Genomic DNA, 144,179 nt, shown 5'->3' with positions numbered 1-144,179 from the left:
TAAGAAGATACATTATGTAAGAAGATAAATTGCTTAACATTAACAGGGTAAAAATGTTTTCGTGGTGTGGAAGATTATATTTTTAATTCATTTTGAAAGTTACATGCTGTTATGAGATGTGTGCGCATGCTGCTTGTCCAATTTCTATAGTGGTTTACATATATAGTTAATTTTGAACATTTTTCTTTTAGATATTCGGAATATGACACTTTTGTCCGATAAAATATAAGTATAATAATGTTTACATGCTAATGTTACATTCTAAAACAATTTTGAAATATTTAAAAATATTTGTTGAAAATATGGCGAACTACAATAAGGCTCTGCAAGCAATGCGCTTGCCTTGCAGAGAGATCAACCTTTGTGTGCACGAGCGAAATGTCTCTAAAAACAGTTTTTTACATCCAAAACGTCTTAGAGCTCCTTTACAGGCACATAATATGCACTTATATGCATTCATGTATGACTCGTGTTATTGTTTGTTATTTTTGATAGCTTTGTAGACTATGTAGATATAGGCCTATAGACTGGATGTGTAGCCTAACTGATGTTTGGTTTTGCTTTTGATTCCAGGTCTGTGAGGAACAGAAATGCGAAGAGGAGGTTTTTCCCCTAGCTATGAATTTTTTGGACAGATATTTGTCTGTTGAACCCACAAAGAAGACTCGGCTACAGTTATTGGGAGCTACATGCATGTTTCTGGCGTCTAAAATGAAGGAGACCATTCCTCTAACAGCTGAGAAGTTGTGCATATACACTGACAATTCCATCCGGCCTGGCGAGTTGCTGGTAATTTGACTTCCACATTAGTTATAACCAACACATGTAGATTATGTTTAGGAGGTTGTATAATTTAGTGTAGTGTTACTTCCTTATTTTACAAACAGTCTGCCTATAATAAGAACTATAATTTCTTGTAAGTGCATTCTTTTCAGTTTAGCCAAAGTTAACTTTGGGAGATCAATCATTTTAAATTAGAAAATAACTGAAATTCTATAACAAAATGTCTTAAACCTTCTTCCCCTAACATCAATGATTGTCATGATAAGGCATTGGCACAGTGGCAGAGCATAGGCCTGTGTGGAGCATGCCCACCCTCTAGTGGTGTGTTGGTGTCTTGAACCCTTGCACAGTATCCTACTACATGTTTTCTCTCTCCTATCTCCTCCACAGCAAATGGAACTACTGGTATTGAACAAACTGAAATGGGATCTAGCCTCAGTGACGCCGCACGATTTCATAGACCACTTCCTCTCCAAACTACCCATCCATCAGGACACCAAGCAAATCCTGTGCAAGCATGCCCAGACCTTTGTGGCTCTCTGTGCTACAGGTATGCATGGGAGTCCCACCACCACCTGCCTATTGTTACACTGCTGCTCTGCTGTCTCTGTTTAGTGCTGTTAACTTAGAGGGATGTTGTAGGTCTACATGTCCCCTGGGTTTTAGATGTTCTGATGTGGATTACTACTGTAAAGAGGGGTTCCAAATGGAAGCGGTTGAGTTGATATTTGTCAATGGCATGATAACTCCCATACTTGTGTAACAGTTATGCCATTATCTTTTGCCCTAAACTTGATTTGAACCACTTGACTTGGCGTTTGGTAAAGTGAAGGGGTTTGGTGTAGAGTAGACGGTTCTGCTAAATACATCACAAGCTGTACACATTCCAGAAAGGTTGTGTTCATTTGTGAACAGGCCCTGCAAAGCTTACATATGAGCAGCAGGGTAAATGCTCGAGGAATATACTTTGATGTAGCTGCTGTTACACTGTCTAATTTCTACCCTTTGGACTAAGCTCTAGCATTGCACAATAGAAGGCCTGGAACCCAATAGCAGGCAGAGTTTTACAGAAGGTGATATTGAAGAGAAGTCCTGCTCTATAGGTTTCCAACCTGCACTACTTTCCATTTGACATTTGACATTTTAGTCATTTAGCAGACGCTCTTATCCAGAGCGACTTACAGTTAGTGAGTGCATACATTATTTTTAATTTTTCATAGTGGCCCCCCTCAACAACATTTGATTTGTGTTAGAGGAAGCACCTCTGTCTTGTGGTAGGTCAGGGGGAAGACTTAACTCAACGTGCTGTTTGAAGTTACTGCTTAATTTAGTAAATTGAATGTGCCTGTTGGCTTAGGCTCTGTCCTGTTCGGAGAGCAAGAAGGTCCGGGCCTCTCTTTTGGTAATGGAAGGGAATGGAATGAAGAGTGACACAACAAGGTCATATCTTTGATTTGAAAAACGGAACACTTTTAACAGGTGATCACTTACAAAAGTGAACTCCAATTGTATGAAGGAATAGACAAACAGAATAATGTAGGGAGGGGAAGACTAGGGAGTGTGTGAAAGCATGTTGAAGATCCTGTACGTGCTATTTGTGTTGAGTAATACCTCTAAGGAAGGCACTTAACGAGTTCTGACCTGCTGCAACATGGTTTGTATAAGGGGTGTGTTTTAATAGTCTTTGATACACCTTTGTGAAATTCATTTATTTCCTTCATCTTGCCAGCATAGAAGAAAATGATCCCCTTTTATATTTGACTTTTTTCTGAGACTGTGGAGTCTCTTGCTTTATATATTTCCTTTAGAGCAGCTGCTGGCTGGCATTCCTGCATTCATCTTGAGGGTTGCAAGCATTTATTTCCTTTCTCTTTTATAGGGAGTGTAGGAATGGGTAGATCTAGTGGGGATATGGGCCTGGATAATGGCTCTCTGGCTTGCCTTTATGCAAGTTCAATTAATCTCGCAGCGCTCTTCCTCAACCCTCCTCTCTAAGCTCTCTGTGGTGCAGGCCCTTGCAATGGGAGCTCACTCACAATGATGCCCCAGCCCCATACCCATTGGGTTGGGGGGTGTAAAGGGGGCTCGTCTCCTAGACTGAGAGGCCCCCTAATTAATATGGTAAAATTAATGGTCTGAGCCTGGTGATTAGACCTGTTGTTTCACACAATGTGCATCGTCTGAGGAGCCCCTCTGTTTGTGTGTGTGTGTGTGCGTGTGTGCACATGTGGTGCGTGTGTGAGCACCCCTGCCTGGAGTAGATTTATTGTCTCTCTAAGCACTTGAAAAGAGGAAGTGAGACATGATCTTTCCAGAGAGGGGTCCAACCAGAGCGGGTTGAAGGGTGATTTATTGCATAGTGAGGCTGTTGAGAAGGGGAATGGGGGTTTGGGCTTAAGGTGGGGGGGGTCTGGGGAGAATACATCTGCATTTCATGAGCTTGTCTCTCATTCTCTCTGTGTGATTATCAAGCAGTTGTTGGGCTGAATAGATCATTTATCACCAACATCAGATTCCAGCAAGTGCAATACGTCTTCCCTCTTATTTGATTATGTCATTTGTTGTATCTGCCCCTCTTTACTCTTAACAAAGTTTTGTATGTATGCAAATTTGAGGATAGAAAGACGAGGATAGAGAGAGTAGGAGGGGATGATGGTATAGCGATGTAATGGGGGGGGGGGGGCAGAGTGACTGGGACCTACAGCATAGCTCCTCAGTAGCAGTCAGGGCATCCTGCCACATGTCAGCATGGTGCCTCTGTTCTGATTCTGTTGGACGCACAGTTTCTCTCTCCTCTCTGCCTTGCCATTATCTGGTTGTGCCACATTATTCTGCCCCATCCCCCTCGTCCCACCTCCTTCCTCTCACCCCTCTCTTCCTCCCCCACACCTCCGTCTCACCCCTCATTGCCAGGGTGTCGCCTCTCTCTTGTTGTCTCACCCGTGTCAATGGCCTGAGCTGCAGCTCTGGAGCCAGTGAGCTGCACCATTAACAAGGTTGTTGTGTGAATTGTTTGTGGATCAAATGCCTTGCTTCAGGAATTTGACCTGTTGCCTCTCTCTCTTTCACCCCCTCCCTCTCTCTCTCTCTCTCTCTCTCTCTCTCTCTCTCTCTCTCTCTCTCTCTCTCTCTCTCTCTCTCTCTCTCTCTCTCTCTCTCTCTCTCTCTCCCCCTCTCTCTCTCTCTCTCTCTTTTTTATCTTTCTCTCTTTTCCTTTTTTCTCCACCAGATGTCAAATTCATTGCCAACCCTCCGTCAATGATCGCTGCGGGCAGTGTGGCGGCTGCTGTCCAGGGGCTGAATCTGAAGAGCATGGACGATGCACTGTCATCCCAGCAACTCACTGACTTCCTGTCCCAAGTCATCAGAAGTGACCCGGTATGTAAGGACAACCCAGTCTCATGCAACATTTTTGAAATTAAACATATAGCTTAGAAATGAGACTAGAGAGCCTAATATAGCAAACGTGCAACCATTCTGCCTAGCTTTGCATATGGAATGGTTGCCCGTCTTTTATCTTCCACAGATTCCCAGCCTTTTATTGATCTGATTGCTTCCACTATGTGGTAACTCATGGGGGAGAGGGGGTGACAGTAGAACAAGAGAGGAGTAGTGCTGAGCATTAACCCGAAATATCAGTTACCCGGGTCTCCGACGGGCGCAACCAACGTCTTAGGGAAATTCCCTCTTGGGCCGAGGGCAGAGACTGGTTTTGAAGTTCGCAGGCAGGGTTACCTCATCACGTGACCATGACCGACTCATGTCTGCTATACCTGCTATGTAAAGAGACAGAAGAATGCGCGATTGAGAGGGATAGAGAGCAGTTGCTTCGCAAGGTATCTCTACCTGAAAGTACATGATCTAAGTGATTGATAGTTGGTAGTCAGCAGTCATAAAAGTATGCCTTATTTACTTTGAATAGTAACTAAAATAGTGATTTTGTTAGACAGCATGGGCAGCAGCTCTATAGAGATGAGATGATGACTTGGAATGAAGTAGTGAAGTCATCAAATAAAACAAAATATTTTGTTAAAGTAAAGTAATGTGAATAAATTATGCTTAATAAGTGATGGGCAATCACTACCATTATTTTATTCTCTGTTGTTACAGCATTCAACCCCCATAATGCATAGTGCATTTAATGTTTACAAAAAGAAGAGAAACCGAAGTCTAAAATTATAATTTTTAAAATAATCAAACCGAACCCGAACCGACCTCAAAAAGCACTAATCACTCAGCACTAGAGAGGAGAGAGAGAGAGATCTGAGAGACAGGGGATGTAGAGCAGCAGGTAGCCAGGCCATAAACCCTGTCTCTGAATGGGTCAGGAAATGAGAGGCGAGCGCACAGTCCCTCACTCCAGTGCAGTCGACGACGTGCAAAAGTTCTCGCTCGTTGTCCCCTTTGTCATTGATGCAGGAGGCAAGGCTCTTGTGGAGTCCAAAAGGAAAGGGGGAAGAAAAAAGTAATAAAAAAAGAAAGCGCCCCATTAATAAATGCACTTTCCTTGCAACTACAAAGTCAGTTGTGTATATTCGCATAACAAACACAGGACACAATTCAGCTCTAATGTCATAATTTAGTACATAATCTCTCATTATTTCAATGGAATGTCACCAATTACTTTTTAAATATTATTATTATTATACTGAACAAAAATATAAATGCAACATGCAACAATTTCAAAGATTGTGCTAAGTTACAGTTCATAACATGTCGTTTACCAATAAAATGGTCTGATGGTGATGTGGATATACTCGGAATCCATATCCCAAAAGAAATAAATGATCTCACTCCAATACATTTTAATAGAAAGTTAGCAAAAATAGATAAGATCTTGCTACCATGAAAGGTAAATACCTGTCTATTTGTGGAAAAATCACCCTGATTAACTCTTTAGTATTATCCCAGTTTACCTATTTGCTTATTTGCTTATGGTCTTGCCTATGCCTAGCGAACAGTTTTTGTAATTATATGAGAAAAATATATTCAATTTTATTTGGAATGGCAAGCCAGACAAAATTAAACGAGCCTATTTATATAATGAATATGAATTCGGATGACAGAAATTATTAAATATTAATGCATTAGACCTATTACTAAAAGCTTCAGTCATACAAAAGTTATACTTAAATCCGAACTGGTTCTCTAGCAAATTAGTAAGATTGTCTCTAAAAAAGAATGGCCTTTTTCCTTTTATTCAGATTACAACCTCTCACTTTCATTATTTGAAAAGGAAATAATCTCCCAAATATCACTATTTCTAAAACAAGCCATAGAAAGTTGGTTGCAATTTCAGAAACGACAGAACAAATAATGCAAAAAATATTGTGGTTAAAACCATATATACTAATTGATAAAAACAACATTTTTATTTGATTTTTAAAAAAAAAAGGTATAATCTTCGAAAATAATATTATAGGTAGGACTGGTGGAGTTATGTCGCACATGCAGCTAACAAAAACATATGGAAATGTATAATGTATGGAAATGCTCTACCCAAAATTACAACCAAATAATTGCAGCATTACCGCAAAAATGGAAGAGGAAAGTGGAAGGGGGAAAAAGTAAGGAACTTGTCTGTCGACCCTGCATTAAAGAACATAATTGGTTAAAGAAAATTGTGATAAATAAAAAAGTATACCAGTTTAATTTAAGGACCAAAGGATTGACGGCCATCCCATATAGATTGCAAAATAGTTGGGAAGAGATTTTTGACATACCAATTCCATGGCATAGTGTTTATGAACTGATACGCAAAACGACGCCGGATTTAAAACGTAGAATTTAAATTATTATACAAAATTCTTGCTACCAATAGAATGTTATTTATATGGGGGATACAATCTTCCCAGCTCTGCAGATTTTGCTGCGAAGAGACAGAATCATTAGATCATTTGTTTTGGTACTGTCCATTTGTGGCTTGTTTTTGGACACAGGTCCACGAATGGCTGAAGGATTGCAATATTTACCTGGAGCTAACCCTGCAGATAGCACTACTGGGTGATCTGAAAAGTCATAGTCAATCGATCAATAATATAATAATACTTTTAGCAAAAATGTTTATTTTCAATTTACAATCTGTAGAAACAATGAGGATAGAAGGGTTCATAACTTTTGTGAAACATCACAGTACAGTTGAAAAATATATGGCAAATAGAAATCCAATATGGGATGGTGTTACGAGATAGATGGGAGGTGTTGAACGGAGCTGAAGGATGGGACTAATAACAACTAACAACAACTAATAACAACAAGATAACTAATGTAAAGCATACTGTGTCCATAATAAGTATATAGGTTATAGGTTGAGAGCTTTTGTGAAAGAGCAAAGTTAGAGAGATATGGCGTATAGAAGCAAGCCGGATGGACATCATGAAAATGATCGGAGAGGTTGAGGGTAGAGGAAGTTCAGGAGTAAAAACAAACAAAATAGAATTATTACAAAATTGACTGTGTCCATAAAATGTATATAGTATGTATTTATTTATTTTACTAGGCAAGTCAGTTAAGAACAAATTCTTATTTACAATGACGGCCTACACCGGCCAAACCCAGATGACGCTGGGCCAATTGTGCGCCGCCCTATGGGACTCCCAATCACGGCCAGTTGTGATACAGCCTGGAATCGAACCAGGGGGTCTGTAGTGACGCCTCAAGCACTGAGATGCAGTGCCTTAGACTGCTGCGCCATATGGGAGTAGAGGCCTAAGGGTTGTTGTTCACTAGTTTACTCCAATTAAGGACTCCCGAGTGGCGCAGTGGTCTAAGGCACTGCATCGCAGTGCTAGCTGTGCCACTAGAGATCCTGGTTCGAGTCCAGGCTCTGTCGCAGCCAGCCGCTACCGGGAGACCCATGGGCGGCGCACAATTGGTCCAGCGTCGTCCAAGGTAGGGGAGGGTTTGGCCGGCAGGGATGTGGGTCCGTTTCCCACGGGGGGCCAGTATGAAAAATGTAAATGTAAGGAAGTGGTGGTGGGGTTGGAAAGTAATAAAGGGAAATATATTTTTTTAAAGGATATGTATGTATATATATATTTGCGAGAGAAAAAAAAAGATATGGGGGATTGGAAGTGATGCAGACAATTACATTGATGGAAGTTACAATCTATCTGCAATATTAAAGCTGATCTACCCCCTAAAAAAGTAAATAAAAAAATAAAATAAAAAAGTTCATATGAGGAAATCACTCAATTGAAATAAATTCATTAGGCCCTAATCTATGGATTTCACATGACTGGGAATACAGATACAGTATGCATCTGTTAGTTACAAATACCTTTAAAAATGGATCTCACAATGGGCCTCAGGATCTTGTCACAGTATTTCTGTGCATTCAAATTGACATAGATAAAATGCAATTGTGTTCATTGTCCGTAGTCTATGCCTGCCCATACCATAACCCCACCGCCACCATAGGGCACTTTGTTGACAATGTTGACAACAGCAAACCACTTGCCCACACGACGCCATACACGTGGTCTGCGGTTGTGAGGCCGGGTGGAAGTACTGCCAAATTCTCTAAAACGACGTTGGAGGCGGCTTATGAAATGAACATTACATTCTCTGGCAACAGCTCTGGTGGACATTCCTGCAGTCAGCATGCCAATTGCACACTCCCTCAAAACATTAGACATCTGTGGCATTGTGTTTTGTGACAGAGTTGCACATTTTAGAGTGGCCTTTTATTGTCCCCAGCACAAGGTGCACCTGTGTAATGATCATGCTGTTTAATCAGCATCTTGATATGCCACACCTGTCAGATGGATGAATTTTCTTGGCAAAGGAGAAATGCTCACTAACAGGGATGTAAACAAAACTTGAGAGAAATAAGCTTTTTGTGCGTATGGAACATTTCTGGGATTTATTTCAGCTCATGAAACATGGGACCAACACTTTACATGTTGCATTTATATTTTTGTTCAGTGTATTGTTATTATTTTAATCAAAGGGTAATATCTAAGTATTACATAGTTGTAACATAACTTCTGAAACCTTCCTCACCCACTGGTCTGGCTCTAGTTTCTACAGGTCTCTATGATCCAGGTAATAAGAACCGTAATCATTAGAATTATGTTCCTGGGGCTCTCCTTCCACCACCTGACTGAGGGTCTGCCCCACTTATCCTTCACCCAATGAATTGCTTTAGCTCCTATTGTTTTGGGAACAGGAATTGGTGCTAGCAGATTGGGTTTCCAGTCTTTCTGGATGTATTATCTTCCGCCTAATCCTCACACAGTCACAGCCCTTCCCACTAGAGTGCAACTCTGCCTCTGTGGTGCTGTGTGTTGTCACTACTCCTTAAAGCCTACACAGTATACCATTGGTACCATGGTCATACCATTCTAATACTGCATGTGTTTTCAGATTGTTCAGATGGTTTTGAAGATTTATTTTAGAAGGCAGACAAAAAGGCCACCTGTTAGACAAATGTCAATGACTGTAAGTGGTGCTCATTGCTGAGAGACTAGCCAACACTAGTCCTTATCTCATCACTAACAATGCGTCTCTCTCCCCCCTCTGCAGGACTGTCTACGGGCGTGTCAAGAACAGATCGAGTCCTTATTGGAGACCAGTCTCCGTCAGGCACAACAACACACTGTTTCCACGGACACCAAGAGCATGGATGAGGAGGTCGACCTGTCGTGCACGCCAACGGACGTGAGAGATGTGAACATCTGAGTTGGACAGTCTTGTCTGGTGCTCACCAAGCAGAGGCCATGGATGGAGGATAGGGCTTTGGGGAGAGAAGAGGACGCGCTGATTGACACTGTCTCAGCAGCACCGCTCCCCGCTGACTGCGCTCTCACCTACTCACACACCTGTGCTCGTAGCATAGGGTCTGGCCTGGCCTGAACGTCCTGTCTGGCTCCTAACAGATGTTGTAAGGGATCAGCCAGGGCTTCATTCCTACGCTTGCTCTCTGTCCCCTCACTGGTTTGAGGCAGCATCAATTGGGCATGGTTCCCGTTATGTATTTTAGACAAAACAAACTTGAATAAGAAAAAATAAAAATAAATGTAGTGCTGTATGTACAACAGAATAGAGAATAATGAACTAGGTATTTTTGTGTTGGACAGATTGAGCATGATACACCTGCAATTTCTCACATAAGAAGCTAGTACTGAGTTGTTTGATGACATAGCCGTTTTATGGTATGGTAAACCCGTTTCTAATGGAGGGGAGTTTTTGTTGTCCCTGGTTAGTTTGGCGTGGCCATGCATGCCTCAACATTTAACCAACTTCGAGATATTCTTTTGAAAATCAATCTCTAATCTCCTCTTTTTTATGGAGAATGTAACCATACAATGTTATTTTGTTTAGCATACTTAGGGCTCTATTCAATCCGTATCGCGGAAGTTCAGCGTTACGACATGATTGAAATTTAAAGGCTCTGTTCCCGCGTTAGCGGAGACTGCATTAACTGTAAACTCTGCATATGTCGGCTTAATCGGAAATTACCTTTACATTTCTATCGCGCAATCTGTAACGCTTCAGCGATACTAATTGAACAGAGCCCTTATTCAATTGTCATCAGAGGTCTGTGGATTACCTAGGCTTCTGTCCTAACTGCTAACACACTGCTTTCCGGAGACAGCAAGCTAACCAGTGAAGTACAGCTACTTCAAAATATCTGCAGGAAGAAGTCTAGATTCTATTATACTGAATGCTTGCAACATTGTATTCTGCTACAGAATGATTAGCTAGCTGTCCTGTATGCTCTCTCTATGTAAGCTAACGTAGTCCACAGTCTTTATCAAATTGTAACTCTGTCTTACTTTCTAAAACCATTCCATCGAAAAAGCACTTTGGGTCAATAACTCCTTACTGCCTATTTTGAGAATAACCATATGGGACATGACTAAACATAATGGAATGGTTTGGGAACAACGTCAGCCTCTGGGATGTAGAGTGTTTCTAAACATGGTGTTATGTGGGAATGGCAGAACATATTTCTCTAGCTAAAATACCTGGACCCCATCTTTCTGACATCTTAGTAGTAAAGACAGTGAAAGATGGTGGTGCCATCCTCGCAAGAAGGCACCTATCTATCTATTCTCCTCATGACAATTGATGACAGACTTTTCTAACTGCTTGAATTGCATCTGAGGCTTGTAATTTATAGTTACACTAAGAACTATTTATTGCAAAATATTCTCTTTCCAAGGCCAGTGTGGATCATGATAACAGAAGGCTATTTCATATATGTAAATATTTCAAACCATTCAATTCAGAGTTGCAATTTTATTTTTTACAAATATGTGTAATATCATCCAAAATACAACATTTTGGCCCTACTTTGAAAGGCATGTGAAGTAAAAGTACACTCAAAGTATTACTTTGAAATCATTGCATTGGCTTAGTGTACTGATTGTTAAGGAAAAACTAGAATTCAAAAGAGGAATGTCTCAAATCTTCCCCTGTCATCAAATGAAAATTGAAAAGGCTTTTAGATCATTTTGCACAAATTCAAAGATGTCTTTTGCGTATTGTTTTAAATCAGTGGAGGATGAAGCTGGAAGAAATAACTGGTTGCTATGGGGTTGCGATGGGAGTGATGGGGGGGGGCATAAGGTATGTGGGCAAACGGTTTGATTGTACAGTGACAGAAAACAATATGTAAACACTCCTTATAACAAGCTGCTATGGAGGAATTTTCCCAGCAAAGTTTCATGACTTTAAATTAAATGAAAACGAAAAGAAAAACAATCCTTTTTTTCTCTTATCAAAGTGTTTGCTGCTATTTTGTGGATATTTGTATTAGTAAAATGTCAATATACTGCCATGTAATAGAATTTCTCATAGAAAATTATGATATTATTGAAATTGTCATTCGTAGTGTATTGGTATGTGATCAGATTTTTTTTTTTACAATGTTTTATGATTTCTGCTCTGTTCCAAAAAAGAAAAAAAGAAAAAGTAAAAAAGAGAGCTCCTGTTTCCTTCACTATACCTCATGCTACAGACAAAAATATCTGTTTATTTCGTCTGAGTTTTACTTTAATTCTGACTGTATCTTTTTTATTTGTCTGTCCATTTTGAAAATTTGAAAATGAAATGCATTAATACCATTATCCAAATGGGTCCTTCAGGGAGCTAGTAGAAAGCATTGATTGAACCTGGTGACATAACAACCAACCTGATGTTAGAAAGTTGTTATAACTAGTTTAAAACACCTTTATAACTCCTTTTTAAGCTGTTTCATTAAAAGAGGCTATCCCCCCATTAGGCCATTGATGGCCCTTATATATATATATATATATATATATATATATATATATATATATATATTTATAAAGCTTTTGTATAAGTTGAAAACAGATATCATGGACATTTGTAAATGGCATGTTTACCTATTAAGCCATAGGTTGTTTTCTGATAGCGATTTAACACCATTTTGAAAAAAAATGTACCTCATGTCATCAGCTCGAAACGACCAGAGACGTGATGTTATCAATCATGTGTTTTTGCTGCACAATAAAATAAAAATAAAAAATGACCCTAGAAACTACTGCATCTTTTCTCTTTATGGTATGTTAGAGTGTTCCATACGGAGGCAATATTGTTGATTTTGCCTCAACATAAGTAAATACTTTTCTGGTCTTTGTGAACAAAGTAAAGTAAATACATCTGCATGGATATGATGCTGCTATCCAGGTCCTAGTCACTTTGATTCCTACCTAGTGGGGAAAATTGTTGAAAAGACATCAGGTTGTGCATGCATGCGCGTGTGTGTATGTAAGGGGGTGGGGGGTAAGAGACTGAGAGGGAGAATTCAGAGAAAGGAGCGAGAGAGGAGAGGGACATAGTATATACTATTTTGTTATTCATGGAATGCTTTTGAAGGGAGAATTCTGTATAGAGGAATAGAAAGGCTGAAACCCTAATCCTTTCGCACAGGCAAGGACATCACCAGGATCGGGATTTTGGGCCTTTAGCCCCGAATGATTTGGGGTCAGCCCTGAATCTTTTGCGCTGCTGCAATGGTGTAAAAATAATTTAGTCAGCTGAATGCACCGCTTAGTTCATAGAACTGTGGTTACATGAAATTCCCAAAGTCATCCAACCATTATAATAAATGTAAAGCAATTGTCGTGTGTTCTCAACTAGATTGTAATTTCAGCACCGTTTTGATTGGGACAGTGCCATTGCCCCAGTGACGTGAAGTGAGGATGGTGGCTGGGTATGCACTGGCTATTATCAAAGCCAGATTTACTGACAAATAAACCTTAATGAAGGTTTACATAGAACAGATAGCTCCAACAACCAGAGTGACATAGGCTATTAATAACCGAAATTGACCTTTTATTATTTTTCCCAAATGTAAATACCATCGTAGCCAAGATACACAAACCTTTGATGTCGGCATATTTAATATCATCCAACAAAATGGCACACTGCTCAGCTCAGACATGTAGACTGATGTAGCATCCACAGTCACAGGCAAATACACAGGACATTGATATTCATTGTTAGACAGATTGATATACACTAAGTATACAAAACATTTCCATGACATAGACTGACCAGGTGAATCCAGGTGAAAGCTATGATCCGTTATTGATGTCAATTGTTAAATCCACTTCAATCAGTGTAGATGAAGGGGAGGAGACAGGTTAAAGAAAGATTGTTAAGCCTTGAGACAATTGAGAGATGGATTGTGTATGTGTGCCATTCAGAGGGTGAATGGGCAAGACAATAAATGTAAGAGCCTTTGAACAAGGTATGGTAGTAGGTGCCAGGCGCACCGGTTTGTGTCAAGAACTGCATCTCTGCTGGGCTTTTCACGCTCAACAGTTTCCTATGTGTATCAGCAGCATACCACCCTGCATCCCACTGCTGGCTTGCCTCTGAAGCTAAGCAGGGTTGGTCCTTGATGGGAGACCAGATGCTGCTGGAAGTGGTGTTGGAGGACCAGTAGGAAGCACATTTTCCTCTGGTCTAAAATAAAATATCCCATGGCAGTGATTGGGGACATTGCTCTGTGTAGGGTGCCGTCTTTTGGATGGGACATTAACTGGTTGCCGTGACTCTCTGTGGTCACTAAAGATCCCATGGCACTTATCGTAAGAATAGGGGTGTTAACCCCGGTGTCCTAGCTAAATTCCCAATCTGGCCCTCATACCATCACGGCCAGCTAATCATCCCCAGCTTCCAACTGGCTCATTCATCTCCTCTGTAACTATCTCCTCATTTTACAGCCAACCATACTAACACCATGTTATTTGAGGTGAACAGAGAATGAAAGGCTACGTACCTTTGAGATATCTCCTGTGCAAGTCTTTCAGTTCTTGGCGAATCCATGACTATAGCATCCGTGCTCCCATCAGTGATAGAGCAAGTATCGATTCTATCAGTCGAGCCCTCCAAACGGCACATTACATTATTCCAACTTGGAAAATTGTTTGAGGTGCAATAGTGTCCATTTGTCACTCAGGTTGTTTTTGCTAGCTAGCTAGCTTTGTTCAGTTCAAGGGATGTGAGCATAAGATGCGAGCACCATATAATGTAGACATGCCCAGATTTGCACAGTGTACCCCAGGCAATACGTTAAGGCAATACGTAAAAACATTAAATAACTCAAAGTAAAGATTTGTTTTCAATATAATTCAGTATTTATTTTGCTTTTCATAACAGCTTTCTTTATCATATTATCACAGGGTAAGGACTGCCTACCCTGACTGCACATCATTGCATTGCGCTGCTTTGAGACAAGCATGGGAACTTTTCTTGATAACTTTGTTCGCCAGCTGGATGGTGTTTCCTCCGACACATTGAAGCAGCTGGCTTCCGGGTTAAGCGAGCAGTGTGTCAAGAAGCAGTGGGGCTTGGCAGGGTCGTGTTTCGGAGGACACATGGCTCTCGACCTTCGCCTCTCCCAAGTCTTTAGGGGAGTTGCAGTGATGGGACAAGAATGTAACTACCAATTGGGGAGAAAAAGGGGTAAAAGTACAATGTTTTTTAAAATAATATACAGTCGTGGTCAAACGTTTTGAGAATGATTGGTCTTCACAAAGTTTGCTGCTTCAGTGTTTTTTTTATATTTTTGTCAGATGTTACTATGGTATACTGAAGTATAATTACAAGCATTCCATAAGTGTCAAAGGCTTTTATTGACAATTACATTTAGTTTATGCAAAGAGTCAATATTTGCAGTGTTGACCCTTCTTTTTCAAGACCTCTGCAATCCGCCCTGGCATGCTGTCAATTAACTTCTGGGCCACATCCTGACTGATGGCAGCCCATTCTTGCATAATCAAAGCTTGGAGTTTGTCAGAATTTGTGGGGTTTTGTTTGTCCACCCGCCTCTTGAGGATCGACCACAAGTTCTCAATGGGATTAAGATCTGGGGAGTTTCCTGGCCATGGACCCAAAATGTTGATGTTTTGTTCCCCGAGCCACTTAGTTATCACTTTTGCCTTATGGCAAGGTGCTCCATCATGCTGGAAAAGGCATTGTTCGTCACCAAACTGTTCTTGGATGGTTGGGAGAAATTGCACTCGGAGGATGTGTTGGGACCATTCTTTATTCATGGCTGTGTTCTTAGGCAAAATTTGTTTGTGAGCCCACTCCCTTGGCTGAGAAGCAACCCCACACATGAATACACTCAGGATGCTTTACTGTTCGCATGACACAGGACTGATGGTAGCGCTCACCTTGTCTTCTCCGGACAAGCTTTTTTCCGGATGCCCCAAACAATCGGAAAGGGGATTCATCAGAGAAAATGACTTTACCCCAGTCCTCAGTAGTCCAATCCCTGTACCTTTTACAGAATATCAGTCTGTCCCTGATGTTTTTCCTGGAGAGAAGTGGCTTCCTCGCTGCCCTTCTTGACACCAGGCCATCCTCCAAAAGTCTTCGCCTCACTGTGCGTGCAGATGCACTCACACCTGCCTACTGCCATTCCTGAGCAAGCTCTGCACTGGTGGTGCCCCGTTCCCGCAGCTGAATCAACTTTAGGAGACGGTCCTGGCGCTTGCTGGACTTTCTTGGGCGCCATGAATCCTTCTTCACAACAATTGAACCTCTCTCCTTGAAGTTCTTGATGATCCGATAAATGGTTGATTTAGGTGCAATCTTACTAGCAGCAATATCCTTGCCTGTGAAGCCCTTTTTGTGCAAAGCAATGATGACAGCACGTGTTTCCTTGCAGGTAACCATGGTTAACAGAGGAAGAACAATGATTTCAAGCACCACCCTCCTTTTAAAGCTTCCAGTCTGTTATTCTAAATCAATCAGCATGACAGAGTGATCTCCAGCCTTGTCCTCGTCAACACTCTCACCTGTGTTAACGAGAGAATCACTGACATGATGTTAGCTGGTCCTTTTGTGGCAGGGCTGAAATGCAGTGGAAATGTTTTTTTTGGGATTAAGTTCATTTTCATGGCAAAGAGGGACTTTGCAATTAATTGCAATTCATCTGATCACTCTTCATAACATTCTGGAGTATATGCAAATTGCCATCATAAACACTGAGGCAGCAGACTTTGTGAAAATTGATATTTGTGTCATTCTCAAAACTTTTGACCACGACTGTAATAATAATATAAGCAATTTGAAATGATTTATACTTTTACTTTTACTTTTGATACTTAAGTATATTTTGCAATTACATTTACTTTTGATACTTAAGTATATTTAAAACCAAATACTTTTTGACTTTCACTCAAGTAGTATTTTACCAGGTGACTTTCACTTTTACTTGAGTCATTTTCTATTAAGGTATCTCCCATTCAATTTGTGTGTGATGCGGTGATGTTGAAGGAGTCAGGCTCAGGAGGGTAAATCACAGAATAACAGGATTTACTCTGAACCACAGAGTTACCCAGTAATGCGTAAAAACACTCCAGTGCGCAAAACAGGCGCACTGGAAATTGCACGGCACACCGGGAATATTCCCGGTGATACAAAATACACGGAGCTCCACCGAGCCTCTCTCTCCTCCACAATAAACAATCACACACAAAGACAAGGGACAGAGGGAACACTAATACAGGTACTGATGAGGGGATATGAACCAGGTTTGTGTAATAAACAAGACAAAACAAATGGAATGATGAGATGAGGAGCGGCAGTGGCTAGAAGGCCGGTGACGACGAATTCCGAAGCCTGCCCAAACAAGGAGAGGAGGCAGCCTCGGAGGAAGTCGTGACATTGTGCAAACATGTACAAAAATTATTCCGCAGATTTTGTGCGTTTTAGGGTGTTTTTGTGTGGCTTAATTCGTGTGAAAAGACAAAAAATGTTGGCTGACTTAATTCATAGGAAAATACACACATTTTTGTGCAACTTCATTCATAGGAAAATTAAAAAGATTTGGGGGGCAAACTTCGGATTTCTTTTTGAAAGTTATTAGAGCAATGCATGATGGGCAATGGTGTTCTACACTGCCTTTTTTTTGTGTCCCACATTTATTTATATAATAAAAAAAAACATGTTAAAAACCCAATATTGTCACCAAAGTAATTATAATATAATAGTAGCCTTACGTTGTTGTTTTTTTATTAATGCCAATACTGTTTTCTATGCTTGTTTTCGCGTAATACTTTGGTATACTGATGCACTTGTAGTCAGAAAGGCCCTTGTTTTCTTCATAATGCATTTAATACAAGGCTCCACTTTTTCGTGTACATTACACCATTTCTTTCATAATGTATTTTATACAAGGCTATGTTGAATTTTATGAGGGTTGCCAGATTGGAGAACAAATACAGATTATTATTTTTTATTATTTTGAATCGATGAAGGTATTTGATTGGGGAATGGGGATACATTGTTATGATGGGAAATTGTAATACACACCATAATACACACACACGCACACAAACATTCACACACATATACACATACTCACTTTGTTTGTACTCATGTTATAGCCAACTCTTGACTTTTGTTTGAATTATTTTGTATAAAATATTTGTATGTAGTTGTCATTTATTCATTATCTTTAACTGGTTAAATGTTTGTAGTTTGCATGTTTCAGTAATGATTAACATGGATAAATAGTCATACATCTCTGCTTGATTTAGCTCTTGGTATATTTGACATTTTCATACATATTCTGTATTTCCACTGAAGAAAGCTATAATTAATCAACACGCTACTGTAAATAAATGGACACTACCTGTTATAAAACGGAAATTGCTCTCCGTACATAAATGGTGAGAAATGCTAAGTCTGAAGCCATTCGGCTATGGGTTCACAGCCCTATAATAATGATACAAGTTATACTGTATTACCTTAAAACAGGTTTATTTACAACCTCTGGGGTATAACATGTTGGGCAAAATGGAGAGTCTGACATATAACCCTTAACTTGAGTTCAGTATTCACCAATGAGAACAAAGAGGGGCCTAGCTTCGTCTTTCAGGACTGGGAAAGGCCTTGATTCTAGGCCGTAGAAAATCCTACATCCATATCATTAGATGAGAACAGAATGGACCAACAGTTATTTATATTATTGGCTTGCATCCTAAAAAAAGGATTGTTGTGTTTTGCTGCATAATACACTTACATTATTTGTCTACCCATATGATGTGGATCATTGTCAGGTTATTTAATATATAAGCGTCAGTAACAAAAGAACACCTTGGTTGTAATAAAACGTTAAACAGGTAGTTTGTAAATCTGTAGAATGTGTTTGTTTTGTGTCCACACTGGTAAGTTAACTTATGTAAATTGGACAGTAACAGAGGATTTTCTTCTGAATAACTGGTCAGGGCATAGCATTTTCCATTCAGCTTCAGGCATGAAAGCCTAGTAGGCCTCTGGGCAGAGGCAGTAGTCCTACAATGATGGCATATGCCTTGTTACAATAGCCTAAGTATATAACATGATTGACATGATCGTAATAATCATCATGAAATGGCCTTGGAAGTGCCATAAGTGTAAGCCAACATAATTCATAATTTTACATTAACCTGTTTAACTGCATTGATATGGCTTAATTGATCATAGTCCAGACTCGTTCTAGTTGCAAATACCATGCAGTTATATTATAAGTATTTCGTAACCACCTTGTTGATTAACAATATTGGATTTGTTAACACAGATTTTTTATTATATATAAATAAATGTGGGACACAAAAAAAGGCAGTGTAGAACATCATTGCCCAAAATGCATTGCTCCAATAACTTTCAAAAGATTGTGCCGAAGTTTGCCCCCAAAAAATGAAGTCGCACAAAAATGTGTGTCTTTCCTACGCATTAAATCGCAGAAAAATGTGTGTGTTTTCACAATAATTAAGCAACACAAAAACGCACAAAAACACACTAAATCTGCTGAAATACTCTTTGTACATATTTGCACAAATTGAGTGTGAGATTGTGTTGCAACTTTTAATCAAGTATGACAATTGGATACTTTTTCCACCAATGCTTTCCCCATAGGCTATTCAATCATGTGACATCTTTTCTTATTAGCCTTGTGAACATAGAAACTATGCTACAATGGTTTAAAAGTAAGGCCTACATAGTTTCTATAACAATATAGCTAAAACACTTGTCAGAATGCGACGGTGAAATGTGGTAGGCGAAGTCAAACGCAGGACACAGAGCTTACTGGAAACGTACTTTACTCGAAAGTAACCAGAGTAGAAAAACAATCTCCACATAAGGAGGATAACCAACCCGCACACGAACACTGCCGATGACGAAATACAATAACACACAACACACAATGAACGACAGAGGGTTAAATAGGGAATACAATACAACATAATGGGGAACAGGTGTACACAATCAGGACAAAACAAGTCAAACACCGAAACATAGATCGGTGGCAGCTAGTACTCCGGGGACGACGAACGCCGATGCCTGCCCGAGCAAGGAGGAGGAGCAGCCTCGGCTGATTCCGTGACAGTACCCCCCCCTTGACGCGTGGCTCCAGCCGTGCGCCGACCCCGGCCTCGGGGACGGCCAGGAGGGCGCGGAGCAGGGCGAGTCGGACTCCGGTGGAAGTCCCTCAACATGGAGGGATCTAGAATGTTCCTCCTGGGGACCCAGCACCATTCCTCCGGACCGTACCCCTCCCACTCCACGAGATACTGCAGGCCCCCCGTCCGACGCCTCGAATCCAAGATGGAACGGACTGAGTACGCCGGAGCCCCCTCGATGTCCAATGCGGGCGGAGGAGCCTCTCGTACCTCACTCTCCTGGAGTGGACCAGCCACCACCGGCCTGAGGAGAGACACATGGAACGAGGGGTTAATGCGGTAATTAACGGGCAGTTGTAACCTATAACATACCTCGTTCAATCTCCTCAGGACTTTAAAGGGCCCCACAAACCGCCGACCCAGCTTCCGGCAGGACAGGCGAAGGGGCAGGTTTCGGGTCGAGAGCCAGACCCGGTCTCCCGGTGCATACACCGGAGCCTCACTGCGGTGGAGATCGGCACTCGCCTTTTGCCGCCTGATGGCCCGCTGCAGATGGACATGCGCAGCGTTCCAAGTTTCTTCCGAGCGCCGAAACCACTCGTCCACCGCAGGGGCTTCGGTCTGGCTCTGATGCCAAGGTGCCAGAAACTGCTGATAACCTAACACACACTGGAAAGGCGTAAGGTTAGTGGACGAATGGCGGAGGGAGTTTTGGGCTATCTCTGCCCAGGGAATATATCCCGACCACTCCTCTTGCCGGTCCTGGCAATATGACCTCAGAAACCTACCCACATCCTGGTTAACTCTCTCCACCTGCCCATTACTCTCGGGGTGAAAACCTGAGGTAAGGCTAATCGAGACCCCCAGACGTTCCATAAATGCCCTCCAGACTCTAGAGGTGAACTGGGGACCCCGATCAGACACTATATCCTCAGGCACCCCATAGTGCCGGAAGACGTGTGTAAACAGGGCCTCAGCAGTTTGTAGGGCAGTAGGGAGACCTGGCAGGGGAATGAGACGGCAGGCTTTAGAAAACCGATCCAGAACTACCAAGATCGTAGTGTTCCCCTGGGAGGGAGGAAGGTCCGTGACAAAATCCACCGATAGGTGAGACCACGGCTGTTGTGGAACGGGTAGGGGTTGTAACTTCCCCCTGGGCAGGTGTCTAGGTGCCTTACACTGGGCGCACACCGAGCAGGAGGAAACATAAACCCTCACGTCCTTAGCTAAGGTTGGCCACCAGTACTTCTCACTAAGGCAGTGCACTGTCCGACCAATACCCGGATGACCAGAGGAGGGTGACGTGTGAGCCCAGTATATCAAACGGTCGCGAACCTGGAGCGGCACGTACCTCCGACCCTCCGGACACTGTGGAGGAGTAGGGTCGGAACGTGCACGCCCGCTCGATTTCGCATCCACCTCCCACACCACCGGTGCCACTAAGCAAGACTCCGGGAGTATAGGGAGTGGGCTCAATGGACCTCTCCTCTGTGTCATATAGTCTGGACAGGGCGTCTGCCTTAGCGGTCTGGGACCCTGGTCTATAGGTGAGCTTAAATACAAAGCGGGAAAGAAACATTGACCACCTTGCCTGGCGAGGATTCAGCCTCCTCGCTGCCCGGATGTACTCCAGGTTACGATGGTCAGTCAGAATGAGAAAAGGGTGTTTAGCCCCCTCAAGCCAATGTCTCCACACCTTCAGGGCTTGAACCACAGCCAGCAGCTCCCTATCCCCCACGTCATAATTGCGCTCCGCCGGACTGAGCCTCGGAAGCGTCCACCTCCACCTGAAATGCCAAAGAGGGATCCGGATGCGCCAGCACCGGAGCCGAGGTAAACAAGTCCCTCAGACGTTTAAACGCCCTGTCCGCCTCAGCTGACCACTGCAGGCACACCGGACCCCCCTTTAGCAGAGAGGTAATGGGAGCTGCTACCTGTCCAAAGCCCCGGATAAACCTCCGGTAATAATTGGCAAAACCCAAGAAGCGCTGCACCTCCTTTACCGTGGTGGGAGTCTGCCAATCACGCACGGCAGAAACGCGGTCAATCTCCATCTCTACCCCTGACGCGGACAACCGATGTCCCAGGAAGGAGATGGACTCCTGAAAGAACAGACATTTCTCTGCCTTCGCATACAGGTCATGCTCCAACAGTCTACCAAGCACTCGACGCACCAAGGACACATGCTCGGCTCGTGTAGCGGAGTATATTAGAATGTCATCAATGTATACCACACCCTGTCCATGCAAGTCCCGGAAAATCTCGTCCACAAATGATTGGAAGACTGAAGGAGCATTCATTAACCCGTATGGCATGACGAGGTACTCATAGTGATCCGAGGTGGTACTGAATGCTGTCTTCCACTCATCTCCCTCCCTAATGCGCACCAGGTTGTACGCGCTCCTGAGATCCAATTTTGTGAAGAATCGCGCCCCGTCTAATGACTCCGTCATACTAGCAATCAGAGGGAGAGGATAGCTGTATTTGATGGTGATCTGATTTAGACCACGGTAATCAATACACAGGCATAAACCCACATCCTTCTTCTTCACAAAAAAGAAACTCGAGGACGCAGGGGAAGTAGACGGCCGTATGTACCCCTGTCTCAAAGATTCGGTGACGTAGGTCTCCATAGCGGCCGTCTCCTCCTGAGACAGAGGATACACGTGACTACGTGGAAGCGCAACGCCTACCTGGAGGTCTATCGCACAATCCTCCTGTCGATGAGGTGGTAATTGAGTCGCCTTCTTCTTACTGAAGGCGAGAGCCAAATCGGCATACTCAGTTGGAATGTGCAAGGTGGGAACTTGGTTCGGGCTTTCCACCGTCATTGCCCCTATGGAAACGCCTACACACCGCCCAGTACACTGATCAGACCATCCCTGGAGAGTTCTCTGCTGCCATGAAATGTTGGGGTCATGAGCTGTTAACCAGGGAAGCCCCAACACCACGGGAAACGCAGGAGAATCAATCAAATACAAACGTACTATCTCCTCATGACCCTCCTGCGTTTTCATCCGGAGAGGCGCCGTGACCTCCCTAATCAATCCTGACCCCAACGGGCGGCTATCTAGGGCATGAATGGGGAAGGGCACATCAACAGGTACGATAGGAATCCCTAACTTATAGGTGAACTGGCGATCGATAAAATTCCCAGCTGCGCCTGAATCTACTAGCGCCTTATGCTGGGAGTGAGGAGAAACCTCGGGAAACACTACTTTAATACACATATGATCAGCAGAGAGCTCTGGGTGAGTTGGGTGCCTACTCACCTGGAATGACTCATCAGTGCGTCGCCCACTGCCTCGATTCCTAGGAGTCCCTCCCCAGCACCGACCAGCAGTGTGTCCTCTGCGGCCACAGTTGGTGCAGGGGACGGCCTCCCTCCTGGTCTCCCTCCTGGTCTCCCTAGCACCAGCACCCCCGAGCTCCATAGGGGTCGGCTCGGAAGTGCTGGGGGATGGAATGGACGGCCCCAAATCTGGACGTCCGCGGGTAGCCAACAGGGTATCCAGGCGAATCGACATGTCCACCAGTTGATCAAAGCTGAGGTTGGTGTCCCTGCAAGCCAATTCCCGACGCACGTCCTCCCTCAGGCTGCATCTGTAGTGGTCGATGAGGGCCCTCTCATTCCATCCCGTGTTGGCAGCTAGCGTCCGGAAGTCCAGCGCGAACTCCTGCGCGCTCCTCCTCCCCTGTCTAAGGTGGAATAGACGCTCACCCGCCGCTTTACCCTCTGGGGGATGATCGAATACTGCCCGGAAGCGACGGGTGAACTCCGCATAGCTGACCATAGCGGCGTCTATCCCATCCCATTCGGTGTTGGCCCACTCCAGCGCCTTGCCGGACAGACAGGAGATGAGGGCGGACATGCTCTCGTATCCCTAGGGCGCCAAGTGAATGGTTGCTAGGTAGAGTTCTACCTGGAGTAGGAAACCCTGACACCCGGCCGCGGTGCCATCATAAGCCCTCGGGAGCGAGAGCCGAATCCCACTGGACTCCGGAGATGGAACGATGGGTATGGCTGATGGTGGTGGTATCGTAGGAGGAGGTGTGGGCAAACCTCCACTCTCCCATCGCCTCAAGGTGTCCATCACCCCTTGCATGGTGGTGCCCAGGTGCTGGATCATGGCCTCTTGGTGGATTACGCGCTCCTCCAGTGATCCACTTGGCACCGCCGATCCTGCTGACTCCATGAAGGTGTGTTATTCTGTCAGAATGCGACGGTGAAATGCGGTAGGCGAAGTCAAACGCAGGACACAGAGCTTACTGGAAACGTACTTTACTCGAAAGTAACCAGAGTAGAAAAACAATCTCCACATAAGGAGGATAACCAACCCGCACACGAACACTGCTGATGACGAAACACAATAACACACAACACACAATGAACGACAGAGGGTTAAATAGGGAATACAATACAACATAATGGGGAACAGGTGTACACAATCAGGACAAAACAAGTCAAACACCGAAACATAGATTGGTGGCAGCTAGTACTCCGGGGACGACGAACGCCGAAGCCTGCCCGAGCAAGGAGGATGAGCAGCCTCGGCTGATTCCGTGACACACTATTGGCTAAACAGGGGAAAATAAGTGTTTAGATAGAAACACTTGTCAGTTGACTTACTGAAATTATTGTCTTGTAATTGCAAACTACTTGCTGATAGATTAATTAAAATATTATTGTAACAGTAGCCTACCCAGGGGCATCAATTGGGTATGGCAGAGTATGGCAGTCGCTATACCGTAGCTCAACACCAACAATTTAAAATAGGCTACTGATATAATTCCAATCCTGATTAAAAGGGAAATGCAGTTTAGCTGTATTATCCTCTATGGAATCGGTGTCGCGTATACGGGACGGTTGAGCTAACGTGCGCTAATGTGATTAGCATGACTGTTGTAAGTAACAGCAAACTTTCCAGGACATAGACATGTCTTATATGGGCAGAAAGCTTAAATTCTTGTTAATCTAACTGCACTGTCCAATTTACAGTAGGTATTACAGTTAAAAAGTACCATGCTATTGTTTGAGGAGAGTGCACAACAACAACAAAAAACGTATCACGGCAACTGGTTTGATACATTCACCTCTGAAGGTAAATAATGTACTTACATTCAGTAATCTTGCTCTGATTTGTCATCCTAAGGGCCCCAGAGATAAAATGTAGCATAGTTTTGTTTGATAAAATCAATTTTTATATTCAAATGTAGGAACTGGGTTCTACAGTTTGAACCCCTGCTGTCTCTGGCTCCACACCCACCCCTCCCGGCCGTCTAGATGTGTGAAAGTTAGTGTATAAGCTAATGATCCATCATGTATGACATTCCTGGGAGTGTGTAAACTTACATTTTGTATTACCATATCATTTTTTTATGTTCTCTATAGTTATGTACTTGAAAATGTATCAATTGACCAATTCGGCACATTTGGGCAGACTTGATATAAAATAGTCCAGTATTGCAACGCTTCACTGGATCAATCTGAAACTTTGCACACACACTGTTGCCATCTAGTGGCCAAAATCTAAATTGCACCTAAAAAAAGAACAACAACGCATGTTTTTTTTGTTTGTATTATCTTTTACCAGATCTAAAATGTTATATTCTCCTACATTAATTTCACATTTCCACAAATTTTAAAGTGTTTCCTTTCAAATGGTATCAAGAATATGCATATTTTTGCTTCAGGTCCTGAGCTACAGGCAGTTAGATTTGGGTATGTCATTTTAGGCGAAATTTGAAAAAAAGGGTCCGATCCTTAAGAGGTTAACGGGCTGGCTTTTGGAGAATGTGGATGGCTCAGAGCTGTGTTTAGCAGTAGTACAAAGAAATCATAGGACCATGCTGACACCTCAGGCATCGAGGCAGCTGCAGTGAAGAAAGAACAGCGCAACTTTTCTCTCAAAACAGTGCAGAGGTGAAATATGGCTTTAGATGGCTAGGTAACTGATGTTTGACTTGACATGAAATTAAACTAGAGTTTAATCCCGGTGCTGAGCAGGTGCTTAGCAGCTAATTGCTGTATGACATGTGTTTGTAGAATGTTAAGTCCCCTATCGATTGAGGTGAATGAAGCTTCAGCAGCCAAGGTGACAATGGCTGGAGTAAATTTGGCTTGTTCTTCCTGTTCTCCAAATTACATGTTACATTTTTTTAATGGTGTAGAAATGCAGTAGGCCTAAATGAGCATGAACTTTATAAAAATTCCTTGGACTTTGCCTTACCCTAGGTTTAGCTGAAATGACACCACTGGGCCTACCTACGCAATAACCTCATATGGGGTTACTGACCACAATCCATTGAATTAATAAGAAGAAGTGTTGATTATTTGGGCTGCTGGAAGTGCTGCAGATAAATGTAAATACATTTGCCAAATTATATAATTACTCATGTCTGTACATAAATAAATGATGTCATTGAAAATATTACACCAGAGAACATAATTTAGCCACAGAGGATCAATATCTTCTTTTAAGATATTGAATCAACATGTATTGTGTTCTGTCAAATCACGAGCACATATAGGCCTACAGTCGGGAAGGCCGCAATTGGGAAGCCCGCATTTGGGCAACCCGCACAGCAAATATCAAACAGCTGATTGTTGAGTTGTGGCTGTCAAAATGGCTGTCAGTTAACAGCAGGCAGCAGCTAAAAGGTCTTTCACAATATTTCAAAGTTGATTGGATGAGTGAGTGCCACTAGAAAGTTGGTGGACTGTAATGTTCTCCTCATGTAGGCCTGTATGTGCTCATAATGTGACAAATCATATTGTACAATCTGTGTCTCCACTAAGACAGGGTCATTAGTTTTATTGATCTCAGTATGTCAGTGTCAGAGTAGCCTGTCATTTTGGTAATTTCTGTGGTATTAAAAATATTCTTGTAACGTCTCCAGTGATGTAAAATGATGTAGAATTGCATGAAATTATTTTAGGAAAAGCCATTTTTTCTCGAACCAGCAAATACAATGATATGCATGCAATGCTTTATTATAAAGGTGATTCTTTTTCTATGGGCCATGGTCAAAAGTACTGCACTATATAGGGATAGAGTACCATTTAGGACACAGCGCCAGTCAGCCTAACCCAGTCAGCCTAACCCAGTCAGCCTAAGCCCTGGGCCTCAGGACACACTGCACCACCACTGTTATGTCACACAACAGAACAGCTGCTGAAGCGGCCTCTTACTGCATAATGTTATTTATCAAAGAGTAGAGGGAGAAGTTTCCTCGCCAGTAGCTTGTAAGATTGGAAATCTGCTTTTGTTTCTGTTCTCATAGCCTGTAAAGTAGCCTGCAAAGTAAAGTAAAGTAATGTAGCTATTATAATGGTATGTCAGTGACAGCATAGTGACTGGTTATTGTTGTTTTTACTTCCGATACCACCTGTCGCTTCAGAAATCCCATCACATTCTCCCATCCATCCAGGGAATACTGATTTCCAGGGAATATTGCTTTCTCTTTCTTTCTCTTTATCTTCACATGATCTTTCTTCCAGAGAGTGCTTCTCAGAGTTCTCCACTTAGTGCTCTTGCATTTTCCACTGACACAGCTTTATGAAACAGTAGAGGAGGGTCATGGTCGTTGGCACACAGGTTTACAGGCGGAATAGCTGGCAGCATTTGAAGTGAAGTGCTGTTTGCTTGCAGAGTGGAGCCTTGTAGTAGAGAGAGAAAGAGAGCAGAGAGAGAGAGAGAGAGAGAAGAGAGAGAGAGCAGAGCAATGTTATCAGTGGGCCTCAGTTCATGCCGCCAGTCCGATGCTCACCTGCTGCAGAGTGCTATAGGCCAGCTGTCTGTCCGGCAGCTGGCCCCTGCCTGCTTTGTCCTGCTGAATTCTGATCCAGGCCTCTTCTAGGAAAAGGAAAATCAGAGAAAGGCAGCTGCCCAGGACAAAACCAGCCTGGCAGGCAGCAGCATTATGCAGACAGCCTCTGTGTCTCTCATTCATTCTGAACCAACTGCAGTCCTGTAGTGTCACAGGGTCCAGGAGGAAGGGTCATATCACCCTCTACTGGAGGATCCAGAACAGATCGAGAGCATCTCTGATACTAAGGCAATCAATTGTGTTGTCATACTTCTTCCTTTCGATAGGATTTTGGGTCCCACTTTAAATAAACTACACTTTTCAATGCTTAATGCAATTGTCATAAAACCTCTATAAGGCCTATATAGATGCATGCTTCCGAAATAATTCAAAATGGATACAGAGAGTGGCAAATTACTATGCCACATTGCTACCTTGTGTTTCTCTATTTTACCCAGATGATGGCAGCACTTTACTGGATTATGCTTACTAGCTATGGGACCCAGACTTTCCTAATACGGTCTTCTTGCTAACATTGGAAACTCACAAAAAGTAAGTTAATGTGTGACTGGTGTCATATCATGATATTGAGTAAAGTGTCAGATTAAGTGTTGCTTTTACTATAAAAACTGGTTTACCAGCTTTTAACACCTAAATGTCTGATATCTTTAAACCCCAATGATCCTTGGAGCAGTAGGTAAGATTATTATTTGACCCTGCTGGTCATCTATGAACGTTTGAACATCTTGAAGAACGATCTGGCCTTAATGACCATGTACTCTTATAATCTCCACAGCCAGAAGAGGACTGGCCACCCCTCAGAGCCTGATTCCTCTCTAGGTTTCTTCCTAGGTTCCTTTCTTTCTAGGGAGTTTTTCCTAGCCACCGTGCTTCTACATCTGCATTGCTTGCTGTTTGGGGTCTTAGGCTGGGTTTAGGCTACATCTGCTGATGTAAAAAGGGTGTTATAAATACATTTGATTGATTGATAGAACTGTAGCTTGCCTTCTTATCAGCTACGACAGGATCATGATGTTATTTAATCATTCATGACGTTTTCAAGTCCAATTCAAATCTAGCAGAATGACCATTGCTGGGACTGGGACAACGTTGGCAAAAATATACTGAGGTCCATGTTGTTCAAAGCTCTCAAATCCTCAAACAGAAAATAACAAAAAGTTGTCCTGAGGTTCAGTTTAGTACATAGGGGTTTCTGGAGTGCAGTGTGTTTCTGCCCATGCTGTTACAAAACACCCTACTCTATATGGGCATTCCTGCAGCCAGCATCGGGGTAATCTGTGTCCCCTGGTCTCTAGTCTCTGTAGTGTAGTGCTCCTCCAGGATTACATGTTATGTCGTGGTGTCTTATCTGGAGCAGCTCTGCCTTTGAAGGGCTCCCTATCAGAGGAGAAGCAGGTAAATAATGTGGCTTGAAAGTGCCTTAAGAGGACTGTTTTATCAAGGCTGATGATAAATTGACACGCTAGTCTCAGTGTGTTAGATCCTGCCATTTTCTAATATGTGTCAAATACATGTTTAATGCATTTGTTTATGTTAATACATTTGTACTGTCCTATATGTTCCATGTTGTATTGTGATTATCGTCACACAAAATCACCCTTATTGGCTACTGGCACCCTTGTGTAATGGTGCTGAGCTTGTAAATGGGAGTTGCATATGACACCTTTGGTATGTATTTTACACTATTGGCATATGCAGAACAAAATCCAACTACATGCGGGTCAGGGCATAAGCATGAATGTATGTGTACCTACATGTAAATCTAGTCCACTGTAACAGGTGAGCATGAGCATTACGAACGCAGCCTTTGAAAGTCCTTCTCTATTCAATCTGTTCTCACAGAACATCGTCCTCTTGTGGGAGCTGCCGCTCCTGCACCAACACAATGCTCACCAACTGAGGATCACACATTGAGGAGGCCCAGTTGAGGAGACCCACTTCCGATCTTCCCCTAACTCCTTTGATAACTCCAACTCCTTGGTTTATAAAATGTTTAATGTGCTGACTGGTGGATAGGTAAACGCAATTTGGCACTATTTAGCATGTCATAAAGCTACTGTGGCTTCGGGCCATCACAGTGCTGCTTTCACCTATCCAGTCCTTCACTCTTTTTGGATCTGTGAACACCAGAGCCACAGGATCTTCAAAAAGGGGCTAGGGGCGTGTTGTGGTCATCAGGAAAAGCCCTCGGTCAGCCTAACTCCTTGTGTCTCTCAACCCACTGACTCAACCCACTTAAGTTGGTTTGTTTTTCTAGTGTGTAGGAGGTATATTATTTCAGATCTTGCCCATCATCCCAGAGGGTTAGGGTTAGGAAACACTTCCAAGTGATGACTCAGCCATGCCTGTATAGCTGTAGTGTCACTCCACGATGCGTGGGAGATACACACAAATACACGCGCATGCACAGACAGACACGCACGCATACGCAGGACTGACACCCAGAGAACTCACTGCTCACCTGCTGAGAAACTCACTGATGACTCATTTGTTTGATGATTAGAACCCCCTGAGTGCAACTCTCAACACACTGATGTTTATTTCCACTAATAATGCTTTTAAAGTGTTTATTTTGCAGCTCACTCCCCCTCAGACTGTCTTTGAGAGTTTGTAATGCTGTCAGATAATGCTGCTATATGTAAGTTCTACAGTTGTAGGACATACTAAAAATGTGTTATTACTGATTTATTACTGTTATTACTGCACTGTGAAAGTATATGTCCTACTATTCCATCAAACACAAAGGGATTGAACAATATCAAATGTTATTTCATAACAAAATAATGGCAATGTTATAATTTCGGAAGCTGTGTCACAAGGGCACATGTTTGTCCCCTTCCGAAGTTTCACTGATTGCCCCTTTTTGTTGACTTAAATCATTGAGTAATGTTTGATTTAGATACAAAGTGTGTACCTACCCTCCTTACTGCTTAATGACTTCCCCTAATAGGTCGTTTGATCTTTAGCTCACACGGGGGAAAGCTTCGGTAGCTTTTTGGACTGATAGTCTCTGACTGATTTGACATCAACCCCCACAGGCGGTGCAGTGCACTCAGGTGAAAAGCCAAAGAATCAGCTTGAAAATAGGAGTAAATGTTGACTGCCTCATATATTTGTCATATTATGTGAAATGAATACCATTCATATAACTAATGCACTATGCATTATGAAGAACAATAATCACAGTGAAGTGGTGTGTCTGAGGTAGTCACAGTTCACTGAATCCCTAAAAACTCAAAGACCTTTTACTACCAACGTCAATCCTAAGAAACATGTTGGCTGTGGTGAAGCACATCAATCAAGTGTCCCACATTATGTATAAAACGATAAGATCCCTATTTATAGTGATCCCTTGTGCTGATAAGGTACCTTGTTCCCTGTCGCAGCCAAACCTTTGCTGGATCTGATGCCAGAGAGTGAAGCGTTTGATCAAGAGGCTGCTAAATGAAAGGAGACGGCTTCTTATGCTTAACAGACAGATCCGATATGATACATCTTTCCCATGGTGAGTTAGGGCAGGGCTTGAACTCAGCAGCTTTGATGAATGAGATGAGACGTCCCCCCCCCCCCGAAGCCTTCACTTCTTCTCTCGCTATGATAGGAGTCTAGCGGCAGGACAGGAGTATTATCCGGTCCATGCCAACACTCATCACTAGATATCAAGGAGAGCACTGCTGAGAGGGAGGAGCCAGTCAAATGAAGATGTGTGGTCTTAATGACCTCATGGAAGGTGCAGGGAAAAAACACACATTGGTCATAAGAGGAGTGTCACGGACCTTATAGAGAAAGAAAGTTTGATGAAAGAAAAAATAAACCATTGTTTTATGTTCTATTAGAATCTATGTATTTACTATTTGAAAAGGAGAAATTACAAGCTCACAGTTTGGCCTGCCTAAAAATCGGATTGAGCTGTAACATTTCATGCCCATTTTGTTTGGTTGCTGTGAGGGAGTGCCAGATGAGAATAATGGGAATGTTTGACTGCAGATGGAAATGTGAAAACATGTAGAATTCACCCTTAGAGAGAATTCTAATCACACAAACACTGGAGGTGTGACAAGTCCCTTCTATGTCCCTCCTATTCCACTCGTCACAGGAGGCTCGTCAACTGTTGGGGCTTCAAAGGAGCTACCTGGAGGGCTGAGTAGCTATACTATACCAGTAGCTATGCCACTGTTAGGATACTAGGATTAATTAAAAACGTTGTATGCTAAAGGGTAAAGGCCTTAAGCTAGATCCCTGGGGAACTCCTATTGTACAGTTGTTAGATGATGGGACATTCTGATTGAATATAACACATTGTATTCTTTCAGATTATGGCTAGATTCTAGAGAAGAAACAGGAGAAAACACAGCAAATACAACACTGCTGCTACTTCCAATACTTCCAGTGTCCTCACCAACCAGTCATTTCCCTCTGTGGTCCATGCAGTCAAGTGTGATCCAGCTCAAGAGAGCTTCAAACAGATGGGTTTAAAAGGTATAAAACCTTGGTTAAATAACCCACATGTACATGTAATTGTCAGAGCATAAAATTGATCCTTAATGAGATAACCCAAAAGCTTTAGGTTAATCCGGAGCGCTCCAGTTCCCAGCTGTTGATAAAACACACACTGTTAATACTAACATAAGCTTTCCCAACTCACACACAGTAACTCAGTTGTCATTTCATGGTTTGTTTCACATTGAAGACTGCTTTACTAGCTTGTGTTCCTGGACAGACAGACCAGGATGGAAGGTAGAGTGCAAGCAGAAGTCAAGTTCAAGGTGTCCCAAGTTAACAGACATAAAGCCTTGACTGGCCAGGACAGACCGGTCTGCTGCTCCATAATATGAGACAACAGCATAGAAAGTGACTTGGGTCTAAACGTGTTTCTCCAGTCCAGAACTAGCCCTTTACTCTTCACAACACCTGTCGGTGGCCGCTGATTACAGGGCCCAAGTCTGCATTGTTTCCCCTCGCTGAAATCCTCCAGAGTGGAGCTGTGGCCTAGAAGAGAGGGGCTGGAGGAGAGAGCAGGGGTGGGGAAGAGGGGGAAGGCGGGAATGTCTCAGCCCTTTTGAAGTGCTGCTCTTTATGGCCAAACATCTGCAGGCCCGCACTGCACCACTGTCCCAAACACACACCTCACAGCTGGCTCTACAAAGGAGACCAAGGGCACAAACACGCCAGCTAAACACATCCCTCGCTCCGCTAGGCCTCGTTCTCCCAGCTGCAGGTTTGGGCCTGCCGCACCATGGATCCAGGCCAAACCTGGGTCGCTATTGCTGCACGGGACAGGAGCAGACATACGCACACCTATGTAGAGAGCACGCTCAGACAGGAAATGAACACTTTCACATGAGTGGCCATTTTGTTTGGAAGGAGAAGAAAGAGAGGCAGGTGAACAGCTAGGCTATGACTTCCCAGATCGTGAATTCCTACCAAAGGAAAGGCTGGCCATTACGTGCTTAGAAATGATTACAGACAAACAGACCAGAGCATGTGGCATCTTACTGCAGCGCTGACTGTATATCATGCGATTTCACTCTTAAATGAGCGCCTCTTTCATGTCTGGCCATGAGTAATTCCCTTTGATGTTTAATGTGCTGTTTGCATTGAGAATTGCCTCTTTCAAACATGGACAGCAAACTTGCTTAAGACTTGCCTGGATTCAATGCATACAATGTTTTACTTTGACATTCACTTACTCAGAAGAAGTCACGCAAACAATAATATTTTCCAAAATATTTGTATCGTATTTCTTTTCACATGAAAAGACAAATATTGGAGCAGTGGTTAGAGAGAACGGCTACGGGCTCGGAGACTTGGGTTAGAGACCAACAACAAGTGCTGCATTGTCGCCGTTTGCTACAATATAGTATAGCTTGTTGTGTGCGAGGTGGTCTGACCTCAGGGAAAGAAAGACTTCCATCTGCTCAGTGTTTTGTTTTAACTCAAGGGGAAGTGACTAGATAAAGGGACAGAGACAGACAAAACAGTAGCAAAGCCAAACAATAAACTGAGGCTGGGCTATCACAATTGTTTTGTTTTTTAAATAAAAATACAATCTCTGAGATCTAGAGAACAAAACCTTAACAGAGGCAAACCAAGCTTTGTGTGGCTCAAATAATGCTTGTGAATCTTCAATTCCATGTAATATAAAGGCAAGTACATTTGTGTTGAAGTGAAAATGACATTTGTATCTTACTGTCCCCAAATCACCTGTTGAAAGGGAAATTATGGGGGAATGTGTCCGGGAATACCAGCAAGTGAAGTCTTACTGGATTCACCAAATTGCTGCATTGTTTTACACTCCAGTGTCCATATTATCACTGCACTATAATAATAATAATAATAATAATAATAATAATAATAATAATAATAATAATAATAATAATAATAATAATAATAATAATTTGGAGGGTGCTTATATTTGTTCTATTTCACACATGTACAAGTGTGTATTATACACATATGTGAATTGGAAATGAGACACCCTTAGAGAGTGGGGTCACGGCCAGAGATGCACTATGTGAGATGCATTGAGTCTTTAGCAGTAAACCTGACCTCCCACCAAACTACCAAACCCACAAACCCCCTCTCTGTGGTGTACTCGCAGTCCTCCTCCCACAGCTCTTCTTCTATTTGCTCAGGCCTACAGGCCATAACAGAGAATAAGACATAAGCCCTGTCCTGGAGAGTTCTTCCCAGCACTGAGCCTATAACCCTATCCCAAAAGCAGAGGCTGTGTGTGTTTGTTAAAGGGGGGTAAATAGGGGGATTAAAAACCCCTGTCATTTAATGGATTCAACAATTGTGGATGCTGAGACTCTGATGGGACATTGAATAGTCAAAGGTTCCCCTTCCAGTCACTCACAGCAGTAGAGGTAGAGGAAGATTAAGTGGGTCCAAGAGTTTAAGACAAATTCTTAGTTTAACATATCCTTCATTTTTCATCCACTATCATTAACTAGTTTCCTGACCTGGGAGTGTTATTTTTGGCCCATTATTTAGGGATATCAGTGTTGAACAAGATAGTTTTTTTTTTTTTTTTTTTTACAGTGGTGATATTAGTTTGTAGCAATTAATTCACTACTGCATTCAGGAATTACCATTTCATGTTCCCTTTGACTGCAACACATTAGACTAGAGCCAAAGGAGTAAACATTTAGGACATCCCCTCTTTTGCACCTGAGCTCTCAGACACAGAGGCAATAGGACGGTTGCATTATACACGCACTTTCACAACTGCCTGCTGTCAATGTGTAGGGCTGGCTGTGTGTTCCCTGCAGCTAGCCTCCCGGCCAGTGTGTGTGCATTAGCACTGCAAAGGAGAGAGGAACAAATCATGTGAAAATAGCTACTAGCAACTACCAACCATTGCCCAAGCCATGCTGCCTCTTGTTTACCAAGGCCATCAACTTAACCACCATTCAATTACTATCAATACACTTTCTGTTAACACACACATTGTTGCTAGTTTCCTGGATTGTCTGGAGTTTGTTGAGACCTCTGTACATCTAAAGGACATGAAAGGATCATAGGGAATAAAACAGACCCTTGAGGTAAATTGTTCAATGTAGGAGTAGCACCCGAGCGACGTGCAAATGTTGGTGTTGATGATGGTAGTACAATTGGTGCAGAAATGACCCCTTTTTTAGTGATCGCTCAGCTGGGCTGGGAAGGTATCAGTGTACTGTCATCTTTATGGTGGAAAAGAGAAGGGGCCTAAAATAATAGTGTCGGGAATGGACACCAGTCTTTACCCAATAGGCCACTTCCCTCTGTGATGTTCTGAATATACTAAAGGCTTAGGGCCACTGTAGATTTTCCATGGTAAACTGTCAGAAGGCTAATTTACATGTGTTTATCACTATGTTAACCTTATGAATGTCGCTATAACTACATTGTGAATGGCGGATTAATCAAGTATGTATAGAAGCTGAGCGGGCCCAAAGAGGAAGGCTGGACTGGTGCTCCACTGACGTACTGTACATTCATTCATTAATTCATCAATTCATTGAAATCACACTCTCATATTGACTAATGCTTTGTCCTCCATTCACACTGTCTCAGCCAGTCACACGTAAAACAATCTAGTTGTGTTTATCCCTATTAGCATAGCCAATTTACTGATGAGATTTCAGCAGCATTACCACTTTAAAGAGGTGTGAATGCAACAAGCTTTTAACATGTTAAATCCAAGCATACAAAGTACCCCATCGTCTCAATGATCTGCATGGTGACCTCCGCACCCTGCATGATGACCTCCAGTGTGGATTTGCTGTTGATTTTGAGTTCAAGTGTCACTGAAAGTTAGCTTGGAAATCAATCATGCTAGGTTTCACTGTGAGTGAAAACAAATGTGAAACAGAGCTGAATTCAATCTGCATTTCTAGGTTAACTTACTGTTCTTTTGCAGGTATTTTGCAGGTCTGAAAATGTATGGAAATCACAGCGAGGTAGGATAGTTTAAAAGCATCATTATTCATCTTTCACATCTCGATTTTTGGTGTGTTTTGAAAATGCATTGCAAGACGGTCACAGTTGGGGAACCCCATTATTTAGTGTAACTGACTGAAGCGTCATAGTTTGAAGTATGAACTGTATCCATGTGAGTCATCATTCAGAGCACACTGCGTAACACTTCCTTGTTATGGGACCGTCTGATAGGCCTATGTCCCCCAGGCTATGTATTGCACCAATCAGTACTTGAAAAGGCTTTCTACATTTCTGAAAGTGCTGTGGGTCATTAGTGTGGACAAATTATCTGTGATATGTTTATATTTTATATAGATTTTAACAAGAAATTGTGGCATTATCCACAGACACGTCTGTTGTTTAACTTTAGTACTAGTTATAGAATATATAGAATATTAGATTGATGTTGATCAAGACGTTTCCACTCTTCAATGCACTCCTTTCTGGAAGAAAGCAATCCACACTACATAGTTTATGCTGCAGAACATAATTTATTTACTTTCTTTAAGTTATTTTAATGTGCACAGCACATACACCACAATGTTGAACAGGACCTGTATAAAACTACAGACATAATTTTGATACACATGAAATGCATAACAGGGTACATAATATAATGTTGAACTGATTGCAGGATATCACAAGGGATAATATGAATGAATACAGTAAGAAACACATCTAGTTTCAGTTTTCCGTTTACATGTTCATTTTCTGCATCCTCTGTGCCAGCAAGAAAGGACATTCTTCTTGGTTTAGTTTGCATGATTAAAAAACAGAAATATCAACATACTCCCAAAGCTAATATGGGTTCTTACTATTGACAACTGCAAGGGAAGTCAGTTCACAAGGATATATTTCCAAAACCACATATCAGGAATTGATTACAACAAGACGTATATTTGAAATACAGAAAACATAAGAACGTAGAATTGTCATAAATGACTGATAATCTAGTACCTTCACTAATGCCAGAGTAGAGAAGGGTCCAGTCATTTGTACGCTGCATGTACTATTTATGAAAGAGGTTTTACCATACATGCATACAACAAAAATATAGTTCAACCCTGGACCAGAGTTAACTTTAACCCTAACCACACACTACAGTGGTATACAGTGTAGGCTAAGTTGTAACTTGTAAAGCACAGAAGTGTGGCAACGTCATATGTCATGCTCAGAAAGATGACAGAACAACATACTGTAGAAGACACAGAACAAACAACAACACAATCCCTAGAGCTTGCTCGTCCATACTGAGGTAGTAAAAAGCTAAACCAATTAGGAATGAAAAAAGAACAAGTGGTCTTTCTTACATAGAAATACTGCAATAACACACACAACTCTGACCAAGACCATACATTTTGTTAAACAAATTCAATGCAGAAACCCATTTCTGTGTTGTTTAGTTTTTGTAAGTCCCAATTGTCATTGTATCGACTAATAAATTACTAATCATGGGACCAGTAATTAACTTTGAATGGTTTGGACCTTTACCATCAATGTATTTTTTTAAATGCTGAGACACAACTCTGACAAACTTGGGTCCCCAATTTCTTTCAAAGTAATACAAGTAAGATGAGAACACTTACTGCACAACCATTGCTGAACAACAATACTTAAAAACAGTGCAAAATCCATTTTACGTTTAAAAAAAATTAACTAATCTCAAGACACTTATAGCAGCACACATTCCATAGATTCCAAACAAAAACAATTGTATCATTATTCATGTTCCCTTTTTACGTTATTCCACTTTCCCAAAATATAACATTCTCAGGAATCATAAATAAACAATTTAAATATCACACCCTAGAAAACATTAGAAAGTGCATTGTTTCCACTCTCTCCTCTACCCTCTGTTGAAGGCACAGTCTCTCTGGAATCATTCAGATCCTCGGTAAGAAGTGTGTCACTGTCATTGCTGGTGTTACTCTGTTTCCTTTTTTGGTTTTGCCAGTCTTACTCAGTCCAATATACATCCCTGGGTGTGCTGCAGATTCATAAGCATTGTAGTTATTTGCCAAGAGACTTTCCTTGAACTTGCACTCGTCATTGTAATGACCCTAGAGAAGGGATGAGAGAAGAGAGGTTAAGGTCTACATTAAGAAACATTAAAATAACGCAATGTACAGCAGACTATAGGGAAGCTGACCTAGAACCTCTGTGGCCAAATCACGCAGGTCAATCTCAACACTTGGGATTTTGTGGCCAATTCAACTTTACTTTCATATACCATATACTGTACATGGACTTCAGGGAATGGACAGGTATACACCTTATATTGAAAGCACCTGTGGTGTAGCTTACTATGACATTCATAAGCTACAAACATATAAAGGCATGCCAAGACATTGACAATCATTTTGCTGTGGGGACCTTTCATAAAATAAAGTATGTTGTGACCCAGAAATACGTCCCAGAAAACATATCATGTATACTTACAGAGCCATAGAGCTTCCCTTTGCTGTTCATGGCCAGAAACAGACCACTTCGGACGCCAAAGATCGTCACAACCCCTCTCTCCACAGGTGATATCTCAAGGAGACCTGAAATGAGATAAAGAATATTACTGATATGTTTATCCTGTACACCAAAACAAAGTTGTTTATGAGCCATTGTTTATGCGAGTCTTGTGAAATAGATAAAGTCGATAAGGTGGTAGACACAGGTCTATGTGAAATGAAGCAGATAAGGAAGACTGTGGTAGACAAAGGTCTATTTAGGTCTATTTTCAAACTGTTACTAAAACATCCTGCAAGGAAATTGATGCTTTCCTCCCTTGGTATTAGATGACAACTTATCAGAGCGTCAAGTAGGCTAAATATGATATAGACTTCCTCTCACTAAAGTTCCCAGTATGAGTTCCTGGCAGTTTGGAGTTCTGATAAAACTCCAAATTGTTATGTCTATGGGTTTTCATAAGATAAAAAATAACAATAAGTCTCTGTTATTCTATTGGAGGAATGTATCAAAATACAAGACTAATGTGTGAGGAAGGAAGAAAAAAAAGTCGAAATATTGTCCTGACTTTATACTGGACTGTGGGTAGAGAATAACTAACCCAATTGCACCCCAATAGACTGATAGCCAACAGTTATCATCAAGTCCAAACCCTCAGATCTGGTACTATCCGTGATTCCTTTTGACACTTCAGAAACATGTCCTGAAGCCTTTTTTTTTTTTTAAATAGAACCGCAAAAATTGTTCAATGATGCGCATGAATCAAAGCCTTGCAAAGAAGCCGAAATCACATTTGGCTAAAACACTCCTTCCACTGTCCTCATGGCCATGGGACAAAAATACTAACACGTGACGTCAATTCGCTAGTAGCCTAATCTAAACACAGTATTATGTTGAAGTTGGCATGGTGCCCATTCACACAACCCAATCTCACAATATGAAGTTCCAAAGTGGTGGCACATGGCACAAACAGGTGTGCAGACCAAGAGAGGGGCATCAAACAAGTGTGCCCAAAGATGCTGGTTTAAATAGAAGTATGAAAATGAACTTACTGTATCTATTTTCGTTATGTATTCCAGTTATCTTTCCGTCTGGTAAAACTTGAATATGAAACCCAATGCCGACATTGCAGTAGAGACGCCTAAGTCTTTTGATGCCCATAAGATATTCACCATCCCGGGTGATTTCTCTCTTTTCCCATGGGTTCCGAGCCAGTGATCGAGAGTAGAGCGTTTCCCAATGCCGCTCTAGAGCGCCGTTCTGCCTACCCGCCAACGGGGCAGTGCGCACTGAGCTGCAGACCAGTCCCCACACCAGCAGCGATACTGGTAGCCAGGACGCGTGGACAGACATCCCTGTGTGGTCAATGCGATCTCACTTGTTTGAATTTGTTTTACAATTCCCCAAACCCCACTTTGACGGAAAAGTTGTGGAGCCTCACTAGGCTATCCAGTGAACTTATTTTTGAGTCTGCATGAAGTATTTTCTGTAGGCTACTTCAATGGCTCCGCTGAATTACTCTAATCCGAGTTACTTTTAGTTCGAGTTGTGAATTGTCAGTCGTGTTGCAAGACATAGCCATGTCTTTTCTCTCCTGACGATACTTATATGTGCCCCGAAATTACATCACACGCCTACTACTGTAACAAAAGGTTGCTCTCAACTCAATCCACATGCACGCTAGTTACCTCCGACGCAAAGGCACTCAGAAAACCACCTCCCCTTGGGCGCTCTGATCTCGGAGTGGCGGGGCGCACCATGCAGAACATCTCAATGCACTCAGTAGTTGCCACTGTAATTTTAGTGTGAGCTGACACATGTAGCCTTTATTAAGCGTTTGCCCATCCTGTATTTAGGCTATTGAGTCTTTACGCCGCACAAACTCCTGACTCCTCAAGATGTGTCCAGGAGACAGGGAGGATTACGCATGAGATCTTTGTCTAAAACTTCCTCCAATATCGACTGAAATATAATAAATGATGTATAGCAGGATGCAGAATAGGAAGCTGAAACGCTAACAGACCTTTGCACAGGAGACTGCTATAAATGAATCCATAAAAGGAAATCAACCGCTTTCTTAATATGAATTTCCACTTTTAGACTACCGAAAATAATGGATGGGCTTTCTCTTGCACAGAAAATAATCATCAGACAAAATCTAAAATTTTGTAAGTATCTCAAGATTACAATATCAACAAAACATTTTTAATATTTTGATGCAAAAAACTTTTAATCTTAAAACAGTTAGTGGCCTTATCAACCCAAGTCTCCTACTGTACCATGAAGATGAGGGATGTAAAGGAATAGGATACAGTTATCTTTTGCCTATCTGATCAACTGAACACAATGTAATACCCGTAGACCGTACCAAGCACTTACGCACAATGTAGGCTACTAAGCCGTTACGCATAGGATGTTGAAAATGTCAGCTATTAGACTGAACTTCTGGCCCATGGTTGCCAATACTGAGTTAGGTACCCATGAGTAAAACACCCATATCAAAGGTTCGCTCGAGGTTTGAACCCTATGTGTGACCATCCACACCATGGAAAGCCTATTGTCACTTAGCTAGTGTAATACATAACCACCAACCAAGATGACATAGAGGTATCAAGTGATGCGCAAGGAGCAGCGAGTTTTGCACCTGCTCACAAGTTTATTCTATTCTTTCAAGCTGGGGAATTACTGGTGGAAAGAATGCGGCTAATTGTTGTTAAATTATACCTAAAACGAACCCTTTGGGAATTTGTGTGGCAAATAATCTCAAATTATAAGCATCTTCACTCGTTTGATGTTTCAAATTATGATATTTTTTATTAAATTGAACTCCTAAATACAATGGATTCAAAACAATCCTTATTATTTTGGGCAGAAATTTTAAATACTTATTTTTTAAATATATTTAATAAAATTAAACTTGTACACTCTCAAGTAGCCTAAAATTTATAAATTATCATAAATATTCGCTAGCGTTTGTTGACAGTAGCCTACCCCTTTTTGTATCAATGAAGAGCCAATTTCACAATAATAATTTAAGGTAGGCTATTGAATTCCGGATAGTATCGTCAGAGTTTTCTTATGTAGGCCTGCCTAAGTGTTCTCAGACGCTCTCCAAGGTGCTGCATTTCAGCCATGTGGTTTTGCGTTATCATCACATCACTGTGCTGGCCAGGGTGATGCATCAGTGACGTCCTTGTTCAGTTTTTGAAGTGCGAATACCTCACTGAGATTAACAGATTAACAGGCCCTACAACTTTCCTACTTTAACATTACAACAACAAAAAAAATACCTTTATGTTTTTGTTGTCATTGGGGAATAATAGTTTTAGATCATTATTTTTAAAAGTAATGTTGCTCTCATGGAATGTAAGTTATTGTGTACAGAACCTCTAAAGAGAGAGAAGATGTTTGACTTGCTGCCTCTAGGGTGCAGTGTCTACAAACAGAACAGACCCAACCCTATGCTTAACTCAGAAATCACACAGACCACATGCTAATGGACCCAATGATAACTGACACAACATGCTAGCAGTAGCCCTGTGTTCAGAAAAATCTCAACACTGCATATCCCAACACTTACAGTCTGGTCAATTGTTTTATAGATTAATTTACTACAGTTATTTTAAGACAATTCTTTAAAAAATGTAGGCTAAAATACATAGAGAATACCATGACAAATGACACTTGAGTTTCAAAGATCAAAAAACAGTATTAAAAAATACATAGAAAACGTATTTACGATAAAACAAGTAATGGAGGCAAATCAATAAATTATATATATACAGTGCATTTGGAAAGTATTCAGACCCCTTGACCTTTTCCACATTTTGTTACATTACAGCCTTATTCTAAAATTGATAAAATTGTATTTCTTTCCTCATCAATCTACACACAATACCCCATAATGACAAAGCAAAAACAGGTTTTTAGATATTTTTGCAATAAATAAAAAAAATATAGCTGCACAGCAATTTCAGGTCTCTCCAGAGATGTTCGGTCTGGTTCAAGTCCGGACTTTGACTGGGCCACTCAAGGACATTCAGAGACTTGTCCCGAAGCCATTCCTGCGTTGTCTTGGCTGTGTGCTTAGGGTCTTTGTCCTGTTGGAAGGTGAACCTACGCCCCAATTCGAGGTCCTAAGTGCTCTGGAGCAGGTTTTCATCAAGGATCTCTCTGTACTTTGCACCATTCATCTTTCCCTCGATCCTGACTAGTCTTCCCTGCCACTGAAAAACATCCCCACAGCATGATGCTGCCTCCACCATGCTTCATCATAGGGATGGTGCCAGCTTTCCTGCAGACGTGACGCTTGGCATTCAGGCCAAAGAGTTCAATCTTGGTTTCATCAGACCAGAGAATCTTGTTTCTCATGGTCTGAGTCCTTTAGGTGCCTTTTGGCAAACTCCAAGCGGGATGTCATGTGCCTTTTACTGAGGAGTGGCTTCCGTCTGGCTACTCTACCATAAAGGCCTGATTGATGGAGTGCTGCAGAGATGGTTGTCCTACTGGAAGGTTCTCCCATCTCCACAGAGGATCTCGGGTTCTTGACCATCGGGTTCTTGGTCACCTCCCTGACCAAGGCCCTTCTCCCACGATTGCTCAGTTTGGCTGGGCGGCCAGCTTTAGGAAGAGTCTTGGTGGTTCCAAACTTCTTCCATTTAAGAATGATGGAGGCCACTGTGTTCTTGGTGACCTTCAATGCTGCAGACATTTTTTGGTACCCTTCCCCAGATCTGTGCCTCGACACAGTCCTGTCTCTGAGCTCTACGGACAATTCCTTTGACCTCATGGCTTGGTGTTTGCTCTGACATGCACTGTCAACTGTGGGACCTCATATAGACAGGTGTGTGCCTTTCCAAATCATGTTCAATCAATTGAATTTACCACTGCTGGACTCCAATGAAGTTGTAGAAACATCTAAAGGATGATCAATGGAAACAGGATGCACCTGAGCTCAATTTCGAGTCTCATGGCTAAGGGTCTGAATACTTATGTAAATAAGGTATTTCTGTTTCTTAAATTTGCAAAAATGTCTAAAAACCTGTTAAAATTTTAATTTAATCAATTTTAGAATAAGGCTGCAACGTAACAAAATGTGTAAAAAGCGAAGAGGTCTGAATACTTTCCGAATGCACTGTATATCTATATCTATCTATATATATATATATCATTCAGCAGATTATTTTATCCAAAACGACTTACAGTCATGCTTGCATTTATATAGGTGGCACCAGCAGGGACTGAACCCACAATCCTGGCATTGAATGCATCAAACTCTACCAACAGAGCCAAAGAGGACAATTATTAGAACAAAGTCATTTTTGTACATTATAATCTTGGGTAATCCGCATGCATGCATCCATCTTTGTATGAAATGTTCCTCAATAATAATTATACCGGACATTAACTGCATGTATTTCCGATAATGTGAGATAACAATAACAGTACAAAGATACATTCAAGAAATTGACCCCTTTATTCATAAGACAGCATGATGCATCCATTCTCTATATAAGGTTGTACATCATTCAAACAGTATCATTATGCCAGTTTAAAGGAGGGAAAGGTGTGCTGGTATCTCTCAGTCACCAGGTAGGTAGTCATGCTCTTTTCACAGCCGTAGTGTGGAGTGCCATGAGCCTGGAAAGTGAGACTAGTCATCAAACTCCCTGGATATGGAAACATGTCTCTGTCTCCTTGGCCCTGTCTTTCCTGTAAGTCTGTACCCTAGACTACTGTTGAACAACAGGTGAACCATGTCATGGTCCTTGTGGCCAAGGACCCTGGGCAGGAAGAGGGAGGCCTTCTCTGTCCTGCGAGTCTTCAGGCCACGCTTTGGCCGGCCCTTTCCATTGATTGACACATACCACAGCCTCTCAGCGCTCGCCCTTTGCCTGTTGCTGCTTCCTGTTGAGGTGGAGGGAGTGGTTGTCTGGTAGTGGCGGGAAGCGTAGGTGTTGTAGCCTAACTCATGGATCCGCTCCATGAACTCACACTCCTGGTTGAAGGCAGCCTGAGAAAATAGACATTTAGTTGAAACCAAATGTATTACAGTGAAAGTTTTACCAAGTTTAGGACTATGTTATATTAAAATGAGACTGAATAGGAATGGTAGTCAATTATCCAATTATTAGAGAGAGGGAAAGAGAGAGAGAGAGAGAGAGAGAGAGAGAGAGAGAGAGAGAGAGAGAGAGAGAGAGAGAGAGAGAGAGAGAGAGAGAGAGAGAGAGAGAGAGAGAGAGAGAGAGAGAGAGAGAGAGAGAGAGAGAGAGAGAGAGAGAGAGAGAGAGAGAGAGAGAGAGAGAGAGAGAGAGAGAGAGAGAGAGGCAGGCAGGCAGGCAGACAGAGAAAGATCTCAGAGATCATGCCACATTTACCGATGCATATAGTCCTCCTTTTTCGTTCATGGCCAGATATCTACCAGAGAACAGTCCTTTAATCACCACCACTCCCACATCCACTGCTGCGATCTCCAATATGCCTGGATGGAAAAACAATACAGTAGATAAAAAACAAAACATTAATTCATTCTCATTTCATGCTATGCCAAATGTTAAGGCAATGTAATAACAATGCTATTATAATGTAGAGACACTACTGTTGTATTGGATGCAACAAAACAAAAGTTAAGGATTTCAGTAACACTTTACATCATCCAGTATCCTTCTGTCTTAACTATTTAGAGCTGCCTTCTGATCACTCCAATGTACCAACAGAAAAAACAACATAATGATCTATCTAGGCCTACTTTAAAAGTATTTCTGCATAGGCTATTCTTATTCGACTATAGCCTATATAGTGGCTGAACATAAACTGTATATGCATAGCATATAACAAGGCATAAATATACGAGAGTAAGTTATATTGTACTCACTGAAAGGGTTATTCTCCTCCAGGGTCCCGTCTATTTTCCCATTGGGATGTATTTGTAAGTGATACTTTGTGGCACAGTACAGCTTTCTGTGTCTCGGTGCTCCCCCAAGGTGCTCGTACACTCCTCCACGCCCCGCAGCATCCCTGCGCTGCCTCGGGTTAAAGCTCTGATACCCACCCGCACACTGTGGAGAAGATGTCCTAACCTCCATAGAAGAACGAGGCTTTTGGTGACTGGGATGCATCAAATTCAACAATAACAAAACCAGTATTATAACCATTATGGCATGGCCGAAAATAGTATATTAGTCCTTTTCCATGAGTGGCAAAATCGGACTCAATAGTTTCCATCGAAGCCTTATTAGGTCCATTGATTAATCCACCGCGATAAAATTGATACTCTTCAGATATCTACTTTTTACAAACAGTAGTTCGGATTGATTGACACAGCCTGTCTTGACAAATATAGCGCGCACGAGAGAATGTCCAAGTTGGGCGCAAAAATAAAATAAGAATCATTCAATAGCCCCATCGGTGATCGAAGAAGGAGAGAGGCAAGGCAAGGTACCGTTTTGTGTGAGCTATGAGTGCAGTAGGCTAGGCTATGGATGGATACAATGACATGACATTACACACAGAGGCTCATTGCTCGAAGCCGCATCACAAAGGGCGAGCCAGCAATCTAAGGGCAGAGCTCTCCTCTCAGCTTTACTTTTGATGGATCCAAAATGCCAATTAGACATTCCCAAATTAGACACTGGGTTTCGACATGAGCATTCCCCTGGTCAATTCCATTCTTTGCCACTTGGTGAAAATAAGCTCAAACGAAGACATCAGTGGCGAAGATGGCAGAAATTGTTTCAAATTCTAAACAGCTAGACATTACAAAGTTATTTAGAGGGCAGACATAGTGATAAAAAAATATACATATTGTTTCAAGTATTCCCACAAAGAATGTATAGGCTAGACCCCTAACAAGATATAGGTAAATGTTATGTCTGATGTCAGTCTGCTTGTTTGCAGTGTCAAAATACATCTGACTGAATAACACAATTATATTTAGAAGAGCTGGATATATGGAGTAGGGTTATGGGTTATGCGATACGGTAGCGGTGTGTGGGTAAAATCACTGGAGAAGCCAGCGTTGTTTAATGTTAATTCATATGCCTTGTGACCGTGATTTATAGGCCTAAAGGCAGAGACAATAAGAAGACAGTGGCAGAATAAATTCAACCACACCTTTGTTTTATTACAAAACCGGATAGCAACCTCTGTCAGGTGAAGTCTACAACGCATATTGCATGTGACAGACAGTATGGTTAAGCGAGTTGTTTCCGACATTTTCGGACCACAAAACAACTATTGATTTAGAACCACAGAGAGTTACCGCAAGTTGCAAAGAAAACAGGAGCTGCCTCCAATATTCCAGCACCATTTCAACTTCAATATTTCAACATCATCAAATCACCTCTGCTTAGTCTAATACAGTGACAACTAAAAGATACCAAAAACAATTTAGTCCAATCAACATAAACTAAATATGATGTGGCTGTCCATGGCTCTGATTTCTGTTTGTGTGTGTGTGCGTGTGCGTGCGCGCGCGTGCTCCTGCAAGTAGAAAAACATGTTGACTCACCCTACTTGTAGAGAAATTCCAATGCCCTCCTCCTCTCTTTCATGTTGATGAAACGGTCTATCACTCTGTCATACAGTACACACATTTATTTTTTTGGTGTCCTAGGCTACCTGGCTAAAATGCTTGCTTGCTAGCCTAACTTCCATTCATGGGCAACTTTAGCTAGTTAACATTAGCCTTCTACATCTAGCTACTGTACATATTTAACTTCAAACCTCTCAGGCCAGGGGCACGACAATGTATGATTTAATGGTTGGATCAGAATCGCCATTATAATCATTGGCCAGTACGGATAATTAAGTAAAACTACAAGTCCAAATCTCCATCCATGGCTAATTTAGGAAAAGGCCAATTTTAGCTAGCTAGCTTAGCGATTCGATAGGAAAGATGCCAAATCCAAGCTGGCTTCCCTTGACACATTCATTTTTCAAGCCAGGACCATTCACAGTTGAGCTCGTTCAGTTTAGCTCAATGCTGATATTTTTTTGGTCAAGGGAGGCCAAATGCTCGCTGGCTTCCCTTGCATTCAAAGCTACGGGCAGCAACTATGTCATACTCATTTGGACCAGACAGTATCAGCTAGATGGCCTACACGTAGAGAGACAGAGGGGCGTTGTTTCGCTCGCTCAGATGCTTTCTCCTGTGTGAAACATTCACCCTCTTGGAAAATTATGAAACACAAAGAAACGAAATATACGTTATTTAATGTTATTATTATTATTTTTTATTGTAAATGTTTTGGGGAAGCCTGGCTTCCCTTGGCGACCAAGAATACATGCCACTGATGCGATATAGACTGCAAATGTAAAGGACGTCATGCTGCTTTGTTAGCGAGTTCCGCTTCCTCCTGATTCGGCTCATACTGAGGCTTGAACACAGGATCTCTGCCTTGCAAGCACACGTGACCACCCTCCTGAAGAGTCGTACCCAGTCGCTCCGCGAAAAAGCTAGCTATCCAGCAGTGCAAGTGGAGACGCTTCAGGCTGAGGTTCACAGATCCCCATCTGTTACACAAGCCAGTATTACAATGATTGTCCCTGGTCACCAGGAGAAGGCAGCACACGATCAGCCGCAGAGCAACATCCCTGAAGCAGGTTAAGTGCCTTGCTTAAGGGCACAATGGTAGTTGGTGGCACCTGATATTCTGATGCAGTCAGATTTATACTGATGGCAGATTCAGTTGGCAGCTCACTCCCACCAAATTGGTCCCATCAGCCCTGGGACTTGAACCGGCGATCCTGTGCTTACTGGCCTGCTTCTCTAACCTCAAGGCTCATTGGTACTATCCAGTCACCTCACTTGGACGCTACACAGAAGATTGGGACTTCATGTTCTCTCCATTCTTTCTCACACTGTCCTAGTTACTGTAAAATATTGAAGTTTGCTGAGTTTAACCGGCAGATTACTCCTGCTAAAATTGCTTCCATCTCGACAGCGTTGTGGTTACAATCTTGATAATTAGCACCCCATCGTTTAGCTGCATATCTATCATGCCCTTGGCATTATGTGAGAGTGGAGTGCTTGCTCATAAAGCCATAGACCCATGACATACTACACAGAGCGTACTCATTGGGTTGTGTCGATAATTTGTCCCGCCCTTTATAGAATGCCTGTCGGCCACACAGTTTACCAGAGAAATCTGTTGTGTAGTTTGTTCCACTGTTTAGCTATCTGTCTCATAGGCCTAAAAAACGGACTATCGTCTCATGTTTTTGCTGGTAACTGTGTCTGTCTGATGTGGTGGGACTGAGAGTATAGTTAGATGACGCACTTTGAAGTATTTTTGATCTGAGGGCCCGGTTAGGGTTGATGATAATCAGGGTTGTTGGGCTTTAGGGTTGGAAGGTTGTGAGTTGTAAGCCCTTCTGGCTATTGAGCTAGGTCTGTATAGGGGTTGTCTGTCTTTGACAGAGAATAATGTAATTTCTTTCTTTTTCTGTGTAATTCATCCGGTCAGTCTGGATGACAGACGAAACAATATTTTTCTCCTTTACTGATGTCTGTCATTGGAGATTATTCTTGAGAGAGAAGTCAAAACGTTTACGGCGAGTTTAATTGTTTTAATGAGTTCCAGATTGCAAGAGATAAACACTTATTGATCGAGATTGCCTACCTCACAGATTAGCTATCTGAAAAGACTTACCACCCTCAGGGTACAGCGACAATTATCACTAGGAGTAGGAAATCACCTGAGATAAATGGTTCTGAAATGGCCTATGTATGAATATAAGCTGCAGGCAGGCTGTGGAAACACAACACTTCAAGGGTTAAAGGATTAAATGTTGTTATCTTATTATAGAGCTTTGGCCCTTGCCCCTGGATCTAATGATTAGTGGACATCTTGCATAAAATGCTTCCATTTTCCACCAAGTGACCATGACAATATAGTCATCACCTTTGGCCAAAACAGAGATGATCCAAATATCTAAAAAGATTATGTACAATTATTCCCTATATGGCAGTGGTGGAAAAAGTACCAACTTGTCCTACTTGAGTAAATGTAAAGATACCTTAATAGAACATGACTCAAGTAAAAGTGAAAGTCACCCAGAAAAATACTACTTGAGTAAAAGTCTAAAATAATTTGTTTTTAAATATACTTAAGTATCAAAAGTAAATGTAATTGCTAAAATATACTTAAGTATCAAAAGTAAAAGTAAAGGTATAAATAATTTCAAATTCCTTATATTAAGCAAACCAGACAGCACAATTTTATTTTTATTTTATTTAAATTTACGGATAGCCAGGGGCACACTCCAACACTCAGACATAATTTAAAAATTAAGCATGTGTGTTTAGTGAGTCCACCAGATCAGAAGCAGTAGGGATGACCAGGGATGTTCTCTTGATAAGTGTGTGAATGGACAATTTTCCTGTCCTGCTATGCATTCAAAATGTAACGAGTACTTTTGGGTGTCAGGGAAAATGTATGGAGTAAAAAGTACATTATTTTCTTTAGCAATGTAGTGAAGTAAAAGTAAAAGTTGTCAAAAATATAAATAGTGAAGTAAAGTCCAGATACCCCAAAAAACTACTTAAGTAGTACTTTAAAGTATTTTTACTTAAGTACTTTACACCACTGCTATATTGTCTCACATAATAACACCCCTATTATGGAAAATAGTAGGCTAATGATTCAATAATAAACCCATGCTATGCACATACAGGCAGATCACCGACCTTGCAGATTATCTAGCTGAAAACACATTACATTACATTTTACATTTTAGTCATTTAGCAGACGCTCTTATCCAGAGCGACTTACAGTTAGTGAGTGCATACATTATTATTTATTTATTTATTATTATTTTTATTACATTTTTTTACTGACCACCCTCAGGGCACAGTGACAATTATCTCAAGGAGCAGGAAACCATACCTGAGATGAATGGCTCTGAAATGGTCTATGAGCTATTTGTTACCTGAGAAGTTTAGCTTTGGTCATCTTGAGTTCTATTGATTATGACAAATTGTTCATAGAGCTTTGGCCTTTGACCCTGGATCAAATGATTAGTATATCTTACATAAAATGCTTCCATTGATCAATTTTAATATGATGTGATGATCCATATGTTTAAAAAGATGATCAATATGAATCCTTTATTGCTTATAGACTAACACCTCTGCTTTGGAAAAAAAAAGTAGTGAAACAAGCAACAAACCCATACACAGCTCATATACAGACGGTCTGATTTGAACTTGGGAAATGATCATATCCATCTGGCGTGCTCCTTCAGACAGATCTGATCGGAGCTGATGGGAGGATGCATGGAGGAAGCACACAGCATGGGGGAGGACTGGGAGTAAATTAGAAACAAACGTTGTTCAAATGAACCAGATGCTTTCTAATCTGTAATTTAGGAAGTGTGATATTTTGATGCTCTGCGTTCCCTCAACCAGTTGGCTGGCTCCTCTCTCTGAACATCAACTGGAAAGTAGAAATGATGACACAAATCCTGGTGTCCCTACAGGATTATCAGAACATTATAATGCGTTTGGAAGTGAGAATTAGAACAGATTCTCTCTCAAATCAAAACAATGCTGTATGTATGCAATATGACTTATTTCAGGAGGGATCTTTGGTATCACAGATATGAGTATGCCTGAAAGGGGGTTTGTCATCAGGATCACTACTCAGACACGGTATCAGTCCTTCTTGATTTTTTGTCTCTTGAAGTCACCAGTAAACATTGCATAGCCATGATGCAGTTGGGATAACTATCGCCTCCACAGTGGCTCTTAGGGGCAAAGTACCTCCCCACCCGGCACCCCCCTTAGAAGTAATTGGTACGTAGTGCACCCAACCCCTCCATTCTCAATGCAATTAAGATCACTCAATGTTCAAACAGCGTTAATTAATTCACATGCCAACCAAGCAGGCTTAAGTACTGCATACACAGTACATTATCATCCACTCCAGATTTACAAAGACACTGCCTTTGTCTCCATAGTCTAAGGGTGCATCCCAAATGGTACCCTATTCCACATGGGCTCTGGTAAAAAAAAGTAGTGCACTATATAGGGAATAAGGTGCTTTTTGGGACGCACCCTAAGTATGGAGAGGCTCTACTTATCAGCTCAATAGAGATCCGGTGTTCATACTTACTACAGAGCCTGGCCCTGCCCAATCTTAATTACCCCATTCCCTGATCTTTTAATAGCATTTTATAGCTTCCCATTGATGTCTTAATTTTGATTATGGCTGATAGCCTACGTGCAGCAGAGAGAGGCAGAAAGACAGAGAGGAGCGGCTGCATCTACGACCCTTCGACCTAACTCCATTCATTCTTCAGTCGGGAGTTGCACGTGTGTCAGGGCAGCAGCAACACAGGTCGTCTACACTCTAGCTAACCACCATATACTAAAATATCCACACAAGCCAGCCAGTCATATATCATGAGTCAGAGAAGATTATGAATGTTACTGTAACAAATGATATGTTGGATTCACGTCTCCAACTCAACAAAAAAAATTTAAATGAAAGAATGGGGTTAAGCCAGTGGTTAAGATGGAACTATCCAATCAGTAGATACATCTTCTTTAAATGTTGATATTTGGTTACGTTGTTAACCAAACATAATTCAATATTACTTTTGTAATACAGTAAATAGCGTAAAGTTAAGGCTATCTTACAAGATAATGTAACATTCAACCTTAAAATGAGTAACACATCCATGGCCACATTTTGAGTAACTATAAATGTATTCTTATGTAATCATATAAAGCGTGCATGTTCAAGATAGCATGCATAGGTCGTCGCAGGTCTGTGAATATCTTCACAAATGGTGTAATAATCTGTACAGAATCTCAAACAGCATTGATCACTTGCACCATGTACTTTGAATGTAATCTAAACTGCAATCCAGGTCATTAGATGAAGCACAGTGATAAAACATGAATCTGTTGTATAAATCAACATTTGAACTTTGCTGTGCTTTTAAATGGTTGAAAGCATATTGACAACACATTGGAAATTCAACTAACTTTTGGCTGTCTTTTTGAGTGGGTGAATATAGGTTGTAAACTCATTGGTCAATGTCTCAACCAAATATTACCCAATTATCCACATTGAAATGACGTGGTGTGCCCAATTTGGTTTGCTCTTTCAGTCTGCTGAGAATACTGAGCACCTACAGGGATTTCTATACTGAGCCACCTACAATGGTTTCTGGTAGGTTTACAACAGCCACTTCATAATTATTTGGACAATATGTCTCACACAGTCTCTCTGCTTCAGCAGCTGTAAGAGAGACAATTACCCTCTTGGCTGCACTGAAAGAAGAGGAGGTTGAATACAAGTACACATGCCAGAAATTGTTCTTAGCTTTCAAAGGAAACCACATTTCACAACAGTGTGCTAAGGTCCACCATTCTGCAGATTAAAGTATTATGGTTTTATTTCACTCTGCCTTGGATTCCACAAATGGTTGGCACAGAAAATGAACATAAACAATGATAGAGCATAATATGGACCATATTACGAAAATGTCAACAACAACATAGGAAGTCTTTTGGAGTGCTGCCCTTTCTTGTCAGGCTAGTAGAGACAGTACTCTTTCTAGAATCCAGCAGGTAAATCATTTGGCTTTCTTGTGAGATGGCACATTTCATACTCAACATGCTGCTTCATACTCCCATACATACGACTGTAGTTTATGCTCCTTCAATACCTTACTCTAGCACATTTCGTATTAAGGAATGTTGAAGACTGAAAACAGATCACTTAATCTTCATAACACTTGTTGTGGGGGCCTTTGAGAACATCGTTTGCTCTTGAACTTCATTGCTTGTTGTGTGGTTTCAATTCAATGACCTGAGATTCTCCCAGGTTCTCAATTCAATCTGTTTGGGATTTAGGCTTGATATTTGGAGTGTATCAAAAGGGGATTTTACTACTTCCATTGATTTGCATTCAGTGACTCTCATGCTAACATGTGGCTTAGCAACAAAACATATATTGGATTGCTGAGTCTTCGGGAAGACTACTTTCTAGGTGTCCATAATACGAGGCACGTTTATAAATTGGGTGAGCTATCCCTTTAACACCAATACATTCACAAATATTCTAGAACTGCTCCCCAGTGTCTGCCATTACTATGGAGAGAGAGAGAGAAAGGCAGACAGAGAGAGACGTCCCTGTACGCACAGTCTTAATGTGCTATTGGTTTGATTCTAGGCTACATCTTCAGAAGCAGACCTCTCTTTCTCTCTCGCTCTCTCTTTCTCCCCCCACCCCCCCAGCACACACATTTAAAATGTCAAGTTTCAAGTTTTAATGTCACATGCACAAGTACAGTGAAATGCCTTTCTTGCAAACTCAAAACGAAACAATGCAACTTTTGCATATTTGTGATCCTGAATGTTATCAGATCTTCAACCAAAACCTAATATTAGATAAAGGGAACATAAGTGAACAAATAACACAACAATTACACATTTTATTTCATTTATTTCAAAAACAAAGTTATGCAACACCCAATTCCCCTGTGTGAAAAAGTAATTGCCCCCTTACACTCAATAACTGGTTGTGCTACCTTTAGCTGAAATGACTCCAACCAAATGCTTCCTGTAGTTGTTGATCAGTCTCTCACGTCGCTGTGGAGGAATTTTGGCCCACTCTTCCATGCAGAACTGCTTTAACTCAGTGACGTGTGGGTTTTCAAGCATGAACTGCTCGTTTCAAGTCCTGCCACAACATCTCAATTGGGATTAGGTCTGGACTTTGACTAGGCCATTCCAAAACTTACAATTTGTTGCTTTTTAGCAATTTTCATGTAGACTTGATTGTATGTTTTGGATCATTGTCTTGCTGCATGACCCAGCTGCGCTTCAGCTTCAGCTCACAGATGGATGGTCTGACATTCTCCTGTAGAATTCTCTGATACAGAGCAGAATTAATGGTTCCTTCTATTAAGGCAAGTCGTCCAGGTCCTGAGGCAGCAAAGCATCCCCAAACCTTCACACCACCACCACCATGCTTGACCTTTGGTATGATGTTCTTACTGTGGAATGCATAGTTTGGTTTTCGCCAGGCATTACTGGAACCATGTCATCCAAAAAGTTATAATTTTGAATCATCTGTCCATAGAACGTTCTTCCAAGATTCTTGATGATCATCCAGGTGCTTTTTGGCAAACTTGAGTCAAGTTTTTGGACGAGATGTCGTCAGCGAACGTGATGATGGTGTTGGAGTCATGCGTGGCCACGCAGTCGTTGGTGAACAGGGAGTACAGGAGGGGACTAAGCACACACCCCTGTGTTAAGGGTCAGTGTGGCCGAGGTGATGTTGCCTACCCTCACCACCTGGGGTCAGCCCATCAGGAAGTCCAGGATCCAGTTGCAGAGTGAGGTGTTCAGACCCAGAGTCCAAAGCTTGGTGACAAGATTGGAGGGGACAATGGTGTTGAACGCTGAGCTGTAGTCAATGAACAGCATTCTCACTTATCTAGGTGGGTGAAGGTAGTGTGGAGAGCAATTGAGATTGCGTCGTCTATGGATCTGTTGGGGCGGTATGCAAATTACAGTGGGTCTAGGGTGGCTGGGATGGTGGAGTTAATGTCTGCCATAACCAGCCTCTAAAAGCACTTCATGATTACAGAAGTGAGTGCTACAGGGCGGTAGTCATTGTGGCATGAAGCCTTAGAGTTCTTAGGAACAGGAATGATTGTGGTTATCTTAAAACATGTGGGGATTATAGACTGGGACAAGGAGAGGTTGAAAACATGCCTGCCAGCTGTTCTGCGCATGCTCTGAGAACGCGCCCTGGAATATCATCGGGGCCCACGGCCTTGCGTGTGTTGACCTGATTAAAGAACATTCTCACGTCGGCCTCAGAGAGCGAGATCATCCAATCCTCTGGGTTGGTGACGGCCCTCACAGCCCCGGCTCGATGTTGTTGTTGTCAAAGCGTACATAAAATGCTTTGAGTTCGTCTGGTAGAGTGGCATCGTTGGGCAGATCACGGTTGGGTCTTCCTTTGTAATCCGTAATTGACTGTAGCCCCTGCCACATGCGGCTGGCGTTGAAGCCTGTGTAATATGATTCCACCTTATTCCTATATTGTCCTTTTGCTTGTTTGATGACTCTGTGGAGGTCATAGCAGGACTTATTGTACTTATTCCTGTCCTTGGCCGTAGCATCAGGGTTGTCTAAAATAGCTCTGTGTTTGTTTAGCGCCAACCTCTGTGTTAATCCAGGGCTTTTGATTGGGGAAGCAGTGAACCCTCACCATGGGTACAATGTCACCGATGCATTTTCGAATGAAACCGGTGACGGAGGTGGTTAGCTCGTCAATGTTATCAACGGAGTCTCTAAACATATTCCAATCAGCGCTAGCAAAGCAGTCCTGTAGCATAACCTCTGATTCTGGTGACCATTTCTCAATGGAGCGAATCGCGGGTACTTCCTGTTCCAGCTTCTGCTTTTAAACAGGAAGCAAGAGTATGGAATCATGATCTGATTTGCCGAATGGCGGACGAGGGAGGGCCTTGTACGCTTGCTTGTGGGTAGAATAGCAGTGGTCTAGGACTTTATCGCCCCTAGTGGCATTGGAGACATGTTGATGGAAGTTGGGCATCACGTCTCTTAGTGACGCCAAATTAAAAGCCCCGGCAACCAGAAGGCAGCCTCTGGGTGTAGGTTTTCCTGCTTGTTTATAGCCTTGTACAGTTCATTGATCGCCAGCTTCTTATTTTTACTGTCCTGAGGTGGAATGTATACAAAAAAATAATAATCAAATCAAATCAAATGTTATTGGTCACATACACATATTTACGATAACAGCTGAAATCTCCCTCAGGAGGTAGAAGGGTCGACATTTGATCATCAGGTATTCCAAGACGGGTGAACAGTGGGTTAACACTTCCACCACGCTGGAATTAGCACACCAGTTGATGTTGATGAAGAGGCAAACCCTTCCCCCACTCGATTTCCCCGACTCCACTGTCCTGTCGGCCCGGTGAATGGAGAATCTATCGAGTTGGATAGCAGTGGGAGGGGGGTGTTGTCCAAGAGCCATGTCTCTGAAAAGCAAAGAATATTGCAGTTCCGAGAGTCCCGTTGGTAGCAAATATACGATCGGCAGTCATCCATTTTATTATCAAGTGAATGGAGGGAAGAAGTGGCAGGCTTTCCCTTTGCCTTAATCTCACCAGGATCCCCCCTCTCTTGCCTGGCTTAATGAACCAATAGAAAGGTCCTACAACTTCAAACCCCATCCAACTGGCACTCCAGGCAGACTAAAGCAAAGGATCAAAGTATTTGAATGATTTTGAATAGTATTTGAACCAAGGTCTGGCTGGTCCTTATGGAGGTCTGATACTGTTGTCCTGATGCAGCCCTGCCCTGGTGCAGCCCTGCCCTACAGTAGCCCTGCCCTGGGCTTGGGCAGTGGGAGTCAAACCCTTGCTGTGTTTGAGTGAAAGTATGGCTCCCCTCCATGTCCTACAGTCAGACTGTTGTCTGCTCCTCACATCTTAAAGTTATTCCACATTCACAGAATCATGTTTATGACCACCAGCATCTCTGTGGATGATAAAGCACTGGATAATTGGGTATCTTACATGGCTAGTTGGGTCATTCCACCAATAGAATGCTTTTTGTGTTGTGTCATTTGGTCTAAAAAAACTATTTATTTCACCTAATTTTAACATTCTGTCATAAAGAGCACATGTTCAACTTAATAAAAAACATGTTTTCCCATCTCAACTGGTTACATTAAGATTTCAACTTAAAGGTCCAATCCAGCCGTTTTTGGCTCAATATCAAATCATTTCTGGGTAACAATTAAGTACCTTACTGTGATTGTTTTCAATTAAAATGGTCAAAAAGAAACAAAAATAGCTTCTTAGCAAATGCGATTTTTCAAGCAAGATTTTTGCTAGGACTGTTTGGGAGTGGTCTGAGTGAGGGACCTAATTGGAGGAGCCTAATGGGAGGGATGTTTAACCTGAAAAACTAGCTAGAGGCCGGATGTTTCTGAGATACTGGAACCAGCGTTCCTGGCACTGACGATCATACCATGCTCAAAGACACTTAGGTCACTCGTTTAGCCTATTCTAATGTTCAATCGAACAGTAACTGAATGCCTGTCTCCCTGCTTTATATAGCCACAGCCACGTGACTCACTGTCTGTATGAGCGAACCATTTTAGTGAACGGGGTGGTGTACCTAATAAACTGGAAAATCACATCTTTGACTGCTCTGCCCCTTTAAATCAGCCACAACTCCCCTTGTGACATGTGGAATGGAAGCTTGTCATGTGTAACAGGGATGGGCAATTGAATGCAAGCTTCAAAACAAAACCAAACAAAATTCAGAAATGACTTTGTCAAAGCAACAAAAACTAGGGCTTTACAATGATGGTGAAAACTTGTGGAAATGTTGGGGTTACGTGGGTTAAAATCTTCCTAGTCGGAAAACATGAGGAGGGACATTTTTTATAATATAAAAAATCTATATAACAGGGCACTTAATTAAAAATAACAGGGTTTTAAAATTCTATATTGGTGCACAATTTCTACTGAAAAAAATCAAAGGGACTCAAAAGACACTCTATTTGTGGAAATACCAAGTTATTATGCTCTTGTTGATCAAGTCAATCCAGTGGTTTTTTCATTCAAGTTCTAAGATGGATGTCAAAAACATTTATAGCTGTCTTTACAAGCAAGTGTAACTCACTTGACAACAATTTATTTATGAAATCCTTCAACATCTGTGCTGTGAAAGTGAAAGTGAAAAGGAAAAACACTGCCATCTAGTGTGGATTTTTGGTATTTCCTCACTTTGTAGTCTCGTCCCCAGACTCCTGTCCTTGGGACGGCTGCTATGCCAGCTTTAATCCTTTTTTTTTTACACCATTATGAACTCCCTCATGTGGCATGTTTATAAAAGATGTGACTGTAAGATGTTAGATATGAAACTGGAGACCATAACTGGGTCCATATTCCACAGTGGAAAATGCAGAGAACCTTATAAAAGGAAGCCATCAATTCAACATGTTCAGTAGAGGTTTTATGTTAGTTTGAAGTCTTTCTGAAGTTTGTGATGGTGTTATTTAGGTCAGTCTAGGGGAGAAGGCTTTCCTAACATATTCCCTCAGTGCACAGGACAGGTAATGTGATTGGTCAATGCACTCTAAAGATAGAGCGCTTATGAGTCATGAGCCGTTGGCTGTATGTGTCTTAAAGTGGACCTCATTTTATTTTATTTATTTATTTAACCTTTATTTAGCCAGGCAAGTCAGTTAAGTTCGTATTTAAAATGATGGCCTCGCATTGTGACACCGTAGCTTTCACTGCTGTCATTTACACTTTGGTGATGTGTAGTCATTTTACAAAGTGAAATTATAGTTACAGAATGTTCTAGTTCGATGAGCACAGGAGCTTCAGAAATGTTATGACGTCAAACACAATTTGAAATTAGTCTGGTGAGAATGTTGCGGCACATCAATTTGGTCCCTGATATTTTTTAAATGTCAGTGAATCATTTTAACACCTTTAGCCCTGTCTCTGTATGAGGCAGTAATACCTGCGGCACAGAGACACCGTGAAAGGGGAATGAACCTGCAGACCTGGGTTCAAATAGTATTCAAACAGACAGGCTTAATCAGATGTTCAAAGTGTTTGAAATAATAAAAATACTATTTGAACCCAAGTCTGGAACCATGGGCAGTTCAGACTGCAGCACTACATTGGGGGAAATGGCAGGAAATGACCTCAGCGGGTTACAGGGAGCCTCAGGGCGCTCCATGTCCACTCTGCTGGCATTACGACTGGTCGGTTGGCCAAGCCGCTCTGGTCTGCCACCATTTTGTATAGGTCAGTGCACCAGGGTGGCCAACGATGGCTGGGTGTGCTTCCGTGGTGTACGTATATGTGTGAGGAGAGGGGAATGTAAAGCTGTGCTGTGGGAATAGTGACTCACCACCAACCAGTGTTGGGCATTAGTCACCCTCCATGTGCCCAATGCTTTAGTACTAAGTGTGTGTTTATGAGTAAATGTATCTTGAGTATGTGCACAGGTGTGTGAGTGTAAAGAATGTCTCCATTTTGTATAAATGATATTATCTTTTTAGATTTGCACATTATTTAAATAAATCATATGAATAAATATGTTATTTTGACCATCAAATTTCTATGAATAACTTTACCTGCAATCGATCAATTTGACATGCATCCCGAATGCAATATGATCAAACCTAATATGCAGGTTTAGTGTTCAGTCAGTTGGTCAGTGAGTTGTGCATGGTGATCTGTTACATAAGACCAGTGGCTTTGTTTACCCTGGCGTGACATGAGTCTGCAGGGGGAAAGTGTTTATTAAAGCCCTAGCAGTTTCAATCGTCACCAAAACCGTATCTACAGTGTCCATATTAGGACAGCTTCAGCAGGATCTCCCCCTGTTGGTGCCTGTCCTTATCATCTCTCTGGTCTTTATTGATTTATTTAACCTTTATTTAGCCTGGCAAGTCAGTTAAGAACAAATTCTTATTTACAGTGACGGGCTGGCCTGATCTGTTTGATGTTATAACACAGTTCCCATCCTGATGCTGTCGACGCGCTCAGGAGGACCAGCCCTCCCATGTCAGCCTTAAAATGGAAGTCCCAGGGAGCTGTGAGGACCTACCGCTGCTCTTTATCCCTCTCTGACGCAGCCCACGTCTGGGAAAATCAGCCTCTCCCTCCTCATGGTGCATATATTTATTTGTCTGACTCAATTTGTTGGTGGAAATACGTATGCTCGAACGGACTCAATACAGCCACAGGGCCCGTGTCATGGGACATAGTTAGTCATTCACAGTCACTGGGTTTCAAAGAACTAAAAATTGTTGAGGAGGACTATGTTACTAAGTTTTAGACATTGATATTGTATACACAGTATAGCAGGGTTGTTCAATTAGGGTCCTGGAGGGTTGGAACACTTCTGGTTTTTGTTTCTATCTGATTGTTAATTAAACTCAACTGGTGTCCCAGGTCTAAATAAGTCCCTGATTAGAGGGGAACAATGAAAACCAGAGTTCTACTGTAACTACAGTGGGGAAAAAAAGTATATAGTCAGCCACCAATTGTGCAAGTTCTCCCACTTAAAAAGATGAGAGAGGCCTGTAATTTTCATCATAGGTACACGTCAACTATGACAGACAAAATGAGAAAAAATAATCCAGAAAATCACATTGTAGGATTTTTAATGAATTTATTTGCAAATTATGGTGGAAAATAAGTATTTGGTCAATAACAAAAGTTTCTCAATACTTTGTTATATACCCTTTGTTGGCAATGACACAGGTCAAACGTTTTCTGTAAGTCTTCACAAGGTTTTCACACACTGTTGCTGGTATTTTGGCCCATTCCTCCATGCAGATCTCCTCTAGAGCAGTGATGTTTTGGGGCTGTCGCTGGGCAACACGGACTTTCAACTCCCTCCAAAGATTTTCTAAGGGGTTGAGATCTGGAGACTGGCTAGGCCACTCCAGGACCTTGAAATGCTTCTTACGAAGCCACTCCTTCGTTGCCCGTGCGGTGTGTTTGGGATCATTGTCATGCTGAAAGACCCAGCCACGTTTCATCTTCAAGGCCCTTGCTGATGGAAGGAGGTTTTCACTCAAAATCTCATGATACATGGCCCCATTCATTCTTTCTTTTACACAGATCAGTCGTCCTGGTCCCTTTGCAGAAAAACAGCCCCAAAGCATGATGTTTCCACCCAGCATTCTTTGTCCTCCAAACACGACGAGTTTAGTTTTTACCAAAGAGTTCTATTTTGGTTTCATCTGACCATATGACATTCTCCCAATCCTCTTCTGGATCATCCAAATGCACTCTAGCAAACTTCAGACGGGCCTGGACATGTACTGGATTAAGCAGGGGGACACGTCTGGCACTGCAGGATTTGAGTCTCTGGCGGCGTAGTGTGTTACTGATGGTAGGCTTTGTTACTTTGGTCCCAGCTCTCTGCAGGTCATTCACTAGGTCCCCCCGTGTGGTTCTGGGATTTTTGCTCACCGTTCTTGTGATCATTTTGACCCCACGGGTGAGATCTTGCGTGGAGCCCCAGATCGAGGGAGATTATCAGTGGTCTTGTATGTCTTCCATTTCCTAATAATTGCTCCCACAGTTGATTTCTTCAAACCAAGCTGCTTACCTATTGCAGATTCAGTCATCCCAGCCTGGTGTAGGTCTACAATTTTGTTTCTGGTGTCCTTTGACAGCTCTTTGGTCTTGGCCATAGTGGAGTTTGGAGTGTGACTGTTTGAGGTTGTGGACAGGTGTCTTTTATACTGATAATAAGTTCAAATAGGTGCCATTAATACAGGTAACGAGTGGAGGACAGAGGAGCCTCTTAAAGAAGAAGTTACAGGTCTGTGAGAGCCAGAAATCTTGCTTGTTTGTAGGTGACCAAATACTTATTTTCCACCATAATTTGCAAATAAATTCATTAAAATCCTACAATGTGATTTTCTGGATTAAAAAAATCTCAATTTGTCTGTCATAGTTGACGTGTACCTATGATGAAAATTACAGGCCTCTCTCATCTTTTTAAGTGGGAGAACATGCACAATTGGTGGCTGACTAAATACTTTTTTTCCCCACTGTAGGTCAGTATAGGCTATTGTACCGTGGTGGTGGTCGTCAATAATACGGACCTAGACGTTACGTATATCTCTAGCCCAGTGGCAGTAGGTGCCGTTTAAGATGAGGGAGGAATATTTTTATTTTTTTATGAGCATGGCCTTATTTCTATTACAGCATATTGGATGACTGTCATTCATATTCCATTCACCCAGTTCAATGTAACATCGTTAGGTTTAGGCTACTACATGGTACTCACATTTTCCCTATACCCATCATGAGGTTGCTACAACCTAGCCTATGAATGAAAGTTTACAACGTAGGTGCACACAGGTCGAGAGAAAAATTTGAGGAGACAGACAGTGACACATTCAATACCACCTTGCACACTCTTGCCTGCATCTAGCTGATCTAGGGTGTAATCATTAGTCCAACAGTTGCAAACGAGAGTTTCTATTGGACAAATTCAGGTATGTTTGTCCCCATTTCGTTGCGTTTGCTTCCGTTTAAAAAACGTTTTTAAACAGAATCTATGTAATGAATTCACCCCTAATCACGCGTAAACACAGTTCATAGCAGCCATGTTGTATTCCTTCTCGCATCTATGCACTCTCCTCCTCTCACCTTTTCCCTTCGCTTGTGGACTTCAATCAGCTGTATGTGACCAGGTGAAAAAACTTTCCAAGCCAAACCATATCATAACCGCTACACACAGCCTACATCGTTGTCACCATATTAGCTAAAGTAGTCAACATAGCTACTAGAACTAACGCGTTAGTAAACCCGCTACAATCATGCAGTAACTTTACAATGTACAGTGAGTTATCAGTTTAGCACTTACACCGGCAGGCCCCGGTGGCAATAAATTAGTAAAACCAAAAGCTTACCTTGACTTGGAAGAGCTCTAATGTTGTGTTGGATAGTCATAGCCAGCTAGCTAACATAGCATCCCTCTGTTTGAGCAGGTTGTTTGAGTAGACTAAACTAGCTAGCTGCATTTGCTAGCTAAGTAAGTGAAACTAAAAGTGAAAAAAAATGATGAAATCTCTCTATCTCTATCTTGCTTCTCCTTCATTTTGGAATAAATTAATTTATTCAAAACTGTTCAACTATTGTCTTTCTCTCTCTTTGAGTCAACTACTCACCACACTTTATGCACTGCAGTGCCAGCTAGCTGGAGCTTAAGCTTGCAGTACTAGATTCATTCTCTGATCCTTTGATTGGGTGGACAACATGTCAGTTCATGCTGCAAGAGCTCGGATAGGTTGGAGGACGTCCTCCGGAAGTTGTCATAATTACTGTGTAAGTATATAGAAGGGGGTGAGAACCCTGAGCCTCCTAGGTTTTGTATTGAAGTCAATGTAGCCAGAGGAGGACGGAAGCTAGCTGTCCTCCGGCTACACCATGGTGCTACCCTACAGAGTGCTGTTGAAGCTACTGTAGGCCTTCATTGCGAAACAGTGTGTTTTAATAAATTATTTGGTGACGTGAATATATTTAGTTTTTAAATGTTGTGCAATTTTTATTTTATGAAATTCACTGAGGAGGATGGTCCTCCCCTTCCTCCTCTGATAAGCCTCCACTGCTCTAGCCGTTTCTTTGGACATTATGATCAGAGAATGCCGATGCTTTGTGTAATATTGTTTTCTATAATCCATGCACTGGACACAATGGATTGGAAGTGGTCCTTTGTAGCTCAGTTGGTAGAGCATGGTGCTTGTAATGCCACGGTAGTGGGTTCGGGACCTGTAAAATGTAAGCACGCATGACTGTTGCTTGTGATAAAAGTGTCTTCTGAATGGCATATATTATGCTCTTCACATGGTTTAGAGGGAATATATTGATAACTCCTGAATGGAAAACTGGCCTGACCAGATCCAACACTACCCCACTACTCCACATTTCTACTTACAACAATTGGTGGCAGCGGTGGGATCTGAACCCACCCCTCCAATGACTCCCTAGGAAGACATACTGGCCTACATATTCTCACACAGGACTCCAAGGTCTTCCCCAGTAAAACGTCCTAGTTACGCAGTCAGGACTCCTACGTTATCATACACAGGACTCCCTACCTTCTCAGTCACATGACTCCCTAGGTCTTCCCCTCCAAGACTCCCTACCTACGTGGTCAATAACGGGACACCTTCGTGCTTTCACTGAGGACTTCCTATGTGGTCAAAAACACGACTTCCTGCCTTTGTGCTGTCTCTATACTCCCTACAGGAGTCACAGGACTCCCTACGTGCTCTGAGGACTCTAAGGACTCACTACGTGCTCACACAGGGAACTCCTACCTTCTCATACCAAGGACTCCCTACCTACCTACATGCTCAGTCTCAGGTCTCCCTATGTTGTCATAAACACAATTCCCTACGTGCTCTGTATCAGGACTCCCTCTATGTCATCAACAGAGCGGAGGCAGGGGTTGGAGGCGTGGGGTGCGCCTCACTATGAGATGCAGAGAACCACCCAGGAGGCCAGCGAAGAGCACCAGCTGGGGGTATCCCCACCATGGCAGCCTGTCACCTGTGATCTGAACAGGCACCATCCAGGCAACATCTGGTCTGGCACCCAGGCCAAGTTTTCCCCCACTGGACTATCTTAGAGGGGCCTTCTCTCTCTGTGGGTGCTGGATGACGTATTGGGAATAGGTATGTGTGTGTGGGGGGGATGTGGAGGGATCCACGGAGGGAGTCTCTGCAAGGAAGGGAGTACTCAGCCCTCCTGGAGATTCCCATGAGGGGGCACAACAAGTGATGCGTCACAAGGAGCCTCTTCGATGGACCAAGGACCATCTGCCTGGATGCTTTGTAGGATGACTGGATGAGGGCCCCTAGTGGTAAAATAGGTCAATGCAGTCTTCTGTTACTACAGTGGTAGTAAATGTTAACATTTTTTTTTACATTTTAGTCATTTTAGCAGACGCTCACATTCATAGCGACTTACAGTTAGTGAGTGCATACATGTTTTGTTTTAAATTTTTTATACTAGCTGATTTTTCATAAATCTGTTCAGTGACAGAACTATAGAGTTTGAACTGTACCTTATTCAATGAAATATGGTAACAATTCCTAAGAAAGTATTTGCATAGTAAATTATGCTCGAATCCTAAACAGAACTAGAGATATACATAGGCCTTTTCAGAATGTTAAACTATGGCTCAGATTCCAACACGTAGACAAACAGGTAACTGCCAAAATAAAGGAAACACTTGAGTAAATGAGGGATGAGGGATACAAAGTATATTGAAAGCAGGTGCTTCCAAACAGGTGTGGTTCCTGAGGTAATCAAGCAATTAACATCCCATCGTGCTTAGGGGCTTGTATAAAAATGTCCAGTTGAATATTATTTTGGCTACCATGGCTAGAAGAAGAGATCTCAGTGACTTTAGCCCTATTTATACCAGGTGCTAACATTGGTCCTTTGTCCTGATATTGTCTACATTCTGATTGAGCCCACATTTCCAGAAATATGTCTACACATGGTATTAAAATGTGTCTGTTATCCGTCCAATGTGTCTGCATTGTAACCAGATATCCTGGTCCCTTCCTTTATGTAAATTATTTCACAGCTATTCTTTAAAAAGTATATTTATTGATTGATTGTAAGACACATTAATGTAATCAGTTAATAGTGCCACCTGTCAATGATTTTAGATTGCGGAATAATTAAGATTTAAATGGTTTCTCTGTCCAGATCTGTCTACACTTGTAAGATATCCAGACACAATGCGTGTCTGACTACCTCCCAATCAGATCACAATGTGTCTTTTGATCATCTACACCTGTCAAAAGATGTGGGCACAATCAGAATGTGGACAAGATCAGGACAGAGGATGCAAGTTAGAACCAGGTATAAACGGGGCTCCCGTCACCAGATGTCAACCCAATTGAATACTGGGAGATTCTGGAGCATCGCCTGAGACAGCGTTTTCCACCACCATCAACAAAACACCAATTATGGAATTTCTTGTCGAAGAATGGTGTCGCATCCCTCCAATATAGTTCTAGACACTTGTAGAATCTATGCCAAGGGCATTGAAGCTGTTCTGGGCTTGTGGTGGCCCAACGCCCTATTAAGACACTTTATGGTGGTGTTTCCTTTATTTTGGCAGTTACACGTTACTGGCAATGATGAAGAGAGTACGGTATACAGATCACTGTTACCATCTAGTGGTTATAAAGAATAATGTAGTACATACACAGAACAGTATATGCATTGTGCCAGTGGTGCACAGAGGAACAGGTAGCGTAACATTCAGACACTTGGCCATAGTGAGTTAGATAAACCACACTAACCACATGGGGGGCAAAAATATTGAAAGACTCTGAGAAGCACACACACAAGCAAAATCTGGCAAAGTCTTTGCTTTCATTCAAAGATGACTTTTACTATACCATAAGGCTGAGCATTAGATTTTGGCAAAACGTTTGAGAGTATAAATATTTTGGAGCTAAAATAGTATTAGTAGTTTCCATCCAACCTTTTTATGCTAGTAAAGTACATGTTGGATAAAAAATGTTACGACAGGCCTGATGGAAACAGCAAATTTGTCAGTAAACTTTCCAAATGTCTACAAAACTAAATACGCTAGACGAGATGAGATCTTTTTGTGTCGGTAAAATGTATTATTAGAGAAATTGCGGTAGAAACGCTCTGGTGCGCAAATATTGATAGTAATAACCATCATATCGAAGTAAAGTTGGAGTCATGTGGTCCTCCCACTATGACTCCGGAAAGCATACAGTTTATTAGGCTACAGATGAAATATACTGAACAAAAATATAAACGAAACATGCAACAGTTCATATAAGGATATCAGTCAATTGAAATAAATGCTTTAGGCCCTAATCTAAGGATTTCACATGACTGGGAATACAGACATGCATCTGTTGGTCACAAATACTTTTTTTTTTTAAAGGTAAGGGCGTGGATCAGAAAACCAGTCAGCATCTGGTGTGACCACCATAGAGTTGATCAGGCTGTTGATTGTGGCCTGTGGAATGTTGTCCCACTCCTCTTCAATGGCTGTGTGAAGTTGCTGGATTTTGGCGGGAACTAGAACACGCTATCGTACACGTCGATCCAGAGCATCCCAAACATGCTCAATGGGTGACATGTCTGGTGAGTATGCAGGCCATGGAAAAACTGGGACATTTTCAGCTTCCAGGAATTGTGTACAGATCATTGCGACATGGGGTTGTGCATTATCATACAACTTGAGGTGATGGCGGCAGATGAATGGCATGACAATGGACCTCAGGATCTCGTCACGGTATCTCTGTGCATTCAAATTGCCATCGATGAAATGCAATTGTGTTCGTTGTCCGTAGCTTATGTCTGCCTATACCATAACCCCACCGCCACCATGGGGCACTCTGTTCACAACATTAATATCAGCAAACCTCTCTGCGGTTGTGAGGCCGGTTGGACGTACTGCCAAATTCTCTAAAATGAAGTTGGATATGGCTTATTGTAGGGATGTAAACACATTTTCGCGAAACATTTTAGAGAAATACGCTTTTTTAAAATCTTTTATTTCAGCTCATGAAACATGGGACCAACATTTTACATGTTGCGTTTATATTCTTGTTGAGTGTAAATGATGATATGATGAACTTCACAAGGTGGTGAAACTGCAAGGTGACGAGCTTGATGCTACTTTCCAATAAATGTTGAGGGTCTTTTTCTGGTGACATGATGATTGATGCTTGGCTGCCATTTGACACATTTTCTCCATAACGATATCATCATGTAAGCCCTAGGCTATACCCACACTGTATCTGCGAGCTGCTAGCTAGAGCGCACGCCATGTACCAAAACCAGAGTGGGCATTTTTATGTGACAAAACCATCAGTATAGTTGAAAATGCAATGGAAACCCATTTAGCTTGTACTTTTTATTCGGTACATGGGAATTTAACCGCAAAATGTATTTTTATTTGCACTAGCCTACCACATCACGCAACAAGTCAATTTGATGGAACATTTTCATATTGCATTTTTGTGGATTTTAGAATATCCACATGAAAACCTGTCGCCAATTAGATGGAAACCTAGCTAGTGATTGAAAAAAACTATTTCTGGGCAAGATCCAGAATTCCATCAGTTTGCTTTATTTCAGTAAAGATTTTGTGTTTTCCTCCAAAAAGTAAGTTTAGTCTAAAGTCCTAAAATATATATCTCTTCATAGTCTGTTTCTGATCTTTGGGCACGACTTCCAGGTAAAGTTGCTTATTTTGTCTCGTCTGAAAAAATGTCATAAGTGATATCAAGCCAAGGAGAGGAAGTACCGTTGTAAGCTGAAATGGAACATTTCTCTTTATTTACATGAAGAAGTGCTTCCTCTGAGTTCCATCTCCTGAAAGCTCCGTTAAAACTATCTGTCCTGTCCTGGGTCAGGCCTGGCCTATCTCAAATAACACAGGTTCCAGAACACTGCAAAATGTCTTGGATCCTTGACTGTCTTGGCTTGGTAGGATAGTAAGTTAGGATTTGGTAAACACCATTTTGATTATGTTATCAAATGATGTACGGCACTCTTACATTTACAAATGTTACTATATACAGTGAGGGAAAAAAGTATTTGATCCCCTGCTGATTTTGTACGTTTGCCCACTGACAAAGACATGATCAGTCTATCATTTTAATGGTAGGTTTATTTGAACAGTGAAAGACAGAATGACAACAAAAAAATCCAGAAAAACGCATGTAAAAAATGTTATGAATTGATTTGCATTTTAATGAGGGAAATAAGTATTTGACCCCTCTGCAAAACATGACTTAGTACTTGGTGGCAAAACCCTTGTTGGCAATCACAGAGGTCAGACGTTTCTTGTAGTTGGCCACCAGGTTTGCACACATCTCAGGAGGGATTTTGTCCCACTCCTCTTTGCAGATCTTCTCCAAGTCATTAAGGTTTCGAGGCTGACGTTTGGCAACTCGAACATTCAGCTCCCTCCACAGATTTTCTATGGGATTAAGGTCTGGAGACTGGCTAGGCCACTCCAGGACCTTAATGTGCTTCTTCTTGAGCCACTCCTTTGTTGCCTTGGCTGTGTGTTTTGGGTCATTGTCATGCTGGAATACCCATCCACAACCCATTTTCAATGCCGTGGCTGAGGGAAGGAGGTTCTCACCCAAGATTTGACGGTACATGGCGCCGTCCATCGTCCCTTTGATGCGGTGAAGTTGTCCTGTCCCCTTAGCAGAAAAACACCCCCACAGCATAATGTTTCCACCTCCATGTTTGACGGTGGGGATGGTGTTCTTGAGGTCATAGGCAGCATTCCTCCTCCTCCAAACACAGCGAGTTGAGTTGATGCCAAAGAGCTACATTTTCATCTGACCACAACACTTTCACCCAGTTCTCCTCTGAATCATTCAGATGTTCATTGGCAAACTTCAGACGGGCCTGTATATGTGCTTTCTTGAGCAGGGGGACCTTGTGGGCGCTGCAGGATTTCAGTCCTTCACGGCGTAGTGTGTTACCAATTGTTTTCTTGGTGACTATGGTCCCAGCTGCCTTGAGATCATTGACAAGATCCTCCCGTTTAGTTCTTGGCTGATTCCTCACCGTTCTCATGATCATTGCAACTCCACGAGGTGAGATCTTGCATGGAGCCCCAGGCCGAGGGAGATTGACAGTTCTTTTGTGTTTCTTCCATTTGCGAATAATCACACCAACTGTTGTCACCTTCTCACCAAGCTGCTTGGCGATGGTCTTGTAGCCCATTCCAGCCTTGTGTAGGTCTACAATCTTGTCCCTGACATCCTTGGAGAGCTCTTTGGTCTTGGCCATGGTGGAGAGTTTGGAATCTGATTGATTGATTGCTTCTGTGGACAGGTGTCTTTTATACAGGTAACAAACTGAGATTAGGAGCACTCCCTTTAAGAGTGTGCTCCTAATCTCAGCTCGTTACCTGTATAAAAGACACCTAGGAGCCAGAAATCATTCTGATTGAGAGGGGGTCAAATACTTATTTCCCTCATTAAAATACAAATCAATTTATAACATTTTTGCCATGCGTTTTTCTGGATTTTTTTGTTGTTATTCTGTCTCTCACTGTTCAAATAAACCTACCATTAAAATTATAGACTGATCATTTCTTTGTCAGTGGGCAAACATACAAAATCAGCAGGGGATCAAATACTTTTTTCCTTCACTGTATAGTAGGTACACTATCTGGCTAAAGGTATGTGGACACCCCTTCAAATTAGTGGATTCATCTAATTCAGCCACACCCGTTGCTGTCAGGTGTATAAAATCGAGCACACAGCCATGCAATCTCCATAGACAAACATTGGCAGTAGAATGGCCCGTACTGAAGAGCTCAGTGACTTTCAATGTGGCACCATCATAGGATGCCACCTTTCCAGCAAGTCAGTTTGTCAAATTTCTGCCCTGCCATCGGGAGCTTCATGAAATGGGTTTCCATGGCCGAGCAGCCACTCACAAGCCTAAGAGCACCATGCGCAATGCCAAGCGTTGGCTGGAGTGGTGTAAAGCTTGCCGCCATTGGACTCTGGTGCAGTGGAAACGCGTTCTCTGGAGTGATGAATCACGCTTCAGCATCTGGCAGTCCGACGGATGAATCTGGGTTTGGCGGATGCCAGAAGAACGCTAGCTGCCCGAATGCATAGTGCCAAATGTAAAGTTTGGTGAAGGAGGAATAATGGTCTGGGGCTGTTGATTCGGAAACTTAGTTCCAGTGAAGGGAAATCTTAACTCTATGACATTCTAGACGATTCTCTGCATCCAACTTTGTGGCAACAGTATCCTGTTTCAGCATGGCAATGCCCCCGTGCACAAAGCGAAATCCATACAGCAATGGTTTGTCGTGATCAGTGTGGAAGAACTGGTCTGCGCAGAGCCCTGACCTCAACCCCATTGAACACCTTTGGGATGAATTGGTACGCCGACTGCGAGCCAGGCCTAATCACCCAACATCAGTACCCAACCTCACTAATGCTATTGTGGCGAAATGGAAGCATGTCCCCGCAGCAATGTTCCAACATCTAGTGGAACACCTTCCCAGAATAGCGGAGGCTGTTATAGCAGCAAAGGGGGGGATCAACGCCATATAAATGCCCTTGATTTTGGAATGAGATATTCGATGAGCAGCTGTCCACATACTTTTGACCATGTAGTGTATTTGAATGTTGAAACAAAATAATAAAAAACAGTATAAACAAACTAGGTTCAAAGAGATTCTATTGCATTTGATACCAATACTCTATTTTTAAATTCTAAATTACTGCAAAGGCCACCATCTTGTTTGGATTACATTGCTCTTCCAAGCCTTAGAACATGACTGCACTCAATAGCCATACCTCATTGTTGTTTACATTCAATTTAATGCATTATTTAGTCAACATCACATCAAAAAAAAGAATAGGCAGATCTCCTATACATTTACAACATAGTCGGTATCAATACAGTAAAATATGCTGCTATGAAATTATTCTCACTTTGTATGAAGACATTAGTTTGACATATAAAAGGATCAAAGTGTCCTTGTCCTCTGAAGAAAGGCAAGTAGAGAAATATTATATTTCTTAGTATATCCAGTAGACAGAAGTGTAAACAATATACAGCTTTAAGTACAATTTAAAGGTTTCATTATAATTACTCCATATGCAAAATAATATCCTGATTGGCTTTGAAGCATAGAAGTCACATAGTTTAACGTATGTACTATGGCAGAGATAGATTTGCCTGAACTGTACATGTTATAACAGGGGTGTATTCTTACTACACTGCTAAGTTGTATGTTCTGAACTAAAGTATTTATGTTTAGCAGCATCTAGTCATCATACAGTGCCATTTGACTTGTATACTGTAATGCAATCAAATACTCTACTAACTGCTTTTGCTATATGATAGCATGGGAGCCCACAACCAGGTGATGTATCAACCCTGCTCAACTGTGTGCTTGGTAGCTAATAACATTTGAGATCTTCGAAACAAAGACATACAAAACCTGTCACCCATTTAAGATTATATTATTTGCTCTACACGCATACATTTCATGATATGAAAGTCATTTTTTTAGTTAAAAATCCAATAAAAAAAATCTAGGTAAAGAAAAATATTGTTAATTAATGTTGTGTAGCAATTGAATAAAAAGTTTAGCGTTTATGAAAGTGGTTATTTGCACGGTTGCACCATGGATTTGGTTGAGTCATAAGAGTAAAGGATTATGTACAATCTACATCCTGTTTATAAAGAGGCAAACATAGAAATACCTTGTATGCCAAACATGCTGTAATGTAAAGCACGTAAAGAAAAATTTAAACAAACGTTTTCTCTCTTCTCTGGCTGCTCTGAATATGGTATATGGTCCGCCACATTTGAGATCAATCTCAAAACCATGACCCCACTGGTTGGCAATTAGTTAACTGGTTGGCAGTTAGCTAGTTAGTTATTCACTGAATGGTTTGACAGAAAGCATTGTGCACTGGGACAGTTTCTGTTTCTCGTAGTTCGGCTTCAACAACATCTTGAAGGGAGCACCTCTCCCTTCCTATGGAATGTCTGGACAAGGATAAGGACACAGACAGTAGTAACCCTTATAGTAGCTGCTAGAAGTTGTTGGCGTGTGTGTGACTGTGTGTGTGTGGGATGGAGTGCGAGCGGGCTATAGGGGTGTGGTTGTTGCGCTTCTCCTTGCCATCACAAGAAGTCATGCTGTCTATGAACTGCCTCTTGCCCTGTTCCTCCTTCATGAACAGCTCCACCATCAGGATCTTCTCCTTGTGGATCTGAAGGCTGATATCTTTAGGGATGTCTGGGATCAACCAGTCCACGATGTCACTCATCAGCATCACCACGTTCTACAGGGAGGGACGAGTTACATATATATATATATTTTTTACGATATTCATGTCTAACAAATATTCACTTTGTTTTCCCAAACAATTGTAAATGTGTTAGCTAATATATTCTCTATTGACGCAACTTTGACATCAATATAGAAAATCCATATATAGCCAGTCTACTAAGTCACTTATCAGCATCACCACATTCTACAGGGAGTGGAGAGACAGCATGTCATTGGTCAACCAGCAGGAAACAGGAAGTATACTCTATACCAGGGTTCCCCAACTGGCGGCCCACGGGCGTGGTTTTATTTGGCCCCCCAAGTTTTTGAGCAAAAACTTGTTGGAAATAAAGCACTGGTAAAACACCAGGAAATCATCTCCAAGTGATTTTAATTTTGGAAATCTGTTCAAGTTTTCCCACGCATAATAGAGAAACAGGTGATCATATACAAATGTAAGCACGGTTTTAAATTGTTATGTTTTAGTCTAATATTATCTCTGTTTGGCCTTCTTGCGGTCAATTTGTAGTCTACAAATTATGTGTAATTATGTTCCGGCCCCCCGACCATCCACTCAAGAAAATGTGTGTTACCAACTACAAAGAGACTTCTCCTCCACTCACCTGAAAGACTATGACGAAGGCCAATCGGGCGGCCAGGACCGCCCAGAACTCTTTAGAGATCACATAGGGCGTGTTGGACCATGGGGGGTCCCTGTAGTCTTTATACCTAGAGTCAAGAGTCAACTGATTACAAAAGGAGATGGAACAGACTACACCACAACAACTATTTCTTTTTACACATGACAAAAATTGTTAGCAGAAAATGAAGACATTACATGGTCATTACACTGTAATTACTTATCACAAAAATATAAGTTGTTGTCCCAGTGTTGTGCGTTCTCACCTACACATCTCCACCTGGTAACCCAGATGCAGAGGGTCCATAGGTTGTTTACCGTCCTGGAAGTCTGAGACGTTAAAATAGGACATGGTGTGGTTGACGAAGCCGTGCATGGAGCCATCTGGGCTGTACATGTACTGGTAGACTAGCCTTGGGATGAAGTCTGATGTGAAGGAGATCACGAACGCCTGGAGAGAGACAGACACGATCAATGAGAAAGCGCCTTAAGACATGTAAGGCTGTAACAAATATGAGCCGTTTCGAGAAACTAGGTGAATGTTGCACGTCACTACTTCACATTTGAATGTTTTATTTATTTATTTTTTATCAAAATGCATTTTTTTGGCAGAAATGCCTTCTGGAAGATGTGAACTTTCAAGTGCCTTAATAACTAACTTGTATGCCATCAGTAAATACGAATACAATTGTTAAATTACGTGCGTAGTTGGTTTAGCCGAACCTTCCCGCAAGCCATGATTGGCTGAGATATTGGATGGGATGGACATGCCTAGAGATGAGTTCGGATTGGTCTGCCATGTAGCATGCTTCGTGTCTATAACATGAGCTGCTCAGTATGTGTGGATAATATTGTCTACCGCTTTTTTTGAAAGATATCGTGTAGAACTGAAAAAGTTTTGCTACTGCTCTCAACATTGCTGCCCTGAAATTAATAGCGCTATAGACAAAGCTCAGTAGGAAAAAGTTGTGATGGACTACTTTCTGGAGGATGATCGTGCCATGCTGACTCTCTCGGACTCTGAAAATGAGGATATCCCTGATTTAGGTCAAAATATTTTAATTGAACCAGACATTGTAGAGTCTTCTGATGACAATGGTGGGGAAGAAACGGTGTCATTGTCAAGGAAGAAGTTGATTGAGTTTTGAAATCAGTGGAATGGCCGGTGGAAGCAGAGAGATGATTGCCAAATGCGGAGAGTCCAAAAAGAGAACACAGAAAGAAGGCTGTTGTATAAAACACCTGTCTACGGATTACATTTTCAAACTAAGGTCAACCATGACATCCATGACAGAGAGGGAGAAGAGTTAATCCATGTATACGGGTAAGAGTCTAGCTAAATTTTCAGATATTATACGTTTCTAATTTTTCTTTGCAAGTTAAAGGGTACTGTTAGCTAGCTAGCTAACGTTAGCTGGCTGGCTCGCTAGCTAATGTCATGTGTACGATCTGTGTAGTAATATTATTCGTATCTCAGAAACCCATTTGCATTGCTAGTTATAGCCTAATGTTAGCTAGCTAGCTAACATTGAACCTAGTTGGTTAGCTTTAGCTACCTGCAGATTCATACATGGTAGTATTGCCGCGTTCAAAACTGGGAATTAAGAAAAATACGAGGTCAAATCATGACATCAGTGATCTTCAGGTCGGAAAGTCAAATAGATTTTTCCCAGTCGGAGCTAGTTTTATTTCAGAGTTCCCAGTTGTTTTGAACGCTTGGAAGTCAGAGATTTCCGACTTTCCAGTTGTTTTGAACATGGCATTAGAGTTGGGATTATGGTTCATTGTTTAGCTAGCTAACTAGCTAGCTACTGTACATATCTAAACAAAGACTCCACTATGCAAGTAACCATTTCACTGTACCCTTTACATCTTCTGTATCCTGTGCATGTGACAAATAAACATATATTTTATTTGATATAGTGTGTGTTCAACAGAGACGGTAATGTGAAGAACAACATGACCTGCACCAAACTCAGATTTGGATATAGGCCAAGAACTAGATAAAGTGTATTTTTGCTACTACTTTCACCACTTTTAGTCTTGAAATCTTTGGTTGTTTACTACACTGTGAATACTTAAAGAGATGGGTGGAGCTAAGGCTTAAGAATGATGCTGAATTGGTGTAGACAAAGAAGAGCTCCCCAGTAGGTGTACCAAAACATTCAGGGCCCATTTTCTCAAAAACTTTGCCAAATCCAGATGGTGGATAAAAAATGTCCTGTTAACAGATAGTGATTGGATCATCTTGATCGATTAACGAAAATCACATGTTTATACAAGGTGTAAACGAGACCTAATGCTTAGAGCCCGACCGATATGGGATTTTTGGTTCGGATTCCGATTTTATGGAGGAAAAGAATCACAGATTACCGATATATCTGCCGATATATAGTTTTTTAGAGGTGGAATGAAAAACATACTTTTACACAAATTGTGCTCCAAAGGATTAACAGATCAGTTAATGATGATTTCTTAACAAAATATTAAAATTAACATTATTTAAGAACATTTTATTTGTGGTTTACAGGATATCCACCAAAAAGCAACTATTCCTCTATAAATACGACAGTAAATACAAAACTTGCTTAGTTTACCTTCTTAGGTACAACTTAAAGATGTGGTTATCTATGGCAGTGGATAAAAAGTATGCAAAAGTGTATGTGCTATACAACCACAAGGAGTGGCTGGCTGAATGAATTCAACTTTGTCTTAAAGTAAATCTGAAACGGTCAAAGGTAATTTAAACAAACAGTTTATTGCAACCTCGCAATGAGAGTACATTATGACCAATGATTTATACACTGAACAAAAATATAAACGCAACATGCAACAATTTCAAAGATTTTACTGAGTAACAGTTCATATAAGGAAATCAGTCAATTTAAATGAATTCATTAGGCCCTAATCTATGGATTTCACATGACTGGGAATACAGATATGAATCTGTTGGTCACAGATACCCCCCCCAAAAAAAGGTAGGGTCGTGGATCAGAAAACCAGTTAGTATCTGGTGTGACCACCATTTGCCTCATGCAGCACGACACATCTCTTTCGCATAGAGTTGATCAGGCTGTAGATTGTGGCCTGTGGAATGTTGTCCCACTCCTCTTCAATGGCTCTGCGAAGTTGCTGGATATTGGCGGGAACTGGAACACGCTGGCATACACGTCAATCCAGAGCATCCCAAACATCCTCAGTGGATGCTCCCTCAAAACTTAAGACATCTGTGTCGTGTGACAAAACTGCACATTTTAGAGTGGCATTTTAATTTATTGTCCCCAGCACCTGTGTAATGATCATGCTGTTTAATCAGCTTCTTGATATGCCACACCTGTCAGGTGGAATGAATATCTTGGCAAAGGAGAAATGCTCATTAATAGGGATGTAAACAAACTTGTGCACAACATTTGAGAGAAATACGCTTTTTGTGCGTATGGAACATTTCTGGGATATTTTATTTCAGCTCATGATACATGGGACCAACACTTTACATGTTGCATTTATATTTTTGTTCAGTAAATATACATCATTGGTTATGACAAGCACAAGCTAGCTTTTCATTACAACAATGTTTTGTTACAGAAACCATGTACATTACACTGTTATTCAATACAACATGTTTTGGCTATATATTTCAACTGCAAATGGCCTGCGCTGATGACTGAAAACATTTATGCAGGCAAATGCTTGCCGCACTGTTTTTAGTCACACGTTCCAATTTAGCTAGCTAGATAACATTATCTACTTAGCTCATCATGAATGCAAGCACCAGGCCTGTTAGGCCTACTGCTGCTAGGTAGCTCTCTCTCTGCTCTCCCCCTCCCCTCTGTCTGTCCTTGATTGCAGGAGTGAAGTCTGGTGTGCGGGAGTCAGGGTTCCAGCTGCAGCTCATTCACCATAATCACCTCAGCCTTTAAGACCCGGTCAAACTTTCCACTCATCGTCAGATCATAGTCAAGACGACCATGTTAGTCTCGCTGCCGACTCAACCTGGTTATTTTTGCTCTTTGTGTTTTTGGTCTGTTCTATTTACTTTTTCTCCTGTGCCACAGATATTTGGAACCTGACTCCTGCCTCCGCTTCACTCCTGCCACCACCATCCTGCTCTCCATTACCGGACCTCTCTTTTGGACTCACCACGGACACTAGGACATTACGGTACCACACCTGCCCTGATCTGGATCTGTTACCCTCCCTGTACCTGGACTTGCTCTTCCCATATATTTGGAAACCTGGACTTTGAACATTGTAAATAAACCTGTTAAAACTTCTCTGGCTTGGTGTACTTGTCTGCATTTGGGTTCTTATCCAGTTAAATCATAACAGTATGATCTGACCAACATGAACCCAGCAGACAGTAGCTCGGATACCACCCCAGAGTGCACTCAAATTTGGACTGCCATAGCCAATCAGGGCATTTTACTTGGCCAACATGATACCCTGTTTAAAACGATTGCTGAGGACAGTCAGGTGCTGCTTAATCAGGTTCAATTACTCTCCAATCAAGTATCTGCCCTTACTACCCCTTCAGCCCAGATCAGAGAGCCTTTTGTTCCTGCTCCAGAGCGCTATGACGGGAACATGGGAACCTGTGGCGATTTTTTGACTCAATGCTCGTTAGTGTTTGAACAACAGCCCCTCACCTACGCCTCAGAAAGAGCCCGTATTGCCTACCTTATCAACTCTACTAGCGGTTCCGCTCGTGCCTGGGGATCCGCGGTCTGGGAGAGTCAGTCGGACATTTGCAACGCTTACGTTGCCTTCACCACGGAGATGAGGAAGGTTTTTGACCACCCCGTACGAGGCAAGGAGGCTGCGAAACGGCTGTTTTCTCTTCGGCAGGGGGCTCGTAGTGTGGCGGAGATGGCAGTGGAGTTTCGGACTTTAGCAGCAGTGAGTGGTTGGAATGACGAGGCATTACAAGGAGTGTTCATCAATGCTTTGTCTGAGACCTTAAAAGATGAATTGGTGTCATATGATGAATCGCCTACGCTGGATAATCTTATTTCACTCACTATCAGGTTGGATAATCGGATTCGGGAGCGCCGCCGGGAGAGGAGTGTTAGTTCCAAGCAACCTGTCTGTCATCAACAAACTCCTCCCTGCATCGTCCCTACGGAGAGAGCCGTGTCTTCCCGAGTCGATACGAGGAGGACTGAACCCGAAGCCATGGAGGTGGGTCGGGTGCACGGTTGTCCTCAGAGGAGCGTGCACGTCGTATTCAGGCTCGGGTCTGCCTGTATTGTGGAGAAGCTGGTCATTTCGTTCCTTCCTGCCCAGTTCGTCCGGGGAAAAGGGCCGGCTCATCATTTATGGGAGAAGTTTTGGTGAGCCGAGCAGCGGATTCTTCCTCTTCTCCCCGCATTCTGCTCCAGGCATCCCTCCAGTGGCAGTCCCAGAATTTCTCTGTTAGTGCGCTGATTGACTCTGGTGCCGACGAAAGCTTTTTGGATAGAGAGTGGGCTCAACAAATGGATTTGGAGACTGTTCCTATGGACTGTCCGCTGCAGGCTAAGGGTCTAAATGGACAATTGTTGACCCGCATTACCCATCAGACTGTTCCTGTTTGTCTTAGAGTGTCGGGAAATCATCAGGAGAACATTCAATTCCATATTATCGACTGCCCACAGACTCCCCTGGTCCTTGGTATCCCCTGGCTCATAAAACACAATCCACACATTGATTGGGTGACAGGTAGCATTGTTTCATGGAGCACTTTTTGTCATGTGAATTGTTTGTGTTCTGCTCAGACTCCTGCCAGTACTGTGCCTCAACCTCCACTGGAGTCCATGGATCTTTCCGCTGTTCCTGACGTGTATCATGACCTGGCATCCGTTTTCTGCAAACACAGAGCTACTTCTCTTCCTCCTCACCGGCCTTACGACTGCGCCATTGACCTCCAGCCAGGAGCCCCGCTCCCCAGCAGTCGCCTGTACAATCTCTCCCGGCCGGAGACGGAGGCTATGGAGAACTACATTCGGGACTCCTTGGCGGCAGGTATTATGCGTCCTTCCTCGTCACCTGTAGGAGCGGGATTCTTTTTTGTTGCTAAGAAGGATAAGACCCTCAGACCCTGTATTGATTACCGTGGACTTAACAACATCACCATTAAGAACAAGTATTCTCTGCCTTTGATTAATTCTGCTTTTCCCCTCCTTCATGGTGCTACCATCTTTACGAAACTGGATCTACGAAATGTGTATCACCTGGTGCGCATTCGTAAGGGTGATGAATGGAAGACTGCCTTCAACACACCCTTGGGACATTTTGAGTATCGGGTTATGCCTTTTGGGTTGTCTAATGCCCCTGCTGTTTTTCAGGCACTAGTCAATGATGTCCTTCGGGACATGTTGAATCGGTTTGTTTTTGTCTATCTGGATGATATCTTGATTTTCTCAGAGTCCTCCCAGGAACATGAACTGCATGTGCGCCAGGTGTTGCAAAGGTTGTTGGAGAACAAACTGTTTGTGAAGATGGAGAAATGTGAATTTCATGTGTCTGAGACCTCTTTTGGGTTACATCATAGCTCAGGGGGAGCTGCGGATGGACCCAGCTAAGATCTCTGCTGTCACGGACTGGCCAGCTCCCTCTACCCGCAAACAACTTCAACGATTCCTGGGGTTTGCGAACTTCTATAGGAGGTTCATCAAGGACTACAGCCGCATTGCGGCGCCACTCACCGCTCTCACCTCCATCTCACGACCGTTCGCTTGGAATGAAGGGGGCCGAATCAGCGTTCGAAGAACTGAAACATCGCTTCGCCTCGGCTCCCATTCTGATGCAGCCGGACCCCGACCGCCAGTTTGTCGTGGGAGGTGGATGCATCCGACACTGGGGTAGGTGCAGTGTTGTCACAACGTTCTCCTGAAGATAACAAACTGCATCCCTGTGCTTTTCTCTCAAGGAAACTTTCTCAGGCAGAGAGGAATTATGATGTTGGAAATCGTGAACTGCTCGCCGTTAAGCTGGCTCTCGAGGAGTGGCGACATTGGTTGGAGGGGGCGGAACAACCCTTCATCGTTTGGACGGATCATAAGAATCTGGCTTACCTCCAGTCAGCGAAGCAGCTCAACCCCCGTCAAGCCAGGTGGGCACTATTTTTTGGGAGATTCAATTTTTCTCTGTCTTACCGTCCTGGGTCACGCAACGTCAAGCCTGACGCCCTGTCTCGTGTTCATTCGGCTGTTGATACTGGTAGTAACCCTGAACCCATTTTGCCTCCTACCTGCAGTATTGCAGTCATCACATGTGACATCGAGGGGATTGTTAGACAGGCTCAACATCAGCAAGCTGACCCTGGGAGGGGTCCTCCTAACCGGATGTTTGTCCCTGAGTCTGCTCGCTCCCAGGTACTTCAGTGGGCTCACTCGTCTCCCCTTACCTGTCACCCTGGAGTTTCGCGGACCCTTGACTTTGTGCGACGGAAGTTCTGGTGGGCCACGATGGAGGCGGACACTCGAGCCTTCATTGCTGCTTGTACGGTATGTGCACGAAGTAAAAACTCCACCCAGGCCAGCGCTGGTCATCTACGACCTCTACCTATACCCAGCCGGCCCTGGTCGCATATCGCTATGGATTTTGTCACTGGACTTCCCCCCTCATCTGGTAAGACTGTCATTCTTACGGTGATTGATCGTTTTTCTAAGTTCGCTCATTTTTTGGCCCTACCTAAACTGCCCACTGCCAGAGAGACGGCTGATATTTTGGTTGAACATGTGTTCCGCTCTCATGGTCTACCCACGGATATTGTCTCTGACAGGGGTCCCCAGTTTGTCTCCCAGGTGTGGAAAGCTTTCTGTAAAGCTTTGGGCATTACATCCAGCCTGTCCTCTGGATATCACCCCCAGACCAACGGGCAAGCCGAGAGAGCGAACCAGGAGATGGAGACCGCTCTTCGCTGTGTCACTGGGTCTAACCCTGGGTCATGGAGCTCCATGCTCCCCTGGGTGGAATATGCTCATAACACCTTGACTAACGCTTCCTCTGGTTTGTCTCCTTTTCTGTGTGCTCTGGGTTATCAACCTCCCCTGTTCCCTTCCCAAGAGAGGGAACTTGCGGTACCCTCGGTGCAGTCCCACATGCGCCGCTGCTTCAAGGTCTGGAGGAAGGCCAGGGTAGCTCTGTCCCGAGCTTCGGCGTACATGCAGAGGCAAGCCAACCGTCACCGGTCCCAGGCTCCCGGTTACTCTCCTGGTCAAGAGGTATGGCTGAAGTCACGGGACCTTCCATTGAAGGTGGAGTCTAAGAAGATGGCGCCTCGTTTTATAGGACCGTTCAAGATACTGTCTATTGTTAACCCCTGCGCGGTTAAGCTACAGCTTCCTGCCTCCCTACGGGTTCATTCCACCTTTCATGTTTCCCAGATTAAGCCTGTGTCGGTTAGCCCTTTGTGCCCGCCCTCTCGTCCCCCTCCTCCGCCCAAGATCGTGGGTGGGGGTCCGGTCTACACTGTCCGGCGACTTCTGGATGTTCGCCGCCGAGGTCGTGGTTTCCAGTACCTGGTGGATTGGGAGGGTTATGGTCCCGAGGAACGTTCCTGGGTGCCCAGGAGCTTCATTGTGGATCCTGATCTGGTCCGAGAGTTTCATAGGTTACATCCCGATAAACCCCGTCGGCCGCCAGGTGGCGTCCGTAGAGGGGGGTACTGTTAGGCCTACTGCTGCTAGGTAGCTCTCTCTCTGCTCTCCCCCTCCCCTCTGTCTGTCCTTGATTGCAGGAGTGAAGTCTGGTGTGCGGGAGTCAGGGTTCCAGCTGCAGCTCATTCACCATAATCACCTCAGCCTTTAAGACCCGGTCAAACTTTCCACTCATCGTCAGATCATAGTCAAGACGACCATGTTAGTCTCGCTGCCGACTCAACCTGGTTATTTTTGCTCTTTGTGTTTTTGGTCTGTTCTATTTACTTTTTCTCCTGTGCCACAGATATTTGGAACCTGACTCCTGCCTCCGCTTCACTCCTGCCACCACCATCCTGCTCTCCATTACCGGACCTCTCTTTTGGACTCACCACGGACACTAGGACATTACGGTACCACACCTGCCCTGATCTGGATCTGTTACCCTCCCTGTACCTGGACTTGCTCTTCCCATATATTTGGAAACCTGGACTTTGAACATTGTAAATAAACCTGTTAAAACTTCTCTGGCTTGGTGTACTTGTCTGCATTTGGGTTCTTATCCAGTTAAATCATAACAAGGCCTGAATGATAGATCTACGCCAACTGTCTTGCTTTTTGCAGATTGCATATTTCGGGAAACTAACTAAATATGCCCACTAGCTAACATAATAGGCCCAGACAGTAACTGTTATTTTTGTATTAAGGATAAGTGTTCACTTTGGCGCCAGTCCAGTGTTAGCGCATAAGAGGAACAGATTGCTAGTTAGCTAGCTAAGCTAACTACCTTGCTGTCTAGATAGCTAATGTTAACTAAGTGAGAATGTGGACAGGGCTGCTTGCTTACTGAAGTGTACTTTTGATTATTTACTTATTCATATACGCTGGCTGTGGCAAGCTACTTACCGTCAAACCACCATGCCTACTCTCTCTTGCATTGTGGCCTAAGGCTGAATGATGTTCAATGAGATGCTGGTAGAGTACCCTCTTCAGGCAACCATTGAACATTACCAAAAAATTACCGCAAATGAGCAGACGTATTTGTTAATTCTATGTATATAATACTGGCGCTTTATCTGTGGAATAAAGACTGACACAAATATTTCAGTGAAAGGCTAATATCGGTAGATATTAATAACGCTATATTGGTTGAATATAGTGGTCAACTTCAGCAAAAGGTGCACTGTCTTCAGTGTGCTGTACACCATCTACATCTGCAACTATCTGCCTGTCAGCACATAGTCTTTAGTGACTGACCGTTAACATAAATGTTAGCCCTAACCCTAACCTGAGAAGCTGCCCAGTGCCCACGCAATATTTGGTTCTGGGTTCTGAGATTTGTCAGCACGTAAACCTAGTGTATCCAAGGCCTTAAAGTAAAGACACATTGACAACAATATCAATAAGAGGAATTCCCTCCCTTCATCTTCATTGAACGCCTCCTTTGTCATAAATAACCCAGATCTGAATCTCAACTCACCATGACAATGGTGATCCCTTTGAAAGTGAAGTGAGAGCCTGGTGTAGGATTTATGACCAAGCTAGCTCTCCTTCTGACCAAGTATGGTCTTCTCTGCACAGAGGAGCAGGCATTTAAAAGCCTTACTATGAGCTTTTACAAGTAACCCCCCCAAAAGTGGTGACATAAATTCACAGTAAATGTTGCGTGGACCAGGGCTGAGCTTCAATGAAAAATGTTCTAGTTTTAAGTGCAGACTTGTTTTTGTTGAGGAGGTTGGGGAATGGATAAAATGGATGACAACATTGTAACGTTGGCCAAACATTCAAAACAATCAAAACAGTGTATGTTAAAGTCAGAAAAAAAATGTTTTTTTAATAATTTGGTCCCTTTTATGTTTTGCTGGGATTACAGGAATGACTTACGTTTATGATGACGGCCACTTTAGCCACACCTCGGAGAAGGTTGTACCATATTCCTAGAATCAGAGAAGCAGAATCACATGCGAGTCAGAACTCTTGATGGTACTTGTTATTACAATCTTATTCCTCTACAATCATTCTCTTTGGGTTAATCTTAAATATGAATACCCCCATTTAGGGGACTTTAGTTATAATTTAATTGTTTTATCAAGGCATATCAATGTAATTTGCTTAGAAATCGCTTCACGACAGTTCTGGCTAAAAGCCCAGATTTCCTACTTCAAAACACTTGACCCCGAATGACTCTGGGGGTATTGGTTTACATATCAACAGCCATTGGAGGCTCGGGAGTCCCGCCTTAATGATCATTCGCTGATTGGACTGTCCGTCAATTTGTGACGTAACGGTACATTACATTACAGGTCCACAGGCTGCACAGTGCTGTAAAGCTGAGCGTCTACTGCAGCGATAGGAAGCAGTCCCACCGTTCTATGACAAACACACATCGATTTATATCGAATAAAAAATCATTAAAAAACGAACACAATTGCAAGACACAAAACCAATTTGTCTTCATCACAGAGGGACAAACCTTATATTAGATGAAAGCTGAGATCGTGACGAATCAGTAGAGTGACGAATCAACTATGTGGTACGTTCACAGGGCTAGACACAGCAATGAATTAGAGCAGTGCACCACAAAATAAGTCGGATTTCCCTTACCACTAATTATATACAAAATTATTACAGTATTAAGGAAGCTGAAAACGTATAGCATGTCATCTTCAAAGTTGATCGGGAGTATAAGTAGATTATCCCAAAAATGTTTCAAGCCCTATTCCCCCATTTTTCATGAATAGGTTGTTCATAGCATATGAAATTCGCCTACCGCCCTGACAGATCCACGGACGATGCAATCACCATTGGCACTGCACACTGCCCTCACCCACCTGGACAAAAGGAATGCATACATGATGATGCTGTTCATCGACTACAACTCGGCCTTCAATACCATAGTGCCCTCTAAGCTCACCACAAAGCTCACGGCCCTGGGACTGAACTCCTCCCTATGCAACTGGGTCCTGTACTTCCTGACGGGCCGCTCCCCGGGTGGTGAAGGTACGCAATATTACCTCCTCCACACTGATTCTCAACACGGGGGCCCGACAACGGTGCGTCCTCAGTGCGCTCCTGTACTCCCTGTATACCCACGACTGCGTGACCTCACACAGTTCGCTGATGACACAACAGTAGTAGGCCTGATTACCAACAATGACGAGACGGCATACAGGGAGGAGGTAGGCACTCTGACGGTGTGGTGCCAGGTAAACAACCTCTCCCTCAACGTCAGGAAAACAAAGGAGCTGATTGTGGACTTCAGGAGGAACCAGGCTGGGCACACCCCTATCCGCATCAATGGGGTCGCCGTGGAGACAGTCAAAAATGTAAAGTTCCTTGACGTACTCATCTCCGAGGAGCTGAAACGGTCAAACCACACGGACACCGTGCTGAAGAAGGCACGACAGCGACTTTTCAACCTCAAGATGCTGAAGATATTCGGCCTGTCCCTGAGGGCCCTGACAGTGTTCTACCAGAGCACCATTGAGAGCATACTGTCGGGCTGAATCACAGCCTGGTACGGCAACTCCACTGCCGTGGACCCCAAGGCACTACAGAGGGTGGTATGCTCAGCAAAACTCACCATTGGGTCCACACTGCCTGCCCTCCAGGACACCTACAACACCAGACCATCAAGCTGCTGAATAGCCACCACTAGTCAGCTACCATACCTACTCCCCCTGTCCCCCCGGACATTTATCCTGCACCCACCCCAATGGACATTTATCATTGCCACAGTTTTTATTTTTATTATATTTGTCATTTTTTATTTAACATTGTCCTACATTGTTGGAGCTAGGAGCTCAATAATTTCACTGTACCCTGTAATTACAGTACATCTGCAACCCTGTCACTATTCAACTCTGTAATCGAATAAATAAAATGGTCAAATGAAATCTGCAATGTACTATTTTTCATACTATTTACTATAGCAGTGCATACTAGTGCAAAAAGTGCATACAAATAATAAATCAATAATAAATAAATACAATAAAGAGGCAATGAATCTGAGCTGTCTAACAGTTTAAGGCATAAGGCTATGTTTTATATGGCCATCCACTTAACATTAACATTCAAGAGCATCAAGTTTGTGACGGTGTGCTATAGAACTGTCATCATTCATTCTTATGATAATTGATCTCCTGAAGAAGCTATCCATTTTCCTTTCTTTCTGTGCCCCCAAAGGTTTGGATATACTGGTAAAGTTATCAGGTTCTTAGCTAGCTAGCTAATGAGGTAACATACATGACTGAAAAAGGTGTAAAATAAATGGTTAACAACCCGCAAATAGTTTAAGAACAGCCCACAACATGGTTTATGAATGTAAAATGCGGCCCCCCAATCCTCAACAGGAGGAAAAAAACATTGTGCCGGTAAAATATGGGTCAGATCATTGAACTGTTTGGGCTAGAAATAATACGTTTTCGCTGTAGTAATGGTGTAAGCATGACGCTAACGAATCTGCGCTTAGGAAACAACAGTAAAGCAAAGCCTTATAATTACAACAATTATTGTTTAAAAAAATGGTACTCAGAATTAAAACTGCAGGTCGCAGAGCAAAATATCGCACACCAAATTGGTCGCACTTTAGAGCCCTGGTCACATGGTAAGGAAAAACTCAGGAGCCCGAAGAATCCCAAATATAACCAGTGTTCTTTTCTTCTTTGTAAATCACTTGTATTGGAGTGACTTCAATATTATGTTTATTATTGTGAAAGGAATCAATATAGGAGTCTAATAAAAAATAACCTGTGTACAGACAGAGTTTGAACTTTGAACCCACCAATGTCTTTTGCCCTTGCAGCGACCGGTCTCCTGAGCTCAGCCACAAACTTCTTGGCATCCAGGCGTATCTCGATGATGTTGTTGAGCAGGGCGAACAGTGGGGCCAGCGGAAACGACGCCACGAACAGGGTCACAAACCCAAACTGGATTACTGCAAGGACACAGAGATACATTGCCTTCAGAATGTATTCACACCCCTTTACTTTATCCACATTTTGTTGTGTTACAGCCTGAATTTAAAATGGATTCAATTGAGATTTTGTGTCACTGGCCTACACACAACACCCCATAATGTCAAATTCATTAAAAATGAAAAGCTGAAATGTCTTGAGTGAATAAGTATTCAACCCCTTTGTTCTGGCAAGGCTAAATAAGTTGAGGGGTAAAAATTTGCCGGACTCACTCTGTGTGCAATAATAGTGTTTAACATTATTTCTGAATGACTACCTCATCTCTGTACCCCACACTGTATGGTCCCTCAATCGAGCAGTGAATTTCAAACACAGATTCAACAACAAAGACCAGGGAGATTTTCCAATGCCTCGCAAAGAATGGCACCTATTGGTAGATACGTTTTTTAAAAAGCAGACATTGAATATCCCTTTGAGCATGGTGAAGTTACTAATTACACTTTGGATGGTGTATCAATACACCCAGTCACTACAAAGATGCAGGCGTCCTTCCTAACTCAGTTGCCGCAGAGGAAGGAAACTGCTCAGGAATTTCACCATGATGCCAATGGTGACTTTAAAACAGTTACAGAGTTTAATGGCTGTGATAGGATGGATCAACTGCATTGTAGTTACTCCACAATGCTAACCTAAATGACAGAGTGAAAAGAAGGAAGCCTGTATAGAATAAAAATCTTCCAAAACATGCATCCTGTTTGCAACAAGGCAATAAAGTACAACTGCAAAAAATGTGGCAAAGAAATGTGCTTTATGTCCTGAATATAAAGAGTTATGTTTGGGGTAAATCCAAAACAACACATCACTGAGTACCACACTTCATATTTTCAAGTATGGTGGTGGCTGCATCATGTTATGGGTATGCTTGTCATCAGCAAGGATTAGGGAGTTCCGTAAATAAACGGAACAGAGCTAAGCAAAGGCAAAATCCTAGAGGAAAACTTGGTTCAGTCTGCTTTCCAAAAGACACTGGGAGACAAATTCACCTTTTATCAGGACAATAACCTAAAACACAAGGCTAAATATACACTGGAGTTGCTTACCAAAACGACATTGAATGTTCCTGAGTGGCCTAGTTACAGTTTTGACTTAAATTGGCATGAAAATCTATGGCAAGACTTGAAAATGTCTGTCTAGCAATGATCAACAACCAACTTGACAGAGCTTGAATAATTTTTTAAATAATAATGTGAAAATATTGTAGAATCCAGGTGTGCAAAGCCCTTAGAGACCCAGAAAGACTCACAGCCGTAATCGCTGCCAAAGGTGATTCTAACATGTATTGACTCAGGGGTGTGAATACTTATGTAAATTAGATATTTATGCATTTAATTTTCAATACCTTTGCTAACATTTCTAAAAACATGTTTTTTACTTTGTCATTATGGAGTATTGTGTGTAGATGGGTGAGATTTTTTATAAATATTTCATCAATTTTGAATTCAGGCTGTAACACAACAACATGTGGAATAAGTCAAGGGGTATGAACACTTTCTGAAGGCACTGTAGAGAGACATCCTATGAATACGGGCCCTGATCACTCATCAAGACTAAACAAATCAAATCAGAAGAGATTATCTGAACCTCACATCACATCACATCACACTGCAGCTAGCTCTGAAACATGCTCATATAAAAGGTTTCTTCCCTCATCACATGTAGGATAACAAGAAACCCTTGAATGACCCTTGTAAATGCATAAATAAACCAAATAAAAATATTTGTTGCATAGTAACAACTTTGACCTTTAGGTAATTCAAAGCAACATCATCCTCATAAGTGGTTAATGTATTGAAGCAGCTGAAAATAATTAAGGTACTAGAGTGGGAGTGGACCAGACTAGACCAGCTCTTCATGGGGCAGGCAGGGACAGGAGACTGAGAGAGGGGGCAGGCAGGGAGAGGAGACTGAGAGAGGGGGCAGGCAGGGAGAGGAGACTGAGAGAGGGGGCAGGCAGGGAGAGGAGACAGAGAGGGGGCAGGCAGGGAGAGGGGACTGAGAGAGGGGGCAGGCAGGGAGAGGAGACTGAGGGAGGGGGCAGGCAGGGAAAGGAGACAGAGAGGGGTCAGGCAGGGAGAGGAGACTGAGGGAGGGGGCCGGCAGGGAGAGAATATGGTGAAGGGGCATGGACATGGGAGGGGGATGGGAGGAGAAGGTGAGGGGCAGGGACAAGTCAGGGATGAGGGAGGGTCAGTTATCAAGGAGGAGAGACTGTGAGGGATGGAAAAGGGATAGGGCCAAGAGGGAGCACGCAGGGACATGGGAGGGGGCAGACTGGGACGCAGGCCCAGAGGAAAGCTGATCGGACCAGAGACCCAGGCTGTAATCTCTACTGACATGGTGCCAACGCATGACCAAGCCCAGAATGTCAGTCTCTCACAACCCCAGTAGTACTCTCTTATGTCACTCCCTACTCCCCCTAGTACCCTGTAATGTCACTCCACCACAACTGCAGCAGTACCCCTAGTACTCTTTGATCCACACAGCAAGGGGAAATTGAATTCACTTCAGACAGGTTTTGCATTCAATCATGCAGGGTCTTTTGCTAATTCTAGTGTTTTCACTGTTAAATTCTCTCTCTCTCTCTCTCTCTCTCTCTCTCTCTCTCTCTCTCTCTCTCTCTCTCTCTCTCTCTCTCTCTCTCTCTCTCTCTCTCTCTCTCTCTCTCTCTCTCTCTCTCTCTCTCTCTCTCTCTCTCTCTCTCTCTCTCTCTCTCTCTCTCTCTCTCTCTCTCTCTCTCTCTCTCTCTCTCTCTTCCCACACACACACACACACACACACAGTTGTGTTCGAGAAGCAGGTGGTCTTCAAAAGCCATGCTAGGTGAAATCTAACACCACTCCTATAATAAATGTGTGGAACTCGGGTGTGACTGGTGAAGGTTTGGACTAATAGGCCTATGGCTGCTGGTTGGGAACATTGGATAAGAACATTCCTTTTAGAATACCCATAATGTAGGAGCGTGAAATCTATGTGATGCCATGAAAATGAAGTTACGTTTAAAACTCTCTGAGAATAGACCTACGACCTACTTAACTGAGAGTCACTGCCACTTCTGAGAGTGAAGTAAGTTAAAAGCCCTGTAACTGGGGTCTTCTGTTGTTTAAGACATTCTCAAGAGTACAGAGAGCAGACAGAACAAACAATGTATGTCTTAAAAGCTGTCTAAACAGTCCTCTTAGATTGCAAATATATGATAATATGAGAGATAAAGACGCAGGATCTTAATTTGAACTAGTTTGCTACAGCAGGAAAATAATCCTGCCGCAACAGGAAATGTTAATTATTATGTGGATGATAATTAAATGGGCATTTTTGTAAGGGTTGATACATTTTTCGAAAGGGAAAAATCAAGTCTGAAATGTCAAAAGTGGAAATTACAAACTTCAGAAGCCTTTTAAACCTCAAATACACTACACGTTTTACATTACCTGTATTGCAGGAAAGTTCTCCTGCAACAGGGTGATCAAATTAAGATCCTACATCTGTAGACAGCGAAAGACAGAGAGAGAGAGAGAGAGAGAGAGAGAGAGAGAGAGAGAGAGAGAGAGAGAGAGAGAGAGAGAGAGAGAGAGAGAGAGAGAGAGAGAGAGAGAGAGAGAGAGATGGAGCATTCGAGACAGTTGAGAGAGAGAAAGAGAAAGAGAGAGAAGAAGACAGGCAAAGCGAGATGGGGGCCATGGACCAGGGCCATGTTGAGTAAACTACCGGACAGAAGACAAACGACATGTCACGGTGAAAAGAGCCTGATGGAGGATCTGGCAGAGGTGTGCGCCAACAGGAGGATCTGCATAAAACACTGCTGTCTGTCGTGGTGGAGAAGGCCCAGGGTGTAGGTTTGGTACAGAGCAAGGAAGTCATTCATTCAATTAGCTATGTGCTTGGCTTAGGAGCAATTCAATTAAAAAACGGTAACGGGTTTCCAGGATGAATAAAAACAATATTTGTCTAACTCCCACACAATGAGGAAGTATGTTTCTTTTGATATGTTGCTGCTGCAGTTCTTCTTGTTTTGAACATGCACGTACATTTATAGTGACTCTACACACACGCACACCCACTCACATACAACCATTATATACGCTACTGCTACTTTGTTTATCATATATCCTGATGCCTAGTCACCTTACCCCTAAACATATCGACCTCTATCACTCCAGTATGCTTCCAGTATCCTTGTACTGTAAATACGGTACTGGAACTGACTGACCCTGTATATAGTATGCTTACTTACTTTCTTGTGTGTTTTTGTTCTACCTTATGTTATTTTTTGTATTACATTGTTATTGATTACCGCATTTTGGGGTTTAGAGATTGAAAGAAAGACATTTCACTGCACTTGTGCACGTGACATTAAAAACTTGAAACTTGAACATAGCTTTTTTTGAGTACTGTAAATTAATCTAAAACGTCCATAGTTACAGCGCAGGAACAATTATGTTGTTGTCTTAAATCCTCTATATTCTACTCAATCAATGTTACTTTACAATAGTAGTAAACACAAATACAGAATTTGAATAATTTAAAAAACTTGAGATCATACCCCCAAATCTTTTTTCCCCATACAGCCTTTGCAACACATTATCCAATACCCTGTTAAATATTTAAGTCATAAATATATTCTACTAGCTCATCAGAAGACAGGGGCTCCAATTAACTAGCTGAGGAAAAAGGCCTGTGGATCTCTCATCCATTAATTGTGTCCATCTTTGACATTTGCTAAAGCCAGCCACCTGAGGTTTCATCAGGATTCAAGTCAATACAAAATAAAAGCCATCTCCATCTAATTCTTTAATCAATCTATTCACATCTGCCGGTTTGAAGCTGGGGCCAAAATCAGTACAGTAACAGTCTAAAAAGCTTTGCTTGTTTGATGCAATTAATTGACTCTCGTTTCTCAACCAACATGAAGGCCTATCAAAATTCTCTCACGACAGGGGTTACATCTAAAGATCTCCATAACAACAAAAACAAGGCTGTTTGTTTTATTCATCACAGTGTCTCACTGGTCCTCCGGCCAACAGAAATAAACCAGAAATGACTAAGTAGAGACCCCTGTCCTCACAGTTTCCACAACTTTTACTGTGTCACTTCCTGTTGACATGACAGTGTTCCAGGCCGAATACATTGCAGTCACACTGCACGCATCAACCAAAGGGCTGTGTGGCACGTCATCGACTGCTCAGTCGGGAACCCGGGCATGAGATTGCTATATCATATGATGTGATTAGCTGAGTTGTTAAACACCTATCCAGGTGCTATGAGATCTGTTATGCGACTGCAAAATAGTCTACCTAGAATGCTACCATTCCGCTGACCTTGAAAGGGACCTTCTTCCACCTGTTGTGACACTTTGAACGAAGGTGCCAACTAACCAGCTTGTGGATTGCGCTACCAGTGTTCCTTCACATGTTATCACCTTTGAGGATAACATGTATCAAAGCATTCCAGTGATATTGTCCTACACTCTTAGAAAAAAGAACATAAAAGTGTTCTCCGGCTGTCCCCTTAGGATAACACTTTGAAGAACCCTTTCTGGTTCCAGGTAGAACTCTATTGGGTTCTATGTAGAACCCTTTCCCCAGAGGGTTCTACGTGGAACTCAAAAGAGTTCTACCTGGAACCAAGAAGGGTTCTACGTGGAACCAAAAACATTTATCCTATGGGGACAACCGAAAGAACCCTTTTGGAACACTTTTTTCTAAGAGTGTACCACTAGTATGTGATAAAATTCAACATGGGAATGGAACTTGCTTCACAGTTGAGACATACAGCTATTTCTGACCAATGCCCAGTTGAATTGCCATGGCAGAGTTGTGTAGTGTGAAATATCTGCCATACTAAAAACATGTACCGGGTCACAGTGCAGCAGCAGACTGGGTTTGGTTTAATCACACCTAGAGGTCAGGCAACAATTCCCTCACAACTCAATTGGAACATACAGGAGAAAAAGAAATGCTGTTGTTACCTCGCTTTCAAACCAAGGTGAATGAAAAATGGAACAAACTGAACACACAAAGCAGAGAAAGCAGACTCACTCATCTCCATGTACTCTGGCGTGAGGCCTGCGAAGGGCTCTAGGAAGTGGTCTGTCTCATAGCGCTGCAACTTCTTCTCCCTCTCCTCTTCCTGGAAGGACCTTCTCTTAGACTTGATGTACCTTATCAACTTCTTCAGCTTCCTGCACACAATGGAACACAATCATAAGACGCCATACAGTATATAGCGCAGTTACAGACAGGGACACAGTTACAGACAGGGACACAGTTACAGACAGCGACACAGTTACAGACAGGGACACAGTTACAGACAGGGACACAGTTACAGACAGCGACACAGTTACAGACAGGGACACAGTTACAGACAGGGACACAGTTACAGACAGGGACACAGTTACAGACAGCGACACAGTTACAGACAGGGACACAGTTACAGACAGCGACACAGTTACAGACAGCGACACAGTTACAGACAGCGACACAGTTACAGACAGGGACACAGTTACAGACAGGGACACAGTTACAGACAGGGACACAGTTACAGACAGCGACACAGTTACAGACAGCGACACAGTTACAGACAGCGACACAGTTACAGACAGCGACACAGTTACAGACAGGGACACAGTTACAGACAGGGACACAGTTACAGACAGCGACACAGTTACAGACAGCGACACAGTTACAGACAGCGACACAGTTACAGACAGGGACACAGTTACAGACAGCGACACAGTTACAGACAGCGACACAGTTACAGACAGCGACACAGTTACAGACAGCGACACAGTTACAGACAGCGACACAGTTACAGACAGCGACACAGTTACAGACAGCGACACAGTTACAGTCAGAGCCAAAGGCAGGCAGTGGCACAGGAACATAGTCACAGTCAGGGACAGGGACAGGAACACAGTCATGATTTGGGATCATATCAGCATAGAAAACGACTTATGTGACTGGCATTTGCATCCTTGATATGCAGACTTTGTTTTGTAGTGTGTGTGATGAGGCTGGCGTGTGCGCGTGTGTGTGTGTACTCACGGGATGCCGATCTCAAATAAATTGTTCTGGATGAGTTGCTTTCCCAACATGGTGATACTGAGCTGAATACACAACTCCATCAGACATCCTCCATGAGCACACTGCAGAGAAAAAAACCACTAGTTAAACACTTCCATACTGTACCGCACATCCATTATAGAAAGACTAACATGATAAAAGACAAATACTAAGGATGGGATTCAATCCAACCCAGATTTAAGACTTCCTCACAGCAATAAACTTTTAAAGGCAATTTCCCTGACATTCACAGAGACCGAAGTTCACTGTAAACGTTGCGTATCGGCTCAAGAGAGACAATCGTAGTGCACAAGTCGTTTATCTATTTTTGATTGAATCCCAGCCTAACACTGTTTTAGCGTTTTGATTGACAGCTTGAAGAGGGCAGCACTTGAATTATACAGATTTATTTTGAATATGTGAACTCCGAATTTATGTTCCTATGTTAACTAACAGTGTTTAATTCGTAGCCATCTGCTCTTAATAACATTATACTTCATTATGCAATGTGATTAAATTAATGAAAATTAAATATACCTGTATAACATGGCAAATAATTCATTATTTTTTTCCTTCCTTTACTGTCTTAGATAAATCTTTAACAAAAATCTTTAACAAAAAAAAGTTCTCAGAGACTAAGAGGAGGTATTATAGTAAAAGTTTTTAACCTCTTCCATGCGGTACGACTCAAACACATAAAGATAACTTCCAGGTCGTCCAACAAGCCTGTATGAGGAGACATAATGAAGGAAGTTGGGAGAGACAACACTGAGAGAAACCCTACTACCTCTCACTGACAGATTGTGTCATTAAAATAGCATAACATAACATGACATGACATAACATAGTATAGCATGCATAGCATAGCAGAATAGCATAGCATAACATAACATAAGCTCATACAGAACAATTGAGAGTAGAGAAAGAAACTGCGGGGACTCACCTGCCTCTGAAGAATGCTATATATATGATGGGAGTAAAGGCATTCACAAACTTCAGGATGAACGTTTTGAATATCAACCTCTCCTCAAAGCTCTTGTCTGTCTTTGGGACCTCTGAGAAAACAGACAGTAGTTATTCAATAACTTATAAGGCTATTGCTGCTGGAGACATGACTTGAAAGAGAATAGTAGGATCTGTACAAGGCCTATAGAGAAAGAGGAGTGTTAGAGTGTTCTGTATAAGCACTTTGTGACATCTGCTAATGTAAAAAGGGCTTTACAAATACATTTGATCGATTAGGAAATTACACTGCATTCAGTACACCAAATGACTGTACGTTTGTTGTCACTTAGATGCAAATACATTTTGGAGCTATTTTCAGTTGAAAAGGTAGGGTTGTACAGTGATGCAGTACATTGGCATGTTGTTAGAAATGGCCCCCAAAAGCCTTGCTAGTGGTGACTTACAGCTAATAGGGAAGTTGGCAGACTGTCAATGCAAAATGCACAAAAATACACACTTTACTTTCTGTAAATGGGTCTTGCCCTAGGAATTTTTCTAACAAGTTGTCAGACTGACCTAGGACACTGATAAATAGAACCCAAAAAGCCTTGTTGATAGCTAAGTTAGGAACAGTCTTTAAAAGCACATTAAAAGTGCTATATCCATGTATTATTATTACAGTTTTGGAATTAGGTTGTCAGGCTGACGTCCCAAGGACATGCAAAGACAGGGTATCTATCTTTCTTCCATGACTTAATTTTGTATACCATGTACTCTACTTGCGAGTTACTGGATGTACATGCACTACTTCTGTACAAGTTGTCAGACCTACCGAGGACGGTGAGCCAGCGGGCGACGGCTCCGTAGACCTCATCCAGGATCAGAATGACCACTAGGTTGATGATTGCGGCAGTGGTTTTGACCGTCAGACGGACGTTGGACCGCGTCGTGGGGTTGTTGCTCATGTGCAGCGCTGCCTTGGTGGAGATCCGGTAGAGGATGACACCGAACACTATGGCAAACGTCACCCCGATCTGGGAAGAGGAGACAGGGATAAGGCCTCACAACAACGTCAATACTGGTAGGTTTGGTTTCGAGAATCTGTTCCAGCATACCGTCAAATGCTTATGTACAGTATCATCTGTCACACTGTTTAGGAATTGTAGGTCTAAGCCCGTAGATCACAGTATCTACTAAGCTAATATATGGAATTGTTTTAATATGGTAATAAAATGTATAATTTATCCATTTGATTTAGAATTGTAGTTTTAGACCTGTAGGTCTAAAAAAAAGATATATAAAAAAAATATTTGATGAAACATTGAATTTGGCCTTTACTGCTATAGCCCATAGAAACGCATTGAATAACACATTTAATGCGTGGCAAAACAGACAGTCAAAAAATAAATCATAAGGAATAAGGTTTCAAAGTGTCTGTCCTATATCTGAGATATATAAGAAAACGCAGGGGAAAAAATGTTTAGACCCATGTTTACATTTGACCCCCTATGCACTTTTTGCCATTTTTATAGCCCGATACTGGGTTACCTTCAGACGACTCCCCTGAAGCCGACACCTTAGTGAGAGTCTCCCCTTTCGATATTAGTGACATATTAGTTTGTAGCTCCAACGGTTCGGTCTGGAGAGTCGGTTTTGTGAGAAAACCTATTCGAAATGAGGACGTCCACAACGAGTGTTCAGATGACTGCCGTCAAGCTTTTGGATGTAGTAGAGCCAAACCACCGACCATGTCGTATTCATGAGTCGCATCTGTCAATGGCGGTGACTTATTAGTTTGTAGCTCAAACGTTCAGGTTTTACGGACGATTTTCTTGTCCGGAACCTCTCATGTGTAGAAAAATACCGCTTTCACAAGCCCAATGTTATGGAATAGGCACAAACTTTATATCGGCGGAAAGAGGGCTGCAGCCACTACAAAAAACGTTAAGTCTATAGCATAAACACACAGGAAGCTATTCAATATTCAAAATTACGTCATTTTTTACGCACAAGTGCTTCAATCGACTCTTTATTTGATGAACAATGTACAGTATTAGAAGTCTTTACAATGCATGTGGTTCGATCTTAAATGCCTCTTGGCAGTTGTGCTTTGCTAAGTGTGTTGGACTCACCATCAGGAGCATCATGACTATGTTGATCATGTATGCTGGTAACCGGTCTCTGCACGTTAGCTTTTCTTTTTCAGTCTAAAAGAAGGGATAAAATATTAAGATCTATAGAGGTCTAGCCAAGTGTACTGTTACTGTTTGTATGTGGAAAATAACATAACCAGTCAGCAGAAGAATCCAAACAGCGATGGATGGAGAGGCGAAAAGCTGGTGTTTTGATGCTGACAAACCATTACACAGAAATAAACGTTTCACACTGAATTATTCAAGCCTGGAAGTCAAGACGACTGTGTTCCAACAGTTTATTCACTATATTTCAAGCATTTAGTCATTCATCATTCTCATCATTCCATTCTTTATGCAGCAAATCTCAGTCAGAACATGATTGTGTCTGAAGTGGCACCCTATTCCCTATATAGTGCACTACTTTCGACCAGAGCCCTGTAACAAGCCCTATGGCATCGGTCAACAGTATTGCACAATACATGGAATGGGGTGCCATTTTAGACGGAGCCAAGTCAATGAAGAGGTCAGCACCTTCCAGCAGCCATTTTGGAACAGAACAGGCTAACATGCTGTCTATGGAATTACAAGAAAACAAACCATACAGTCTCAATCTCATTACCAGAACATTACAACATGCACCAAACACCAGGCACTATCACTATGGCGATCCAAGCACTATCACTATGGAGATCCAAGCACTATCACTATGGAGAATTCAGATTCAAGTTACACAGAAAAGAACAACAACCAATCAAAGAACAAGAAAGTCAAGAAAGAAGAAAGTGAGAACGTGCACTGGTTCTGACAGACGGTGACAGAGTGTGTGTATGTGCATGAGTTTGTGAGTTTGTGTGTGTGTGTGTGTGTGCATGCATGCGCATGTGTGTGTGAGAGAGAGAGTGCATGTGTGTGTGTGTGTGTGGGGGGGGGTCTTAGTGAGGGAGCTGTTTAGGTCAAATGGACAGAGACGTCAAGTCACATCTTACTATAACACTTATACGCCATTTGTACTTTATTCGGGAATTGTTGTGAAAATGTGCAGTCATCAATCAACATGCTTCACAGACAAAAGAGCAGTGTCTCTCTATTCATTGAAATAGGCCAAACGGAGGTGTGTGAGGAGTCCACACACACCTCCATTTGGCCCATTTCAGTTAATAGTGTGTGTGTATGTGTGTTGTCTGTGGACCCAACCCAAGTGTATGTATGAGATGATTGGGCTTGTCTTGGACAGGATAGTACAGTGTGTGTGTGGGATAGGTGTGGGGGGAGGCGAGGACACTAAAAGTACCAGTTTAAGCCCAGCCATGGCAGATTGAACTGTTTGCTTCCATTTGTTTGTGGGTTCTTCTGCTATCTCTGTAGGCTTCATACAGTCAGAGGACACAAACACAGCAACCCACAAGACAAAGAGGTAAAAGAAGACAAGACAAAACACACGCTAGTCATGTAAAGGCGTAAAGACTGCTATAAGACATACAATCTCACTGCAGTCTTTTAAGACCTGTGTGCTACGAGTGTCACATCAATCTACCACAGCAGAGGATGAATCATTGTGTAAGAGGCAAACACTTTTCCAAACATGAGTCAAGAAGAGACTGCGAAGCAAATTACAAAAGAAGTTGGATGACAGTAAAAACCAAACCAGCAGCATAAAATCTAAATGGTTCGCTAGCTAAAGACCCAGGAATAAGCAATCAGTACCTTCTGTGTCTTGTGTTCTTTCTTTAGGGACTTCTGCATGACGCGGAACTCGTACTCAGCTCGTGGGTGGTCCTAAGGATGTAATAGAGGCAGAGGCACTTAACACTGTATGGGGACTGACTGGGACCCATAAAATACTCCCATCAGATGCAGAATTTAATACAGCTGTTAAGGATGTCACTGTCCGTCCAACTGGGGACAACAAACTTGGTGTTGAGGTGAGGTTATAAAGTCAAGTCAAGTTCTACAGTACAGAGTAGGTAGAAGATTTTCAAAGACTACAGTTGCTGTTCCCCAGTCAGGTTCTACCTATTTCTACTGAGATGGGTAGAACATTTTCACAAAGGCTGCAGTTGCTGCTGGTCTCGAGCAGCATGGATCTTTGCAGAGGAGACAGGTCAGGGAGACCGAGAGAGGACTGGCTAGGCCAGGAGATTGTGAGCTGGTGAGCTGGACCTGGCATCCGACTCAGAGGAGACAGGATGTTTCAGGTGCTGTAAGCAGGTCAGAAGCAGTGGCCATTAAGGTTGTAAAATTCCCAGGTTTTATACAGCAACCCCAGTTGGAAGTTAGCAGAATTTTGCAACCCTAGCTGGCAATCAGAGAAGGAGTGGTGGTTCAATGGGTAGTGGTAGTTTGTGGGTGCTTTAGGAGGGCGTGAAGGTGTCCGTGGACAGTCTGAAGAAGAAGAGCCAGTGTGGGGGTAGCAAAGCCAGATGGTGATCGAGGGGGGAAAGGATATTTGTGTAAAATGAAATGTTCCAAACCTTCAGCTCTTCCTGTAGGTACCCACGGGGGAAAGAGGAGGACAAGAGAGTTACAAAAATCTCTCAACCTTGAAATCTTTTTGAAAAATGGACTTGAAGACAAAAATGTCTGTCATGGTCTATTGTGCCAGTTATTATTGTCTCCAAATAAAACAACACTGACAAGACAACTGAAATATAGTTATATTGCATTTTCTCTTCTATTCAGTTTTCTATGGCTAGTGATGGAATTATGAATAATGAACTATTATGTGGAGAAAATATTACTGGGCAGTAATAACAGTATTTTGAAACAAACTCACTGTGTTATTTGGTCAGTCTATAGCAGGGCTCTCCAACCATGTTCCTGGAGAGCTACCATCCTGTAGGTTTTCACTCCAACCCTCATCTAGCACACCTGATTCTAATAATTAGCTGGTTGAAAAGCTGAATCAGGTCGGTTACAACTGGGGTTGGAGTGAAAACCTACAGGAGGGTAGCTCTCCAGGAACAGGGTTGGACAGCCCTGGTCTACAGTATGGTGCTCCCATTCACAAACAAATAGTAGTGAAATGCTAGACTAACTGGAGAGCACTCACCTCCTCCTCCTCAAAGCCTGTTAGATCCCATTCATAGTTGAGACGCATCTGTCTTCTCTTCCAGTGCTCCATGAACATGGCAGCTGCAGAAACACAACACGGTTAAGAGTTACGCTAAGAGCCCCTTGAATGCATGAAGAACATAATCCACAATATCAACAAGATTGTCAGTCCTTGCATCTAGAGTGCTGTCTATGAATTTGAGAAGGGTTACATGTCCAAAGCCTCATCCCTCAGCTGTATACCAAAAAAAGTGATGGGGCTGCTGTTTTGATGTTTTTCAAATCCCAGGCTGTACAGTTTGGTGCAAATTTACAGTAATTGTATCTCCATAAAGCATTCATTTTTATTCTGTCGTTTTTTCAACATTGGGTAGATTATGCAGAACGTTTTGTGGCTATGAGTCCTGTATAGCTCAGTTGGTAGAGCATGGTGCTTGCACCGGCAGGGTTGTGGGTTCGATTCCCGGGGCCACCCATATATTAAATATATGCATACATGACTGTAAGTTGTTTTGGATGAAAGTGTCTGCTAAATGGCATATATTATATATTCTATTAGTTATTATCAGTGACCCTGGCAGTCCAATTATGGTTCCTCAGCCAGACCAGAATGATAATGTGTGTGGTATAATAAAGGTTCTAAAATTAAGATTGCAGTGATCAATTATTACATGTATAATGAGCAAAATGATCAATTGCCACGTGCGAGGGATGAGGGGCTAAATGTGTCGCTAATTCAATGAATTTAGTGTGGAAGTGACATTGATTGAAGGTAGGTATTTTCTAGTCTAGTGGGAAAGCAAGGGCGGTGGCAGTCTATATGCAGACAGGCACCTGGGGGCGATAACATGTTCTACATTTCATCCATATAAAGTTCATCCATGAAAGCGTATTGGCAAGAGTGGATAAACGAGACTGGATGAGCGAGACTGGATGAGTGAGACTGGATGAGTGAGACTGGATGAAGGCGACATCACTACTATACTGTTTCCCATAGTGTTGACGTTGAGTGATTGAATGAAAAAGAAGCCCTATGTGGAGTATGACAACATATACAGGTATCTGACTACATTAGGGATGCTGGTATGTACATTTGTGGATAAGCGCAGTGGTCTAAGGCACTGCATCGCAGTGCTAACTGTGCCACTAGAGATCCTGGTTCGAATCCAGGCTCTGTCGCAGCCGGCCGCGACCGGGAGACTCATGGGCGGCGCACAATTGGCCCAGCGTCGTCCAGGGTAGGGGAGGGAATGGCCGGCAGGGATGTAGCTCAGTTGATAGAGCATGGCGTTTGCAATGCCAGGGTTGTGGGTTCGTTTCCCACGGGGGGTCAGTATAAAAAGATATGTATTCACTAACTGTAAGTCGCTCTGGATAAGAGCGTCTGCTAAATGACTAAAATGTAAATGTAATAACCAAAACATAATTTCTGGTCACAATATTGACTCAGACAACAGAGGCAGGGAGGGCATACAGACATTTATCAAAAAATATGTCTCATTTATTTACTTCAGTGGTCTGAAAAGGCCTTTATAATGGCAGCTTTAATCCTCCATATTTCACACACTAAGTTGTTCTACTAAAACTAGAGACCCTGAGATGTACAGATGAGGAGTTTGAAATTTTGTGAGTTTGCAAAAAGTAATCGTCAGATTTGAATATGACCCAGTAGAATAACTAAATGCATGAGGATGTTGTATTTGGTTAATTGTTTTCCATGTCCTTTGAGAACAATATGTTCTATCCAAGTAGATCCAGTAATACACTACTTCCTGCTTCCAACAGTGAGGGACGCCAGTTGCATCACTCTTTCACTAGTTGCATAACAATGACACAACATACTGTAACACTTGAACTGTATACTATAATGCCTCATCCACGCCTATCATATCACTACCAGATGATAACGTCCAGTAGTGAAAATAACACACACACACGCACACACATTAAACAGCAAATAAATCCCAGGGCTGAACCCGTGCCCTCATATAGTGCTCCAGTCTATGGCTTCCTGCCTTCAGTCTCAGGCCTCGCAGGCCCAGCCTTACTGTGACACTGAACAGAGCATAGGAATGCACCACAAAAAAGCCCATTTTTAAAGGGAACGTGGTTTAATCCACATAGTAAGACACTGTACAGTCTAGTCTACACGGCTTAGTGCTTCTTGGACAGTGATGGAGGAGAGAGACAGAATGAGAGAAAGAGTAGAGGAGAGAGCCAGAACGAGAGAAAAGAAAGAGAGAATAGTGGATGCAGATGGTCGGAAATGAACAGAGGAAAGAAAGAGGACAACTGGGAGACTAAACATCTGGAAGAACAAAATGGATGGAGCTGAGAGAGAGCAGAGAGAATGAGTGAGAGGAGTTAGTCCCATTGTTTGGAGGAGTCATGTGTGGCTCAGTCGCTACCAATGCCAAGGCCGTAGGTTCACTTCCTGCAGGGATCACATACACGCGCTAAAAACGTATGCATTGTACTGTTAGTCGCAGGTGGGATGTGTACAGAGGAAATGGTCTGTCTAACTGTGCCCGATAAGCATAAAACTCTCCATATTCAAACACTTTGGATAAACACGTCTGCTAAGTGGCATATATCATTCATATTGTTATTATTACTAAAGTTGAGACGGTTGTGCAATTCTGTTGTGTGGACTACGGATAAAAATTAGCTGTCTAGTTAAATCCGGCACTGTTACATTAGTATCATCTGAAATAAGCCTTGTCCAAGCCAGAACGGCCCATAGGTCAGGAGCCTATTTCCTGTTTTTGTAGTGTGAGGCATCTTGATGTACAAGTACACCCCATGGACAGGATGCTAGTCTATCGCTGGGCTTCACAGTACCATCTGAGTTGTTGATTATTGAGTATTATCCCCGTTAAATAAATCATACAAATACATAAATAAAGTTGTGCTGTTCTGTTATGTTGTGTCGACAAGCCTCAGCCTCTTACCCCAGAGGGCCATGAAGATGGAGAAGAAGACAGTGGCAGGGTTGTCAAATAGGTGGCTGGCCCGTGCCGTCCCGCAGGCTTCCTTCAGTTTCCAGTAGCTACAGGCTCTGTCACACAGCGGGCACATGGTGATGTTGTTCCTGGGGTGGCATATCTCCATGCTGTAGAGATGGTGGGAGGGAGATGTAGAGGGAGACAAACAGTCAGCCCTCTTTATCTCATTACCACCAGTGGGTGTTATTAGGCCAGCCTGTTAAGCCAGTGTTTCCCCTATATTCTTTCACTGCTAAATCGTTGCCGCCACCCCCCACAAACATTATTTTAATTGTTATTTATTTTTATATATATACTGTATTTCTGCCGAGACGCTCTTTTAAAAGGATAGTGCGAGATTTTAGCAATGAATCCCTTTTTCTATTTCCCCAGAATGGATACCCATGGATACCGTTTATGTCTCTACATGCAGTTCAAAGGAAGTAGCTAACTAGCATTAGTGCAATTGCTAACTAGCATTAGCGCAATGACTGGAAGTCTATGGGAACAGCTGTTAGCTGTTCCTGTAGACTTCCAGTCATTGCGCTAGTGTTAGTTAGCAATGGCTCTCGAAAACTACCTTTAACTTCCTTCAAACTGCACGCAGACACAAACAAATGGTCTCCATGAGTTCATATTTTTTATTTTTTTATTTTTTTTATTTCACCTTTATTTAACCAGGTAAACCAGTTGAGAACAAGTTCTCATTTACAACTGCGACCTGGCCAAGATAAAGCAAAGCAGTGCGATAAAAACAACAACACAGAGTTACATATGGGGTAAAACAAAACAAAGTCAAAAATACAACAGAAATACATATCATATACAGTGTGTGCAAATTTAGCAAGTTATGGAGGTAAGGCAATAAAATAGGCTATAGTGCAAAATAATTACAATTAGTATTAACACTGGAATGATAGATGTGCAAGAGATGATGTGCAAATAGAGATACTGGGGTACAAATGAGCAAAATAAATAACAATATAGGGATGAGGTAGTTGGGCGGGCTAATTTCAGATGGGCTGTGTACAGGTGCAGTGATCGGTAAGGTGCTCTGACAACTGATGCTTAAAGTTAGTGAGGGAGATAAGTGTCTCCAGCTTCAGAGATTTTTGCAATTTGTTCCAGTCATTGGCAGCAGAGAACTGGAAGGAATTGCAGCCAAAGGAGGTGTTGGCTTTGGGGATGACCAGTGAGATATACCCGCTGGAGCGCAGACTACAGGTGGGTGTTGCTATGGTGACCAATGAGCTAAGATAAGGCGGGGATTTGCCTAGCAGTGATTTATAGATGGCCTGGAGCCAGTGGGTTTGGCGACGAATATGTAGTGAGGACCAGCCAACAAGAGCGTACAGGTCACAGTGGTGGGTATTATATGGGGCTTTGGAGACAAAACGGATGGCACTGTGATAGACTACATCCAATTTGCTGAGTAGAGTGTTGGAGGCTATTTTGTAAATGACATCGCCGAAGTCAAGGATCGGTAGGATAGTCAGTTTTACGAGGGCATGTTTGGCAGCATGAGTGAAGGAGGCTTTGTTGCGAAATAGGAAACCGATTCTAGATTTAACTTTGGATTGGAGATTCTTAATGTGAGTCTGGAAGGAGAGTTTACAGTCTAACCAGACACCTAGATATTTGTAGTTGTCCACATACTCTAGGTCAGACCCGTCGAGAGTAGTGATTCTAGTCGGGTGGGCGGGTGCAAGCAGCGTTCGGTTGAAGAGCATGCATTTAGTTTTACTAGTGTTTAAGAGCAGTTGGAGGCTACTGAAGGAGTGTTGTATGGAATTGAAGCTCGTTTGGAGGTTTGTTAACACAGTGTCCAATGAAGGGCCAGATGTATACAAAATGGTGTCGTCTGCGTAGAGGTGGATCTGAGAGTCACCAGCAGCAAGAGCGACGTCATTGATATACACAGAGAAAAGAGTCGGCCCAAGAATTGAACCCTGTGGCACCCCCATAGAGACTGCCATAGGTCCAGACAACAGGCCCTCGATTTGACACATTGAACTCTATCTGAGAAGTAGTTGGTGAACCAGGCGAGGCAGTCATTTGAGAAACCAAGGCTATTTAGTCTGCCAATAAGAATGCGGTGGTTGACAGAGTCGAAAGCCTTGGCCAGGTCAATGAAAACGGCTGCACAGTACTGTCTATTATCGATCGCGGTTATAATATCGTTTAGGACCTTGAGCGTGGCTGAAGTGCACCCATGACCAGCTCGGAAACCGGATTGCATAGCGGAGAAGGTACGGTGGGATTCGAAATGGTCGGTGATCTGTTTGTTGACTTGGCTTTCAAAAACTTTTGAAAGGCAGGGCAGGATGGATATGGGTCTGTAACAGTTTGGATCTAGAGTGTCACCCCCTTTGAAGAGGGGGATGACCGCGGCAGCTTTCCAATCTCTGGGGATCTCAGACGTTACGAAAGAGAGGTTGAACAGGCTAGTAATAGGGGTTGCGACAATTTTGGCGGCTAGTTTTAGAAAGAAAGGGTCCAGATTGTCTAGCCCAGATGATTTGTAGGGGTCCAGATTTTTTTCAGCTCTTTTAGAACTTCAGCTGTCTGGATTTGTGTGAAGGAGAAGCAGGGGGGGCATGGGCAAGTTGCAGCGGAGGGTGCAGAGCTGGTGGCCGGGGTAGTGGTAGCCAGGTGGAAAGCATGGCCAGCCGTAGCAAAATGCTTGTTGAAATTCTCGATTATTGTAGATTTATCGGTGGTGATAGTGTTTCCTAGCCTCAGTGCAGTGGGCAGCTGGGAGGAAGTGCTCTTATTTTCCATGGACTTTACAGTGTCCCAAAACTTTTTGGAGTTAGTGCTACAGGATGCAAATTTCTGTTTGAAAAAGTTAGCCTTTGCTTTCCTAACTGCTTGTGTATATTGGTTCCTAACTTCCCTGAAAAGTTGCATATCGCGGGGGCTATTTGATGCTAATGCAGTACGCCACAGGATGTTTTTTGTGCTGGTCAAGGGCAGTCAAGTCTGAGGAGAACCAGGGGCTATATCTGTTCTTAGTTCTGTATTTTTTGAATGGGGCATGTCTATTTAAGATTGAGAGGAAATTACTTTTAAAGAACAACCAGGCATCCTCTACTGACGGAATGAGATCGATATCCATCCAGGATACCTGGGCCAGGTCAATTAGGAAGGCCTGCTCGCTGAAGTGTTTTTGGGAGCGTTTGACAGTGATGAGGGGTGGTCGTTTGACCGCGGACCCGTTACGGACGCAGGCAATAAGGCAGTGATCGCTGAGATCCTGCTTGAAGACAGCGGAGGTGTATTTAGAGGGTAAGTGTATTTACTCTGGGTAAGTAATAAAATAGCCATGAGTGCACAGCCACCGTTGGCTCGTCATAATTTTTGCACAGTGCAGTGGCACGCATTAGTTATATTTCAGATGGTGTCAACATAATTACATTTTCATGCATTTTGGAGTAGAATGTATTTTTTTTTAAGTCACCAGAAAAAGTCACCAGAAGTGACCTTCTCATAGTCGGCCTACAACCCCCCCTCTCCTCCCTGCTACCTTTTCCACCAATGCTGAAAAAAATCCTAGGAGAAACATTGCAAGTTATAGGGACTTTTGACTTCTATAGATCTAATATATTATAATATTATACAGAGTATTGAATAAACAATTGTAAAAATGCTGAATGTACACCTGCCCTCCACCCCACAGTGCTTTCAAATAAATCTCAGAGTTCGCTGAAGCGACTATTGATGAAAATATTTACACAATAACGTCAGGGATCTGGATTGTGTAGTTTAGTTAGGTCTAGTCTCACGAGCCAGGCTCTCAACACAGTAGAACACTGGAGCTCGAGGCTAAGTCAAGTATATTCAGTTCTTGTGAACTCCAGTGGCAGAGAATTGAGACACAGACAGCAGAGTGTGTCGAACTATCCTGACTGAGACGAGAGACGTTAGACAGGGGTGAAGCTTCAGCTCGCCTTGTCATCTATTCTACATCAACCAGATGTTGGTCGTTAGAAATCACCTATTCTGTCTCCGTAGAGGAACACATTTCCTTGTTTCCTTTTTATAGTTCTGGACTGCCAAGCTTAAAGCAGCAGGCAGCAGGCAGCAGGAAAGTGACCTGGTCTATCTTGTCAATACTTTATTAAACTGCATTATTTATGTTGGCAGGAAGTGAAGTGATTTAAGATGTTAGTTACGAGCCAGAAGGTAGGGACAGAGATACAGCGCAGGACAGGTATTCTGAACTGGAAACAAGGTGATGACTATGAACGCAGAATTTATGGATTTCAGTGTATTTTCAAAGTATTGGATATAAATCATTTATCGGTTTGTTATAAATTACCATAATAAATATACTGTTAAACCTCTGTCTTAATTAAGTATTGAATACAAACCGTTTAAATGTCTGTTTGTTCTATCTTTGGCCTGGCTTCAAGTTGTGCAGTTGTCAGTTACCATGGCACAGTTCCTCTGTACTGTGTGTTACCATCCCACTGTAAACCACTCTACAGCCTGAAGCTGTCTGCCACAATATTTGAAGTGATTCAATTGGATGTCTGAATAGGATGTGAGGTCATACCTCTACTTGAGCTATGTCTCCGGAGGACACTTTATGGGCTTTCCATTTGGTTTCCTTCAATCATTCCAATGGTCTTAGGCCCCTTACACACAGTGAATGAATTGTGTGAATCGTAACCTCACTTAGACATGCCCTATGATTCTGTCGGCTAGAACCAATGATTATATCCTTGGTTTTGCGACAAGCTGTGTATGGGGCCTTATGTTGCTAACCTGGGAATGTTGTCGTCTACGGTGGCACAGCCATACAGGAACACGATGACTCCCACTAGAGAAGCAGGAATCAGCATCTGGGTGTACAGCCCCAGCCATGCAAAGTACAGCCCTATCTTCTCCCCAAAGTACTTCCTGCATGGAAAGAACACAACAATCTCAGCTTTTGAAAATAATAGAATAGAGTAGAATATAATATGTATAAAGTACTTCCTGCATGATGAACAACACGCTGTTCATTTTTTAAATATAAAGATTAAAACATAGTGTGACGTTTCAATCTAAACAGACATTAATCAGACAGAGATTGAGGAAAAACGGAGCAATCTCAGCTTTCAAGTTCAGTTTCAGAATATGAAACCTTAACTCACCTTACTAGCCCGATAGGCTGGTATTTGTAAAATACACTGTAACTCGCCCACTCCTCATACAAGAGCTGAAACACAGAACAACACGATGGATTACTTTTAAACCATCACATGCATTAGAGGGTCCACACTCAAAAAGAGAGTTTAAAAGTCATTTTTTGCTTTATCTCTTCATTCAAGAGGCAACAAGTGTAGAGCAAATGTTTTGGCTGTTAGTCCACCGTCAGTGATATTGCTTTCAAACCAACATGCATTCACTTCAATCTTTCAGCATTCGACCCATCTTCCCTATGACTCTCACTGACAAGTATATCCATCTCAGCTCTAAGTCAAGCTCATGTAAGCATGATTGCTGGAGAGAGTGTGTGAGAGCTGTGAAGTCGTCTTTTGACTTCTGAAGGCTAATTTGAGCTGCAGTTAAAGACCGCAGGCCAAAGGGTGAGAGACGGTGAGAGACGGTGAGAGAGGGTGAGAGAGGGTGAGAGACCGTGAGAGAAGGTGGGAGAGCGTGAGAGGCGTTTGAAGCCAGCTCCTTTTTCTTCCTTCAACTGACAACAGATGACAGGTTGGATGAAGAGAGAGACAGTGCTACCGTGGTAAATTAGAGACAAGTGAGGTTGTGAAGGGGGAGGTGGGAGGGCTCAAGGAGTAGGGGAGACAGAGAGGGGGAGGGTTGAGGGAAGGTTGTGACTGGTGGAGTTAGAACACAGTCTACAGTATTGGGGCTTGGGGACACAGCTAGAGTAGAACTGTAAAGCCGAACATCCTTTCATACCAATTTCATCATCTATTATTGAAAGACAGATTTGTTTTTGAATCCGTCACGTCTCATTCATATTCGTCTCATTCATAATTTCGTCTAGCCTCTTATGTATCCTTGATAAGTTTATCAACCCCAAAAAACAATGGTTCTCTTGTTCCATTGAAGTAAATCTGAGAGGCGGTCTTCAGAGTAAAGAGCCTTTAAAGTAAAGAAGACATGCTGGCCCCAGAAGACCTCCACTGTTTCTCTGTTTTCATGTCATCTGACCAAAGCACCGGTTCCAATCCAAGTGCCAATGCCGTTTAGCAAACACCAGGGGCTTACATTTGTTGGATGACATGAAAATAGAGCTCTTTGGCCACACACACCAGTGGTAAGTTTGGCGTCGAAATGAGAATGCATGAGCAGAAATATCTACTGTAAAATATGGTGGTAGATCTTTTATGTTATGGGGGTATTTTGCTTCCACTGGTCCTGGGGCCCTTGTTAAGGTAAACGGCATCATAAACTTTAGCAGGTTAATGTTTATTGTCATGAATCTGAGCGATTTCCGCTAGCTGGGCCAGCTACAATGTCAAAATTGGCCATTATTGTAAAAATTCAAGATGTATTTTGTTGTTGTTGCTTTTTGGTCTTAATTTAAGGTTAGGTTTAGGCATTATGGTTAGCAATGGGGTTAAAGTTAGAGTTAAGGTTAAGTTTAAAATCTGATTTAATGACTTTGTGGCTGTGCTAGCTAGTGACCACTCTGCAGAGCTGCCTCCAGGGCAAGATTCATGACAATAAATGCCAACCTGCTGAACTTTACCCAGTACCAGGACATTTTAGCCAAAAACCTGGCTGCCTCTGCCAGGAGGCTGAAACTTAGCCGCAAGTGGATCTTTCAGCCAGAAAATAACCGCAAACACATAAAAATCCACAAAGAAATTGTTAATTGGCCACAAAATCAAAATGTTGCAATGCCATCTCAGTCTCCGGACTTAAAACCCATTGAAAACCTGTGGTTTGAATTGAAGAGGGCAGTCCATAAGCACATACCAAAGGATATCAAGGATCTGGAAGGGTTCTGTTTGGAGGAATGGTCTAAGATCCCTCCCAATGTGTTCTCGATAAAACATTTTATAAAAAGGCTCAGTGCTGTTATCCTCGAAAGGTGAGATATTGAAAGGTATTGAAAACATAGGATATCAATAATTTTAACCCTTACCTTTTTGAGAAAAAAAGCATTACTTGTTAAACAAATTATCTTTCTCTGAGCAGTTGTATTAGTATAAAATAATATAATTTCCCCAAAATGTTCTGCATACAATATTTACATTTTAGTCATTTAGCAGACACTCTTATCCAGAGCGACTTACAGGAGCAATTTCAGACCCCACTGTACATGTACACATGTATCTACACATTTGCACTGGTTGTACACATAGTACACCTACATGCCCTCATGGACAAGGCCCCCTGGTATTGGGTTGTGCCTGGGTGGGTCACATAGTGGATCTTCCAGCCATGCAGACAGCAGTAAGGTGATCTGTGTTCCAGTCTCAGAACACACAGGCACATTCCTTCTAACACTCCCGTCCCCAAAACACCTCAGTGTCACTATGCAACATTGAGTAGCCTCAGGGAGAGTCTCATCACTGTCTTAACCTACAAGCCTGTGAGATTAGAAGGCCATCTGAGGCCAGTGCTCCGTCATTGCTCTTTCCTTTTTTTCTTTCTTATTTATCTCTCTCTCTCTCTCTCTCTCTCTCTCTCTCTCTCTCTCTCTCTCTCTCTCTCTCTCTCTCTCTCTCTCTCTCTCTCTCTCTCTCTCTCTCTCTCTCTCTCTCTCTCTCTCTCTCTCTCTCTCTCTCTCCACGCCCCCCCTCTCTCTTTCTCTCTCTCTCGCTCGCTCTCTCTTCCTCCCCCTCTCTCTCTCTCCCTCCCCCCTCTCTCTCTCCCTCCCCCCTCTCTCTCTCTCCCTCCCCCCTCTCTCTCTCCCTCCCCCTCTCAATTCAATTCATTTAAGGGCTTTATTGGCATGGGAAACATATGTTAACATTGCCAAAGCAAGTGAAGTAGATAGTAAACAAAAGTGAAATAAACAATAAAAATGAACAGTAAACATTACACTCAGAAGTTCCAAAAGAATAAAGACATTTCAAATGTCATATTATGTCTATATACAGTGTTGTAACAATGTGCAAATAGTTACAGTTATTCTCAATTGCTAAAACACTAAACCCTATTGTCTGAACCAAATGCTCAGTTGCCTGAACCCACTGACTGAATCAATCACTCTTTTGGCAAAACCATAAGCGCTTTTCACCTGTTTAGACATAACTTGCCAACACATTTTCATTGTGATGCACCCGTGCTGCATAATGGTGAGCACAGGTGACAAAAGTCAAACACAATTAGAGCACAGGTGTCACCACTTGAACACAACAACTCAAAATTGATCACACTTGTGGCTAATGATGTGAGGGAACATATACAGTAAGCCAGTTCAGAGAGCACTGGTTTGTGAGGCCCTACAATGGATATAAATCTGAGAGGAAGAGTTCGTGTGAGAGGAGGTCGAGGTGGTTGAGGTGGTCAGCGAAGACAAAGAACAGTAATATCTGATGAAATCAGAGCTACTGTGATTGACCATGTTCTTGTCCATGGTATGAGCATGAGGGAGGCTGGACAAAGGGTACAACCAAACATCAGTAGATTCACTGTGTCCACCATAATCCGAAGATTTAGAGAAGAGAACAGATAATTACCTTTTTTTGACATTATAGTACAGTATGTAAATGTTGACAGCAATTACTGTATGACATACTATATACTGTACCACAGTATACTGTAAGTAAATATATGTTTCAGTACATCACTGTACTAATGTACTGTAGTATTGTAATGGAGGGTTGGTCTAACTGTTTGTAGGCCTAGTATTCCATGTATATTTTTTGTAACTCCATGTTCTCTTTTTGTAGAATTGAAAGACTGCCACATGGGGGTGGGAGGACAGGTATGTTCTCCCCACACCAAGAGACCCTAATTGTTGGTATGGTCCGTGAGAACAATGCCATTAAACTGAGCGAAATTCAGCAGAAGATCATTGAGGACCATTTAAATTTTGAGGGTATCAACAGTGTCAGCCTCTCTACTGTTGATCGTGTCCTCAAGCGCAACAGACTGCGCATGAAACAGCTATACAGAGTGCCCTTTGATCGCAACTCAGACAGAGTCAAAGAGCAAAGATTCCAGTATGTACAGGTTGGCATATATCCAGACACATTCAATGTTGATTACTCTAAGTAGTGATTTACTGTAGTGGCCTAAATCACTTTTTCCGTATCACTTACAAAACTATATATATTTCTACAGAGGGTTTTTCAACTGGATGCAATGGAAAGACCCCATCAATACATCTACATAGATGAAGCTGGGTTTAATCTCACCAAAAGGAGAAGGAGAGGCCGTATGTGATTGGCCATCGGGCCATTGTTGGTGTTCCTGGGCAGCGTGGTGGCAATGTCACATTATGTGCTGCCATCAGCAATCATGGGGTTGTCCACCATCATGCCAACCTGGGGGCCCTACAACACTCACCAGCTCCTCATTTTCCTCAATCACATGCGAGATGCTTTGTTAGGGCAGCAGGATGAGCATCCCATCTATGTTGTTGTTTGGGACAATGTGAGTTTTCACAGAGCCCTCCAGGTTAGAGAGTGGTACAATATGAACCAAGGTTTTATCAATCTTTGCCTTCCACCGTACTCCCCTTTCCTAAACCCCATTGAGGAATTCTTCTCCTCATGGCGGTGGAAGGTATATGAACGCCAACCTTACACCAGGGTAAATCTCCTGCAAGCCATGGGACTTGCCTGTGGTGACATAGGTGTGGAGGCATGCCAAGCCTGGATACGGCATGCCAGGGGTTTTTCCCCCGTTGCCTGGCCAGACAAAATGTGGCCTGTGATGTGGATGAAGTCCTGTGGCCTGACCCAGTACGGAGACATGATGCTGTGGCTGAGTAATGCACTTATTTGTATATTTTTGTACTTTATTTTTACATGGGCTTACTGTACACAAGTGGCAAACGCATAAGATTTCTGTTTGTTTTTACAAGTGCTACATGTAAATGCACAAGATTTCTGTTTTGTCTTTTTGTACAAGTGCTAAATGCACAGTTTTTTTTTGTTTTGCAACATGCATTTAGCCTACAGTGAACAATACACATTTATTTCTCCAGCTTCATGTCCTGAGCATTGTGTTTTCTATTTTTCTACATAGTGTTTAGTGACTGTTCAGTAGTGTTTTTTATTTTGATTGACTCGGGGCACGATTTGACAACATAGTTCAGTTTTGAGCACAGATTGAACTGTTTTGAGGTGAACGTTTGGTTTTGCAAGAAGAGTCTGAGGTTTTGTGAATGTAGCTTGAAAATTGGGTTTTGTGTTCACAGTTAAGTGAAAAGGAGAGCAGCTTTCAAGAAATGTGTCTTAGCAATCGAGAAAAACTGTAAAGTACAAATGGGAAAATAAATAAACACAAATATGGGTTGTATTTACAATGGTTTGTTCTTCACTGGTTGCCCATTTCTTGTGGCAACAGGTCATGATGGCACACTGTGGTTTTTCAAACAGTAGATAAGGGAGTTTATCAAAATTGGGTTTGTTTTCGAATTCTTTGTGAATCTTTGTAATCTAAGGGAAATATGTGTCTCTAATATGGTCATACATTTGGCAGGAGGTTAGGAAGTGCAGCTCAGTTTCCACCTCATTTTGTGGGCAGTGTGCACATAGCCTGTCTTTTTGCAGAATTCTGCATGCAGAGTCTCAATTTGGTGTTTGTCCCATTTTGTGAATTCTTGGTTGGTGAGCGGACCCCAGACCTCACAACCATAAAGGGCAATGGGTTCTATAACTGATTCAAGTATTTTTAGCCAGATCCTAATTGGTATGTCAAATGTTATGTTCCTTTTGATGGCATAGAAGGCCCTTCTTGCCTTGTCTCTCGGATTGTTCACAGCTTTGTGGAAGTTACCTGTGGCGCTGATGTTTAGGCCGAGGTATGTATAGTTTTTTGTGTGCTCTAGGGCAACGGTGTCTAGATGGAATGTATATTTGTGGTCCTGGCAACTGGACCTTTTTTGGAACACCATTATATTTGTCTTACTGAGATTTACTGTCAGGGCCCAGGTCTGACAGAATCTGTGCTGAAGATCTAGGTGCTGCTGTAGGCCCTCCTTGGTTGGTGACAGAAGCACCAGATCATCAGCAAACAGTAGACATTTGACTTCAGATTCTAGTAGGTTGAGGCTGGGTGCTGCAGACTGTTCTAGTGCCCTCGCCAATCCCCCCCCATGCTTGGTGCCAGGGCTTTGTTTTCCTCCCCTGCTCCTCTCCTCTCGTCTCGTCTCCTCTGCCCTGGCCCCATCATGTTGACATTCAGGCAGGGCTTGGCTGAGGTTGGCTGGGCCATGCCGGTGGCAGTGCAGGCTCAGAGTGTTGGAACTGTCCCCTTCTGATGTCCTGCCAGCGTCACAAGAGGGTGATGAGGCCCCTCTTTCTCTCTCCCTTTCTCCCCTCCACAGGCAGGGTATCTCTGCCTCTCCTTTTCTCCCCTCCACAGGCAGGGTATCTCTGCCTCTCCATTCTCCCCCCTTAACAGGCAGGGTTTCCACCACATCCATCCTTCTGAAATACTGTAGAGGCCATATCAAAATAACATACTAGACTTCTCTCTCCACAAACCCTAGACAATCAACAGGCTACAGACAGGCATCATCTTCTCCTGTTTTGTCACCACTCAAAGATACGCCCTCCTCCCCCCTCTTCCTCCTCTCCTATCTGAGAGACACTTATCCTTTCTTAAAGGGTCCTTATCTTCGTGAACTATATTATGCTTGCATTGATTTTATCAGCATAATTACGCTAGCTTTAAGAGTGGTAACAGTTGGATAATTGGACACATTTTTGGTTGTCGTGGGAATGGGACAGATGGTGGTGGTGATAAGTGATGAAACATGAAAAGGCATCTGGCTGAGGCTGTGGCAGCACACACCCACCCACACACACACACCCACCCACACACACACACACACACACACACACACACAGGCGCTATGTAGATTCCCTCTGTTGCCAAGCTGAGCTTATTGTAATCGTTCCCAGGGGGAGGAAGATAAGACACTTGGAGACGTCCGCATTCAGAGAGAATTCCTCAATTACATGCCATTATTCTCTTTTTCAATGATGGGGATGCCAATAGGATCCTTCTGGCACTCAACAGATGGCCCACACAGCTACACAGCAGCCTGGCTACACAGCTACACAGCTACACAGCAGCCTGGCTACACAGCTACACAGCTACACAGCAGCCTGGATACACAGCTACACAGCTACACAGCAGCCTGGCTACACAGCTACACAGCTACACAGCAGTCTGGATACACAGCTACACAGCAGCCTGGCTACACAGCTACACAGCAGCCTGGCTACACAGCTACACAGCAGCCTGGATACACAGCTACACAGCAGCCTGGCTACACAGCTACACAGCAGCCTGGATACACAGATACACAGCAGCCTGGATACACAGCTACACAGCACCCTGGCTACACAGCTACACAGCAGCCTGGCTACACAGCTACACAGCAGCCTGGCTACACAGATACACAGCTACACAGCAGCCTGGCTACACAGCTACACAGCAGCCTGGCTACACAGCTACACAGCTACACAGCAGCCTGGCTACACAGCTACACAGCTACACAGCAGCCTGGATACACAGCTACACAGCTACACAGCAGCCTGGCTACACAGCTACACAGCAGCCTGGATACACAGCTACACAGCAGCCTGGCTACACAGCTACACATCAGCCTGGCTATACAGCTACACAGCTACACAGAAGCCTGGCTACACAGCTACACAGCAGCCTGGATACACAGCTACAAAGCAGCCTGGCGACACAGCAGCCTGGCTACACAGCTACACAGCAGCCTGGATACACAGCTACACAGCTATGAAGATACTGGATATTTCCTACTTTTCATGTTGATTTTTAACTCATTTATATGCAAAATTATGACTTTTTGCTTTCTTATGTTTTAGGGCACCAGAAATGTACTTTACTAGATCGGTAAAGACAAAGCACTCTTCTTGACTAGCCAATTTCCAGACCTCAAAGCATGGTCCAGGCCTTAATTCCATACAACATTTGAGGTGTAAACTCAAGGACAGAGCCCATTAAGAACAGAGCACCAACAAATCTGAAGGAGCTAAAGAACAGGAATGTCTGTTGGAAAGCAAACAAACCTTGAGTCTACTCTAAACTAAAATTGGGTTCAAATACTATTTTAAATACTTTTAAATATTTTATCTGTGTTGGACTCTGTTCCAAATCCACTATCACTCAAAAATAAAAAATAAAATGTAAATACATATTTAGATTCCAGTCAATGTCTTTATACCAAGTTGAGTTGAGTGTGGTCCTCTGTAGCTCAATTGGTAGAGCATAGCGCTTGTAACACCAGGGTAGTGGGTTCGATCCCCGGGACCACCCATACGTAAAAATGTATGCACACATGACTGTAAGTCGCTTTGGATAAAAGCGTCTGCTAAATGGCATATTATTGAGAGTTTAACTTTTCAGATGCAATTGGAACTGAGTTGATAGCCCATAGCGTTCCAAGTTAGAGTCTGATGGCACTGATGCCCATATTGGCGGTGAAAAAATTGCAGAAACATGTTCATGACAAGTTGATACAGATGAAATTGATCAAAATAACTGTTCAAAACATGAAAAACACACAAAAAGGTCTATTTAAACATCAAATGTAACTATAAATGTGTGAAAATGTTAAAACATATGCTTATTTTGGGGGATTAAAACCAATAACTTATGTAACCAAAGGTTAATTAAAGAAAAAGAGTGTCTCTTTGCAATCATGACCAATTTTGGGTAAAAAATTACCCCTGTTGGCGCTTTTAAGATAAAAATATGTTGCCGCTTTTAGGATTGAACACACACACACACCACACACACACACACACACACACACACACACACACACACACACACACACACACACACACAGCTGTACTCTCATCAATTCACACAGCTGCAGAAACAAGGCTGCAGTGTGGTATGTTAACATCAGTGTGGTCTCCTAAAAAATGTATAAGGTCAGTGTGGTCATATTTATGTCACTCACCTTCCTATCATTGGGCTCCACGTTTTCACCATCCACATCTCCCTGCACAACAAATTAAACAGAGTTATGGCTCTGTCTTGTGATTCATCCAGATTAGGGTCCAAAATTACTGACACCCTTGATAAAAATGAGCAATAATGATAGTATAAAATAAATAATTCAAATACTGAGCTATGTTGTATGCTCCAAAAAATTGGGAAATTATATTATTTTATACTAATACATTTTCTCAGATTTTATTTAACAAGTAATAATTATTTTTCTCAAAAAAAAGTAGTGGTCAAAATTATTGACATCCCTAATGATTCTTATAAATAAAGTAGTCCAAAGTGTAGTATTTGGTCCCATATTTCTAGTATGCAATGACTACATCATGGTTGTGCCTCTACAAACTTGTTGGATGCATTTGCAGTTCATTTTGGTTGTGTTTCAGATTAGAAAGTTACATAGGGTCAAAGATCATACCCCGAAGACATGCTAACCTTCCCTTTTATTGGTAATAGTGAGAAGTTAGCATTTCTTGGGGATGTGATCTTTGACCCTTTCTCACTCATCATTATTCACGATTCATTCAGGATTATCCGTAATCATAGTAGCATCCACATTAATGTAGAAGTGTTTAGAAACATATTATATTCTTATTTACAATAAAAGTGACTCCAAAAGGACACAATACATTATTTAACATTTATTTCTATTGGGCAGAAAATTTTCTGAAACTCAACCAAAACAAACTGCAAATGCATTCAACAAGTTTGTAGAGTCTGTAGTGATTGTGTGCTCGGAATATGGGACCAAATACTAAACTTTTGACTACTTTATTTATAAGAATCTTTAGGGGTGTCAATAAGTTTGACCTCAAGCGTTTTGAGAATAGTTTTTTTACTTGTTAAACAAAATATCTTTCCCTGAGCAATTGTATTAGTATAAAATAATTTTATTTCCAAAATATGTTTACATACAATATAGCTCAGTATTTGAATTATTTATTTTATACAGTCATTGTTGCTAATCTTTATCAAAGGCGACAATAATGTCGAACCCCACTGTACCTCAATTTACTGTAAGCCTAGGCCTGTAACACATGATCTATTCGACTGGACTCTACAACGCCTATTCAAATATTAATAATTATATCTATATAGTCAAGATGCCAGTTAAATGTATTGTATAGTCAGCACTCAGCAGTTGAATTGACTCCCATGTCTCATAAGTCATTAAACAGAAACATACAGTGGGGAAAAAAAGTATTTAGTCAGCCACCAATTGTGCAAGTTCTCCCACTTAAAAAGATGAGAGAGGCCTGTAATTTTCATCATAGGTACACGTCAACTATGACAGACAAAATGAGAAAAAAAAATCATGAAAATCACATTGTAGGATTTTTTATGAATTTATTTGCAAATTATGGTGGAAAATAAGTATTTGGTCACCTACAAACAAGCAAGATTTCTGGCTCTCACAGACCTGTAACTTCTTCTTTAAGAGGCTCCTCTGTCCTCCACTCGTTACCTGTATTAATGGCACCTGTTTGAACTTGTTATCAGTATAAAAGACACCTGTCCACAACGTCAAACAGTCACACTCCAAACTCCACTATGGCCAAGACCAAAGAGCTGTCAAAGGCCACCAAAAACAAAATTGTAGACCTGTACCAGGCTGGGAAGACTGAATCTGCAATAGGTAAGCAGCTTGGTTTGAAGAAATGAACTGTGGGAGCAATTATTAGGAAATGGAAGTCATACAAGACCACTGATAATCTCCCTCGATCTGGGGCTCCACGCAAGATCTCACCCCGTGGGGTCAAAATGATCACAAGAACGGTGAGCAAAAATCCCAGAACCACACAGGGGGACCTAGTGAATGACCTGCAGAGAGCTGGGACCAAAGTAACAAAGCCTACCATCAGTAACATACTACGCCGCCAGGGACTCAAATCCTGCAGTGCCAGATGTGTCCCCCTGCTTAAGCCAGTACATGTCCAGGCCCGTCTGAAGTTTGCTAGAGTGCATTTGGATGATCCAGAAGAGGATTGGGAGAATGTCATATGGTCAGATGAAACCAAAATAGAACTTTTTGGTAAAAACTCAACTCAGTCGTGTTTGGAGGACAAAGAATGCTGAGTTGCATCCAAAGAACACCATACCTACTGTGAAGCATGGGGGTGGAAACATCATGCTTTGGGGCTGTTTTTCTGCAAAGGGACCAGGACGACTGATCCGTGTAAAGGAAAGAATGAATGGGGCCATGTATCGTGATATTTTGAGTGAAAACCTCCTTCCATCAGCAAGGGCATTGAAGATGAAACGTGGCTGGGTCTTTCAGCATGACAATGATCCCAAACACACCGCCCAGGCAACGAAGGAATGGCTTCGTAAGAAGCATTTCAAGGTCCTGGAGTGGCCTAGCCAGTCTCCAGATCTCAACCCCATAGAAAATCTTTGGAGGGAGTTGAAAGTCCGTGTTGCCCAGCGACAGGCCCAAAACATCACTGCTCTAGAGGAGATCTGCATGGAGGAATGGGCCAAAATACCAGCAACAGTGTGTGAAAACCTTGTGAAGACTTACAGAAAACGTTTGACCTGTGTCATTGCCAACAAAGGGTATATAACAAAGTATTGAGAAACTTTTGTTATTGACCAAATACTTATTTTCCACCATAATTTGCAAATACATTCATTAAAAATCCTACAATGTGATTTTCTGGATTTTATGTTCTCATTTTGTCTGTCATAGTTGACGTGTACCTATGATGAAAATTACAGGCCTCTCTCATCTTTTTAAGTGGGAGAACTTGCACAATTGGTGGCTGACTAAATACTTTTTTCCCCCACTGTATGTGGTGTCCAGGGGGTTGGGAATAACATAATACTGCAAAAATATACATTTCAGATGCAAATTGTACAATATAGTTGTATTGTAAACACACTTATGCTGATTGCAATGAGTACTCACATCATGTAGTGGATAGGCAGCTGTGTAGACTCCACTACCTAGCAGGCTGGTGATCCCTACACGAAGAAAAAAGGAGCACTTGTACCTTGTTTTAAATTCAAATGAAATACCAGGTAATTCTGTTGATCTTCAGTCACTGCTTTTGGCATATCCGAGTACATGAACAAATGCCCTTAAAAGGAAGGGTTGCACCTCTGGTACTAGTGACAACTCAGAGGTACCGTTTCAGTCTATAGGTTATAAAACACACACACGTGCGCACACACATACAAAGAACAGACTATTGTCTACATTCTGCATGCTTACTGCATTCTTGTGCATCATACATACACTACCAGTCAAAAGTTTGGACACACCTACTCATTCAAGGGTTTTTACATTGTAGAATTATAGTGAAGACATCAAAACTATGAAATAACACATATGGAATCATGTAGTTACCAAAAAAGTGTTAAACAAATCCAAATGTATTTTATATTTGAGATTCTTCAAATAGCCACCCTTTTCCTTGATGACAGCTTTGCACACTCTTGGCATTCTCTCAACCAGCTTCATGAGATAGTCACCTGGAATGCATTTCAATTAACAGGTGTGCCTTCTTAAAAGTTAATTTGTGGAATTTCTTTCCTTCTTAATGCATTTGAGCATTGTGACAAGTTGTGTTGTGACAAGGTGGGGGGGTATACAGAAGATAGTCCTATCTGGTGAAGACCAAGTACATATTATGGCAAGAACAGCTCAAATAAGCAAATAGAAACAGTCCATCATTACTTTAAGACATGAAGGTCTGTCAATACGGAACATTTCAAGAACTTTGAAAGTTTCTTCAAGTGCAGTCGCAAAAACCATCAAGCGCTATGATGAAACTGGCTCTCATGAGGACCGCCACAGGAATGGAAGACCCAGAGTTACCTCTGCTGCAGAGGATACGTTCATTAGAGTTACCAGCCTCAGAAATTGCAGCCCAAATAAATGCTTCACAGAGTTCAAGTAACAGACACATCTCAACATCAACTGTTCAGAGGAGACTGTTCATGGTCGAATTGCTGCAAAGAAACCACTACTAAAGGACACCAATAAGAAGAAGAGACTTGCTTGGGACAAGAAACACGACCAATGGACATTAGACCGGTTGATCACCGCATGTGTATTTCCCACCGTAAGCATGGAGGAAGAGGTGTTATGGTGTGAGGGTGCTTTGCTGGTGACACTGTCAGTGATTTATTTATAATTCAAGGCACACTTAACCAGCATGGCTACCACAGCATTCTGCAGTGATACGCCATCCCATCTGGTTTGGGCTTAGTGGGACTATAATTTGTTTTTCAACATGACAATAACCAACACACCTCCAGGCTGTGTAAGGGCTATTTTACCAAGAAGGAGAGTGACGGAGTGCTGCATTAGATGACCTGGCCCCCACAATCCTCCGACCTCAACCCAATTGAGATGGTTTGAGATGAGTCAGACCGCAGAGTGAAGGAAAAGCAGCCAACAAGTGCTCAGCATATGTGGGAACTCCTTCAAGACTGTTGGAAAAGCATTCCAGGTGAAGCTGGTTGAGAGAATGCCAAGAGTGTGCAAAGCTGTCATCAAGGCGAAGGGTGTCTATTTGAAGAATCTCAAATATAAAATACATTTGGATTTGTTTAACACTTTTTTGGTTACCACATGATTCCATATGTGTTATTTCATCATGTTGATGTCTTCACTATTATTCTACAAGGTAGAAAATAGTACAAATGAAGAAAAACCCTGGAATGAGTAGGTGTGTCCAAACTTTTGACTGGTACTCTATGTACTTCATAAACACAGATTTAACTTCTCAAACTACCCAATGATGGGAAAACCCCTCCTAGACAATGGGTATATAAAACAAGGCAGACTGTTATGACTTACCCATACTATACTTAGCCTTTGTGCATTTTGTACGTTTCAATACTTCAAAAACCTGATAAGATAAGAAGGGAAGAATAAGTGAACACAGAACAGCACATTCCTATTACGTTTCCCATTAATAACTGAGAACATCTAACTAATGGTTGTAATGATTGCAGGCTAGAGTCTACTGTAATGGGGGATTTGGCCGACACAATGAAGCAACACTTACTATTGAAGCTCTTGTTTTACTGTCAAAGAAGGAGTCTCTGTCTGATAAATCAAACCTGTTACAGAAGACACACAGAGACTGTTGTGTTAACTGGGGACATTTACATTTACATTTTAGTCATTCAGCAGACGCTCTTATCCAGAGCGACTTACAGTTAGTGAGTGCATACAATTTTCATACTAGGCAGGTGGTCTTTGAAGTCATGTACCCACATTATAAAGAGAGACACTCTTTCCTACTGTTGTACCAGCACACAATAAAGACATTCCCAGAAGTGCTTTAGACACAGAGGTGCAATGAAACCCATTATAGAGAGGATGTCAGTGGTTAGGCAGCCCGGACAAAGCCTGGTCCCAGATCTGTTCCTACTGTCTTGCCAACTCCCATGGTTATTGTCACGCGACGTGGAGTTGGCAAGACCGCAGGAACAGATCTGGGATCAGGCTTGCCCATCCAGGGACCAGAGGGCCAAAAGGTCTTTAAAGTTCTTACAGACCTGTAATAGATAACCCATGGGGGATTGTTTTGATTAGCATAGTTACAGCAGACCAAATGAATAGATATCAGGGATGGAATAGCATAGCCTCCAGCAGTAGGCCAGCAGCTCAAAATAGACTCCCACCCAATCTCTAGACAAAATAAATCAACAACAATAAACGCAGGCAGAAATAACCGTGTTTGTAGCTTATGCCCTTAGACAAATACTGTTGTGTGTTGTTTGAGTAAGAGTAAAAGCTGACAAGCCCTTTTTTTTTTATTTTTTACTTTAAACACAACATCAACATCATGTTTATTTGACTTCTGCTTCTGTGCTAGATCATGTGTGAGCTGGTATGTCTGTCTTTCCTGGTAAGTCTTTCCTGGAAGAGTTACAGAATAATGGGTTCAATTTCAGCCCTCAGTAGGGTAACTTAATCTCCATCTTTTCAGGAAATGTTTACCATACCATATCTTTACATTTTTTGTCATTTAGCAGACACTCTTATCCAGAGTGACTTACAGGAGCAATTAGGGTTAAGTGCCTTGCTCAAGAGCACATCAACAGATTTTTCACCTAGTCAGCTCGGGGATTCAACCCAGCAGCCTTTCGGTTACTGGTCCAACGCTCTTAACTGCCACCTTTTTTGTTCTAGAAAAAAGATACATACTATTTATAACTAGCCTATTTGTCTTTTTTTCTTCCTAAACTGTGTCACAGTTATTATTGATAGTCTCTTGTTGTACAAGCCCTCAAACCTTCAGGCCTTTAGCTATTTTTCTGTTCAGTCTTCAATGTGTGTCAATAGCTATGCCACATGCTATACCATATGCCACTACAGTAGTCAATTTGAGGAAGTGCATGAAATGCCACTTAAACAAAGATGGATAGGAGCGGGAATTGGGGCTTTAGAGAACAATCTTGTATATATAATCATAAGACTTATATACTCATGAATACAAGCCTTCAGAAGTACATGCCTTCAGCTGTTTTTCTTGCCTGTCCTGAATGTGTGCCAACAGGCACATGCCACCACATGCCATACCATCTGCCACTAGACGTATACATTAAAAGTGCATTAAATGTCCTTGAAACCAAGATGGATTGGAGCAGGAATTGAAGTCTGTATGTTACTGTACATGTATGCAGTCTATACAACCTTGTATATTGTATATCATCATAAGACATACAGTATATACTCACAAGTGTTGTTTTTCTCTGGAGAACGCGTAGGAGAGATGCTTAACGTTTTGTGCCCTGTTCTCTTCCACGTTGGGATGAAGTGGTTCAGTGGCTTTGTTTACCAATGTGTTGATCTTCGCCCCAACACCAGTACACTGCTTCACTTCATATACCTATAGGAAAACCACCAGGAGGTTAACCAAGGCACTATAGAACAAATCATAGGTGATGAAAATGACTAGCATGAAGTCTGTGTCCGAAAAGGTTACTAGCTCTCAAAATCTTGCTTCCTCCGTCCTTGTTTCCTCTGACTCCTCGCCTCCCTCTCAAAGCTCATTGGAGATGGAGGTCCGAAGGAGAAAACAAGGACGGAGGAAGCAAGGACTTGACAGCTGGTGACCTTTACACATCATTCAACAGTTGACATACTTTTTTCGTGGGCATCTTGAGCTTCATAAACTCCGCCTCTCGACAGAGCACATGCCAAGGAGCATGGATCTTCACAAAGCCCACACTTGGAGTTTTAGTCTGAAATAAACACAGAACAGATTCATTGAAACAATACAATGTCAGTTTAAGGTTTGTTAAAACCAAATACTACTGAATGCCCAACACTTTGCCCATATTACTCTTTCTATACAAGACCAACAGTACATGATATGAAGGCATAGATAAACATCAGAGGTAAAAAGGCAACCAAATGAAAGAATTAAAGAAATGCATGCATTTATCTCGTGTCATTAAGGAAAGCAATACATTCATCTGGATGACAGTTGGGTAAACAATAAATGGGACTCTCCAAACAAATCCCTCCTCCTCTATAGTAACTTCAATCAAAACAATGTCTGGGAACGGAAGGCTACTTATGGGAGACACAGAGGGAAAGACACCATGGGAAATCATGAGAGAAACCTGCTACCAGTCTTTAGAAACACATCATCATCATCATTACACAAACAAGAATCTCGATAACGTCAGCATTTTAATCTAGGACTTTCATTATTTCAATTATTTCACCATTATTTATTCAGGTAAGTCAATTAAGAACAAATTGTTATTTACAGTGACGACCTGTCAGTGAGCGAGCGCAGCACGTATAACATACTGTATAATGACAAAAAAGTGAAAAGTAGTACCAACATCAATCTTTTTCCACAGTATGTATGTTCATGAACATCAACACAGGAGGGATTCACTGTGAAGACTTTGATGCTGCTGTCACCCAGCTACCCAGTTACGACCCACAGGATACCATGGTTAGTTAGTTGTTTGTTTACATGGAATCAGTGGTTACTGAGATGCTCATTCACCCACTGATATGGTACAGCCAGAACATCTGTTCCAATGTGCAACTCCTCCTGTGACAAGGCAACCATCACTAGTAGCAGGGGACGGCCTCTAACTTTGATCTCAAATTCTAAACAACCAACCGTAACAGGCTTTCTCCGTTTATATTGTCTCCAATAGAGCTGAGACAAGCATCATTAGTAACAACGCAGAATCATAAAACAAAACACAGTCTCTTACTTTGATCTCAAACTCTGAAACAACCGACTGTCTTAACAGCCCTTTCTCTTCCCTTTCAGAGCCAGCATTTTGTTTTGTTTTTGATATAGATCATCAGTCTTTGTATAACATCTTGTCAAAGTACCTTGGACTTGACGTGCCTCTGTACTGTGCACTGTTTGTCAAACCACAGATGTCACACTATCTAAAACATGAGGAGTGACATTTCCAACAACTCGAGACGTGGTGGAGTCGTTGTTATCAAAAGGCTGTATCTCTGTGAGTATTCGGACCAGAAATGATTTTGGAATGCAACAACTAGTCTGTGAGACTGCATTATGTCTCCTGTTCCCACCATCACATTGCAAAACAAACAGACCCCTCATGGCCAGTCTTGGATCGAAATGTGGTTGTGTACAGATAGGATCTTAATTTGATCACTTTTGTTGCTGAGACTTGCGCCGCAGGAAATGCAGATTCACTGAAAAACTGTACTACACTCTTAGAAAAAATCTAGAACCTAAAAGGGTTTTTCGGCTGTCCCCATAGGTAGAACCCTTTTGGGTCCAGGTAAAACCTTTTTGGGTTCCATGTAGAACCCTTTCCACAGAGGGTTTTACATGGAACCCAAAAGGGATCAACCTGGAACCAAAAATGGTTCTCCATGGAACCAAAAAGAGTTCTCCTATGGGGACAGCCGAAAAACCCTTTTGGAACCCTTTTTTCTAATAGTGTAACACATTTAGAAATATATATATTAGCAGTATTCCACTTTTCATATAGCCTCATTTTGACCAGCTAATAGCCTAACCACCGATCAAGCAACATTATGGACTAAACATTAAAATCCTGTTGCTGCAGGATTCTTTTGCTGCAACAATACAGGTCAAATGAAGATCCTACAACTGACCTTATTAAAGATTTGTGGTGGCTCAATCGTGTGTTTGTACCCTACTTCATTTCTACTAGTTTACTTCGGCCCAGTACCCCTTAACAAGTGATGTGCACTTGACTATAGCCTACTGACTATTTTCTAAAAATATTTCAACAAGTATTGAGTTTAGGCCTGTGGATCTAAAAGACGTCCAATCAGGTATTACCGTATGTAGTCTTGCGCTGCCAGACATTACCCTGTATTCACGTTCAAGGAATCGGAGAAACTTAGAACATTCTGGAGCGGTTGGGGTCAGGTTTAAGTAATGGGTTTCCTAGCGGAAGTTTCCATCACTGTTTCAGTCTCAAACATTCACATCCCATCACCACCTCCGCTTCCTTCCTTCCCACTGCAGTCCCGTCCCAGTCTCCCACTGTTAGATCCACTTAGTGTCTTCTATATACAGACTAGTTTAAGTCAACAGCACTTTAATGATCTATAATACTTAGGGCGCCTGTTTTAATCAACTAACTCCACAATGGACGGTCGATGAGAGAAAATGATAAACTACCTAAACATGACTCCCCTCTCTCCTCTCCTCTCCACTAACATGATAAGACAGAGATTATTCAGTATGTTTTCCCCCACAGAGAACACAAACAGTTTGATGTAATAACCGCAGTAACCATGAGGGAAAAGCTTCAGTAATAAAATGGTGGCTTGAATGCAATTTGGGGACAAAGTGGAAATTATAACCGGATGGTTTATACATTAATCACAATTAATCTTAGCACCCAGAACCAAATATCTTGTGTACACTGTCTGTCACAAAGTCCCAAAGAACACTTGACATACGTCTTTTTTTCCTCACACACTTAATTTAATGAAAGCAATAGGACATCAAGCTTGTGAAAAATGTGCCCTTTGTAAGTGTGAGAGTGTGTGAGAGTGTGTGTGGGTGTGTGAGAGTGTATGTTGTTCTTGGAGAGAACAGTCAAGGTATTCTGTGTGATCTTCTAGCTGGCATTGCCACATTGCTTGCCTGGAGTGTGTGTGTGTGTGCGTGCATGGGAATGGTGTGATCCTTCCACAGGGCCATCCCTGCCCTGTCCTGCCCTGTCCTGTCTGGGTAAAGAGATCCACCATGGCAGCTGTCATCTTGCCATCATCAGCACTCAGACCAACTTGATAGTCTCAGATTACTGGACTCTGTATTTGAGATTGCAGTTGGTCAACACACCACTGAAGACTATCACTAGAAGTGCACAGGCTTTTCCCTTTTCATTCACTCTCATGACATCTAGTCCAAAAAGTTGATTTGATGGCTGCCCTCCTTTTATATGAGAGTTGAATCTTGATCCTGATTAGTGATTTTGAATTCAAAATGCATTGGCTTTGAATGGGCTCCCGAGTGGCGCAACGGTCTAAGGCACTGCATCTCAGTGTTTGAGGCGTCACTACAGACCCCCTGGTTCGATTCCAGGCTGTATCACCAGCGGCCGTGATTGGGAGTCCCATAGGGCGGTGCACAATTGGCCCAGCGTTGTCCGGGTTTGGCTGGTGTAGGCCGTCATTGTAAATGAATTTGTTCTTAACTGACTTGCCTAGTTTAAAAAATGAAGAAAAATCACATTGAAATGACTGATGTAATGTTGAAAGGATTTTGAAGTCTATCATGGCATTTTCAAAGACACCCAAACATTGTCAGGTGTGAGAAACAGAACCCTCTTCAGAAAACAGACTAATGATGCGGTTGGTTCTGTGATATGGTTCTAAATAAATCCAACAAACAAACAAACCAATGACAGCAGCAAGGTTACCCTGGTTACCCTAGTCCCGTTAGCCCTCTATAGGCCGGTTCCAGCTGGTGCTGTGCCAAACTACAATGTATCTTTTGTGTACTGTTGCATGGTGGGGACACCAGGCAAACTGGCTGACCTAAGCCCACAGACAAAAATAACAAGGACTCTAGATGGGCAGCGGTGTTGTGTGGAATGCTCTGCCCTAAGCTAACGCGTGGCTAACACTAGCTAACGCTAGACCTGGCTGGACATAGCTGATAATATCGGGTGGGTTTGGGGCTGTCGAAAACAACAGAACAGAGAAGCCATAGAGAAGCAACTCACATCCTCATCCTTCTCCAGCTCCAGGCCCATATCCCTCAGGTTGCCCTCAAACTCTTCCCGGCGGAAGCGCTTGTCGTCCTCGTGGTAGTCCATGCTGTGGTCCTGAGAGGCCACCTCACGGTCACCTCTGGACTGCGGGGGCGGTGGTCGTCCCAGCCTGGCCGTCCCGCGGCGGAGGCTCCGTGTGAAGGCGTTGTCGGTGAAGCGGGAGGACTGTCGGTTAGAGCGGGAGCTGCTGGGCTTTTTGATGTGGTAGGTGAGGATGTAGTCCACCCGCCTCTCTCCATCCTGGAAGTACAGGCCGTGCTGGCATCCGGTGTTCTCCTCAGGTGTCAGGGAGTTCAGGAGCTGGGGAGAGAGGGGATGGCTGTGCATTAGAGAAGGCTCGCTACCTAGCTGGACCATGTACATGTGTGTATGTGTATGTGTGTGTGCTGTGGAGCTTTTGCCATTCAAATGGTTAGTGAGCCAGTTAGACTACAGGGGTCAAGTTGGGAGAGGCACCTAGACCCAATGGGGTTCCTGTGGAATTCTGGTTCCCCTTGGGAGAAGTGACCACTCAGTGACTTTAAACCTGAATGCTGAGAATTATTTAGTAAACTACAAGTTATTTTTATATCCAACAAAGGGCTTGTGTTGCTACTCTGTATGCGTGTGTACAAACAATGAACCAAAAATACCTGATTCTTTATTTTATGATATATCATTCATTTATATGAATGGCGTCTATAGGTATGATATTATAATCTCTTATTGTACAAACTTCAATAGGCATTGCTGAACATACAGTATAGAATCATAAAAATCATAAAACAAATGTTAATCAAATCTTGAAAAAATATAAATTTGACAGGATTGTAATATGCCAGATTTCTCATTTACTGTCTGCCTGCAAACCAGTATAGATTAAATCATTTCCGACAAACTGAAATCTAGTCTGTAATGTTTTAGTACAGTATGTTTATTATGTTACCATATCTTGATCTTTCGATTTTTTGATATACAGTAGATCATCAAAATTCCTGTGATTTCTGAACTCTTTCTAAGTTTGCTATACATCCACTTGAATATTTGTGTCACACTTCTAACTAGATTCATGATCTGGTTATAGTCGGGTATTTCCATGGAGTTTTCAGAGGGATAGGCTAGTCGACAACCGCTATCGGACATGAAGCTTGTTTGACCAGGAAAGTTTGGGTGACTCCAAAACTCATTGCTTATTCCTGACCTGGTGGCATTTTATTGTAGCAATAGTCAATATTATCATTAGAGACATCCAACAGTCTCATCTCTCAAAAATCAATAACTATTAAAAGACATAAAAGCCTTTTGTTTTCATAAGTGGTAGACTGATGAAGAATGCACATACCGGGTTTTATGTGCGCCACTTTCAATGTAGTATTATTTAGCTAAAAGGCAGTTGCATGAGGCACCTTCAAGACCCCTTGAACTATCTTATTTCAGGTAAGAGTTCCAAAATGGTTGATGATCGCTTGTGTGTGCGTAGACATGTTGCTGTTTGGGTGCACACAAGACTACATGCTGGACATATACTCTTGACATTTAAAGTTATGTTTTTGGTAAACATAGCTGACTGACTGTGATCTTTAGAGGTCTGGATTGGTCGGGTCCAGCTAACTACAAGCTGCTGTCCACAGTGTCCAGGCCATTGACCATATCAACATACTTCAAATTGTATGACATCAGTTGTAATAATATATTCCAATATTCCTGCAGACTATTTTAATAGCACTGACTGACCCAACTGATTTTCTATTTTTAATCACAATATGTAAAAAGTGGATTGTGGCCCGCCCCACATACACGTCATACAATTATTGTGACCTAATTTGACAATTATACACAATTCCACATTCTACCCTCACATGATGGCGATGAAAATCATAGACACTGTTCCATTTGTACCACTGGTTGAGAAGGTAAAACTAGAAACACATGGTCACAGACAGCAAGATGATAAGGGAGTTGAAAAAGAGTAATGAGTGGTGATGTTATTGGGTGTATACATTTCACTCATTTCACACACACCCCTCTCTAGTACAAGTCTTCACAGAGCTTCATGTGTAATGGGGAACAGGACCAACATTAAAACGTGTTAGGCGTGTACGGTAGATACTTGTTCTGTAATTAGGTTACAAGATCATTTTCTCTCTGCAAGCTGTCAAACCAGGTCAAGCCATTTCTCAACTATATTGAGATTAAAAAAAAATCCTAGCACAAAAGCTACTAAAAAAGGATTACAACATGAGTAATGTATTCATTACTTAACAAAGTTGAAGTGGAAACTACATTTCCACAAAACAAACATACAACTGACTTCCACCTACAGTGTTATTTTCCAACAAATCAAAGTTTATAATTTATCGTCACTTTAAAAACCAAATATCAAACTATAACAAAGCAGAGATAGTTAGTTTCAGTTTCTACTGAAGTACTAGTATGTTAACACGTGATGAAAATCCACACATACTGTATCTTTGTCATTCCACTCACTTGAAATTTGCCATGAAAAACCACATCCTTTAAGAAGTGCCTGGGCTTGCTAGCTGTGGCTGCTGCGCTATGTAGCAGCGAAGTCCCTGAGCTCTCTGGTGTTTCTCCTGCCATCTTCCCATCACTAGGCGAGCGCTGCCGCTGACTACTGCTATTAAACAGAGCTCTCTCTCTTTCCCTCTCTCTCTCTTTCTCTCTCCAGCTCTCTCTGTCACCGTCCACAGGGGTGAACCAAGCCCAAAGTCTCTCTGCTACAAAACCCACTACTTGTTACTTGAGAAGAGTCTGAGACGCCAAGGAGCTAATATTAGCCTTGATCTGAACGCGACAAGGTGCCCTCTCCTATCGCAATCCCTCATTACATATAAAAGCCATAGCAGATATTCAGCATCTTTTTCAGGGGCTGCTAATCATTCGGAGGTCAAGGTTAAGCTGCGATACATTTAATTATAAACTGGGTGGTTCGAACCCTGAATACTGATTGGCTGACAGCCGTATGACAAAACATGTCTTTTTATTGCTCTAATTACGTTGGTAACCAGTTTATAATAGCAATAAGGCACCTTTGGGGTTTGGGATAAATGGCCAATATACCACGGCTAAGGTCTGTAAGCAGGCACTCCGCGTTGCGTCGTGCGTAAGAAGAGTCCTTAGCCGTGGTATATTGGCCATATACCACACCCACTCTGGCCTTATTGCTTAATTAGAACGTAAACATTGGCCCAATCCAGAGGTGAAACCACAGGTCCCAGAGTGGTTTGGTAGAAAAACAACTCTGGGCCCGTAGTTTTTCCTGATCTGGTAACCTAACCAGGTAAAACGGACCTTTACGGTATGACGTGATTAATCTATTGTAAAAAGCTTTAATATGGGCTATGAGGCTATGATGGGACCAGAGTTTTTCTACTCAGGTTGTTGTTGTTTTTTTATCCTGGAAAAACTCCTAGCCTTGGGGAGGATGAAAACCCTGTCAAACAGCAGCAACCTTGTACTTGTTCATATTAATTATATATTTTTAAAAGGACTAGGGGTGGTTCCTATACAGAAACACAGAGCAACATGATAAGACAATAAAACTCACAGGGCTGAGCTTGCTTTATGCAGCTTTGCATTGCCTAGTCCTGCCCTATGTTAGCTATTGTGTTTATTGAATCATTCCAGTTAATTATTTTCTATTGAAAAAGTCTAGGTAGCCTAGTCAGCCCAAGTTTGAATATAAAACAAATTTGATCCCATACACATTTTTCACAATATATATACACAGCGTTACCGCTTCGTGTTAGCAGCCTACAGTTGATCAGACATTTTTTCTTGTTTCCTTGAAATACAGCATGTCAGATCGCTAATGTTTAGGTGTTTAGGCTGCTACATTTATGGAAGCGTTTTTGCTTGTGTCTGTCTGAGTGATGTGTTATCATGCTTGCTAAATAAATACCGGAGGAAAGTGGAGAGCGCGCATGACCTGCGATTTCCGTGAATCTGATTGGTCAAGTAATTGGTCAAGACACACAAAGAGCCTGCAGCAGCACTCTGATGTGAAGGACAAAGAAATTCTTCGCAAGTTGACAAATCATGAGGCAAATCGGTCAAAAAACAGCACTTTGCCCCTCTTTTTATTGCTTTGCGTCAATATATTTTATTAACGTAAATCAAAAGTGGTGTGATGCTGCCACGCCTGATTGAAAAGTGCTGTGGCAAATGCCACCTCGCCACACGTTTTCCGGCGGCCCTTGCCCAACCAGTACAAACATTCCCCTGAGAGGGTCCTCAGTGACATAATTTCTCATCGCAACACAGAGATGGAGCACCACTTCAGATGAAGCACTGGATACACAGTATTGAAGAAGAGGGAATTAAACACTTAGGGGCCATACTCGTCAACATTAGAAAAATATTAAGCATCAGCCAATTAAAATCATTGACGTAGTGTCACGTGATAGAACGCTACATTGTAGCTGGTCCCATCAGATACCCTGGCACATGTTAGCCCTATGATAACCTCACCAGGTGATAGTGAATATTTCCTGTAACAAATTCCTCATCATCCTATCAAAGATATTACATTTTTTCTCCACAAACCAATGGCATTTCTTAAAATAGGTCAACTCGGCCACCAGAGGGATACATGTAAACCTCCAAATATAAATTCAACCTTCATAAAATTCTTTAGCCAGCCTTTCCCAAATGGCTTGTTACGGAACTGTTCCCTGTCTACATAAACCAAAAATATCCAACACATAGCAGACATCGGTTCACATTATACAGTATCAGTCAGTCCAGTCAGTCCAGTCCAAACTCTTGTCATGGTGTTGAGTGGTACCTATGCAGACAGAGGAGAAAAATCTGTAATAATAGGAACATTTATTTAGCTAAGACAGACATCTCCTGACTTGCCATACGTACATCTGTGACATACAACGATTGACAGATAAAGTCGGTTAATGAAAAGGCCATCAAGACAAAAGGAAACAACCATTTCTGTATGGACCTCGCTTTGTGCACAGGGGCATTGTCATGCTGAAACAGGAAAGGAAATTCCCAAAACTGTTGCCACAAAGTTGGAAGCGTTAAGATTTCCCTTCACTGGAACTAAGGGGCCTAGCCCGAACCATGAAAAACAGCCCCAAACCATTATTCCTCCTCCACCACACGTTACAGTTGGCACTATGCATTGGGGCAGGTAGCGTTCTCCTGGCATCCGCCAAACCCAGATTTGTCCGTCGGACTGCCAGATGGTGAAGCATGATTCATCACTCCAGAGAATGCGTTTCCACTGCTCCAGAGTCCAATGGCGGCGAGATTTACACCACTCCAGCCGACACTTGGCATTGCGCATGGTGATCTTAGGCTTGTGTGTGCGGCTGCTCGGCCATGGAAACCCATTTCATGAAGCTCCCGACTAACAGTTCTTGTGCTGACGTTGCTTCCAGAGGCAGTTTGGAACTCTGTGGTGAGAGTTGCAACCGAGGACAGACGATTTTTACGCGCTACGCGCTTCAGCACTCAGCTGTCTCGTTCAGCAAGCTACCACTTCGCGGCTGAGCCGTTGTTGCTACTAGACGTTTCCACTTCACAATAACAGCACTTACAGTTGACCGGGCAGCTCTAGCAGAGCAGAAATTTGACAAACTGACTTGACGGAAAGGTGGCATCCTATGACGGTGCCACGTTGAAAGTCACTGAGTCCTTGAGTAACACCATTCTACTGCCAATGTTTGTCTATGGAGATTGCATGGCTGTGTGCACGGTTTTAAACACCTGTCAGCAACGGGTATGGCTGAAATAGCCGAATCCACTCATTTGAAGGGGTGTCCACATAGTTTTGTATATATATTGTACAACAATTGACAGATAAAGTCAGTTAATGAAAAGGCCATCAAGATCAAAGGAAACAAACAATGCAGGAATGAGGTATCCCCATTATATCCCCACTGTGATCTAAACTTGTGATCGGGCAAACCAACCATTTAGTCTTGCAAGGGTATTTTCCACTGTCAACACTAGTTGTACTGTGCTGGACATTCTTTCCAGGAATCACATGCTTCACATGCTGCTATGTGCTAGCTACTATGTGCTGTGGACTTTGATTTGCCAGTTGCTGAAAAGTAAAGGTGACTTACTATGGAATCCGGCTGGACATAGCCTATGTCTTCGATGCCCTTGATATTGATGATATCCACCTCTTTATCTTTGCCAGGGATGTGGGTGGACCTCTCATTTTTCTCCATGGCTTCCCCAGACTGCTGGCCAGTATCTTGGGGCTCTCCAGACGGGTCCGGGTCCTGGGTCAGGTGAGCTTTACCTGGGGAGACAAACAGCAAGGAGCACCTCTTAAGTCTCACCACGTAAGTTCTGGGTTGGTTGTAATGTACCATAGATGATGAATAAGATATTCTGTAGGGTATAAAATAAGCCTATATGAGTTCAAATGTATAGGTGCATATAATGTAGAGTATGCCTCCATGATATGTTTCCGGTGCTAAAATTGTATATCTTAAACTTGCGGTGCCTGAGGTCTCTCTTCCATTTTACGAAGCCAATTAGATAACCGTGTCCAAACTATACAGGGAATTATGTGGTATGGTCCCTCTAAACCATTGGGCCACACTCAGCTTGCATGGGGGATGTAGGACGACTACAAAAGGTTATCAAGAGTTTCTGGTTTCAGGCCTTATGGATCAAAATAGCTGACGTGAGTAAATCAACATTGATACCTGGTAATAAATGTGGTTAAATGTCCCTTCAATGGAGCAGACTGCAAAGTGTCATGTGAAAAGAATACATTTCCCACAGACTGCAAAGTCCTATATGAAAATATTACATAATGCATATTTAGTTTTATTGTATTTCTTTCTAGTACAAATCACTGGAAATTGAAATGTTGCTGTCAAACTAAGGTTGGCCTAATTTATTACTGCATGAGAGAGTAGGATGATACATTTAGGCAACCTTTATGCATTCCATCTAGTTCAGGGCCATGTTTCAAAGCTACAACTTGTAATGTATCATATGCAACACTGACAGCAAGCAACATATGTACTGTACATATAGTGGGCCATATCACAGAAATGATCTAGCTCATGGATGTTTGGCTATATGATTGTTTTTAAGTGTTTTAAACTCAATTTGAGTGGTCCACAATGTGGTTTTAAAAAAATCTTTATTTTGTATTACTTTATAATTGTGGAGTGACAATTAAATAAATTGTTCTAACTCTAACTAACTGGATGTGCATATCAAATAATGAAATACTGGCAAAATAATATAAAATAACAAATTCTGGGAAAACAATCATTACCTTTAAGAAAGCCTTTTCATCCACTTTTGTGTAATTCCTATGCATAATAATCTATGCAATAACAAAACGGTTATACAAGTGTAAAGTGCTATTGTTTGTTTTTCATGGTCATCCATAACTAAAGCATCCAAAAGCAACATTTATATCTGTGAAATCATCCCTCTTGATCTCCTGCTAGCTGCCCAGGCAGGCCCAGGTCCGACTCAGATGACATCTGAGAGTTTGCAGCTGAGAGTTGTTTATTTTTCAGACATACTGCACTATGTGAATTGGCCCTTGGACTCTGTTGACCCTCACCCGGATGGTGCTTTTCCTCCACTCAAAGGGAAGATGTGCGTGCATCTTCACTAACATAAGCTACTGTCCAGCTGATCTCCATCAAGTCCCTGACTATCTCTGACTCGGGGCTCACTTCTCTGCAACATGAATTATCTGTTAGCTTCAAAACATTTCCACCCAGTTGTGTGTTTGGCAGTTTAAATAAACAGACCCGAGGATTAGAAGGAGTCTCATTGGTTAAAAGAAAAAGAGTGAAGAGGAAAATAAAAAATGAAAAAAAAATGACTTCCTCTCGTTCTAATATTAGAATGGTCTCTGTGGAATTTGGACATGCTACACTTCAATTCATATCAAGTTGACCATAGGTCATCCTTTCTACACAGGATACTACAAAATTGTTGAATAAAAGAGAAACCAAAGTTCTGTGAATTCACAATTTGTGTTCAATAACCTAATGAAAATGAAATACATTTAATATTACATTTATAAATCAGAATAAAGGAGACATAATGATAACCATAATGGGTCCACAAACACACACACACATCTAAAGTCCTATAGATTGTGTCCAAGTGAACTTAATAAATGGATAAATATTGCTAAATGTTGGTTTTGTTATGATAATGTAATGATGTTATATTAAACATTACTTTACATAAACAATGGACTACATTGACAAATATTAGTACTAATAACATGTGTAAATTCATTGTCATCATTAATTCTTACTATTTCCTTTGTTGTTGTGTCCAGTCCCATTCTCATCCATGTTCTTCCTGAACTCTAAGAACTACAGTATCTCTTCAACTCTAACTGAAACACTCAACTCTAAACTAAAGTTCTAAATCCCAGTCCTAAAAGAAAAGGCTAGTCCTAAAAGAATGCCAGATTTCTGTTTTACCTGCTTCTTAAAAGTTTGACACTAACTTATTCAGAGTTTATAAAAGGTTATCCATAAAAATTAAATTTAAAAAACATGCTTATTCAGCAGAAAACAGTAGTTTCTTAACAGAGTTGCATTGTTAGATCTCCCAGACCAGACCAAACCCGATGGTACTCCAATTAGAACAACCTTGCAAAGTCAACGGATCACAACAATCTCTCTGGACACAGACAGTACTAGACACAGAATCAGGTTCATCCTGGGCTATTGGGGTAAACAAATATGTTTTATGCATATATTCGTTAGTAAAGCAGGTGTTGACCAAGGGCCAAAGCCTAACCAGTCCTGAGGTCAATGCTCGTGACTTGTGACTCTTCCAGTTTGACAAACATATGAAGAGTTTAGTTCCAAAACGCTATATCCACCAATTTTTCACATTTGTCTTTTTTCATCAGAAATTATTGCTCATGGGTACCTTCATGTGGGTTTAAAATATTAGTGTTCTCAGATGTTTAATTCATATATTTTAGATGTGTATTAAAATGGGTTTTGTTGCAAAACACTATGTTCATATTCTGTATATTTGACTGTGATACAGTATGTGGTTGTCTCACCTAGCTATTTTAAGATTAATGCATTAACTGTAAGTCATTCTGGATAAGAACATCTGCTAAATGACAAAAATGTCAAATGTAGATAATTTACATACAGATCTCATATTACTGTATTTATTAATGTACATTTTGTAAATAAAATATTGATGTCACAAATGTAGCATTTGCACAATACTTTATTTAAAATGAGGATTATTTATTACATTCTACTGTGTAAAACCTAGCAGTACAACTTATTCCTCTGAGAGTGAAGCAGATATATTGTGTTTTGCAACAAAACATGATTATTTGTCTCTCTGAAATGAAACCATCAATAGATAGATTTCAAACAAATACATGTCTGTAATTCAACAACCCCATACCATGGTTAAATGGTGAAAAGACACACCAATCTCTTTTATAAGTTCTTTAAACAATATTTCTGACATGTTTTGGGAATGAAATTAATTCTTAATATGCACACTCTGCTAAACTGAGAAACTATCTGACCTAGTGGTCCTCTGTAGCTCAGCTGGTAGAGCACGGCGCTTATAACGCCAAGGTAGTGGGTTCGATCCCCGGGACCTCCCATACGTAAAAAATGTATGCACGCATGACTGTAAGTTGCTTTGGATAAAAGTGTCTGCTAAATGGCATATATTATATATTGATTGGTCACATCTGAAATCCGGCTACCTGAAGGCACTTTAATAAATGCAGAAAATCGCCAATCAAAATATCTGTTCTACCACAGCGACCATGTTATTTTTGTTCAGACATATAAAGTTTGTATGTGAAAACTATTTCTAAGACGCATACATTCAGTTGTTCCGAACTTCACTTGAGCTAAAGAGGGCAGCTCACTCGGCTGGTTCTAGCACGTGCGCAGATCAAATAAACTGCTGGAACGACAATTACGGTGTTTACATGTCCTAATAATTCGAAAGATTGCTCAGAAATCCAGATGTTTAAATCGGCGTATGCTTACTTCGATTTTGACCTTACATCGATTAAGGTAAGCAGAGTACGGTGTTTACGTGACTATTGCATTATCTGACTACTGACATAATCAGTTTAATATCAAATTATTTCTGTGCATGTAAACATACTCAGTGTAGCCTACCCTTCATCTCTAACTGGTACAGCCAGGAGAGCCTGGTTCCTCTCTAGGTCTTCCTTCTAGAAATTTGTTGGGGTCTATGTTACTGTAAAAGCACTTTGTGACAACTGCTGATTCCAAAAGGGTTTATAAATTTGATTGACTGATTGATTGATTCAATGGGACTGCATAGGTCATAGGACAACATTGCAAGTGAAAGTGACCACAGTGTGTTGACACTACAAGGACACTGTCTTTCATCACACATCCCAAAAAGCATCTGCCACATGACGGTCCCCAAGGCAGGGAGTGGAAGGGTGGTGTAGCAACGAATCCTTCTAGAGACCCTGAGCTAATGACATTGCATTGATGTGTGTAAACACATAGTAATTCCAAAGCAGATATTGAGTTAAAGATGCAGTCTCTAACCTATGTATCATTTCATCCAGTAGTTTTGAAATTGGTGCTCACAAGCCAAAACGGGTCCCTGTTTTTTGATTACTATGTCATCCATTTCATGTGATATGTTACAAATTTAGCAATTTATATGATATCACCCTAGACTCAATACAATTTGCATGCCGCCCCAACAGTTCCATGGATGACGCAATCGCCATCGCACTGCACACTGCCCTATCCCATCTTGACAAGAGGAATACCTATGTAAGAATGCTGTTTATCGACTACAGCTCAGCCTTCAACACCATAGTGCCCTCCAAGCTCATCACTAAGCTCAGTGCCCTGGGTCCTAACCCCGCCCTGTGCAACTGGGTCCTGGACTTCTTGAAGGGCCGACCCCAGGTGGTGAAGGTAGGCAACAACACCTCCGCTACGCTGATCCTCAACACGGGGACTCCACAAGGGTGCGTGCTCAGCCCCCTCCTGTACTGCCTGTTGACCCATCACTGCGTGGCCACGCGTGTCTCCAACTCAATCATCAAGTTTGCAGATGACAAAAAAGTGGTAGGCCTGATTACCAACAATGACGAGACAGCCTACAGGGAGGAGGAGAGGGACTTCAGGAGACAGCAGAAGGAGCACGCCCCCATCCACATCAACGGGGCCGCAGTGGAGAGGATGAAAAGCTTCACTGAGCAAGAGTGTGGTGAAGAAGGTGCAACAGTGCTTCTTCAACCTCAGGAGACTGAGGAAATTCCGTTTGGCCCCTAAGAACCTCACGAACTTCTACAGATGCACGATTGAGAGCATCCTGTCGGGCTGTATCACTGCCTGGTACGGCAACTGCACCGTCCGCAACCGCTGGGCTCTCAAGAGGGTGGTGCGGTCAGCCCAACGCATCACCGGGGGCACACCGGCTGCCCTCCAGGACATCTACAGCACCCGGTGTCACAGAAAGGCCAAGAAGATCATCAAGGACCTCAGCCTCAGACATTCTCCCAATCCTCTTCTGGATCATCCAAATGCACTCTAGCAAACTTCAGACGGGCCTGGACATGTACTGGCTTAAGCAGGGGGACACGTCTGGCACTGCAGGATTTGAGTCCCTGGCGGCGTAGTGTGTTACTGTTGTTAGGCTTTGTTACTTTGGTCCCAGCTCTCTGCAGGTCATTCACTAGGTCCCCCCGTGTGGTTCTGGGGTTTTTGCTCACCGTTCTTGTGATCATTTTGACCCCACGGGGTGAGATCTGGCGTGGAGCCCCAGTTCAAGGGAGATTATCAGTGGTCTTGAATGTCTTCCATTTCCTAATAATTGCTCCCACAGTTGATTTCTTCAAACCAAGCTGCTTACCTATTGCAGATTCAGTCTTCCCAGCCTGGTGCAGGTCTACAATTTCGTTTCTGGTGTCCTTTGACAGCTCTTTGGTCTTGGCCATAGTGGAGTTTGGAGTGTGACTGTTTGAGGTTGTGGACAGGTGTCTTTTATACTGATAACAAGTTCAAACAGGTGCCATTAATACAGGTAACGAGTGGAGGGCAGAGGAGCCTCTTAAAGAAGAAGTTACAGGTCTGTGAGAGCCAGAAATCTTGCTTGTTTGTAGGTGACCAAATACTTATTTTCCACCATAATTTGCAAATAAATTCATTAAAAATCCTACAATGTGATTTTCTGGATTAGTTGTCTGTCATAGTTGAAGTGCACCTATGATGAAAATTACAGGCCTCTCTCATCTTTTTAAGTGGGAGAACTTGCACAATTGGTGGCTGACTAAATACTTTTTTTCCCCACTGTACATAGTCATTGAACACTGGTCACTTTAATAATGTTTACATACTGTTTTACCCACTTCATATGTATATAATGTATTCTAGGGGTTTGCATTTTACTGTATTTTACTGTAATTGCATGGGATTGGTGCAAGCAGGTTGGCTACCAGGTAATGTGTTTACATATTACAGCATATGAAATATACACTGAGTGTACAAAACATTAAGAACAAGCTCTGATCCCTAATTGTGGTCACTTGTTAAATCCACTTTAAACAGTGTAGATGAAGGGGAGGAGACAGGTTAAAGAAGGATTTTTAAACCTTGAGACAATTGAGACATGGATTGTGTATGTGTGCCATTCAGAGGGTGAATGGGCAAGACAAAATATTTAAGTGTCTTTGAACGGGGTATGGTGGTAGATGCCAGGCGGTTTGCAACGCTGCTGGGTTTTTCACACTCAATAGTTTCCTGTGTGTATCAAGAATGGTCCACCACCCAAAGGACATCTAGCCAACTTGACACAGCTGTGGGAAGCATTGGAGTCAACATGGGCCAGTATCCCTGTGGAACGCTTTCGACACCTTGTAGAGTCCATGCCTCGACAAATTGCAATCAATATTAGGAAGTTGTTCCTACTGTTTTGTACACTCAGTGTATATGAATATTTGGTCTTTAATATCACTTGCACTTCTAGAGGCCTTAACAAAGGCTTCCAAACCTGCAGTGACTACAGGGCAAAACAGACCAAGGACATGGCAAATACTCAACTATTAAAGGTGTGAGGCCTGCTGCCCCTTCAATATGTCCCCTATACATATTTAGTTGTTGGGACACTACTACCACATATCAGTTCAATTGCTTCAGTGTTCTCACTCACGGGTGCAACAAATGTAGCCTCTTACAAGGCACGCCTCAAAATATGCTAATGAGCCAGAAACAACAATACCATGCACTCACTAGTGGTCAAAAGGTTTTTGGAACTCCAAAAACACGGTAGGTTACTGTATTCTGTGGGGTGGAATTACAGTACCATTTGAAATACAGTAGTTCTTTACATAAATGTATACTGTTAAACCAATGTTTCATTGGAATTTAAGGTATCATTTACCAGTTACGCCTAAAATCACCTATTAGTTTTATTGTATAATACCGTAAAAACAACCAGATCTTTTAACAGTGTACCCAGCAGCTGCTGAAAATATTATTCCACTTCACTGCCGCTTCAAGAGGATCTTTACTAAAATGGTCTGAGCTTCATGCGTCTCACCCGACAGCATGAGGTTGGCCCCTGAAACTGAACATTTGAGTCTACTGTATACATAAGCTATTACTGTAAATCAATACATGGATGGGCAACTTTGATGCGGATGGGGGCCACCAAAAATCTGAATTTATCACGAGGGGCCGCAGTTGCTCATATCCACATCGATACCCACCCCTGTCCCCCATTGATAGCAAAACAAAATTGTGGCCCCACTCTTGACAGTCGAGATACATTTTTTTTTTTTTACATTTTAGAGTTAATTTCATGCAATTCTACACATTTTGCCAAAGGGTGGAGAGAAATGTTTGCAGTTTAACTATGATGCCTGCGTGAGACTGACTAACAAAATAATTTGACCAAGATAACAAGTTTAGATAGCTGGCCACTAAACTAACTTAGCAACCTAAAAAATTTTAGCTGACCTGGGCTAATTAACTGACTATCAGTGACTGACTAAACAAAAGAAGGACTGCTGATCCACAACCAAGTTTCGAAATTGCACCTTGTGTATTCTACTATTCTAACTTGCAACAGTAAGTTGAGACCCCACTGAGTTTTTTTTAAAATATATATCCGAGGGCCCATCCCTGAAATGCAGTATGTTAAAGTTATTTTTATAAGAGGCTACCAATTACAGTTAATAATAGTATTTTCCAGCATTTTACCCATAATGCAATGCAAGTTACAGCATTAATTCTGTTAAAACCTATAAGTTATTTTACTGTACGTTCTACAGTGTTTTACTGTTGAAATTACAGAAAAGTCTTAAAGTGTGTAATAACTGAACACGCAATGCATGCAGCATTGACAATATAACCTTCTGACAGCCTTGCACTGTGCACACCGACCTGACTGACAAAGACAGGTGAGGGTTTTGCGACACGGAGTCCTCCTCTCTCACAACATGTTCGTCATACTTCTGGATTAGTTTGTACACCTGACACCATAGAATCGGAATTGGCTTCCACTCCTCGAGCTCGACTGTCACTAAATCATATCCAGACAATAGGAAAGGTAAATGTGGATGTTTTGGTCGCCCTGCCTATCAGGCATTGCTTTAGCCCGAAACAATTAGCTCTGTGTCAGTCCTTTGTAGCTCCTTATTTTAAACTGTCAATGGGATTCCCTAATGTTTGTATGTCATATACTCACATTTTGTACGGATACATACTGAAGCCTAGTTTCATGTCTGTGTCTGTCCAACAAAACTTTTTTAACGCTTGCTCAGACTCAAACATATAACGATTATCTCCTGCTCTCTGCTTGAATTCACTTTCATCTTGCCGAGTCCGACCGTGCAAAGCGCTGCAGGTAAACCAGCTCTCTTTACAGTTCAAGTTAAAGATGCAAGAGACCAAAGTAAATAATAAATTCACAGCATTTTATATCACAATCATAGTTAAAACATTGTATTAATTAACAAAACAATCGAAAAATAGATACACATATGGTTGTATGTTTATTACATCGTTATTAGCATGCAGATTAAATGGTGTTATTGTCCTGCGTCAGAAATTGAGTTGGCATGTATCATTTGGAAATATGCATTTAAACACAAAAAAATAATAGTTTGCTGTGACAATGACTTAGGCTAGCCTAGTCATTGTTTCAACATCCCCACATAGACATACCAACAGAAAAATATGATACAGAGATGTATCAGCAACATTTTACCTGCAATGGATGAAATAAAAAGCCTAAGGATGTCCTGTCCAACCTGCTGAGAAGGTTTACAGGGAACTTAAATCCATAACGACCAGCAAGCAGTCAGCCTCTCCTCGTTGTTCCGAGGACAGTCAGTGCGCACGCTGAGCTCTTGTCAACCCTCCTTCCTCGAGTCGCGCGAAAAGTGTGAGACAGTGGAACATGCATGAACATCTATATCTGAGGCAGTCCCTCTGTTCCCCTGTGCCGTTGACGTATCAACCCAATTTCTAATGGCGTAGAGTAAACCTAATTTAATTTAGGAGCCAAACATGCCCAACTCAATAATTGAATTTGCCAATATATTTACGCAGGCAATATATTTAGGCTATA

At 42.2% G+C, this 144,179-nt stretch overlaps 4 protein-coding genes across 8 annotated transcripts in view; 1 reads left to right on the top strand and 3 right to left on the bottom strand.

Annotated features, from left to right (window-relative positions):
• LOC121577046 (G1/S-specific cyclin-D1) overlaps positions 1-12,283 on the top strand; it is a 13,437-nt gene extending 1,154 nt beyond the window's left edge. Inside the window, exons 2-5 of the mRNA XM_041890753.2 lie at positions 574-789; positions 1,174-1,333; positions 4,013-4,161; positions 9,310-12,283. Coding sequence (XP_041746687.1) covers positions 574-789; positions 1,174-1,333; positions 4,013-4,161; positions 9,310-9,465 — 681 coding nt within the window. The 3' untranslated portion in view covers positions 9,466-12,283. The remainder of the gene's footprint in view (positions 1-573; positions 790-1,173; positions 1,334-4,012; positions 4,162-9,309) is intronic.
• A 25,551-nt stretch (positions 12,284-37,834) lies between these two features.
• Positions 37,835-39,761, bottom strand: LOC121577371 (fibroblast growth factor 4B-like). Its single transcript, XM_041891131.1, has 3 exons — positions 39,461-39,761; positions 38,391-38,494; positions 37,835-38,011 (listed from the first exon to the last, which is right to left on the bottom strand). The coding sequence occupies exons 1-3, from the start codon at positions 39,759-39,761 to the stop codon at positions 37,835-37,837; spliced, it is 582 nt and encodes a 193-aa protein (XP_041747065.1).
• Positions 39,762-43,887: 4,126 nt separating this feature from the next.
• On the bottom strand, positions 43,888-45,930 carry LOC121577370 (fibroblast growth factor 3-like). Its single transcript, XM_041891130.1, has 3 exons — positions 45,283-45,930; positions 44,786-44,889; positions 43,888-44,421 (listed from the first exon to the last, which is right to left on the bottom strand). Exons 1-3 carry the CDS (start codon positions 45,560-45,562, stop codon positions 44,062-44,064), a joined length of 744 nt encoding a protein of 247 aa, XP_041747064.1. The 5' UTR covers positions 45,563-45,930; the 3' UTR covers positions 43,888-44,061.
• Positions 45,931-71,321: 25,391 nt separating this feature from the next.
• LOC121577044 (anoctamin-1) lies at positions 71,322-143,974 on the bottom strand. 5 transcript variants are annotated; one of them, XM_041890749.2, is made up of 27 exons: positions 143,817-143,974; positions 134,678-134,859; positions 128,544-128,891; positions 124,467-124,565; positions 124,059-124,210; positions 122,378-122,432; positions 122,167-122,218; positions 120,268-120,323; positions 117,313-117,354; positions 108,359-108,423; positions 107,988-108,122; positions 103,185-103,345; positions 100,232-100,314; positions 99,654-99,665; positions 98,887-98,958; positions 98,474-98,548; positions 97,180-97,254; positions 95,880-96,081; positions 95,046-95,157; positions 94,771-94,828; positions 94,085-94,185; positions 93,080-93,222; positions 86,852-87,004; positions 83,953-84,005; positions 73,717-73,901; positions 73,434-73,539; positions 71,322-72,823 (listed from the first exon to the last, which is right to left on the bottom strand). In XM_041890749.2, the coding sequence occupies exons 2-27, from the start codon at positions 134,783-134,785 to the stop codon at positions 72,572-72,574; spliced, it is 2,955 nt and encodes a 984-aa protein (XP_041746683.2). In that variant the 5' UTR covers positions 134,786-134,859; positions 143,817-143,974; the 3' UTR covers positions 71,322-72,571. The 5 variants fall into 5 exon arrangements, with proteins under 5 accessions (XP_041746683.2, XP_041746686.2, XP_041746682.2 ...); XM_041890752.2 differs by lacking the exon at positions 98,474-98,548; XM_041890748.2 differs by lacking the exons at positions 134,678-134,859; positions 143,817-143,974 and adding an exon at positions 131,058-131,211.
• Between the last annotated feature and the right edge of the window lie 205 nt (positions 143,975-144,179).

The sequence above is a fragment of the Coregonus clupeaformis genome, chromosome 11, assembly GCF_020615455.1.
Source record: "Coregonus clupeaformis isolate EN_2021a chromosome 11, ASM2061545v1, whole genome shotgun sequence".
Taxonomy (NCBI): Eukaryota; Metazoa; Chordata; class Actinopteri; order Salmoniformes; family Salmonidae; genus Coregonus; species Coregonus clupeaformis.
The sequence above is the reverse complement of the archived record's forward strand: the minus strand, read 5'-3'. Positions and strand labels throughout refer to the sequence as shown.

What these genes read in the sequence shown, in the direction of transcription:
- LOC121577371 (XM_041891131.1), bottom strand. Translation starts at nt 39,761, where the DNA reads ATGTCTGTCCACGCGTCCTGGCTACCAGTATCGCTGCTGGTGTGGGGA. An exon ending in ACATAACGAAAATAGATACA is followed by an intron (nt 38,495 to 39,460) that starts GTAAGTTCATTT and finishes ATCTCATTTCAG; the next exon opens with GTCTCCTTGAGATATCACCT. An exon ending in AAGGGAAGCTCTATGGCTCT is followed by an intron (nt 38,012 to 38,390) that starts GTAAGTATACAT and finishes TCCCTTCTCTAG; the next exon opens with GGTCATTACAATGACGAGTG.
- LOC121577370 (XM_041891130.1), bottom strand. Translation starts at nt 45,562, where the DNA reads ATGGTTATAATACTGGTTTTGTTATTGTTGAATTTGATGCATCCCAGT. An exon ending in GGAGGAGAATAACCCTTTCA is followed by an intron (nt 44,890 to 45,282) that starts GTGAGTACAATA and finishes TTTTCCATCCAG; the next exon opens with GCATATTGGAGATCGCAGCA. An exon ending in AAGGAGGACTATATGCATCG is followed by an intron (nt 44,422 to 44,785) that starts GTAAATGTGGCA and finishes CTATTTTCTCAG; the next exon opens with GCTGCCTTCAACCAGGAGTG.
- LOC121577044 (XM_041890748.2), bottom strand. Translation starts at nt 131,171, where the DNA reads ATGGCAGGAGAAACACCAGAGAGCTCAGGGACTTCGCTGCTACATAGC. An exon ending in ATAGCATTCTTCAGAGGCAG is followed by an intron (nt 94,829 to 95,045) that starts GTGAGTCCCCGC and finishes CTCCTCATACAG; the next exon opens with GCTTGTTGGACGACCTGGAA. An exon ending in TACCAGGTGGAGATGTGTAG is followed by an intron (nt 73,540 to 73,716) that starts GTGAGAACGCAC and finishes TCTTGACTCTAG; the next exon opens with GTATAAAGACTACAGGGACC.